The 140721-nt window shown below is 49.9% G+C and overlaps 5 non-coding genes and 1 pseudogene across 5 annotated transcripts; 5 read left to right on the top strand and 1 right to left on the bottom strand.

Moving 5' to 3' along the window:
• The first annotated feature begins 47440 nt into the window (after positions 1 to 47440).
• Positions 47441 to 47568, top strand: LOC138273987 (small Cajal body-specific RNA 4). Its single transcript, XR_011200359.1, has one exon. It is a non-coding gene; the product is annotated as a small Cajal body-specific RNA 4 (non-coding RNA).
• A 14559-nt stretch (positions 47569 to 62127) lies between these two features.
• On the top strand, positions 62128 to 62254 carry LOC138273956 (small Cajal body-specific RNA 4). Its single transcript, XR_011200327.1, has one exon. It is a non-coding gene; the product is annotated as a small Cajal body-specific RNA 4 (non-coding RNA).
• Positions 62255 to 65611: 3357 nt separating this feature from the next.
• Positions 65612 to 65738, top strand: LOC138273965 (small Cajal body-specific RNA 4). Its single transcript, XR_011200336.1, has one exon. It is a non-coding gene; the product is annotated as a small Cajal body-specific RNA 4 (non-coding RNA).
• Positions 65739 to 75216: 9478 nt separating this feature from the next.
• Positions 75217 to 103456, bottom strand: LOC138273942 (neuronal acetylcholine receptor subunit alpha-7-like; annotated as a pseudogene).
• Positions 91998 to 92124, top strand: LOC138273973 (small Cajal body-specific RNA 4). Its single transcript, XR_011200344.1, has one exon. It is a non-coding gene; the product is annotated as a small Cajal body-specific RNA 4 (non-coding RNA).
• Positions 103457 to 129608: 26152 nt separating the features above from the next.
• Positions 129609 to 129735, top strand: LOC138273964 (small Cajal body-specific RNA 4). Its single transcript, XR_011200335.1, has one exon. It is a non-coding gene; the product is annotated as a small Cajal body-specific RNA 4 (non-coding RNA).
• Positions 129736 to 140721: the final 10986 nt, after the last annotated feature.

Below are 140721 nucleotides of genomic sequence, written 5' to 3'. Positions count from 1 at the left end.
TGGTGTTTTAGTGAGGGGTTAGTGAGATGAACGAGTTCTCGAGCTCTGGATGTTCACAATTAAGTCTACAGTGCCATGGTGTTTATCTGGATTGTTTGTTCACTATCCTCATTTTAACTTCAAATTTGTTAATCATACACGTTTACTGGGTAAAACATTTCTTCATACATAGCTATTCAGTAAGCAAAAGATCAAGCAACAACACTATATATCTATACACAGAAAAATAGAAAACTTTTTTGATAGACTGTGCCCCTTGCATATAACCCGTATACACACGTAACTGTATGGAACCTGTGGTAACCCTTAAATCCTAACCGCATAGGGGTAGTGGCATTATACAAAGATGCATGTTACGAACCATCTAATGTCTAGAGCCAAAAACCAAGACCCTAAAACAAGTGTTGAGGTGTGGCTAAAAGCTGTAAAAAGGCAGGACTGCCCTCTCTCGTATGTAGGTAACAAAAGGGTCCTAATAGATGTTTAATGAAAGGCATTAAACCATTGCATGCACTAGCTGGTAAATCAGTCCGTTCAAACCAAGCACTTTTTGCAACCCTAACTGAATAGGCCCATTCTAAAGTACCTCAGACAATGATGGTGAGTAGACATCTCTAACGAGGGTTGTGTGGCAGGAACTGATGAGGTATAGTACTGTCTGATCAACCTCTTAGCTGAAGCAAAGACCTCCATCTCAGCTGTTGGTAAAATATTCTGGCTTTCCAAGAGCTTTAAAATGTGACTTCATGTATTGTAGGCAGGGTATAGACATTTTGGTGCCTAAGCTCAAGCTATCCCGTATATCTATTCAAGTTTAGCTCCGCCGTAACCCAGCCTGAACAAGATATGAGGGTGAGCGTGGATCAAATTCTCAATAGAACCTTATCCAATTCCCCATGGTTGATCTGGTGGGGCACCTTGTCCAACACCTAGGAGGCCCCTCATGAACTTACGTGCCCCTACCTGTATTGGGTCAATTTGCATAACTAGTCTCGCAGCCAAATGTTGCCATGGGATACATTTTGCTTTATAGACAATTAATGGTCTATTGGCCTTAGCACTAGGCAACAGGGAAAATCATTTATACCAACAGGAGCCCTCTTAAGAGATTATGTATCTTTAATCTGAGGATGGCCACTCAATCCTGATTTAATAAATCCCTAAATGGGTAAAATTGTCTCCCTTGATTGGTCCCGGTCTTTCTACTAAAAGGTAGATGTTGTGTAATTCTTTGAACCCACCACAGGCTTGTCACCAGTTCCAGACTTCTCTTAAATATGATAAAAAGCTCTGTCAAAGCCTTCTGGCTGTACATGCAATCTGGACTACATCATCTGCGTAAAGAGCAGGCAGCATACATTGCTCTGCTTTCAGTATGTCAAGATTATGTCCAATAAGCAAAAACTCCAAATGATAGACCAAATAAATAATAAAAGGGAAGGGTGCCAAAATGCTGTGCTGATGAGCTTTAAGATTAAAATGTCTAGTGCATTCCTCATTGCTCACAAATCTAACTGAGGCTGTTACACCATGATTGAGGTCTTTCGAGAAGGCAGCGAGAGCAGGCTCAAGTCCCATGGAGCCTATCTCTACCAGAGTGTATCTCTGTTCATCTTATCAAAGGCAGATCCAAGGTCCGTGAAGGCCAGCTGTACCCAAACCCCAGCCCTAATATTTGTCAGTAGTTATAAATTGAGGTTTTGCTTAGTGCTTACCAACTGGGTCAGGAGGTATCCTCACTCCTTTTCAAGAATAGGGTAAGGGCTGCTTCATTTGGCCTGGAGTGCTCAAGTACCCACAACTTCTTCCCTGGTCATTACTCCACCATGGCTAAGCACGTAGTCCACAAAGTCTTGCTAGGGCCTCTTTGAGAAGCCTATCCCAGCCTTCCCTCAGAAGACACAAACATCCCCTTACAGGATGTCCAAACAAACGTTCAAAGGGGGAAATAACCTACTCCCTTCTGTGGCACTTCTCAGTAGGTAAAAAGCAAGCAGGGTAACAGGATATCACATCTGAGTTTTTCCAGGAGTCCTGCAGCCATGCCCATCGTGGTTTTGTTGAATCTCTCAAACCATTTACTTGTGGGTGATATGGGGTACTTATAAGTCAATCTGAATTGCCTTGAGGTATGCAGACATGAAGTTACTATCTGTCTGATACCACCTCTTTAGGGAAGACCACCCTATTAAAGATACAGAGTAGGGCCCTGGCAACTGTGTTGGTAATCATAAGAGGTAGAGCTTCAGGGTACCTGTTTGCATGATCCATCACCATGAACCCTGAGGCCGTTAGATAGTCTAGGTGGGCAAAAACGTCCACCCCTACTCTTTCAAAGGGAACCCCAACCACTGGAAGTGAAATTAAGGGGGCGTTTGGGTGGCTACCTGACTTGCTACTGGCTTTACAAATGCACGTGAGTTACAAAACTCCTTTACCCCCTGGGACATGCCTGGCCTGTAGAAGTGAGGAACTAACCTACTGCAAGGTTTGCTCTGGCCAAGATGCCCAGCTAAGGGGATGGCAAGAGCCAAGGTGAGTAGGAATTCTCTATTAATCTGAGGTGCTCCCACTCTTCTTGTGGCACCAGGTTTGGAGTCGCTGGCCTCAGTATACAGGAGTCCCTCCTCCCAACAGGTTCTGTGGGAGCCACTAACCTCTCCCTGGTCAGCGGCATTCCGTTTCAGGCTCTCAAGAGTGGGACGGGTCTTCTGTCCCTTGCACAGCTTTTCGATACAAGGGCCCAGGAGTTCTGCCATGTAAGGCCTAAGTTCTTGGGGCTCATTTACCTCATGGGCAGACAGTTCTCTCTGAGGAAAGAGGGCCTGAGCTTGGGGCTCCTCAGAAGCTGGCTTACCAGACTTCCTGCCTTTTCTGTTGGAGGGTTGGGCCATTATTCCAGACTCCGCACCTCTTTTGCACCCTGGACTTTGCATAGCCCGCTGGTGTTTTTCATCCACACCCATTTGGGTATACCCAGCATTGCTGCATGGGTCAGTGGCATAACAAAACATGAGCGCGCCCCCCCTGCAAAGTACATGAAGGCCCCCTCCGAACTCACTCAGGAGCTCTGAGGTCAGAGCACTGCGATAAGGTGGCGTCCTGGAGCTTGGACCTTGCAGTGCCAGAGGGGCCTTTGTTATGCCACTGGCATGAGTCTTTTGTTCGATCTCCGCCATGCTGAGGACTCTAGATCATTTCGTAGCAGCCAGGCTACAGGAACTGCAGAGGATACCACACCCTTTTTCTGGCCAGAAGCCCCTCGCAACTCTAAGGGCACCATTTCTATGGGATGAGCCTTAACTTGGTTGTCAGCAATGATGACTGTGAAAGTTTAACCCGTCAGATATTGCTCTGGGGTTATCATTTTTTCCAGTCACTGTAGTGACATTTACACCTGTTACAATAGGATGTTTGAATGTAACAATAAGTCCATACAGCAAAACAGCCAACACATGTTTCGTCTTCAAGACTTTGTCAAGGCTTCAGATGTATATAAAACATTATATGTAAACACGAAAGGTACATAGATCAAGCTGCTGGTAGTCATGAGTCCTTGGGAGAAATCGAATAGTACAGGCAAATGATGGACATGATAAGCCTCAAGTATTTGTGGAGCGAATAAACCTGTGCCGTGCGCGTCGGGGTTTTGGCTGAGTACTAACACTCTGCCAAAACCCCAACGCGCGCAGGTTTATTCGCTCCACAAAAACTTGAGGCTTATCATGTCCATCATTTGCCTGTACTATTTGATTTCTCCCAAGGACTCATGACTACCAGCAGCTTGATCTATGTACCTTTCGTGTTTACATATGTTTTAAATACATCTGAAGTCTTGACAAAGTCTTGAAGACGAAACACGTGTTGGCTGTTTTGCTGTATGGACTTGTTACATTCGAACATCCTATTGTAACTTTGACCATTTATCACCATCTGGCTGCTCTGGACACATGGTCATTTTGTACACCGCAGTCTTTTGATTGAGATTTCTACTTTCTACCTGCACTTATAATAAATATCTACACATCATCTTCCAAGAACGAACTTTGAATTTATTCTTGAACATTATCAGGATTCGTGCTATTGGTGTGCCCTGGCCACTCTTCTTTCAATATTTAGGCAACCACCCACTCTTCAGTGTGTGGCCCTCCGACACCTGTGGTGGCAGGTGTTAGGGCTAGCCTGGCACCCAACACCATATTGTTTAAATTTTATGACTTCGCTCGGATTTCACTATTGACATACGCTTTGCAGATGTGCAAGCACTCTGGCATCCGCCACCATCTTCGCCTGACTTACATTTACACCTGTATCCCTCAGTGCTTCAACTCTGATCCCTCTAATATAGGCTGTTGTCTATACATCTCCAGATTACTGGGACAGAGCCAGCGCAGCTACAACAACCTCACCCTCTAACTGCTTATGTGAGCTCTGACATTCAGGGCCCACTTGGTCTCCCATGGGGAGACCTACCACTGCAGCAGGCGCTGTAGGTGCACTAGGGGGTTTCTTTTTGGGACAGGCAGGGTTTCCAGTTTGATGCCCGTTGGCTTTGCAATTGTAGCACCAAGCCTTCTTGTGATCCTAGTTCTGGTACCCACTCCTGCTTTGTCTTGTTGTAGGCCCAACCTACTGAACAGGTTTTTGGGGACCTTTAGAAGACTATCTTTAGACTGGTCACCATCTTTCCCTTGCGGAGCTTAGCAACCCAACAATGAGTTGTCTTGGACACCCTAGTCTTGACCCAGTGGTCTGCTTTCTTTCCCAATTCTTGGGGAGACATTGGACCTAGGTCTACCAGATATTGATGACGCTTTTCATTGAAGCAGTTACTGTAAGAAGCTGGCCTGGTGTGTGGTGGGTACCTAAGGTACTCACACCTTATAACAGGTCCAGGTGTCCCCTATTAGTGTAGGCAGTGTCTAGACACAAGGCTCTTTAGAGGTAACTGTGGATGAGTAGCTAAGGCATATCTAGGAGACATGCAAAGCTCATGCAATACCACTGTAGTCACACAGTACTCACCAACAAGCAGGTTAAGGGTTCTTGGATGATCCAGTTGACATCCCACAACGGATGGAAGATTGCAGTCGGTCAGTGGTGTGGGCAGGCCACCAAGAAGCCAAGGTCAGAATTTGTGGTGAAGCAAAAGTGGAGCTGCTGGCGACCAGCAAGGTCCAGGAGGACTCAACCCACAGGGGAGTCCTAGGGAGACCTTCAGCGAGTCCACAGAAGTAAAGGCAGCCCCCACAGGAGACCCACTGGAAAAGGAACCAGGCCTAGCAGAGGAGCCCTCACAGCACAACTAGAGAAGGGTTCCACACCGCAGAAGAAGCACGCAGAGGGCTCTGCATCGCAGGGAAAAGTGCTGGGAGCTGGGGGTACACGGAGCCTGAAGATCCCTTAGAGGAGATGCCAACAAGCCTTAGTAGCTACAAGAGATGCGGTGCATGGGGTTACTGTCCTTTGTGGGAAGACAATGGTTTATCCTCCACCAAAGTTGGACTGCTGGCAGAGAGGACTAAGAGGGCTACTCCGGACCACCACCTGTGATGCAGAATCCATGCAAGTCAGGATAACAGGAGATCTAGGCAGCCGGTCGTTGTAGCAGTTAGTGCCTGCCAATGCAGGGGAGTGACTCCTTCACTCAAAGGGAGATTCCTTCTTGTGCAGACTGAAGACTTAACACCCTCAGAGCATACCCGGTGCTTGGGAAGGCTACCCCTCCCAAGCCATGTAACACCTATTTCCAAAGGGAGAGGGTGTTACCCCCCCCCCCCCCTCCCCCTTATCTCCCGAAGGAAATATTTTGTTCTGCCTACCTGTGCTTGAGCTGTTTGAGCAGCAGAAGGGCAGACACTTGTTTGAGGGGTGACCGCAGCTTGGGCTTCCCAGGAAACCCCAGAATACTGATAGGAGCAATGCTGCGGGCCCTCTGAGCCCCCAGGGTGCATGGAATCCTACTTCCAATACTGGCCACAGTATTGGGGTATGATTTCGACATGTTTGATACTAAACATGCCTAGGTCCGGAGTTACCATTATGTAGTTGGTCATAGGTAGTGACCTATGTCCAGTACACGCGTAAAATGGCATCCCTGCACTCACCAAGTCCAGAAAAATGGGACTGGAGTTTGGTGACACCTCTGCTAGGGCATGAGTGCCCTCGCCCACAGGTACTTGAACCTTGCCCTCTAGACTAGGAGGGCCTGCCATAGGTGTGACTTGCAGTGACCTGCAGACTGCAATGGCAGGCCTGTAGATACTTTGCATGGGCTTGCCAGGGGTGGCATAATACATGCTGCAGCCCATGAAGATCCCTTGGTACCCCAATGCCCTGGGAACCATATACTAGGGACATACATGGGGGCACCAGTATGCCAAATGTGAGGTGTAAGTGGTTCAAATAACCATGTTTAAAGAGAGAGCACATAATCACGGGGGGAGGGTCCTGGTTAGCAGGATCCCAGTGAACACAGTCAAACAGGCAATAAGTAGGGGGTAACCAAGCTAGAAAGAGGCTACTTTCCAACAGTTACTCATGTTTTCTTTCATAAACAAATTATAGAGCCCATCATAGGCATGCACTTCACTTCCAGTTTGCCAATCCTCTGGTGTTTCACTTAATAGTCTAAGAAATCCACCAGTCTTGCATGTGGTTTCCTCTTAACCTGCCACCCAGTGTATTGACTGAGAAGTCAACAAAATCTATCTAGGATTGCTAGTCTCCCTGAATCTGATCTGTACTCCTCAGCGGTGAGTCCAAAGTCCTCAATCGGTGTATCCTTCATGCGGTCATAGGACTCAGCATCTGCTCCAGTCAGTGTCAGAAGTCTATCCATACACTTCCCTGAGAACAGCTTCCAGATTAGAGAGCCCCAATACTTATGGCTGAGTATCCTCAGGGTACAAGCCCTCTCAAAGGATGTAAACCATTTGGTGATTATAACCCTCTGAATATTTGGAGACAATCCCTTTGGAGATCATAGTCAACCGCTTATTCGTTCTCCCTGTTTACATTTTTCGGGCCACCAGAGATGGGTTTTATTCCCATCTCACCACTTTCCTTTTGTATAGCCAAGAGCCTAGACTCTAATCCTATCCTCTGAGCTAGCTTCTGGAGTTCAGCATCTTCACGGTCTCCATCTCCTGGGGTTCAATCAAATGTGCTCACAGTGGTGTTACACTCAGTGGAGTTGTGGAGGGATTCAACATCCTCTTCCTACTCATTCTCCGTAGGGGCTCTATCATTTTCTGCCTGCAGAAGGGCTTTAGTGGATTTAGATTGCTTGGCAGAGGACTTCAGGTTGTGCCAACAAAAGGCTTTGGTAGGGACCCAGGCTGAGCTCCCAGGATGAATCTGCTGCTTCAGTCATGGAATTAAAGTAGTTGGGACCTTTTTTAAAGGGCATAACTAACTAAAGTATTTTAAATTCTAAACAATTTAAACTGGGTTACTTTAACACATAGCCCGCCGGCTAATAAAAACAATTATGAAAATTCAAAAATTAGCAAAAAAGTTTCCAAAATAGACCATTTTGGCTTCCATAGTGGTATCATTTATTAACCGAGTGGTACAGCAAATTCAAGTTTTGTACCCCGCCTCACACCACAAATATAGGAAGCTGGCTCTTCATATGATGTATCAAAATGAGATATATTGTGCAAAGAGTCCAGTAGTTCCCTAACCAGTAGACATGGGCTTGCTCTAGCAATCCCAAGGTGCTCTTTTAGGGGGTATTCGGGTCAAGCAGCCTTAGCCTTATCCGAGAGGAGTGTTAGACATCTGCAAATGTACACACAGTCACTAAGACTCAACTCAATAAGGAAGTCAATACCAAATTACAAAAATAACAAGTATTTATATATATTTAATTTAGGCACCAGAATCAGTACGATCAGGTATGTATGTTTTTCTAGAAAATACTTTAGGTTTCAAATCAACACCGTGCGTTTTTCAGAAGCTGTAATGTTATCCTATTTTAGGGTGGGGGGGGGGGGGCGGTGTGCTAAGTACTGTATTCAGGTATAGGACATTGACTAACGGGACCAGACTTAGGGTGCGTCAGGGAGTCCACAGTGAGCAACTCCAAGGTGGGCTGTGTCTCTGGAGGCTGAGGGGGCCACATTGATACCATTGTCCCACTCCAACTCGGGCTAGTCCGTACGGGTGTCATGTTGCTTTCCAATGTCGGTGTTTTGTGGTCCAGACTCCTCTCGGGGTGCCTCCAAGATGCAGGTAAGCAACTCCACTGCTCCACATGAGTTCCTTGGTTCTTGGTTGACAGCAAGCAGGCTTTTTGGAGGCACAAGAGCTTGCAGGACAATTAGACTTTGGCACAAATCAGCGGGAACAGCAGATAGGTCAGCAGGGTTGGGCCAAGTCAGGTGCTTCTTCCTCAGTCCTTGCTTTTGGGGGGGTCTCAGGTGTCCTTTGTATGTCAACAGGAATCTGTTTACTTGATGCCTGGGGCTCCCCTAAATATTGAATTACGGGGCTTTAGGGAAGCATAGGGCAGTAGCCAATGGACTACTTACCCTTAGGTTCACTATGCCCCCTATATGACCACTTCCTGTGGGAAAGTGGGCATAACACTGTCCCAGACTTCCGAAATCTGCCAACACCCAGATGGCAGATTTCTAAATGTTGTGACCACATTATGCAGCGCACCCTAGTCTGTGTAGGTGCCAAATGGACCCTGGGGTATTGGCAGTCGGCATCGCCCCTTTAATTGAAGCCAGATCTGTACACAAACGACGAGAGCCTCCTTTAAGCCCCCTGCCTTGGAATGCAGATTCACAGGTTATCCTGTTGGGAGGGGTGTGCTAACACCATGCCTGATAAGGCTTTTGTTCCTTTCCGCCAGAGGGCAAAGGCCCTCAACCTTGGGGGTCTGTAACGTGTCTGGTGGTGGCAGACTAGTTAGAACTTGTCAGCCAGCACAAGAGTAAATTGTAGGTTTTCAGGGGTCACCTCTAATGTGCCCTCTGGGTGTCTGTATTAATAAATCCATCACTGAGGATTTAATACAAGACGTTTAGTATCAAACATCCCTATTTTCAGTGAAGCCATCATGTAGCTGGGGAACTCGTACTGACTAGGGTCCAGCATATATAATTAAAATGCCTTCCTTGTTCACTTACTATGTCTGAGAATCGACAGATATAACAGGGGCGTATCTGCTCTTGCAAATATGTCCACACATGCAATATAATGCACCCTGCCCTACGGCTGTAAGGTGTGCTGTAGGGGTAACATATATATATTGCATGCAGTGTTAGGGGACATGGCACAAAGCCTGTGTGCCATGTCATGTTTTCACTTTTGTCTTTACCAGGACATGCAGCCTGCAATGGCAGTCTGCATATGCTAGGTGAAAGGGGTCCCTGTGGGTTGGCATTATATATATGCAGCCCTTGGGGACCCTCTTTGGTCTCCATGGCCTGTGTACCAGGGTTACCATTTACTAGGGACTTATGAGGGAGGCAAAAGTATTGCCACCTGGGAAATAATTGCACAGTTAACGACAGAGATCTGGCACAAGGGACCTGGTTAGCAGGAACCAAGTGCACTTTGTCTAAATTGCATTACATACCAGGCAACAATTGGTGGGACTGTGCTAAAAATGGGCACCTTCCTACACCTTATGTTCCAAATTTAAAGCACTTTCTCGGTGAGTTGCTCTGATCTCCTCTTTGAACACTAAAGTTTTAAACCTATGTCCTCCCCCCTGTGTTATAGGATGGTTAGCACATAGTATCACTCTTGCTGACCAATCTCCCACAGCCAGGGATAAATTCTAAAAATGTATCTTTGGCAGAGTGGCTTGGATGGGGAACAACTCTCATAAACTCAACGCTGATAAAACTGAGATTTTGATGATTAACATTGATAATAAAATTAAATATTGAAAGGCTGAAATTTGAGTGGCTCAGTTGGGGACTTCCGACTTGCTGCTTCATTGGTCTGTAATCTTGGGCTCTACTTTGATCAGGATCCCTCTCTCAACTCAGTTTTACCAAGTCTCTTCTCAGTGCTCAAAGATCATGATGTTTCTCCTATTTGATTCCGGTCACATTGTTTTCAAGTTATTGTTGTAAACAGGATTGATTACAATAATACCTTCCACAGTGTTCAAAATATTGCGGCACATCTAATACTCAATCTTCCCTCTTGTTCGTCCATCCCTACCCATCTGAGCCCCCTTCACTGGTTACTCTACTCAAAAGAATTATCTTCAAGTCAATGTGTCTGAAAAGCTTACCAGCCTACTGAACATACAATGCAAATTTGTTGGCTATTCATGTTCTCAGATCATGAAATCCCTGTTGTCTCTTTGGATCATTGTTTCCTGTTACTCTCAAACTCATACGGGGGGCTTCTCTGTGCTTGTAGCCACACTCTGGAGCTCCCTTCTGCAATACCTTTGAAACAAACTCTGAAAACATGTTTTTTTCTGCTTGATCTTGCAATCTCCCTCCTCACTGGTCATGCTCTGTATGCCAGCCCTGTGGCTTCCCTTTAGCACCATGACATTTTATATGGAACTAATTGCACCAGGATATTTTATAGGGAAAACACAACTAAATAAGGCAGATAGACTTTGTTCCTCTCTCACCATCTCAAAAGATCTATCCGGTAATAATCCTGCCTTGATGTGTCCTCAAATAGACGTCAAAGAGCAGGAATCGAACTCCTTCACCTCATCTAAATATTTGCAACCCCCTCTATCATTTTGAATTATTTCACATTAGACAAGTCACTTTTTACCTATTCCTTCTCTAGTTGAGCCTGGTTCATTGTCTGGGTGAACTGAGGGCCCGTGCGAACAAGGGTAGGTCCTGCAGTCCAAGTTGAAGATTTAATATGAACAAGGACTTCACAGTATGACAGCAAGATCTAGATAAGGGTACTAAGACATCACAGGTTGTAGAGTCCAATATTGATGTCAGCAGATACAGCAACCACCTGATCTTTATTACTTTGGGTCGTCTTCTCTGCCTTGTCCTTTGGGGGCTAAAGAATTTTCTTAAGGGATAGACCACGTCAGAGGGGCTAGAAAGGGGAGCACTGTCTGTGGAATTGCTCAGCAGTGAAACAAAATATGTGATAACCCATGAAAAACTGGAGTTTAGAAATATGAATACCAAACTCTCTGTAACCACTGGATCCAGACTGATGCACTAACCTGCATGGCCGACTAAATGGCCTCTTTTTGATCCACTGGAGACTGTGGTGAGCTGTACAAGATGAAGAAAACACTAAATACCAATGGATGCATGTGCCCTTGTTAACTCTACATCGATGGCAGCTTCCCTATTGCAGTGCTTCCTCTTCCTTCAGTAGTTCTGCGGGTCTACACATTTCTGCTTGAGCAGTTGTCCACACTAAACCAAGCCAACGTGAGTTGAATGTGCGTTTACAATGGTGAAATGCAATTCTGTTTTTCAAGAGTGCCCTGAAATTGGGACGCATAGCTTTGCACTGGAGCACTTCGCTACTCTTTCAGCCATGGTAGACCTGGCATCATTCTTAGAGTGACTTGCAGCGCAGGCCCAAATAAAGCCCTGAGCTGTGGATGATATTGTACATCCGATGATGCGTCTGCCATGTTATGGTAAAAGTGACCTGGTACTTACTGGTACCCAGGAGGTGATAACTCTGGGAAAGAGCTACATAGCCGTACACTGGGTGAGCCCTAGAACGCCCAATACTGAAATCTGGAAGAGAGACTTGGACGAATGGAGAACAGCAGACAAACAAAGATACGATGAAAGATTTGGCTGGCTAGACTGTAATGTAGGCATAGCTCTTATCAGGTTGAAAGTAATCTGGGTTCTAGGGTTTAGAGGTGCAGCCTAAATACTGAATTTAGGGGCTTTACAGGGGGTGCTAGGTGGTACCCTTTTTATGACCACTTCCTTTGGGAGGAGAGTATAACCCTATTGGCCTAATTCCTACCACACAATATGGAGTAATCTGAAAGGTGCTGTCCACTTCAGCTTGTCGACCCTAGGGGTGGGACTGGCATGGAGTGGGCACTCCTAATTTTCCTGCCAGTCCTGCCTCCAAAAGTAGGGTCAAGAAAAGGGGGTCCACTTTATCTACCATTTGGAGAGGCCTGGGTCGCATTTCAAAGCCATCAAGGCCTTTGAAGCTCCCTGCCCCGGAATGTCCATCCTGCCTGGGAGAGAAGGTAACACCTCTTCCAAGTGCAGGATTTTGTTCTGAGCCTTCGGGAGCACTGGCTCTCATCTCAGGGGGGCAGAACTTTGTCTAAGTTAGCACCACTGGTTTTGACCATGTTACCCACGTTAGGAGTTGGAAGGTTTTGCAGGGGCACCTCTAGGGTGCCCTCTGGGTGTCTGTATTAATAAATCCATCACTGGATTCAGTAAGAGTTTAGTAATTTGAGATGTTTGATACCAAACACCCCAAAAATGGCTTCCCTGTTTAATTGCTATATCTGAGAATTGACAAAGACCTAGCAGGGGCATATCTGCTCATGCAGGTATGCCCTCACATGTAATATAGTGCACCCTGCCTCTAGGGCTGGAAGGCCTGCCAGAGGGGTGATATGCATATATTGCATGTAGTGATTAGGGAACATGGCATACAGCCCGTGTGCCATGTTGTTTTCGTTTTAGGTCTGCACCAAGGCACGCAGTCTGCAAAGGCAGTTTAGGGTGCAATTAGATGAGGGTCTCTGAGGGTGGCACAATCTGTGCTGCAGCCCTCAGGGGGCTTACTTTAGTACACATGCCCTAGGTACCAGTGGCAACTAAAGGTTTGCCAATTGGGAGAACGACTGCGCATTTTTAGTAATGAAATCTGGCACTAGGGACCTGTTTGACATGACTCCAGGGCACTTTCATTCAAAATTACACCAGAAACTATGGGAAAAAAGGTGGGGGGGAGGACATATCAAAAGAGGCACTATCCTACAGGTCTTACTCATGTCTTTCCTCTTTCCCAGTTCATAATGCCCCAGTGGGATTGAACTTGGTTCACACTTATCTGATGGTCGCTCCCTTTAAGCCACTTCACAACTGTACACTCAGCCAGGAGGAAGGCTGTTTTTAAAGTAAGCAGGCTATCACCTCTGTCTGCAGAGTGAGTGAGCTGCAGGCTCTTTCTTTGAAGCCATCTTTATTCTCCATCCATCCATCCATCCTGATAAGGTGGTGCTTCGAACTAGACCTTTTTTTCCCTCCCTTAAGTGGTCACACACTTTCATGTGGGCAATCCATCACCTTGCCTACTTTTTACACCCCCCACATCCTTCTAAGGAAGAGGAGAGACTTCACCACCTGGACCCGAAAAGAGCTTTGGTGTTCTAACTCTATCATACTCAAGAGTTCTGGGTGGATGAGTAACTCTTTGTGGGCACGAAGAATAGACGGACAGTTCAGAAAAGAACCATCTCAAGATGTGATGCTCTCTGCATAAAAATGTGCTATGCTTTGGCTAAGAAGCAACCCCCTGAGGGTTTGCATGCTCACTCTACCAGAGCAACTGCTGCAACCACTGCGTTATCACGCGGAGTCCCTGTCCCGGATATCTGCCATGCAGTAATGTGGGTATACTTGCACTAAACACTACTACCTGGATAGTCCGGTCTGCAGGGATGGCTACTTTGACTGTTCGGTCTTGCAGGACTTCTTTGTATGATCTTAGTTCGCAGACCCACCTCTGGGGATAGTATTGCTTGGGTATCTGTTCTAAGATAAGGAACCTTCATGTATGTCTCTATTAGATGGACAGGTTACTTACATTCTGTAACGCATTATGTGGTGGAGACAATATCTAGTTGCAGATTCCTTACCGACCTGCCCATCCTCCCCGCAAACTGATTTCCTCTTCTTAGTTTTGCCTTCCTGTTTTCTAGGTCTCAACACATGATTGTACTATTAGCAGCAGGAAATACTTGGTTGACAACTTCAGCAATACACTGATTAATCTCTTTTGTAACTAAATTTATGTGTGCTGTGATTACTTCTACCAGTTTATTAATTATTTAGACACAATTCAGCCAGAATAAGATAATGGTCTGTCTAGGCCTTAGCAACGAAGTCTAGGAGGGCTAAAAATAAATGATCTAGGCGTGCATGGGGTTATCGATCAGCTGAGACAGTCCGAACACAGTCCAAAATATTTTAGCTTCACTTGAATTATTGATATCAATTTCGATGTTGAAATCACAGAGACCAAGCAAATTACTAAGTTTGACCTAGTGGAAAGACCAGGTTACCACTATTAATTTTGCACAATTTTTGCCTCAAGATGAATACTAGTTAAAGTTGCCTCCCATTTACAAATAATGACAATACTCCCTAGCCCTCCTCCTTACTTACACCCGGTAGGCTAGAGCAAAATCTGACTTTGGACAATACATTAGCCATGTCATTTTTGCAAATAGAGCCAGATTATGAGCCAGGATGCATTCCTGCACCGCAGGCTCTTGTTTAGGAACACATCTTGGTGTTTGTTTGAACTTAGGCCTAAATAATGTACTAAAATATAAACGTTAAGTCCAATTTGATCACAAAATACTTTACTTTTAAATGCGTTTAATAACAAGTAACCTTCAACCCTAATGTCAACTAAAAACCTAATTATAATTTAAGTAAAATTGCAAACTCTCAATATCAAAAATGGGTAGATGCACACTGTAAAAGGATGGCTCAGTCAGTATAGGGTGCCACACCACAGGTGTACACCAGAGTCCAAGCAACCCTTAGTGATCGTAAATAGGTATTCATATAGCGGAATCTCACTAGGGGTAGCTGAGGCCAGCGGCTGAAGCTTATCCAGGAGGATTTTAAAGCACTTGAAATACCACAGTAGTTGAACAGTAACTCATTCACAAGAAAGAACCACACAAGTGTCTTAAAAGTAAAGAATAATGTATTAAAGCACTACTACTAGACTAGCATTGGTATATCTCCCTTTGGAGAAATCTGCACACAGTATGTACACAAAATAACAAACAGAGAAAGCATAATGCACAGGGCCCTAGGGGAGGGCCAAAGCATATCATTTAAAAGTGGAATTGAAATAATGACCACCCCCAACCAAGGTATGTGTGGTAGTTAAAACCACCAGAGAAGTACAGTAAGTGTCCCCAGCAACCAGGTGCAAGTTAGTTACCCACCCAGTTGCCCCATAGGCTAACAGAGTAGTGGCTGGAGTTTGTTGGAATTCAGGCCCCTTCCCAGTAAACCAGCAGACAACAGGAAGGGTGGAGAGTGCCAGAGTTCCGGATGCAGAGGGGAGAAGGGACTCGCTCTGAAGTCAGTGGTAGCCTTGGATTGTCCAACTGCTGTCAAGACCTGAGGACCAGGCCGGTGGGACCCAGGGACGGATTCCGGATGTGGAGGACCAGAAAAGGAAGTGGAGAGAGTTCAACAACTTTGGAGGTGCCCTGGTGGTGCAGGTGGCAATACACACCCTCCTGAAGTTGAAGTTTCAGCAAGTCGATGGAAGAAGTCTAGCTGCGGAAGATCCCAGCAGTTGCCTATGAGCTGTTCATCAATGGTCGCCTGATTGCAGGAGTGTCAGTGACCAGCCAAGTCACCAACATGTAAACAGGAGTAGCAGAAGAGTTTTGGAGACTAGCATGGTTCAGGAGACTCTACCTAGGAGGGGAAGTCAACAGGACACAGGAAGGCAAACAGAATTAAATGGAGCCCCCACAAGTGTCCCACCGGTGCTAGACACAGAGAGTCTAGCACAGGAGGCCTTAAGAGCACAACATAAGACGTCCCAGGTTGCAGGACAGGGGCTGATCTTCGGATTGCAGAGTGCTTGAGGCTGGGGCTTCTTGGAGCCTGAAAAGTCAACTAGCTTTGGCAAATGCAACAGTCACAGTGGTTCCATTCCAGTGGCAGAAGCCCACAGACTCTCAAGTTGGTTAGACGACAAGCAGGACCCAGAGGAGGCCACAGACTCACCACCTGTGTTGCAGAATCGTTGGATGCCTGTGGGACACAGACCAGACCAGCCAGTCTGCGATATCTTGAGGTGCCTTCGATTGCAGGGGAGTGACTCCTTCACTCCAAGGGAAATTCTTTCGTGCTTCCTGTTGCAGCTGAAGTCTTGCTGACCCCAGATGCTGAGGTGCAGAGTCCTTGTGACCCTGGTGGATGCACATCCTTGGATGTTGCAGTTTTCTTGCAGGAGCTGGAGAATTTTTTTTTGCAAGGGGAGCCTTTCCATCAGAAGCAGACTTGTTTGGCTCAAGCAAAGGCCAGGAGCAGATGTCGTCTTGCAGAGAGTTATTTGGAGAGTTTTGCTAGACAGATCTGAGGAAGCACCCATGAAGGAGCCCTTAAGTAACCCTAAAAGGGGCTTGGGGGGGGGGGGGGTCAGGGACATCTACCTAGCCTACCTGTCAGATGCTCTTGTTTCCAAGATGGCAAAATCAAGTGGCCACCTGGCACAGCTCGGTACACCTCCCTAGGGGAGGAGCTGACCAGGGTGGTGCTCACTCCCCTGTCCTTTGTGTAGGTTTGCGTCAGAGTCGGAAACAGGGGGGGGGGGGTTGCTGATTATGCAAGGAGGGCACCAAATGTGCCCTTCAAAGTAGGCTGGTGGTGCTCAGAGACCACCCCACCCCGTAGACACCTAATACACAGGGGGAGGCGGTCACACCTCTCCCTTGCAGGAAATCCTTTATTCAGCTCCTCTGGCCTGAGCCTGGCTCACCAGCAGGAGGGCAGGACAGTGTCTGGGGTCAGCTGCGTGGGCTGGCACCTGGTCTCAGTAAGGTTGCACACGCAGAAATGGGTGATCTTCTAAGGCACCCCCAGAGTATATTGCATCATGCAACTAGCACTGGAATTGGCGTAGTTGCATGATTCCAACATGATTGATACCAGAAATGCCTAGGTTTGGAGAATCCATTATGTAGTTGGACCACTTGTGTTGGTCAGTGTCCACTACATACCTTAAGATGGCTTCCCCTCGAGTCGGCTTGGGGTTTATAGGAGTTCCCTCACACTTGGAGACATGCACCGTGCCCTTGGGCTGAAGGGCCTACCAGAGGGGTGACTTAGGTCGGGTTTGGTGGTGAGAATGCATGCACCATTTCAAAAAGGCTGCAAAGGGTGGCCAGCACATGCCGTAGTCCATGGAGGACCCCTGGATACCTAAGTACGATACACTGGGGACTTAAATGGGTGCACCAGATTGCTAATTGTGGGTGTAAAAAGTTATGAGCAACTAAATTTAGGGGAGAGAGTACAGTCACTGGGGCCCTGGTTAGCAGGATCCCAGTGAACTACAGTCCATACACAATGACATCAGGCAAAAAGTGGGGGTAACTAATGGCAGAAAGACGGCAATTCACTACACACATTTGTTCTGTTAAAATGCGTTTATTGTGCTATGGTTATGTCTTGTCTTGTGAAGGAGCGTCTGTTGGAAGGCAGGTAGGCTGTTCCTTGCTAGACAAAATACAGGGATCTATTTGGGGTAAAATAGTCAAGACTGCTTATAGGGGATTGCCGTAAGAATTAGGTTAAATCTGTCAATTGCCCTCGAGATATGCAGAATTAACAAAATGAAGAGACGTGAATCACAGGGCAGAAATACTTCTGTATCCATTTCCGTCCTCTGTTTAGGCAGTCACGACAGGCACTTTGCACTTAATGATCAACCTAACAGGTTTTTCTTTTTATGGAACAATTCTTTTTACGTCTACAATCCTCCAAACACCAGTGGAGAATGTTATCCACTTGAGAGACTGTGGCTTTGCACTCCACAGGATGCAGCAGTGGGTAAACCACGCACTGTAGAGACTTGTGAGACTGTGGCTTTGCACTTCCCAGGATTAATCAGTGGGCAAACCACCCACTGTAGAGACTTGTGAGACTGTGCTTTGCACTCCCCAGGATTAATCAGTGGGCAAACCATCCACTGTAGAGACTTGAGAGACTGTGGCTTTGCACTCCCCAGGATTGATCAGTCGGCCAACCACCCACTGTAGAGACTTGAGACTGTGGCTTTGCACTCCCCAGGATGCAGCAGTGGGCAAACCACGCACTGTAGAGACTTGTGAGACTGTGGCTTTGCACTTCCCAGGATTAATCAGTGGGCAAACCACCCACTGTAGAGACTTGTGAGACTGTGGCTTTGCACTCCCCAGGATTAATCAGTGGGCAAACCACCCACTGTAGAGACTTGAGAGACTGTGGCTTTGCACTCCCCAGGATTGATCAGTGGGCAAACCACCCACTGTAGAGACTTGAGAGACTGTGGCTTTGCACTCCCCAGGATTGATCAGTCGGCCAACCACCCACTGTAGAGACTTGAGAGACTGTGGCTTTGCACTCCCCAGGATTGATCAGTGGGCAAACCACCCACTGTAGAGACTTGTGAGACTTTGGCTTTGCACTCCACAGGATTGATCAGTGAGCAAACCACCCACTGTAGAGACTTGAGAGACTGTGGCTTTGCACTCCCCAGGATTGATCAGTGGGCAAACCACTGTAGGAAGTTGGCTCTGTATGTACTATTTCAAAGTAAGAAATAGCATGCACAGAGTCCAAGGGTTCCCCTTAGATGTACAAGAGTGGCAAAAAGAGATAATTCTAATGCTCTGTTTTGTGGTAGTGTGGTCGAGCAGTAGGCTTATCAGAGGGTAGTGTTAAGCATTTGTTGTACACACACAGGCAATAAATGAGGAACACACACTCAAAGACAATTCCAGGCCAATAGGTTTTTATATCGAAAAATATATTTTCTTAGTTTATTTTAAGAACCACAGGTTCAAGATTTACAAACAATACTTTAAATGAAAGGTATTTCACTTAGGAACTTTGAATGAGCAAAATAACATATACAGTTTTCACACAAATGGCAATAAGCTATTTTAAAACTGGACACTGCAATTTTCAACAGTTCCTGGGGGAGGTAAGTGTGTTAGTTTTGCAGGTAAGTAAACCACCTACAGGGTTCAAAGTTGGGTCCAAGGTAGACCACCGTTGGGGGTTCAGAGCAACCCCAAAGTTACCACACCAGCAGCTCAGGGCCGGTCAGGTGCAGAGGTCAAAGTGGTGCCCAAAACACACAGGGGGTCATTCTGACCCTGGCGGTCGGTGATAAAGCGGCGGCCAACCCGCCAACAGGCCGGCGGTCAAAAAAATGCAATTCTGACCCTGGCGGGAACCGCCAACACAGCCCGCCGCATTAACACTCCGACCGCCACGGCGGATCAAACAAACAGCGCAGCGGTCACCGCCAACAGCCAGGCGGCAGACAATGTACCGCCCACCCTATCACGACCCACCAATCCGCCACCTTTTCCGGGGCGGGAGCCCCGCCGATAAAAACACGGCGGAAACAGACATTTTCAATGGAAAACGCTCACCTCGACACACTCCACGCGGAATCCGGGCAGCATGGAACCCGAATTGAACATCATACCTGCTCTCGTCTACCTGCTCATCTTCCACGAGTACGAACTCCGGCGCAGACGTCAACGGTGAGTACTGCACCTACGACACACGGGAGGGGGGAGGAAGAAAGGTTATGGGCATACACATATGCGACCCCCCCACCCCCCCAATATGTACACACCAATGCAGAGCAGGAAGTCGCAGTGACACCACACAAAGCCCCTTTAAAAATACAATGACACAACCAAATTTGGAATAAATTTTCATGTACAAAAAAAGCACCTGGAAATAATTGAGCAACCGTGAAAAATATTTACAAAAACCAAAAAGATATACACATCAGTGTATCACTGAAGTAACAAGTCCTGCACATCCTACGAATCTAACATGTCCGTGGGCCAAGGTTCTGCGAAACAAGGGCAAAGCCCACACACGAGACCTGAGTCCTTTGGAGAGAACACTGCAGGGGCATCCGATGTCAAAACTACAGGCACCTCCGGGGGAAGGGAAGGGGGGGCCACCACAGCCACATGAGTCCACGACGCCAGATCCACGAGGAGCCACCATGCCCACTGTACCATCCTGGGGAGTGCAAAGCCACAGTCTCAAGTCTCTGCAGTGGGTGGGTTGCCCACTGTTCAATCCTGGGGAGTGCAAAGCCACAGTCTCTCAAGTCTCTGCAGTGGGTGGGTTGCCCACTGTGCCATCCTGGGGAGTGCAAAGCCACAGTCTCTCAAGTCTCTGCAGTGGGTGGGTTGCCCACTGTGCCATCTTGGGGAGTGCAAAGCCACAGTCTCTCAAGTCTCTGCAGTGGGTGGGTTGCCCACTGGACCATCCTGGGGAGTGAAAAGCCACAGTCTCTCAGGTGGATTACAGAGTCCAGTGGTCAAGGAGGAGGCATGGTGGGCACAGTGAACCATAAACAGTGCCTGAGACGGCGGGACCCAGCGCAGCGGAGCGGTGCATGACATGGCGATGTCCAGCGGAGCGGTGCTTGAGACGGCGGGGCCCAGCGGAGCGGTGCTTGACAGGAAGGGCCCAGCGGAGCGGTGCTTGAGACGGCGGGGCCCAGCGGAGCGGTGCTTGACAGGAAGGGCCCAGCGGAGCGGTGCTTGAGACGGCGGGGCCCAGCGGAGCGGTGCTTGACAGGAGGGGCCCAGCGGAGCGGTGCTTGACAGGAAGGGCCCAGCGGAGCGCTGCTTGAGACGGCGGGTCCCAGCGGAGCGGTGCTTGACAGGAAGGGCCCAGCGGAGCGGTGCTTGAGACGGCGGGGCCCAGCGGAGCGGTGCTTGACAGGAAGGGACCAGCGGAGCGGTGCTTGAGACGGCGGGGCCCTGTTCAGCGGTACCTGTCTTCACGGCGGGGCCCTGTTCAGCGGTGCTCTTCTGCACGGCGGGGCCCTGTTCAGCGGTACTCTTCTGCACGGCGGGGCCCTGTTCAGCGGTACCTGTCTTCACGGCGGGGCCCTGTTCAGCGGTGGTCTTCTGCACGGCGGGGCCCTGTTCAGCGGTACCTGTCTTCACGGCGGGGCCCTGTTCAGCAGTGCTCTTCTGCACGGCGGGGCCCTGTTCAGCAGTGCTCTTCTGCACGGCGGGGCCCTGTTCAGCGGTGCTCTTCTGCACGGCGGGGCCCTGTTCAGCGGTGCTCTTCTGCACGGCGGGGCCCTGTTCAGCGGTGCTCTTCTGCACGGCGGGGCCCTGTTCAGCGGTACCTGTCTTCACGGCGGGGCCCTGTTCAGCGGTGGTCTTCTGCACGGCGGGGCCCTGTTCAGCGGTACCTGTCTTCACGGCGGGCCCTGTTCAGCGGTGCTCTTCTGCACGGCGGGGCCCTGTTCAGCGGTGCTCTTCTGCACGGCGGGGCCCTGTTCAGCGGTGCTCTTCTGCACGGCGGGGCCCTGTTCAGCGGTGCTCTTCTGCACGGCGGGGCCCTGTTCAGCGGTACCTGTCTTCACGGCGGGGCCCTGTTCAGCGGTGCTCTTCAGCACGGCGGGGCCCTGTTCAGCGGTGCTCTTCTGCACGGCGGGGTCCTGTTCAGCGGTACCTGTCTTCACGGCGGGGCCCTGTTCAGCGGTGCTCTTCTGCACGGCGGGGCCCTGTTCAGCGGTACCTGTCTTCACGGCGGGGCCCTCTTCAGCGGTACCTGTCTTCACGGCGGGGCCCTGTTCAGCGGTGCTCTTGCAGTATGTCAAGGGAGTCATACCTGGCCTGGACACCCTGCTCACTCGCCCTCCGACCGTGCTGTGTCAGGCCCCTTCGGGGAGTGAGTCCTGGGCCCTTTGGTGTCGTCCCTTGCAGCCGGGATGGGGCTTGTGGGGCCCTCCTGCTCCGCGCTCCTGGTGGTTGTCCTCTCCGCCCTGCTGTCCTTCCGCTCCTTAGATGGGGCTCTCGGGCCCTTGCCTCCCCTGGCTGCTGTGGCCGGAGTCACCTCCTTGGGGCCAGCCGTCTCTGTCCGCTCACGGCGGCCCTTCAATTTCCGGGTCCTCTTGCCTGGGGGGGGGCTGGCTGTCCCCTTGCTGCTCACCGAAGTGTTACTGCCGCCAAAGGGTGGACTCCACATGCCATGCACCACTTGCACTGTAGTAGTTGGGCTGGTGGTGGCTGAGGTGCCCTTGGGACTTTTCCCAGTTGGAGGGGGTGGGTCGGGGGAGGGAAAGAGGTCAAAAGTCGAGAGGTAATTTTTCTTGGGACCAAGGTAAGGGGTAGGAGTAGTGGTGAGAGAAGTGGAGGAAGAGGATGTGGTTGTATGAGAGCCAGGTGTGCTGTCCTTGGGTGCAGGTGACTGGGACGTAGGCTGTGGTGAGGTGGTTGGCTGTTGTTTGGGTGTCTGCCTGCGTTTATGTGTCTTGGAAGAGGGGGTGACAGACACAGTGGGAGAGGACACAGGGGACGTGTAAATGCCAGTGGGGGTGGTGACTGCAGGTGTGCGGACTGTAGTGGAGGGTTTGCTGGTGGTGGAAGAACTGGCTGATGTTGGGGTGCATGCAGGTGTGAGTGTAGACGTCAAAGGGAGGGAGGAGGGAGACTAGGACGACGGGGACACAGAGGTGGTAGTGACTGTTGATATGTCTGCATCTGTGTGTTGCTTGGGTGAATGCTTGTGTTTTCTGTGGTGCTTATGTTTGGATGAGCTGGCCTTGGGTGTTGAGGTGTGTGCAGGCTGGTCTGATGGTGTGGATGGGATAGGTTGAGGTACAGGAGACAGAGAAAGGGTGGAGGCAGATAGAAGAGGGAGACTGGAGACAGGGACAATGGCTGCCGTCAGTGCTGAGGCCAGAGCAGTGAACGCTCGTTGATGGGCAGCCTGACCCGAATGAATGCCCTCCAGGTAGGCATTGCTCCGATGCACCTCCCTTTCCACCCCCTGGATGGCATTCAGAAGGGTAGTCTGCCCAACAATGAGCGTCCTCACCAGGTCAATGAGCTCCGCACTGAGGGCAGCAGGGGTAACAGAGGCAGGGGCTGAGGTGCCTGGGGCGAAGGAGACGCGCGCCTTCCTGGCCGAGCGGCCACGGAGCGAAGACTGAGGGGCTGCTGGGAGGGCGGTGCTGGTGCGCTGGGTGGCGGCTGTACCTGTTGTTGCGGGGGGCACAGATGGTGCCGCCCCCGCTAGGGAGCTCCCAAACGAGGACGTGTCCGTGTCGCTGGTGTCTCCACCAGCCCCCGTTGTGGTGCTCCCCTCGCCCTCCGGATCACTGGTGCCCTCGGTGTCTGTGTCAGTGCCCACCGGGGCCTGGTGACCTGCAGCTCCCTCCTGCTCCGACGCCAAATCTCCTCCGCCTGATGATGCTAAAACACAAGAAGACAAAGATTTAGGGTGGGGGGAGAAATGAAACAAAGTTGAGTGCATGCCTTAGCAATACCCTTTGCGGAGAGGACAGACACAGGTGCCTCGTGCACTAAGTCGCAAACTTGGGGTACACTACTCAGTACTTCTGACTAGGCAAACAGGTCTAGGGACAACACACGCGCACATGTGTGATGCTGGAGCATGGGTAGCTGCACTTGGCACCCTACAGAGGTGGGGGGCGGGGGCACAGGGCCATGCCTAAGGGAGCGGACTACACTACAGAGAGCGCCCGGGCCTAATGTCACCCACAGCCCTCCTCCCCCACCCAGACGCCTCCAATGCGCATACAGATAGGAGAATGTGCGGATACTCACCCCCTTGTGTCTGCTGTGCTGTCCTCAAGCGCCCATCCAAATTAGGGTAGGCCACCGCCAGGATCCGGGACATCAGGGGGGTCATGGTGCGACTGGCACCCCTCCTAGGTCGGGAGGCCATCCCCAGCAGTGTTTCTGCGGTCTTCCTCGTTCCGCGGCAGATGTCCTCCCACCTCTTGCGGCAGTGGGTGCCCCGTCTGTTGTGGACCCCCAAGTTCCGGACTTCCTCGGCGATGGCACGCCAAATATCGATTTTCTGGTGGGCGCTCACCTGTTTGACATGTACCGGGTGGGAAAGAGAAACCGTCACATATCTGCATGTTTGGAGTACATGCCCCCCCCCCTCCCCAACCTTGTCATGGTTCCCATTCTCTCATCTGTCGTGCGTTGCACTCCCCATTCCCTCCACACCCCACCAACTTACATCCCCCCCCCTCCACACAGGCATAACCCATTCAATGTGCACTGAGTGTACTCACCTGTTGGTCTGGAGGACCGTAGAGTTGCGCATACTGGGGGAGGACCCCGTCCACGAGCTTCTCTAACTCTTCTGAACTGAAGGCGGGGGCCCTTTCACCAGTAGCAGCAGCCATTGTCACTTCCAGACCGAGTTCACAGCAGCACTTGCAGTATAGGTCCTCTCCTGTGGATGATCAGGTCTCGAATGATTGAGCAGATAGAAAATGGCGGTCACGCCCGCGGCGGTGCGTCCCGCGACCGCCGGCGCACATCGTCATTGGCTCCTGAAACCCATAGGCTTCAATGTTAACCAATGCGTCTTCGCACAGCGGTCTTCGACCGCCTACCGCCACGGTGTGCCCCGCCAGCGCAGTGACCTCACATCCCATTGTCCCACTTCACAGGTCAGGCATCGGCCATTTCAAGGGCCCACATGGCTTAATTTCTAATGCGTCACACAGGCCTAGGCCTTGCAATGGCACACATACAAACATATCAAACCATACATTTACCTGTACTGTGCAAGCTGTGTTGTACGTACCTGTGAGTGGATTGACTCTGTACTCCATATTCTCCTTCCTAGGCACCGTCCGCTGGGACTAGCGATGAGAAGGAGGAATCCTCGCGTGTACCGGCCGCTGGTGGACCTGTCCACAATGGAAGAACGCAACATAATACTACGATACCGACTTGACCGAGCCTCCATCCATGAACTGTGTGCCCAGCTGGAGCCAGCCCTGATGTCCCCCATCCGCCAACCCACAGGAATTCCCCCTCTAGTGCAGGTTCTGTCTGTCCTCCATTTCTTTGCAACTGGCTCATTCCAGACAACAGTGGCCATGTCATCTGGGATGTCTCAGCCTATGTTTTCCAAGATCTTATCCAGAGTGTTGTCTGCCCTGATGAAACTCATGCGGAGCTACATCATTTTCCCAGAGGAGGGTGATTTGCCTACAGTGAAGGCTGATTTCTATGCCCTTGGACACATCCCCAACATCATTGGTGCAATTGATGGGACCCATGTGGCTTTAGTCCCCCCAAATGACGATGAACAGGTGTACAGGAACAGGAAGAATTACCATTCAATGAATATCCAGGTGGTCTGTTTGGCTGACCAGTACATCTCCCATGTAAATGCCAAGTTCCCTGGGTCAGTGCATGACGCGTATGTTATGCGAAATAGCAGCATTCCCTATGTGATGGAACAGCTACAGAGACAGCGTGTGTGGCTAATAGGTGACTCTGGTTACCCCAACCTGCCGTGGCTATTGACCCCAGTGAGGAATCCCAGGACCAGGGCAGAGGAACGGTACAATGAGGCCCATGGGCGTACTAGGAGGGTGATTGAGCGAACCTTTGGGCTCCTGAAGGCCAGGTTTAGGTGCCTGCATATAACAGGTGGATCCCTAATGTACTCACCAAAGAAGGTGTGCCAGATCATCGTGGCGTGCTGTATGCTCCACAACCTGGCTTTGCGACGCCAGGTGCCTTTCCTGCAGGAGGATGGTCCAGATGGTGGTGTTGTAGAAGCCGTGTAGCCTGTGGAGAGTGAAGAGGAGGAAGACTCTGAGGACGACACAGACAATAGGGACAGAGTGATACAACAGTATTTCCAGTAACACACAGGTAAGAATCACCCACGCCATTTCACAATTGATTATAGCCTCCTGCATCTGTACTTTCTGTAGTTCCCCACAGATGTTTTTCATTAATTTTTGCCTTTCCTTTCCCTTCTCAGTGCTGTCTGACTCAGTACCTGACTTCTGCTTGGTTCGCCCATGAACTACAGCGTATTGACATTGGTATGTTGTCATGACTAATTGACAGAACAGAAATCGAACAGTAATATGTAATACATTTGTTAATAATACAGCATGACTCAAAACAGATTTGTGTGCAAAATGTGATTTATTTACAGTGCTAGATATCGGTACATGTGATTCTAAGGGTGATGGGTGGGGGTGGAGGAATATCCATGGCAGAGTCCAGTTCTCAGTCTCACAGGTGCATTGTCCTTTTGCCTGTGGAAGGATGGAGCATAGGCAGTTCATGGTTGGACAGGGTGGCAATGTGGGACAGTGGGAAGACTTGAGGGGGTATGTCCTGCTGGCGGGGGTCTTGACATCCTACTCTGTCTTTTTTTTTGGTCTCAGGCTCCTCTTACGGGGTGGTTGTTCTTCAGCAGGAGGTGGGGTTCTGGGGGGCTGTCGAGGTGTTGGGACCTCCTGTCCACTAGCGCCGGCGGAGGTGGTAGGCTGTTCCTGGTCCGGGCTAGTGACAGGGGCCCTGTGTGGTGCACCATGGTCCCGCAACACGTCCTCTATCCTGTGGAGGGCCAGGACGATGGTCCCCATTGCGGTCCCGATGATTCTCAGCTCCTCCCTGAACCCCATGTAGCGTTCCTCCTGCTGTGCCTGGATCTCAGTGAACCTGGCCAGTACCGTCGCCATCGTTTCTTGGGAGTGGTGGTATGCCCCCATGATGGTGGTGAGGGCCTCTTGGAGAGTGGGTTCCCGGGGCCTCTCCTCCCCCCCCTGTCGCACAGCAGCCCTCCGAGCTGCCCGGTTTCCCCCGGCCTCTGTCCCCGGGACGGTGTGTACGCTACCACTGCCCCCAGGTCCCTGTTGTTGGGGTGTTGGGTTAGCCTGGGTGCCCTGTAGTGGCAGACACACCGCTGATTGAGCTGTCCTAGAGACAGAGGCATGGGCCCGCTGGGTGGGAGCTGTGCTGGTGTTGGCAGAGGGGGTCGGGTCTGGTGTGGCCTGTGGCTGCCTGAGGGGAACCGACTGCCCAGAGGTCCCGGATGGTCCGGGCTGGTCATCAGGTTCACTGTCGACAGAGCTGCTATCCTCAGTGTGGGCCTGTTCCGGTGGTGGGATGGACACTTCTGGACCCTCCTGGCTGGTGTGTTGTCGTTCGGGTCCTGCATGGGGTAAGAGAGTTTGGTTATTGTTTCTGTGTGTACAATAGCGTGCGTGTTATGGGTGCCCTTGTCCCCCAGTGCAGGCATTCCCTTGAGGGAGGTGTTGTGAGGGTAGTTAGTGGGGGGGGGGGGGGGTTAGTGCAGTGGGCAGTGGTCATGCTTAGGTGATGGGTGCCCATGATTTGTGTTGGCATGCAGGAGTTGGTGTTGGGATGGGTGGGTTGTGCTGGTGAGACATTGTCAGGGAGGATGTGTGCTGGGGGGTTGGGGGTGAGGGTGGGGGTGTGGGTTGGCATGCTGGTGGGGTGGGGGGGATATAGTAGTTGAGATTGGACTTACCAGAGTCCATTCCTCCGGCTACTCCTGCGAGGCCCTGAGGATGCAGGATGTTCAAGACGTCTTGCTCCCACGATGTGAATTCGGGAGGGGTGGGTGGGGGTCCGCCGCCAGTCTTCTGGACCGCGATGTTGTGCCTGGAGACCATCGATCGGACCTTCCCCCGTAGGTCGTTCCATCTTTTGCGTATGTCCTCCCTATTCCTGGGATGCTGTACCACCGCGTTGACCCTGTCCACGATCCGCTGCCATAGCTCCGCCTTCCTAGCTATACTGGTGTGCTGCACCTGCGAGCCGAAGAGCTGGGGTTCCACTCTTAGGATTTCCTCCACCATGACCCGGAGTTCTTGGTCCGAAAAGCGTGGGTGCCTTTGGGGTGCCATGGGGTGGTGTGGGTGAGGTGTGGGGTGGTGTATGTGATGATGAGTATGTTGGTGAGTGGTGCTTTGTGCTACTATGTGGTGTGTGTGATGGTGTAGTGTGCCTCAGTGTGTCTTGCTTTGGATTGTCTGCTGTGTCTCTCTCTCCTTCTCTCAGTAATTATGGTCGCAGGGGTTTGTGGGTGATGTGGGTGTGTGTTTTATAGTTGGTTGATTGTGTGGGAGTGGTGTGTGTGTATGTGTATCAGGTGTGTGTATTTCAAATTGTCCAATGTGGCTGTGTTTTGGTGATGTGTGTGTATTCTGACCGCCGCGGTGTGTACCGCCAATGGAATACCGCGTTTGAATGACCGCCGTGTGGATTCGTGGGTCAGAATGGCATGGGCGTATTTCTGTTGGCGTGACGGTGGAGGTTTGGTCATCTCCAGTTTATCGCTGCCCGCTGCTGTGGCGGGCTGCAGTGGAGGACGGAATTTTGGAGGTTTGGCCGTTGTGGGTCAGAATGACCGTGGCGGTTAACCGCGGCCGCAGCGGTGTTATGGCGGTCTTCTGACCGGCGGTAAGGGCCTTTTACCGCCGAGGTCAGAATGACCCCCATAGGCTTCAATGGAGAAGGGGGTGCCCCGGTTCCAGTCTGCCAGCAGGTAAGTACCCGCGTCTTCGGAGGGCAGACCAGGGGGGTTTTGTAGGGCACTGGGGGGGACACAAGTCAGCACAAAAAGTACACCCTCAGCTGCACGGGGGCGGCCGGGTGCAGTGTGCAAACAGGCGTCGGGTTTGCAATGTAGTTCAATGGGAGACTCGGGGGTCTCTTCAGCGATGCAGGCAAAGGGGGGGGGGGCGCTCCTCGGGGTAGCCACCACCTGGGCAAGGGAGAGGGCCACCTGGGGGTCGCTCCTGCACTGGAGGTCGGATCCTTCAGGTCCTGAGGGCTGCGGGTGCAGTGTCCTTACCAGGCGTCGGGTTCTTAGAAGCAGGCAGTCGCGTCAGGGGGAGCCTCTGGATTCCCTCTGCAGGCGTCGCAGTGGGGGCTCAGGGGGGTCACCTCTGGCTACTCACAGGCTCGCAGTTGCCGGGGAGTCCTCCCTGTAGTGTTGGTTCTCCACAAGTCGAGCCGGGGGCGTCGGGTGCAGAGTGCAAAGTCTCACTCTTCCGGCGGGAAACGCGTGTTCTTTAAAAGTTGCTTCTTTGTTGCAAAGATGCTTCTTCCTTGGAGCAGAACTGCTGTCCTCAGGAGTTCTTGGTCCTTTTAGATACAGGGTAGTCCTCTGAGGCTTCAGAGGTCGCTGGACCCTGTGGAACGCGTTGGTGGAGCAGTTCTTTTAAAGTGGGGAGACAGGCCGGTAGAGCTGGGGCCAAAGCAGTTGGTGTCTCTGTCTTCTCTGCAGGTTTTTCAGCTCAGCAGTCCTTCTTCGTATTAGGTTGCAGGAATCTAGTTTCCTAGGTTCTGGGGAGCCCCTAAATACTGAATTTAGGGGTGTGTTTAGGTCTGGGAGGGCAGTAGCCAATGGCTACCGTCCTTGAGGGTGGCTACACCCTCTTTGTGCCTCCTCCCTGAGGGGAGGGGGCCACATCCCTATCCCTATTCCTATTGGAATCCTCCAAAATCAAGATGGAGGATTTCTACAGACAGGGGTCACCTCAGCTCAGGACACCTTAGGGGCTCTCCTGACTGGTGGGTGACTCCTCCTTATTTTTCTCATTATCTCCCCTGGACTTGACGCCACAAGTGGGAGTTGTGTCAAGGGGGGGGGGGCATCTCCACTAGCTGGAGTGCCCTGGGGCATTGTAACACGAAGCCTGAGCCTTTGAGGCTCACTGCTAGGTGTTACAGTTCCTGCAGGGGGGAGGTGTGAAGCACCTCCACCCAGAGCAGGCTTTTGTTTCTGTCCTCAGAGAGCACAAAGGCCCTCACCACATGGGGTCAGAAACTCGTCTCTGAGCAGCAGGCTGGCACAGACCAGTCAGTCCTGCACTGAACAATTGGGTACAATACAGGGGGCATCTCTAAGATGCCCTCTGTGTGCATTTTTTAATAAATCCAACACTGGCATCAGTGTGGGTTTATTATTCTGAGAAGTTTGATACCAAACTTCCCAGTATTCAGTGTAGCCATTATGGAGCTGTGGAGTTTGTTTTTGACATACTCCCAGACCATATACTCTTATGGCTACCCTGCACTTTCAATGTCTAAGATTTTGCTTAGACACTGTAGGGGCATCGTGCTCATGCACCTATGCCCTCACCTGTGGTATAGTGCACCCTGCCTTAGGGCTGTAAGGCCTGCTAGTGGGGTGACTTACCTATGCCACAGGCAGTGTGAGGTTGGCATGGCACCCTGAGGGGAGTGCCATGTTGACTTAGTCATTTTCTCCCCACCAGCACACACAAGCTGGCAAGCAGTGTGTCTGTGCTGAGTGAGGGGTCCCTAGGGTGGCATAAGACATGCTGCAGCCCTTAGAGACCTTCCCTGGCATCAGGGTCCTTGGTACCAGGGGTACCAGTTACAAGGGACTTACCTGGGTGCCAGGGTTGTGCCAATTGTGGAGACAATGGTACATTTTAGGTGAAAGAACACTGGTGCTGGGGCCTGGTTAGCAGGGTCCCAGCACACTTCTCAGTCAAGTCGGTATCAGTATCAGGTAAAAAGTGGGGGGTAACTGCAACAGGGATCCATTCCCTTACAACCACCCACTGTATAGACTTAAGAGACTGTGGCTTTGCACTCTCCAGGAGTGATCAGTGGGCAAACCACCCACTGTAGAGACTTGTGAGACTGTGGCTTTGCACTCCCCAGGATGCAGCAGTGGGCAAACCACCCACTGTAGAGACTTGAGAGACTGTGGATTTGCACTCCCCAGGATTGATCAGTGGGCAAACCACCCACTGTAGAGACTTGTGAGACTGTGGCTTTGCACTCCCCAGGATGCAGCAGTGGGCAAACCACCCACTGTAGAGACTTGAGAGACTGTGGCTTTGCACTTCCCAGGATACATCAATGGGCATGGAGGCCCCTCGTGGATCTGCCGTCGTGCACTCATCCGGCTGAGGTGCCCCCCCTTCCCTTCCCCCTGTGGTGCCTGTTGTATTTCTATCTGATGCCCCTGCAGTGTTCTCTCTGTTTTGATCTCGTATCGTGTGTGGGCCTCGCCCATGCATTGTGGGCCCAGTGGTCTACGGACTATGAATGGTGCAATACCTGGACTAATAATCTTGGTGTATATTTTTGTTAATAGTGTATATATGTATATTTTTGCTTACTGATTTTTTATATATTACAATGGTTACACTCATTTCCTTTTGTCTTTGCATTCTTCCGGGGGGGGGGGGGGTGTAAATATAATGTATAAATATGTATTAGTGTGTGTGTTGTCGTGGGTGGGTGTGGGGGTGTTGCGTGTGTGTATCCCTGTTTTTTCCCTCCCCCCTCCCCTGTGTCGTAGGTGCAGTACTCAACGTAGTCATCGCCGCCGGCGTTGGTGCTCCTGCTACAGGAGCAGGAAGACAATCGCAGGGAGAATTTGGAGTTCCGGGTCCATGGTGTCCTCCTTCCTCGTGGAGTGTGTAGAGGTGAGCGTTTTCCCTTCGTGATTCCTGTTTCCGCCGTGTTTTTATCCGCGGTGTATCCGCCCCGGAAAAGGTGGCGGATTGGCCTGTTATAATAGTGTGGGCGGTACATTGTCCTCCGCCTGTCTGTTGGCGGTGACCGCCGAGCTGTTTGTTTCTACCGCTGTGGCGGTCGGAGTGTTAAAGTGGCTGTCTTTGTTGGCTGTTTCCGCCACGGTCGTAATTGCAAACTTTTTACCGCCAGCCTGTTGGCGGTCTTACCGCCGCTTTAACACCATCCGCCAGGGTTGTAATGACCACCTCTATCTTGCACCTTAACTTTTTGCAAGGATTAATTCAGTGCAGCCTAAATATTGTACTCTCATATGAGGATTTCTGATTTGATCAAGCCGACTTTCTTGATCCTCAACGCGCCCCGTCTGCCCTCACGGGCCAAAATAACTAAAAGGGACAATTGAATAATTGGTTTGTCAGTCTGTTCTAGGTCGTTCATCTCAGCAGCTCTATCCAGTGTTAAGGTTAATTTATTTTCCTGCCGTCTTCTGGCACTGCTGTGGCACAATCTAGTTACTGTTTTTCACCTAATAGTAAAATTCTCAGTTTGTAATACTCTGTGCTCAGTTACCGAATTCTATGATCTTCTTCGGTACAGTTTAATAACTGATGCACGTAATGGGGATTAATCCATGGCTACATAGGCATTTACAAGGTTTAACATATTTAGGGTTTTTACTTAATTTGTGGCCGGAAGCACGTCTTTGATTTGTTCCATATGACAAGCTTTGATGCACCAGAGTGGGGAGCGGGACACACTTCCAGGCATATGGACGATCAGTTCATAGTGCATTATGTGAAGAACCCTGCGACTTGTAACTTGCCGAATGGTTAGATGCTGTGCTGAGTCATAGTCACTACTAATGGGAACATATGATCAAGCATATTAACATTGGGATATCTGAGCTACTAATTGGCAGGTGTGGTCAATGGTAACAAGGGCCAGCAGGTGACGTCAGAGACTCCTTCTGATAGGCTCCTTCAGGTGTTGCTAGCCTATCCTCTCTCCTAAGTAGCCAAACCCTCTTTTCTGGCTATTTAGGGTCTCTGCTTTGGGGAATTCCTTAGATAACGAATGCAAGAGCTCATCAGAGTTCCTCTGCATCTCTCTCTTCACCTTCTGCCAAGGAATCGACTGCTGACCGTGCTGGAAGCCTGCAAAACTGCAACAAAGTAGCTAAGACGACTACTGCAACTCTGTAACGCTGATCCTGCCGCCTTCTCGACTGTTTTCCTGGTGGTGCATGCTGTGGGGGTAGTCTGCCTCCTCTCTGCACTAGAAGCTCCGAAGAAATATCCCGTGGGTCGACGGAATCTCCCCCCTGCAACCGCAGGCACCAAAGAACTGCATTACCGGTACTCTGGGTCTCCTCTCAGCACGACAAGCGAGGTCCCTTGGTTCCAGCAACTCTGTCCAAGTGACTTCCACAGTCCAGTGACTCTTCAGTCCAAGTTTGGTGGAGGTAAGTCCTTGCCTCCCCACGCCAGACTGCATTGCTGGGAACCGCAACTTTTGCAGCTACTCCGGCCTCTGTGCACTTCCGGCGGAAATCCTTTGTGCACAGCCAAGCCTGGGTCCACGGCACTCAAACCTGCATTGCACGACTTTCTAAGTGGCCCTCCGGCGACGTGGGACTCCTTTGTGCAACTTCGGGTGAGCACCGTTTCACTCCTCTTCGTAGTGCCTGTTCCGGCACTTCTGCGTGTGCTGCCTGCTTCTGAGAGGGCTCCTTGTCTTGCTCGACGCCCCCTCTGTCCCCAGACGCAATTGGCGACATCCTGGTCCCTCCTGGGCCACAGCAGCACGCAAAAACCCTTACCGCACGATTTGCAGCTAGCAAGGCTTGTTGGCTGTATTTCCACAGGAAAACACTTCTGCACGAGACTCCACGGCGTGGGGGATCCATCCTCCAAAGGGGAAGTCTCTAGCCCTTGTCGTTCCTGCAGAATCCTCAGCTTCTACTGTCCAGTAGCAGCTTCTTTGCACCCACAGCTGGCATTTCCTGGGCATCTGCCCATCTCCGACTTGCCTGTGACTTTTGGACTTGGTCCCCTTGTTCCACAGGTACCCTAGACTGGAAATCCATCGTTGTTGCATTGCTGGTTTGTGTCTTTCCTGCAGAATTCCCGTATCACGACTTATATGTCCTTTGGGGAACTTTAGTGCACTTTGCACTCACTTTTCAGGGTCTTGGGGTGGGCTATTTTTCTAACCCTAACTATTTTCTAATAGTCCCAGCGACAAGGTCACATAGGTTTGGGGTCCATTCGTGGTTCGCATTCCACTTTGGGAGTATTTGGTTTGTGTTGCCCCTATCCCTATGTGTCCCCATTGCATCCTATTGTAACTATACATTGTTTCCACTGTTTTCTAAGACTATACTGCATATTTTTGGTATTGTGTACATATATCTTGTGTATATTTGCTATCCTCATACTGAGGGTACATTCTGAGATACTTTGGCATATTGTCATAAAAATAAAGTACCTTTATTTTTAGTATATCTGTGTTTTGTGTTTTCTTATGATATTGTGCAAGTGACACTAGTGGTACTGTAGGAGCTTCACTCGTCTCCTAGTTCAGCCTAAGCTGATCTGCTAAGCTACCATTATCTATCAGCCTAAGCTGCTAGACACCCTATACACTAATAAGGGATACCTGGGCCTGGTGCAAGGTGTAAGTACCCCTTGGTACTCACTACAAGCCAGTCCAGCCTCCTACAGACCTGCAGAAAACCAACACTTCAGGGAAAACTCCCCGGCGACTGCGAGCCCGTGAGTAACCAGAGACTACCCCCCTGAGCCCCCACAGCGACGCCTCCAGAGAGAATCCAGGGGCTCCCCCTGACCGCGACTGCCTGTAACAAGGGACCCGATGCCTGGAACCAGCACTGCACCCGCAGCCCCCAGGACCTGAAGGAACCGAACTCCAGTGCAGGAGCGACCCCCCAGGCGACTGTCTGCCTAGCCCAGGTGGTGGCTGCCCCAAGGAGCCCCCCGTGCCTGCCTGCATCGTTGAAGAGACCACCAGGTCTCCCCATTACTTCCTATCTAAAACCCGACACATGTTTGCACACTGCACCCGGCCGCCGCTGTGCCGCTGAGGGTGTACTTTTTGTGCCTTCTTGTGTCCCCCCCCGGTGCCCTACAAAACCCCCCTGGTCTGCCCCCCGAGGCAGCAAGTACTTAACTGCTGGCAGACTGGAACCGGAACACCCCTGTTCGCCATTGAAACCTAAGTGTTTTGGGTACCTCTTTGACCTCTGCACCTGACTGGCCCTGAGCTGCTGGTGTGGTAACTTAGGGGTTGAGTTGAACCCCCAACAGTGGGCTACCTATGCCCCAATTTTGAGACCTGTAAGTGTTTTACTTACCTTCAAAACTAATCTTTACTTACCTCCCCCAAGAATTGTTGATTTTTGCACTGTGTCCACTTTTAAAATAGCTTATTGCCATTTTTACAAAGACTGTACATGATATTGTGTGCATTCAAAGTTCCTAGAGTATCTAAGTGAAATACCTTTCGTCTGAAGTATTACTTGTAAATCTTGAACCTGTGGTTCTCAAAATAAACTAAGAAAATATATTTTTCAATCTAAAAACGTATTGGCCTAGAGTAAGTCTTTGAGTGTGTGTTCCTCATTTATTGCCTGTGTGTGTACAGCAAGTGCTTAGCACTACCCTCTGGTAAGTCTACTGCTTGACCACACTACCAAAAAATAGAGCATTAGGATTATCTCTTTTTGCCACTCTCTTACCTCTAAGGGGAACCCTTGGACTCTGGGCACACTATTTCTTACTTTGAAATAGTATATACAGGGCCAACTTCCTACACTTAACACTACCCTCTGATCAGCCTACTGCTCCACCACACTACTACAAAATAGAGCATTAGAATGATCTACTTTTGCCACTATATTACCTCTAAAGGGAACCCTTGGACTTTGTGCACACTGATTCTTACTTTCAAATAGTATATACAGAGCCAACTTCCTACAATGGTGGATCAGCAGTGAGGTCTAAGACTTTGCATTTGCTGGACTACTCAGCCAATACCTGATCACACGACTAAATTAAAAAAAATGTCATTAGAAACTGATTTTTGCAATTTGAACTATTTTTCTAAATTTGTAAAAGTCCTGCTAGGGCCTTGTGTAAGTCCCTGTTAGCATTTCTTTTAGAGTTTACAAGTTTGTAAAGGTTTGGATTTAAGTTCTAGAAGTAGTTTTTAGATTCTTAAAATGTAATCCCAACTTTTAGAGTGATAATGTCTAGCACGGATGAGATGGTGGTGGAACTCAACCTCACCCTTTGCCTGATTCTTAGGATGTCAGAGTTAAGGACTCTCTGTAAAATAAAACATATAAAAACTGGATCAAACCCTACCAAAGTACAACTCCAGGAGCTTTTGGCAGAGTTTGCTAGAGACCACCCCTCTGAAGATAACCTTACAGAGGGGGAAACTAGTGACATGGAGGATAACTCTCTCCCTCCTGTCCTAGTTAGGGAGACCAGGGTTCCTCAAACCCTGACTCCACAAGTGATAGTCAGAGATGCTGCTTCTCCCACAGGGGAGTCCAGCAACTCTGGAAGCATTGAGGACAGCCTAAATGAAGATGACCTCCTGTTAGCCAGGATGGCCAAAAGACTGGCTTTGGGGAGACAGCGCCTAGCCATAGAGAGGGGAGGACAAGAGATGGGTTTAGCTCCCATCAATGGTGGCAGCAACTCAAATAGGGTCAGAGAGAGTACTGACATGCTAAAAATCTCCAAAGGGATTGTAACAACATATGAAGATGGTGATGACATCACCAAATGGTTCACAGCTTTTGAGAGGGCTTGTGCAACCAAAAAAGTAAACAGATCTCACTGGGGTGCTCTCCTTTGGGAAATGTTCACTGGGAAGTGTAGGGATAGACTCCTCACACTCTCTGGAAAAGATGCAGAATCCTATGACCTCATGAAGGCTACTCTGATTAAGGGCTTTTGATTCTCAACTGAGGAGTAAAGAATTAGGTTCAGGGGGGCTCAAAAATCCTCAAGCCAGACCAGGGTTGATTTTGTTGACTTTTCAGTCAAAACACTGGATGGTTGGATTAATGGCAGTGGTGTAAATGATTATGAAGGGCTGTATAATTTGTTTATGAAGGAACACCGTTAAGTAATTGTTTCAATGATAAACTGCATCAGCATCTGGTAGACCTAGGTCCAATTTCTCCGCAAGAATTGGGAAAGAAGGCAGACCACTGGGTCAAGACAAGGGTGACCAAGACTTCCACGGGGGTGACCAAAAGAAAGGAATTACAAAGCCTCCACAGGGGAAGAGTGTTGAGACATCCAAGGGAAAAAGTAGTTTTTAGATTCTTAAAATGTACTGTAATCCCAACTTTTAGAGTGATAATGTCTAGCACGGATGAGATGGTGGTGGAACTCAACCTCACCCTTTGCCTGATTCTTAGGATGTCAGAGTTAATGAGACTCTGTAAAATAAAACATAAAAACTGGATCAAACCCTACCAAAGTACAGCTCCAGGAGCTTTTGGCAGAGTTTGCTAGAGACCACCCCTCTGAAGATAACCTTACAGAGGGGGAAACTAGTGACATGGAAGATAACTCTCTCCCTCCTGTCCTAGTTAGGGAGACCAGGGTTCCTCAAACCCTGACTCCACAAGTGATAGTCAGAGATGCTGCTTCTCCCACCGGGGAGTCCAGCAACTCTGGAAGCATTGAGGACAGCCTAAATGAAGATGACCTCCTGTTAGCCAGGATGGCCAAAAGACTGGCTTTGGAGAGACAGCTCCTAGCCATAGAGAGGGGAAGACGAGATGGGTTTAGCTCAAATCAATGGTGGCAGCAACTCAAATAGGGTCAGATAGAGTACTGACATGCTAAAAATCTCCAAAGGGATTGTAACAAAATATGAAGATGTGATGACATCACCAAATGGTTCACAGCTTTTGAGAGGGCTTGTGCAACCAAAAAAGTAAACAGATCTCACTGGGGTGCTCTGCTTTGGGAAATGTTCACTGGGAAGTGTAGGGATAGACTACTCACACTCTCTGGAAAAGATGCAGAATCCTATGACCTCATGAAGGCTACCCTGATTAAGGGCTTTTGATTCTCAACAACTGAGGAGTACAGGATTAGGTTCAGGGGGGCTCAAAAATCCTTGAGCCAGACCAGGGTTGATTTTGTTGACTTCTCAGTCAAAACACTGGATGGTTGGATTAATGGCAGTGGTGTAAATGATTATGAAGGGCTGTATAATTTGTTTATGAAGGAACACCATTAAGTAATTGTTTCAATGATAAACTGCATCAGCATCTGGTAGACCTAGGTCCAATTTCACCCCAAGAATTGGGAAAGAAGGCAGACCACTGGGTCAAGACAAGGGTGACCAAGACTTCCACAGGGGGTGACCAAAAGAAAGGGGTCACAAAGCCTCCACAGGGGAAGAGTGTTGAGACATCCAAGGGAAAAAGTAAAGAGTCTTCTACAGGGCCCCAAAAACCTGCACAGGAGAGTGGGTCCAAAGCCTCTTCACAATCCTCATTTGGATACAAGGGTAAACACTTTGATCCCAAAAAGGCCTGGTGTCGCAGCTGTAGTCAGCATGAACACCAAACTAGAGACAAGGCCTGTCCCAAGAAAGGTTCCACTTCAACCACCACTCCAGTTAGCACTGGAATAGCCAGTCTCCAGGTGGGATCAACCGTGTGCCCAGAGCAAATCAGGGTTGACACTGAAGCTACATTAGTCTCTCAGGGTGGGGTGGACTTAGCCACACTAGCTGCCTGGCCGACTAACATGCAAAAATACAGGCAGCAGCCTAGTTATTAATGGGACTAGAGTAGAGGCCCTGAGGGATACAGGTGCCAGTGTCACTATGGTGACAGACAAACTGGTTTCCCCAGGACAATACCTGACTGGACAAACGTATCCAGTCAACAATGCTGACAATCAGACTAAAGTACAGCCCATGGCTATGGTAACTTCAGAATGGGGAGGGTTCACTGGCCTGAAACAGGTGGTAGTCTCTTCTGCTATACCAGTTGAACGTCTGCTTGGAAATGATCTGGAGTCCTCAGCATGGGCTGAGGTAGAACTCAAAACCCATGCAGCCATGCTGGGTATCCCTGAACTGGTGTGTGTCAAGACTAGGGCACAGTGCAGAGCTCAGGGTGAAAAAGAGGTTTTGGAGTCTGGAATAATGGCCCAACCCTCCAAGAGAAAAGGAAAGAAGACTCGGGAACCAGCTTCAGCACAGAAAAAGAAACAGAACCTCTCTTCTCAGGAAGAAGTTCTATCCCCGAGGGAACTGAGCCTATAGAGTTAGAACCTTATCAGGTTGAGCTCTTGGGCCCAGGGGGTCCCTCAAGGGAACAGTTGTGCAAGGGGCAAGAAACTTGTCCCTCTCTTGAAGGCCTAAGGCAGCAAGCTGCTGACCAAGAGAAAGGAAATGTCAGTGGAACACACAGGGTCTATTGGGAAGATGGTCTCCTTTACACTGAGGCAAGAGATCCGAAACCTGGTACCACTAGGAGAGTGGTAGTGCCTCAGGAGTTTAGGGAGTTCCTTCTGGTCTTAGCCCATGACATTCCCCTTGCTGGGCATTTGGGACAAACCAAGACATGGGAGAGGTTAGTCAACCATTTCTATTGGCCTAATATGTCCCAGAAAGTGAAGGAGTTTTGTGCCTCCTGTGCCACCTGTTAAGCCAGTGGTAAGACAGGTGGCCACCCAAAAGCCCCCCTCATTCCACTTCCAGTGGTGGGGGTCCCCTTTGAAAGAGTAGGAGTGGATATAGTGGGTCCACTTGAACCTCCCTTAGCCTCAGGGAACCAGTATATCCTAGTAGTAGTGGATCATGCTACTAGGTACCCTTAGGTCCACTACTCCCCTTAGGTCCACTACTGCCCCTGCAGTAGCCAAAGCATTCATTGGTATTTTTCCCGGAGTGGGATTTCCTAAGGAGTTGGTTTCTGATAGAGGTACCAACTTCATGTCTGCTTACCTAAAACACATGTGGAATGAGTGTTGGGTGACTTACAAATTCACCACACCATACCATCCACAAACCAATGGTCTTGTTGAGAGATTTAACAAGACATTGAAGGGCATGATCATAGGGCTCCCTGAAAAACTCAAAAGGAGATGGGATGTCCTCTTACCATGCCTGCTTTTCGCCTACAGAGAGGTGCTTTCCTTTGTCCAGTTTCACGCCAGAGCAGGGCTGAGGGGTCCCTGAACCGGTGTAGACTGGCTTATGCAGAAATGGGCACCATCTGTGCCCATGAAAGCATTTCCAGAGGCTGGGGGAGGCTACTCCTCCCCTGCCTGCACACCTTTTTCCAAAGGGAGAGGGTGTAACACCCTCTCTCTGAGGAAGTCCTTTGTTCTGCCTTCCTGGGCCAAGCCTGGCTGGACCCCAGGAGGGCAGAAACCTGTCTGAGGGGTTGGCAGCAGCAGCAGCAGCTGCAGTGAAACCCCTGAAAAGGCAGTTTGGCAGTACCCGGGTCTGAGCTACAGACCCGTGGGATCATGGGATTGTACCAACAATGCCAGGATGGCATAGAGTGGGCAATTCCATGATCTTAGACATGTTACATGGCCATATTCGGAGTTACCATTGTGAAGCTACACATGGGTAGTGACCTATGTGTAGTGCACGCGTGTAATGGTGTCCCCGCACTCACAAAGTCCGGGGAATTTGCCCTGAAGTATGTGGGAGCACCTTGGCTAGTGCCAGGGTGCCCACACACTAAGTAACTTTGCACCTAACCTTTACTAAGTAAAGTGGTTTACGGTTCACCTCATTTATTGCCTGTGTGTGTCCAACAAATGCTTAACACTACCCTCTGATAAGCCTACTGCTCGACCACACTACTACAAAATAGAGCATTAGAGTTATCTCTTTTTGCCACTATCTTAACTCTAAGGGGAACCCTTGGACTCTGTAAATGCTATTTCTTACTTTGAAATAGTACATACAGAGCCAACTTCCTACACATATCCTTTCACAAACCTCCTATAGTAACCAGTCAAGCCAAGGAATGCCCTGACTTGAGTCTGGGTTTTTGGACCTACCAAGTCCAGAATAGTCTGGATCTTGGATTGGAGTGGCTGAACTTGGCCTCTACCTACAAGGTGTCCCAAGTAAACCACAGTACCCTGCCCTACCTGACATTTAGATGCCTTGATAGAGAGGCCTGCTGCTTGCAGGGCCTGCAAAACCTTCAGGTGGACCAGGTGATCCTGCCAGCTGGAGCTAAAGACAGCAATATCACCAAGATAAGCTGCACTAAAGGACTCCACGCCAGCAAAGACTTGATTCACCAACCTTTGGAAGGTGGCAGGGGCATTCTTTAAGCGAAACGGGATCACAGTAAACTGGTACTGGCCATCAGGTATAGAGAATGCTGTTTTCTCTTTTGCTCCTGGTGCCATTCTTATTTGCCAGTACCCTGCTGTCAAGTGAAAGGTACTCAGGTATTTGGCAGCACCCAATTTGTCAAGCAGCTCATCTGCCCTTGGAATGGGGTGAGCATCTGTGTTGGTGACAGAATTAAGCCCTCTGTAGTCCACACATAACCTCATCTCTCTCTTGCCATCTTTTGTGTGAGGTTTTGGGGACCAAGACCACTGGGCTAGCCCAGGGACTGTCAGAGTGCTCAATCACTCCCAACTCCAGCTCCTTGCGGACTTCCACTTTGATGCTTTCCTTAACTTGGTCAGACTGTCTGAATATTTTGTTTTTGACAGGCATGCTGTCTCCTGTGTCCACATCATGGGTACACAGGTGTGTCTGACCAGGGGTTAGGGGAAATAGCTCAGCAAACTGCCGGAGGACTTGCCTGCAGTCAGCTTGCTGTTGGCCAGAGAGGGTGTCTGAGTAGATCACTCCATCTACTGTGCCATCCTTAGGGTCAGTGGAGAGGAGATCAGGGAGAGGTTCACTCTCTGCTTCCTGGTCCTCATCTGTAACCATCAACATGTTTACATCTGCCCTGTCATGGAAGAGTTTTAGGCGGTTAACATGGATCACCCTCTTGGGGGTCCTGATAGTGCCTAGGTCCACCAGATAGGTGACCTCACTCTTTTTCTCTAGCACTGAGTAAGGGCCACTCCATTTGTCCTGAAGTGCCCTGGGAGACACAGGCTCCAGAACCCAGACTTTCTGCCCTGGCTGAAACTTAACCATAGCAGCCTTTTGGTCATACCACATCTTCTTAAGTTGTTGGCTGGCCTCAAGGTTTTTACTTGCCTTTTCCATGTACTCTGCCATCCTGGAACGTAGGCCTTGTACATAGTCCACTATATCTTGCTTAGGCTCATGGAGAGGTCTCTCCCAGCCTTCTTTCACAAGAGCTAGTGGTCCCCTAAAAGGATGGCCAAACAGAAGTTCTAAGGGGGAAAAGCCTACTCCCTTCTGAGGCACCTCTCTGTAGGCGAAAAGCAGGCATGGCAAGAGGACATCCCATCTCTTTTTGAGTTTTTCAGGGAGCCCTATGATCATGCCCTTCAATGTCTTGTTAAATCTCTCAACAAGACCATTGGTTTGTGGATGGTATGGTGTGGTGAATTTGTAAGTCACCCCACACTCATTCCAACTGTGTTTTAGGTAAGCAGACATGAAGTTGGTACCTCTGTCAGAAACCAACTCCTTAGGAAATCCCACTCTGGGAAAAATACCAATGAATGCTTTGGCTACTGCAGGGGCAGTAGTGGACCTAAGGGGAATTGCTTCAGGGTACCTAGTAGCATGATCCACTACTACTAGGATATACTGGTTCCCTGAGGCTAAGGGAGGTTCAAGTGGACCCACTATATCCACTCCTACTATTTTAAAGGGGACCCCCACCACTGGAAGTGGAATGAGGGGGGCTTTTGGGTGGCCACCTGTCTTTCCACTGGCTTAACAGGTGGCACAGGAGGCACAAAACTCCTTCACTTTCTGGGACATATTGGGCCAATAGAAATGGTTGACTAACCTCTCCCATGTCTTGGTTTGTCCCAAATGCCCAGCAAGAGGAATGTCATGGGCTAAGACCAGAAGGAACTCCCTAAACTCCTGAGGCACTACCACTCTCCTAGTGGTACCAAGTTTCGGATCTCTTGCCTAAGTGTAAAGGAGACCATCTTCCCAATAGACCCTGTGTGTTCCACTGACATTTCCTTTCTCTTGGTCAGCAGCTTGCTGCCTTAGGCCTTCAAGAGAGGGACAAGTTTCTTGCCCCTTGGACAGCTGTTCCCTTGAGGGACCCCCTGGGCCCAAGAGCTCAACCTGATAAGGTTCTAACTCTATAGGCTCAGTTCCCTCGGGGATAGAACTTCTTCCTGAGAAGAGAGGTTCTGTTTCTTTTTCTGTGCTGAAGCTGGTTCCCGAGTCTTCTTTCCTTTTCTCTTGGAGGGTTGGGCCATTATTCCAGACTCCAAAACCTCTTTTTCACCCTGAGCTCTGCACTGTGCCCTAGTCTTGACACACACCAGTTCAGGGATACCCTGCATGGGTTTTGAGTTCTACCTCAGCCCATGCTGAGGACTCCAGATCATTTCCAAGCAGACGTTCAACTGGTATAGCAGAAGAGACTACCACCTGTTTCAGGCCAGTGACCCCTCCCCATTCTAAAGTTACCATAGCGATGGGATGTACTTTAGTCTGATTGTCAGCATTGTTGACTGGATACGTTTGTCCAGTCAGGTATTGTCCTGGGGAAACCAGTTTGTCTGTCACCATAGTGACACTGGCACCTGTATCCCTCAGGGCCAGGCAGCTAGTGTGGCTAAGTCCACCCCACCCTGAGAGACAAATGTAGCTTCAGTGTGAACCCTGATTTGGTCTGGGCACACTGTTGATCCCACCTGGAGACTGGCTATTCCAGTGCTAACTGGAGTGGTGGTTGAAGTGGAACCTTTCTTGGGACAGGCCTTGTCTCTAGTTTGGTGTTCATGCTGACTACAGCTGCGACACCAGGCCTTTTTGGGATCAAAGTGTTTACCCTTGTATCCAAATGAGGATTGTGAAGAGGCTTTGGACCCACTCTCCTGTGCAGGTTTTTGGGGCCCTGTAGAAGACTCTTTACTTTTTCCCTTGGATGTCTCAACACTCTTCCCCTGTGGAGGCTTTGTGACCCCTTTCTTTTGGTCACCCCCTGTGGAAGTCTTGGTCACCCTTGTCTTGACCCAATGGTCTGCCTTCTTTCCCAATTCTTGGGGTGAAATTGGACCTAGGTCTACCAGATGCTGATGCAGTTTATCATTGAAACAATTACTTAATGGTGTTCCTTCATAAACAAATTATACAGCCCTTCATAATCATTTACACCACTGCCATTAATCCAACCATCCAGTGTTTTGACTGAGAAGTCAACAAAATCAACCCTGGTCTGGCTCAAGGATTTTTTAGCTCCCCTGAACCTAATCCTGTACTCCTCAGTTGTTGAGAATCAAAAGCCCTTAATCAGGGTAGCCTTCATGAGGTCATAGGATTCTGCATCTTTTCCAGAGAGTGTGAGGAGTCTATCCCTACACTTCCCAGTGAACATTTCCCAAAGGAGAGCACCCCAGTGAGATCTGTTTACTTTTCTGGTTGCACAAGCCCTCTCAAAAGCTGTGAACCATTTGGTGATGTCATCACCATCTTCATATTTTGTTACAATCCCTTTGTAGATTTTTAGCATGTCAGTACTCTATCTGACCCTATTTGAGTTGCTGCCACCATTGATTTGAGCTAAACCCATCTCGTCTTCCCCTTTCTATGGCTAGGAGCTGTCTCTCCAAAGCCAGTCTTTTAGCCATCCTGGCTAACAGGAGGTCATCTTCATTTAGGCTGTCCTCAATGCTTCCAGAGTTGCTGGACTCCCCTGTGGGAGAAGCATCATCTCTGACTATCACTTGTGGAATCAGGGTTTGAGGAACCCTAGTCTCCCTAACTAGGACAGGAGGGAGAGAGTTATCCTCCATGCCACTAGTTTCCCCCTCTGTAAGGTTATCTTCAGAGGGGTGGTCTCTAGCAAACTCTGCCAAAGGCTCCTGGAGCTGTACTTTGGTAGGGTTTGATCCAGTTTTTATATGTTTTATTTTACAGAGAGTCCTTAACTCTGACATCCTAAGAATCAGGCAAAGGGTGAGGTTGAGTTCCACCACCATCTCATCCGTGCTAGACATTATCACTCTAAAAGTTGGGATTACATTTTAAGAATCTAAAAACTACTTCTAGAACTTAAATCCAAACCTTTACAAACTTTTAAACTCTAAAAGAAATGCTAACAGGGACTTACACAAGGCCCTAGCAGGACTTTTACAAATTTAGAAAAATAGTTCAAATTGAAAAAATCAGTTTCTAATGACATTTTTTAAAATTTAGTTGTGTGATCAGGTATTGGCTGAGTAGTCCAGCAAATGCAAAGTCTTAGACCTCACCGCTTATCCACCATTGTAGGAAGTTGGCTCTGTATATACGATTTCAAAGTAAGAATCAGTGTGCACAAAGTCGAAGGGTTCCCTTTAGAGGTAAGATAGTGGCAAAAGTAGATAATTCTAATGCTCTATTTTTTGGTAGTGTGGTCAAGCAGTAGACTTACCAGAGGGTAGTGCTAAGCACTTGCTGTACACACACAGGCAATAAATGAGGAACACACACTCAAAGACTTACTCTAGGCCAATAGGTTTTTATATTGAAAAATATATTTTCTTAGTTTATTTTGAGAACCACAGGTTCAAGATTTACAAGTAATACTTCAGACGAAAGGTATTTCACTTAGATACTCTAGGAACTTTGAATGCACACAATATCATGTACAGTCTTTGTAAAAATGGCAATAAGCTATTTTAAAAGTGGACACAGTGCAAAAATCAACAGTTCTTGGGGGAGGTAAGTAAAGATTAGTTTTGAAGGTAAGTAAAACACTTACAGGTCTCAAAGTTGGGGCATAGGTAGCCCACCATTGGGGGTTCAAGGCAACCCCTAAGTTACCACACCAGCTGCTCAGGGCCGGTCAGGTGCAGAGGTCAAAGAGGTACCCAAAACACTTAGGTTTCAATGGCGAACAGGGGTGTTCCGGTTCCAGTCTGCCAGCAGGTAAGTACTTGCTGCCTCGGGGGGCAGACCAGGAGGGTTTTGTAGGGCACCGGGGGGGGGGGCACAAGAAGGCACAAAAAGTACACCCTCAGCGGCACAGCGGCAGCCGGGTGCAGTGTGCAAATATGCGTCGGGTTTTAGATAGGAAGTAATGGGGAGACCTGGGGGTCTCTTCAACGATGCAGGCAGGCACGGGGGGCTCCTTGGGGCAGCCACCACCTGGGCTAGGCAGACGGTCGCCTGGGGGTCGCTTCTGTACTGGAGTTCAGTTCCTTCAGGTCCTGGGAACTGCGGGTGCAGTGTTGGTTCCAGGCATCCGGTCCCTTGTTACAGGCAGTCGCGGTCAGGGGCAGCCTCTGGAGGCGTCACTGTGGGGGCTCAGGGGGGTCGTCTCTGGTTACTCACGGGCTCGCAGTCACCGGGGAGTTTTCCCTGAAGTGTTGGTTTTCTGCAGGTCGAGCCGGGGGCGTCGGGTGCAGAGTGGAAAGTTTCACGCTTCCGGCGGGAAACATGAAGTCTTTAAAGTTGTTTCTTTGTTGCAAGAAAGTTGCAGGTTGTTTAACAGGGCCTCTGTTCACGGGAGTTTCTTGGTCCTTGGTTCCAGGGCAGTCCTCTGAGGCTTCAGAGGTCACTGGTCCCTGTTGGATGCGTCGCTGTTGCAGTTTTCTTCCAAGTAGGGAGACAGGCTGGTAGGGCTGGGGCCAAAGCAGTTGTCGTCTCCGTCTTCTCTGCAGGGCTTCAGGTCAGCAGTCCTTCTTCTTGTTAAGGTTGCAGGAATCTAGTTTCCTAGGTTCTAGGGAGCCCCTAAATACTGAATTTAGGGGGTGTGTTTAGGTCTGGGAGGGCAGTAGCCAATGGCTCCTGTCCTGGAGGATGGCTACACCCTCTTTGTGCCTCCTCCCTGTGGGGAGGGGGGCGTATCCCTAAATCTATTGGGGGAATCCTCCACTCACAAGATGGAGGATTTCTAAATGTAAAGGTCACCTCAGCTCAGGACACCTTAGGGGCTGTTCTGACTGGTGGGTGACTCCTCCTTGTTTTTCTAATTATCTCCTCCAGCTTTGCCGCCAAAAGTGGGGGCAGTGGCCGGAGGGGCAGGCATCTCCACTAGCTGGGATGCCCTGTGGCACTGTAACAAAGAGGGTGAGCCTTTGAGGCTCACCGCCAGGTGTTACAGTTCCTGCAGGGGGTGGTGAGAAGCACCTTCACCCAGTACAGGCTTTGTTCCTGGCCACAGAGTGACAAAGGCACTCCCCCATGTGGCCAGCAACATGTCTGGTGTGTGGCAGGCTGGCAGACACTAGTCAGCCTACACTGGAAGTCGGGTATGTTTTCAGGGGGCATCTCTAAGATACCCTCTGGGTGTATTTTACAATAAATTGCACACTAGCATCAGTGTGCAGTTATTGTGCTGAGAAGTTTGATACCAAACTTCCCAGTTTTCAGTGTAGCCATTATGGAACTGTGGAGTTCGTGTTTGACAAACTCCCAAACCATATACTCTTATGGCTTCCCTGCACTTACAATATCTAAGGTTTTGCTTAGACACTGTAGGGGCATAGTGCTCATGCACATATGCCCTCACCTGTGGTATAGTGCACCCTGCCTTAGGGCTGTAAGGCCTGCTAGAGGGGTGACTTACCAATGCCACAGGCAGTGTGAGGTTGGCATGGCACTCTGAGGGGAGTGCCATGTCGACTTAGTAATTTTCTTTCCACCAGCACACACAAGCTGTGAGGCAGTGTGCATGTGCTGAGTGAGGGGTCCCCCGGGTGGCATAAGACATGCTGCAGCCCTTAGAGACCTTCCTTGGCATCAGGGCCCTTGGTACCAGGGGTACCAGTTACAAGGGACTTACCTGAGTCAGGGTTGTGCCAGTTGTGGAGACAAAGGTACAGTTTAGGGAAAGAACACTGGTGCTGGGGCCTGGTTAGCAGGGTCTCAGCAAACTTTCAGATCATAACGTAGCATCAGCAAAGGCAAAAAGTTAGGGGGTAACCATGCCAAGGAGGCATTTGCTTACATGTATTTTATCAGATTCTGTAATAAATCCTCCCTAAAGCTACAGCCAATGTTTTTGTTAATGGATGATTAAGAAGGTTGGGCCTATGAAGTAAGGCTCTGCTAATACTATCCTCCTAGAGTAAAGGGAAGTAAAGAACTGTCCAGTTTCAAGAAGAGCTAGTGACGTGTTACTACTTCCTCCATTTGCCCTGTTCTCATTTGCTCATTGTTGTTGCGTTCTAGTGGCAGTATGCATCATGGCTGTGTTGGCTTTGAACAGTGGGAGAATTCTTTCAGTGCGATCATTGGGGCGAGAAATAGTAGTCTAGCTTCCGACAGTGTTCTACATTTCATGTGGGCACCGTTGGAGTGACGTCTAGTATGGACGATGTTACAGCACCCAAGCCAATATGTCTTATTGTATCCTTTCTGGGGGTCCATCAGGTAAAAGAAGTCCATCTGTTACGTGAAAGTCTGTTTTGCAGCTTGCTAATAAGACCAAAACTGTAAAAAAAAAAAAAAAAAAAAATGCCCTCTGAAAGACACCTTAATACAACATGGACACAAAGTTGAATGCTTTCAAGTGTAAGCAATATTCTGCCCACATTAGAAAGCAGGACCCCACACTATTTCAGTAGCTCTTGATGCTCACAGTTTTGGTGTTACCGACCACAGACAAACTTTCTGTACAGATCCAACTTGCACCAAAATGCATAGTTTTCATTAAATCTGTGAAGTGGAAATAAAATCAGTAACCTGGCAAGCCTAGATTTAACTGTAGAGAAAAATAGTTACAGGCAGTACTTGGTGATGAAAGGTCAAGGGGTGAAGATGGTGCTTTGTGTGGTGGTTTATTTCTTGGACTTTTTTGTTTTCCCTCTGCCCTTCCACACACATTTCTGTGTACTTGAGGGGCTAAACTTCTGTGTAAAATTCAGAAGGAGGACTAGGCTTCCAGTAGGCTGTGGGTGTACCAGAAAATTATATTTTTGCTTCTTGAAATCATGGGTATCGCTTTTTTCAGTAACATTTTTGTTTTTGCTGACAGGAACGTGATGTCTTTGTCGATTCCACCTCTTATGGGCATAAATACCCAACTGCCAGAGAGAAATGGTTCCAGGGCCTCATCTGGACGTCACGGTGAGCATAATTCCTATGGAATACGGGCTTTTAATGTTAAAGTGTGAGCAGGTCTGCATCATAGTTTTCTTTTGTGGAGCTAGCTCTGTTGCATTGCATATTGTGTATTGAGCCCCTAAAATAAGATTAATGTTCAACACTAAGGCCCTCATTAGAACATTGGCGGTAAAAGCCGCTTACCGCCATGCAGAAGACCGCCAACACACTGCCGCTACAGTGGAATTCCGCCATGGTCATTATGACCCACTGCTCGGAATCCGCCAAAATTGAGGCACCCACACAAGTCCGCCACACCAAAGGTCAGTGATAAACTGGCGATAACAAAACCTCTACCGTCCAGCCAACAGAAATAATCCCACACTATCACGACCCACTAATCCACGCGGCGGTCTTTCAACTGCGGTATTCCATTGGTGGTACACACCGCTGCGCTCAAAATACACACACTCTTACAAAACACTGCCACTTTGGACAATACACACACCTGATACACATACACACATCACTCCCACACACCCATTACAATATAAAACACACACCCACATCACCCACAAACCCCTACGACCAAAATACCGAAAGAAGGCCAGAGAGAGACACTACAAACTACTACCAAGCATCTACAGGCACACAATACCATCAACCACATAACTTCCACGCACCTCACACAACACACCACTAAATATCACCCCACTTATCACTACACACATCACCCACACCACCCCATGGCACGGCAAAGACACCCCAGGTTCTCTGAGGAGGAGCTCAGGGTCATGGTGGAGGTATTCGGATCACAGGTGCAGCACACCTCCATAGCTAGGAAGATGGAGCTATTGCAAAGAATAGTGGACAGGGTTAACGCAGTGGGAGACCACCTAAGAAATAGGGAGGACATCAAGAAGAGGTGGAAGACCTATGGTGGAAGGTGCGTTCCGTGGTCTCAAGACATCACCTTGCGGTTCAGCAGACTGGCGGCGGACCCCCACCTCCTCCCCCACAACTAACAACATGGGTGGAGCAAGTCTTGGCGATTCTGCATCCTGAGTGCCTCGCAGGAGTAGATGGAGGAATGGACTCTGGTAAGGCAATGCGTTACTACTATATCCCCCACCCTACCTGCATGCCATCACATACCCCCACCCTCGCCCTCACCCCCATCATTCCAACTCCTCACAAATGTCCCAATATCACAAACCACACATCCCAATACCAGCCCTGCATGAAACAACAAAGCATGGACACCCATCACCAAAGCATGGCCATTGCACATACCAAGATACCCCCCTAAACCACCGTCACACAAGGTCCCACACAGGAATGCAAGCACTGGGGTACACGGTCACCCACCCATTGCACACCATGGCACACACAGATGCAATAAACATCCTTTTATACCCCTGCAGGACCCCTACCCAACATCACAGGACAGGAGGGTCCACACATGTCCACACCACCAACAGAAGAGGCCCACAGTGATGACAGAAGCTTTGTCCAACTGGATCTAGATGACCAGCCCTGCCCATCTGGGACCTCGGGACAGTCAGTTCCCCTCACACAGGCACAGTCCACCACAGAGCTTCCCCCCCTATGGAAACACCAGCACAGCACCCACCCAGCGGGCCCATACCTCTGTCCCCAGGACACGTCAATCAGCAGTGTGTCCACCACTACAGGGAACCCAGGCTAACCCACCACCCCAACAACAACAGGGACCTGGGGGCAGTAGCAGTGGGGACACAGTCCAGGGGACAGAGGCCCAGTAACACAGGGGAACTGGGAGGGCTGCTGTGCGACAGGTGGGGACAGGCCCAGGGAACCCACTCTCCACGAGGCCCTCTCCAACATCATGGGAGCATACCACCATTCCCAGGAGACGATGGCAGTAGTACTGGCCAAGTTTCACGAGACCCAGCGGCTGCAGGAGGAACAGTATTTGGGCTTCAGGGAGGAACTCAGATCCATCAACTCCACCCTGGGCACCATCGTAGGGGTGCTGATGGAGGTCCTCAACACCAGGAAGGGACACTGTGGCACAACAAGGGGCCGCTGACACTAGCCTGGACAATGAACTGGCCACCACCTCCACCGGCGCTAGTGGGCAAGAGGCACCGCCACAGGACCACCACACTAGCACCCCACCCCCTGCAGAGGGAGAACCACCCCGCAAACAGTCCCTGAGATCCAGGACAAAGACAGAGAACGATGCCAAGACCCCCGCCAAGAAATGAGACTGCACTGATTGTCATCCTTCTGTCACACCTTGTCACCCTGGCCATCCTCAAACTGCCCCACCTCCACTTCCTATGCCCATTTGGGCAATGCACCTGTGAGACTAATAGACTGGACTCTGCCATGGACATTCCTCCACCATCACCCCTCACCATTTTATAGCACCCTCCAATATTGAGCACTTAAACAAACACCCTTAAAGCACAAAACAATCTGGAGTCTGTCTGTGATTTCGAAGTAGTGTAGTAGCAATTACAGTGTCTGTAGGAAGTTGGCTCTGTATGTACTATTTCAAAGTAAGAAATAGCATGCACAGAGTCCAAGGGTTCCCCTTAGAGGTAAGATAGTGGCAAAAAGAGATAATTCTAATGCTCTATTTTGTGGTAGTGTGGTCGAGCAGTAGGCTTATCAGAGGGTAGTGTTAAGCATTTGTTGTACACACACAGGCAATAAATGAGGAACACACACTCAAAGACAATTCCAGGCCAATAGGTTTTTATATAGAAAACTATCTTTTCTTAGTTTATTTTAAGAACCACAGGTTCAAGATTTACAAACAATACTTTAAATGAAAGGTATTTCACTTAGGAACTTTAGGAACTTTGAATTAGCAAAATAGCATATACAGTTTTCACACAAATGGCAATAAGCTATTTTAAAACTGGACACAGTGCAATTTTCAACAGTTCCTGGGGGAGATAAGTGTTTGTTAGTTTTGCAGGTAAGTAAACCACCTACAGGGTTCAAAGTTGGGTCCAAGGTATCCCACCCTGGGGGTTCAGAGCAACCCTAAAGTTACCACACCAGCAGCTCAGGGCCAGTCAGGTGCAGAGGTCAAAGTGGTGCCCAAAACACATAGGGGGTCATTCCAACCCTGGCGGATGGCGGAGAACCGGCGGTAAGACCACCAACAGGCTGGCGGTCTTACCTTGGTGTATTATGACCATGGCGGTTACCGCCATGGTCAACCGCCGGTTATCTGTCCCGCCCGCCAGGGTGGAGAGGACCGCCGGGCTGGAGACCTGGGTCTCCAGCCCGGCGGCCGTCAGTATACCGCCGGCGGTATTTGGACCCGGCTTACCGCCGTGGATTTCCAGCGGTTTGAACCGCCATGAAATCCATGGCGGTAAGCACTATCAGTGCCAGGGAAATCCTTCCCTGGCACTGATAGGGGTCTCCCCCATCCCCACTCCCACCTTAACACCCTCCCCTACACCCCCCACCACCCCTGTCACACCCCAAAGGTGGCAGGGCCCCCCTCCCCACCCGACCCCCAACATAACATTACTCACACACACCCGACACAAATGCAGGCACCACACACGCACACACCCCGACATACATGCCTACATCCACACACACAGTCAGAAACGCACACCCACATTTAAACATACACGCACACATCCATACAGACATACCCACAGACATACATGCACTCATTCCCATACACACAACACCGCCGCAAGCATACACGCACTCACACACCCCCTCTACATACACACACGCACACCCCCATGCACGCACACAACACCCCCCTCCCCTAACGGACGATCGACTTACCTGGTCCGTCGATCTTCCGGGAGGGGACGGGTGCCATGGGGGCAGCTCCGCCGACACCACACCGCCAACAGAACACCGCCATGGCGAATCACAGGACGTGATTCGCTGGGCGGTGTTCTGTTGGCGTGGCGGTGGAGGTGGAGCAACCTCCACTTCCCCGCCGCCCGCAAGTATGGCTGTTGGCGGCTCTCCGTCGGAATAACGACGGAGAGCAGCCAACAGTCATAATACGCCGAGCGGCAAACCGCCTGCACAGGCGGTCTTCCGCACGGCGGTCCCTCAGCGGTCTTGCAAAAAGACCGCCGAGGTCGTAATGACCCCCATGGGCTTCAATGGAGAAGGGGGTGCCCCGGTTCGAGTCTGCCAGCAGGTAAGCACCCGGGTCTTCAGAGGGCAGAGCAGGGGGGTTTTGTAGGGCACCGGGGGGGACACAAGTCCTCACAAAAAGTACACCCTCAGCGGCAAGGGGGCGGCCGGTTGCAGTGTGCAAACGGGCGTCGGGTTTGCAATAGGATTCAATGGGAGACCCAGGGGTCTCTTCAGCGAAGCAGGCAGGCAAGGGGGGGATCCTCGGGGTAGCCACCACCTGGGCAAGGGAGAGGGCCACCTGCGGGTCGCTTCTGCACTGGATGTCGGATCCTTCAGGTCCTGGGGGCTGCGGGTGCAGTGTCTTTACCAGGCGTAGGGTTCTTTGAAGCAGGCAGTCTCGGTCAAGGGGAGCCTCTGGATTCCCTCTGCAGGCATCGCTGTGGGGGCTCAGGGGGGTCAACTCTGGCTACTCACGGCTCGCAGTCGCCGGGGAGTCCTCCCTGTAGTACTGGTTCTCCACAAGTCGAGCCGGGGGCGTCGAGTGCAGAGTGCAAAGTCTCACGCTTCCGGCGGGAGACGTGTGTTCTTTCAAAGTTGCTTCTTTTTTGCAAAGATGCTTCTTCCTTGGAGCAGAGCCCCTGTCCTCAGGAGTTCTTGGTCCTTTTAGATGCAGGGTAGTCCTCTGAGGCTTCAGAGGTTGCTGGACCCTGTGGAACGCGTCGCTGTAGCAGTTCTTTTGAAGTGGGGAGACAGGCCGGTAGAGCTGGGGCCAAAGCAGTTGGTGTCTCCTTCTTCTCTGCAGGTTTTTCAGCTCAGCATTCCTTCTTCGTCTTAGGTTGCAGGAATCTATCTTGCTAGGTTCTGGGAGCCCCTAAATACTCGATTTCGGGGTGTGTTTCGGTCTGGGGGGTTAGTAGCCAGTGGCTACTAGCCCTGAGGGTGGCTACACCCTCTTTGTGCCTCCTCCCTGCGGGGAGGGGGGCACATCCCTAATCCTATTGGGGGAATCCTCCATCTGCAAGATGGAGGATTTCTAAAAGTCAGTCACCTCAGCTCAGGACACCTTAGGGGCTGTGCTGACTGGCCAGTGACTCCTCCTTGTTTTTCTCATTATCTCCTCCGGCCTTGCCGCCAAAAGTGGGGCCGTGGCCGGAGGGGGCGGGCAACTCCACTAGCTGGAGTGCCCTGGGGTGTTGTAACAAAGGGGGTGAGCCTTTGAGGCTCACCGCCAGGTGTTACAGTTCCTGCAGGGGGAGGTGAGAGGCACCTCCACCCAGTACAGGCTTTGTTACTATCCACAGAGTGACAAAGGCACTCTCCCCATGTGGCCAGCAACATGTTTGGTGTGTGGCAGGCTGCTAAAACTAGTCAGCCCACACTGGCAGTTGGGTATGGTTTCAGGGGGCATCTCTAAGATGCCCTCTGGGGTGTATATCACAATAAAATGTACAGTGGCATCAGTGTGCATTTATTGTGCTGAGAAGTTTGATACCAAACTTCCCAGTTTTCAGTGTAGCCATTATGGTGCTGTGGAGTTCGTGCATGACAGACTCCCAGACCATATACTCTTATGGCTACCCTGCACTTACAATGTCTAAGGTTTTGCTTAGACACTGTAGGTGCATTGTGCTCATACACCTATGCCATCACCTATGGTATAGTGCACCCTGCCTTAGGGCTGTAAGGCCTGCTAGAGGGGTGATGTATCTATACCTATAGGCAGTGTGAGGTTGCAATGGAACCCTGAGGGGAGTGCCATGTCGACTTAGTCATTTTATCCCCACCAGCACACACAAGCTGGCAAGCAGTGTGTCTGTGCTGAGTGAGGGGTCTCCAGGGTGGCATAAGACATGCTGCAGCCCTTAGAGACCTTCCCTGGCATCAGGGCCCCTGGTGCCAGGGGTACCAGTTACAAGGGGCTTACCTGGATGCCAGGGTGTGCCAATTCTGGAAACAAAGGTACAGGTTAGGGAAAGAACACTGGTGCTGGAGCCTGGTTAGCAGGCCTCAGCACACTTTCAAATCATAACTTGGCATAAGCAAAGGCAAAAAGTCAGGGGATAACCATGCCAAGGAGGCATTACCTTACAGTGTCAAAACGCTCTTTCAATTGTAATGTCAACATACCTATGTCACACATCTCTAGTCCATGAGGAAACAAAGCAGATGTCACACAGTGGGACCCACATCTGTGAAATCATAAGTGAAAGTGACAACTCCGTGACCATACACTGGGTGAAAAGGACAGACAGTAGAGAGGTAGTAGTGTTAAAGTACATGTAGTAGGCAGGTTTGTATTCTTACCTGTGTCTCACTGGAAGTATTGCAGGATCACCGATTTCCTGTTGTCGATGTCCTCTTCTTCTGCTTCCTCGTCTTCACTGTCCACAGGCCCCACAGCTGCCACAACACCTCCACCTGGACCATCCTCCTGCAGAAAAGGCACCTGTCATCGCAAAGCTAAGTTGTGAAGCATACAGCAGGCCACGATGATCTGGCACACCTTCTTTGGTGAGTAGAATAGGGATCCACCTGTCATATGGAGGCACCTGAACCTGGCCTTCAGGAGGCCGAAGATCCGCTCTATAATCCTCTGAGTTTGCCCATGGGCCTCATTGTAGTGTTCCTCTGCCCTTGTCCTGGGATTCCTCACTGGGGCCAGTAGCCATGACAGGTTGGGGTAACCAGAGTCACCTGCAAATGGCGAGGGACAACTGTTAGACACACACTAACCTGTAGGGATATCCCCAGACCCAGCCAACCATTCCCACTGACTTGCTTCCAGGTGCTCACCTAATAGCCACACACGGTGCCTCTGGAGTTGACCCATCACATAAGGGATGCTGCTATTCCACAGGATGTAGGCGTCATGCACTGAGCCAGGGAACATGGCATTCACATGGGAGATGTACTGGCCTGCCAAACATACCCATCTTTACATTCATCGAATGATAACTCTTCCGGTTCCTGTACACCTGTTCACTCCTGTGGGGGGGTACCAAAGCCACATGGGTCCCATCAATGGCACCTATGATGTTGGGGATATGTCCAAGGGCATAGAAGTCACCTTTCACTGTAGGTAAATAAATCCTCCACCTGAGGGAAAACGATGTAGCTCCGCATGTGTTTCAGCAGGGCAGACAACACTTTGGACAATACGTTGGAAAACATAGGCTGGGACATCCCTGATGCCATGGCCACAGTTGTTTGAAAAGACCCACTAGCAAGGAAATGGATCACTGATAGCACCTGCACTTGAGGGGGGATTCCTGTTGGATGGCGGATTGCTGACATCAGGTCTGGCTCCAACTGGGTACACAGTTCCTGGATTGTGGCACGGTCAAACCTGTAGGTGATAATCAAATTCCTTCCCTCCATTGTCGACAGGTCCACCAGCGGTCGGTACACCAAAGGATTCCGCCATCTCCTCACATGTTCCAGCGGACGGTGCCTATGAAGGACAACAGCGAGCACAGAGTTAAACAACTCAGAGGTATGTACCCACAGTCTACACAGAACACCATTCACACACAAAATGTGGCCTGTATGTGTGTTGAGACTAGGCCTAGGTATGTGTGACGCAGTTGGTAATTAGGCCATGTGGGCCCCTGAAATGGCGGCTGTCTGACCTGTAAAGTGGGACAATGGGATGTGAGGTAACTGCGCTGGCGTTGTACACCGTCGAGGTAGGCGGTCGAAGACTGCAGCGCAATGCTGCATTGGTGAACATTGGACCCTATGGGTCCCAGGAGCCAATGACGGTGTATGCCGGCGGTGATGGTACGCACCGCCGCGGACATGACTGCCGCGGACGTGACCGCCATTTTCTAGCTGTTGAATCAATCGATACCTGATCTTCAACAGGAGAGGACCTACACTGCAAGTGCTGCTGTGACCTCGGTCTGGAAGAGACAATGGCTCGTGCGTCTGGGAAAGGGGCCCCTGCCTTCACATCAGAGGAGTTGGAGAAGCTTGTCGATGGGGTCCTCCCCCAGTACACGCTGCTCTACGGTCCTCCAGACCAACAGGTAAGTTCACAGGGAGCATGTTGTATGGGCTATGCCTGTGTGGAGAGGGCTGGTTGTAAGAATGAAGGGGGTAGAGTTATGCATGCATGAAAGACGGTGGGTGCATGTGCCACATGGCAAGGGTAGGGATAGGACCCACTCACTTTGACGGCGCAGTTGGTAATGACTTCTCTTCGTACCCTGTACATTTCATGTAGGTCAGCGCCCACCAGAAGAAGGATATTTGGCGTGCCATCGCCAAGGACGTCCGGACCCTGGGGGTCCACCACATACGGAGCACCCACTGCCGGAAGATATGGGAGGACATTCGCCACTGGAGCAAGAAGACGGCGGAGGCTCAGCTGGGGATGGCCTCCCAACGTGGGAGGGGTGCCCGTCGAACCATGACCCCCCTGATGTTCAGGATCCTGGCGGTGGCCTACCCGGAGTTGGATGGGCGCTTGAGGGCACCACAGCAGACACAGGGGGTTGAGTACACTCTCATTCAGCTGACTTTGCGCGCAGTGGAGGTGTCTGAGTGGGGGAGGAGGGCTGTGGGTTTCCCTTGGACAGGGCGAGTTCCATAGGCTAGGCCCCTCCGTAAGGCATCGCCCTGTGGCCCCCCACCTCTGTAGAGTGCCAAGTACAGCTATTCATGCACCTGTGTCATCTATGTGTACAGATGTCTTCCATAGCCTTGTAGGCCATTTCCCAGGAATTGCACTGTAGAGCCCAACAGCGCAACGTAGTGCACGGGGGTTCTGTGTCTGTCTTGTCCGCCAACGGTAGCAGTAATCCATGCACTCAACATGTCTTTCTTCTGTTCCCCCCCTTTTTTGTGGTCTCCCTGTTCTTGTGTGCATTAGCATCATCAGGCGGAGGAGCAGTGGCACCGGAGCACGAGGGAGCTGCATCCCACATGGCCATGGAGGGCCACACTACGGACTCTGAATACACCAGTGGGACGGAGGGCAAGGGGAGCACCACGGCGGGGATAGGAGCTCCCTTGTGGTGGCGGCAACATCTGTGCCCCCCACTTCTACAGGTACAGCCGCCACCCCCCCTACCAGCACCGCCCTCCCAGCAGCCCCTCAGCCTTCACCCCGTGCCAGCTCACCCAGGAGGGTGGGCATCACTTTCGCCCCAGGCACCTCAGCTCCTGCCCCAGTCACCTCTGCTGCCCTCCGTGAGGAGGCCATTGACCTCCTCAGGTCACTCACTGTTGGGCACTCTACCATTGTGAATGCCATCCAGGGTGTAGAAGGGGAGTGGCAACAAACTAATGCATTCCTCAAGGGCATTCATTCTGGTCAGGCGGCACTTCACCAATCCTTTCAAACTCTGGCCTCAGCACTGATGGCAGCCATTGTCCCTGTGTCTGGCCTCCCTCTCCAACTTCCTCCACCCAGACCCAATCCCCTTTACCTCTGCCTATCCCAAGCACACCATCAGACCAGCCTGCACACACCTCACCACACAAGGGAAGCTCAGGCAAACATAAGCACCACACATTCCACAGGCACTCATGCAAGCATCACACACATACAGACACACCAACATCCACTGCCTCCACTGTGTCCCCCTCCTCGTCGTCTCCCTCCTCCCTTCCAGTCTCGTCTACACTCACACCTGCATGCACTACCTTTACAGCCACTACGTCCCGCACCAGCACACCCCGCTCACGTGCAGTCACCACCCCCACTACCATTCACACGTCCCCTGTGTCCTCTCCCAGTGTGTCTGTGACGCCCCGGCCGAAGATACACAAACGCAGGCACACACCCACCCAACATACATCCACCTCACCACAGCCTCCAGCGCATGCACCTGCTCCCAAAACCACAAAACGTACACCTCCTACAACCACCACCTCTTCCTCCACTCCCAAACCCCCTCCAGCTACCCGTCCCAGTGTGTCCAAACAACTTTTCCTGTCCACGATTAACCTATCCGCCCCCCCCATCCAACTCCTAGGTCCCGAACTAGCATCTCAGCCACAAAATCTCCGGGACCAGTGGTGCCTGTTGTCACAGGTATGTGGAGTGCACCGGTCACCAGGACAGCCAGTGTGTCACGGAGCCACAGCACAGCCAGTCCCCCCCTGTGAAGCACCAGACGTTGGCCAGTGCCCGGTGGGAGAGGGGGAAGACTCCAGCCACCCAAGCTGCTCCCAGGGGTCCCGGTGGGAGTGTGGACTCAGCTGTGACTCCTCCCAAGGTGGGGAAGGGCCAGAAGAAACCCGGCAAGTCTGGGACGAGCAGCACAGCGGAGAAGCCCGCCATCATCCCCGCTGCCCAGGAGGGCCCCGCCAGCCCCATCGCCGCTGCCAAGGAGGCCACCGCCAGCCCCATCGTCGCTGCCCAGGAGGCCACCGCCAGCCCCATCGTCGAGGCCACCGGCAGCCCAATCATCGCTGCCCAGGAGGACCCCGCCAGCCACAGCCCACCTGCCCAGTAGGGCCCCGCCAGCCACAGCCCACCTGCCCAGGAGGGCCCGCCAGCCACAGCCCTCCTGCCCAGGAGAGCCCCGCCAGCCACAGCCCTCCTGCCCAGGAGAGCCCCGCCAGCCACAGCCCAGCTGACCAATGAAGGAGAGCCAGCCCCAGCCCAGCTGGGCAATGAAGGACCGCCAACTCAAGCACCGCTGCACAGGGCAAGCAACGCTGAACAGGGCAAGGACCGCCAACTCAAGCACTGCTGAACAGGGCAAGGACCGCCAACTCAAGCACCGCTGAACAGGGCAAGGACCGCTGAACAGGGCAAGGACCACCAACTCAAGCACCGCTGAACAGGGCAAGCACCGTTGAACAGGGCAAGGACCGCCAACTCAAGCACCGCTGTACAGGGCAAGCACCGTTGAACAGGGCAAGGACCGCCAACTCAAGCACCGCTGAAAAGGGCAAGGACCGCCAACTCAAGTACCTCTGAACAGGGCAAGCACTGCTGAACAGGGCAAGGACCGCCAACTCAAGCACCGCTGCACAGGGCAAGCACTGCTGAACAGGGCAAGGACCGCCAACTCAAGCACCACTGCACAGGGCAAGGACCGCCAACTCAAGCACCGCTAGCCATGAGCGGCAGGGGCACTGACGCAACAGGGACCGTCACGGGGTGAGTGATGCACTCTGGGCACCAGTCCCCCTCCAGAACCAGTGGAGACATGCATCCACTCTGTCTTTCCTTCACAGAATGAAGCACTCTGGGCACCAGTCCCCCTCCAGAACCAGTGGAGACATGCATCCACTCTGTCTGTCCTTCACAGGATGAAGCACTCTGGGCACAAAGCCCCCTCCAGACACCAGTGGAGAATGTTATCCACTTGAGAGACTGTGGCTTTGCACTCCTCAGGATGCAGCAGTGGGCAAACCACCCACTGTAGAGACTTGAGAGACTGTGGCTTTGCACTCCCCAGGATTGATCAGTGGGCAAACCACCCACTGTATAGACTTGAGAGACTGTGGCTTTGCACTCCCCAGGATTGATTAGTGGGCAAACCACCCACTGTAGAGACTTGTGAGACTGTGGCTTTGCACTCCCCAGGATGCAGCAGTGGGCAAACCACCCACTGTAGAGACTTGTGAGACTGTGGCTTTGCACTCCACAGGATTGATCAGTGGGCAAACCACCTACTGTAGAGACTTGAGAGACTGTGGCTTTGCACTCCCCAGGATTGATCAGTGGGCAAACCACCCACTGTAGAGACTTGAGAGACTGTGGCTTTGCACTTCCCAGGATACATCAATGGGCATGGAGGCCCCTCGTGGATCTGGCGTCATGCAGTCATCCGGCTGAGGTGCCACCCTTTCCCTTCCCCCAGAGGTGCCTGTTGTATTTCTATCTGATGCCCCTGCAGTGTTCTCTCTGTTTTGATCTGGTATCGTGTGTGGGCCTCGCCCATGCATTGTGGGCCCAGTGATCCACGGACCATAAATGGTGCAATATCTGGACTAATAATCTTGGTGTATATTTTGTTAATAGTGTATAATAATAATGTATATTTTTGCTTACTGATTTTTGATATATTACAATGGTTACACTCATTTCCTTTTGTCTTTGCATTCTTCCGGGGGGGGGGGGGGGGGATTGGGGGGTGTTAATATAATGTATAAATATGTATTAGTGTGTGTGTTGTCGTGGGTGGGGGTGTTGCGTGTGTGTGTCCCTGTTTCCCCCCTCCCCTGTGTCGTAGGTGCAGTATTCACTGTGGTGTTCGCCGCCGGCGTTGGTGCTCCTGGTACAGGAGCAGGAAGACAATCTCAGGGAGAATTTGGAGGTCCGGGTCCATGGTGTCCTCCTTCCTCGTGGAGTGTGTAGAGGTGAGCGTTTTCCCTTTGAGATTCCTGTTTCCGCCGTGTTTTTATCCGCGGTGTATCCGCCCCGGAAAAGGTGGCAGATTGGCCTGTCATAATAGTGTGGCAGGTACATTGTCCTCTGCCTGTCTGTTGGTGGTGACCGCCGAGCTGTTTGTTTGTACCGCCGTGGCGGTCAGAGTGTTAAAGTGGCTGTCTTTGTTGGCGGTTTCCGCCACAGTAGTAATTGCAAAAGTTTTACCGCCGGCCTGTTGGCGGTCTTACCGCCGCTTTAACACGGTCCGCCAGGGTTGTAATGACCACCTCTATCTTGCACCTTAACTTTTTGCAAGGATTAATTCAGTGCAGCCTAAATATTGTACTGCCTCATGAGGATTTCTGATTTGATCAAGCCGACTTTCTTGATCCTCAACGCGCCCCGTCTGCCCTCACAGGCCAAAAGAACTAAAAGGGACAACTGAATAAATGGTTTGTCAATCTGTTCTAGGTCGTTCATCTCAGCAGCTCTATCCAGTGTTAAGGTTAATTTCTCTTCCTGTCGTCTTCTGGCGCTGCTGTGGCACAATCTAGTTACTGTTTTTCACCTAATAGTAAAATTCTCAGTTTGTAATACTCTGTGCTCAGTTACCGAATTCTATGATCTTCTTGGGTGCAGTTTAATAACTGATGCACGTAATGGGGATTAATCCATGGCTACATAGGCATTTACAAGGTTTAACATATTTAGGGTTTTTACTTAATTTGTGCCCGGAAGCACGTCTTTGATTTGTTTCATATGAAAAGCTTTGATGCACCAGAGTGGGGAGCGGGATACACTTCCAGGCATATGAACGATCAGTTCATGGGGCATTACGTAAAGAACCCTGCGACTTGTAACTTGCTGAATGGTTAGATGCTGCGCTCAGTCATAGTCACTACTAATGGGAACACATGATCAAGCATATTAACATTGGGATATCTGAGCTACTAATTGGCAGGTGTGATCAATGGTAACTGTGAGGTAAATTGATATGATATTCAGTAAGTTTTCTGAGATAGCGTTCGGAAATTAATAAACTATTTCCATATGTTATTTTGTGTATTTTTATCCTTATGAGGACAGTTGGCTTTCAGGTTTCCGAATCCTCCTGAGTAAAATCCTTCGGAATTATAAAATTGTATTTTGTCAGATTCTGTAATAAATCCTCCCTAAAGCTACAGCCAATGTTTGTGTTAATGGAGGATTAAGAAGGTTGGGCCTATGAAGTAAGGCTCTGCTGATACTATCCCCCTAGAGTAAAGGGAAGTAGAGAACTGTCAGTTTCAAGAAGAGCTAGTGACGTGTTACTACTTCCTACATTTGCCCTGTTCTCATTTGCTCATTGTTGTTGCGCTCTAGTGGCAGTATGCATCATGGCTGTGTTGGCTTTGAACAGTGGGAGAATTCTTTCAGTGCGATCACTGGGGCGAGGGATAGTAATCTAGCTTCCGACAGTGTTCTACATTTCCTGTGGGCACCGTTGGAGTGACGTCTAATATGGGCGATGTTATAGCACCCACGCCAATATGTCTTATTGTATCCTTTCTGTGGGTACATCAGGTGAAAGAAGTCCATCTGTTACGTGAAAGTCTTTTTTTGCAGCTTGCTAATAAGACCGATATTACCAAAACTGTAAAAAAAAACAAATTGCCCTCTGAAAGACACCTTAATACAATATGGACACAAAGTTGAATGCTTTCAAGTGTAAGCAATATTCTGCCCACATTAGAAAGCAGGACCCCACACTATTTCAGTAGCTCTTGATGCTCACAGTTTTGGTGTTACCGACCACAGACAAACTTTCTGTACAGATCCAGCTTGCACCAAAATGCATACTTTTCATTAAATCTGTGAACTGGAAGATCAATCGGTAACCTGGCAAGCCTAGATTTATCTGTAGAGAAAGATAGTTACAGGCAGTACTTGGTGATGAAAGGTCAAGGGGTGAAGATGGTGCTTTGTGTGGTGGTTTATTTCTTGGACTTTTTTGTTTTCCCTCTGCCCTTCCACACACATTTCTGTGTACTTGAGGGGCTAAACTTCTGTGTAAAATTCAGAAGGAGGACTAGGCTTCCAGTAGGCTGTGGGTGTACCAGAAAATAATATTTTTGCTTCTTGAAATCATGGGTATCGCTTTTTTCAGTAACATTTTTGTTTTTGCTGACAGGAACGTGATGTCTTGGTCGATTCCACCTCTTATGGGCATAAAAACCGAACTCCCAGAGAGAAATGGTTCCAGGGCCTCATCTGGACGTCACGGTGAGCATAATTCCTACAGAATACGGGCTTTGAATGTTGAACTGTGAGCCGGTCTGCATCATAGTTTTCTTTTGTGGAGCTCGCTCTCTTGCATTGCATATTGTGTATTGAGCCCCTAGGATAAGATTAATGTTCAACACCAAGCCTGTTTAAGAGTCTGAGTAATCTAGTCCAGTGCAGTTCTGTGCTTTCACCCTGTGCATCTTCCCATGTTGCAGGCCAAAAAAGCCTTTGAAAGGGTTGAGAGGCCAGCATGGTTCTAAGTAAATTTATATATGGGTACAGGAGGCTGTCACATGCCAGGTGTGCATACCACAGAGCCAGGCCACAGTATACTAATATTTCCAATTAGAGGAGCAAGGCTCATTTGACACTTTATGGGGTATCCTAGCTTGTGAACTTCCAGACCAAGCCAGAAGTCTGTTGGCGGTTTTATGGCGTTTTTTTGGGCGGTATTTTGCCGGCATGTGTATTTCGGCGCTCTTTTGGCGGTCATGTGGCGCTCTTTTGGCGGCCGTTCGGCGCTCTCCTGGCCCTCTTTCGGCGCTCTCCTGGCCCTCTTTCGGCGCTCTCCTGGCCCTCTTTCGGCGCTCTCCTGGCCCTCTCTGTCGGCGCTCTCCTGGCCCTCTCTGTCGGCGCTCTCCTGGCCCTCTCTGTCGGCGCTCTCCTGGCCCTCTCTGTCGGCGCTCTCCTGGCCCTCTCTGTCGGCGCTCTTTCGGCGCTATTCTGGCGCTCTTTCGGCGCTATTCTGGCGCTCTTTCGGCGCTATTCTGGCGCTCTTTCGGCGCTATTCTGGCGCTCTTTCGGCGCTCTTTCGGCGCTCTTTCGGCGCTCTTTCGGCGCTCTTTCGGCGCTCTTTCGGCGCTCTTTCGGCGCTCTTTCGGCGCTCTTCTGGCGCTCTTCTGGCGCTCTTCTGGCGCTCTTCTGGCGCTATTCTGGCGCTCTTTCGGCGCTCTTTCGGCGCTCTTTCGGCGCTCTTTCGGCGCTATTCTGGCGCCCATTTGGCGCTCTTTCGGCGGCCATTTGGCGCTCTTTCGGCGGCCATTTGGCGCTCTTTCGGCGGCCATTTGGCGCTCTTTCGGCGGCCATTTGGCGCTCTCTCGGCGGCCATTTGGCGCTCTCTCGGCGGCCATTTGGCGCTCTCTCGGCGCTATTCTGGCGGCCATTTGGCGCTCTCTCGGCGCTATTCTGGCGGCCATTTGGCGCTCTCTCGGCGCTATTCTGGCGGCCATTTGGCGCTCTCTCGGCGCTATTCTGGCGGCCATTTGGCGCTCTCTCGGCGCTATTCTGGCGGCCATTCGGCGCTCTTTCGGCGCGGGGGGCATAGGTGGGAGACTAGTCTTCACCAATGTGCGCATATGCGAGTTAGCATTCAGGTGTAAAACAGTAGCATGATCCAAAGACAAAATTAGCCCTGCTCTGTTACCTTTAAGTTAAAGATCCTTACCCTCTCTGGAGCCAAACTATTTCATAACACACAGCGTCCTGTCAGAAATTGGTTGGAAAGGACTCTTTCTTGCACCTTAACTTTTTGCAAGGATTAATTCAGGGCAGCCTAAATATTGTACTGTCTCATGAGGATTTCTGATTTGATCAAGCCGACTTTCTTGATCCTCAACGGCCCCGTCTGCCCTCACGGTCCAAAATAACTAAAAGGGACAACTGAATAAATGGTTTGTCAATCTGTTCTAGGTCGTTCATCTCAGCAGCTCTATCCAGTGTTAAGGTTAATTTCTCTTCCTGTCGTCTTCTGGCGCTGCTGTGGCACAATCTAGTTACTGTTTTTCACCTAATAGTAAAATTCTCAGTTTGTAATACTCTGTGCTCAGTTACCGAATTCTATGGTCTTCTTTGGTGCAGTTTAATAACTGAGTCACGTAATGGGGATTAATCCATGGCTACATAGGCATTTACAAGGTTTAACATATTAAGGGTTTTTACTTAATTTGTGCCCGGAAGCACGTCTTTGATTTGTTCCATATGACAAGCTTTGATGCACCAGAGTGGGGAGCGGGACACACTTCCAGGCACATGGACGATCAGTTCATAGTGCATTACGTAAAGAACCCTGCGACTTGTAACTTGCTGAATGGTTAGATGCTGCGCTCAGTCATAGTCACTACTAATGGGAACACATGATCAAGCATATTAACATTGGGATATCTGAGCTACTAATTGGCAGGTGTGATCAATGGTAACTGTGAGGTAAAGTGATATGATATTCAGTAAGTTTTCTGCGATAGCGTTCGGAAAATGTATAAATTATTTCCATATGTTATTTTGTGTATTTTTATCCTCATGAGGACAGTTGACTTTCAGGTTTCCGAATCCTCCTGAATAAAATCATTCGGAATTATGAATTTGTATTTTGTCAGATTCTGTACCAAATCCTCCCTGAAGCTACAGCCAATGTTTTTGTTAATGGGGGATTAAGAAGGTTAGGCCTATGAAGTAAGGCTCTGCTGATACTATCCCCCTAGAGTAAAGGGAAGTAGAGAACTGTCAGTTTCAAGAAGAGCTAGTGACGTGTTACTACTTCCTACATTTGCCCTGTTCTCATTTGCTCATTGTTGTTGCGCTCTAGTGGCAGTATGCATCATGGCTGTGTTGGCTTTGAACAGTGGGAGAATTCTTTCAGTGCGATCACTGGGGCGAGGGATAGTAATCTAGCTTCCGACAGTGTTCTACATTTCCTGTGGGCACCGTTGGAGTGACGTCTAGTATGGGCGATGTTATAGCACCCACGCCAATATGTCTTATTGTATCCTTTCTGTGGGTACATCAGGTGAAAGAAGTCCATCTGTTAAGTGAAAGTCTTTTTTGGCAGCTTGCTAATAGGACCGATATTACCAAAACTGTAAATGTCACATGCCAGGTATGGATACCACAGAGTCAGGCCACATTATACTAATATTTCCAATTAGAGGAGCAAGGCTCATTTGACGCTTCATCGGGTATCCTAGCTTGTGAACTTCCAGACCAGGTCAGAAGTCTTTTGGCAGTTTTTTGGAGTGTTTTGGCTGTCATTTGGCGCCATTTGGCTGTTTTTTGGCTGTCTGTAAGGAAATGCCTCCTTGGAATGGTTACCCCCTCATTTTTTGCCTTTGCTCATGCTAAGTTATGATTTGAAACTGTGCTGGGACCCTGCTAACCAGGCCCCAGGACTAGTGTTCTTTCCCAAAACTGTACATTTGTCTTCACAATTGGCACAATACTGGCACTCAGGTAAGTCCCTTGTAACTGGTACCCCTGGTACCAAGGGCCCTGTTGCCAGGGAAGGTCTCTAAGGGCTGCAGCATGCCTTATGCCACCCTAGAGACCCCTCACTCAGCACATGCACACTGCTTCACAACTTGTATGTGCTGGTGGGGAGAAAATGACTAAGTCGACATGGCACTCCCCTCAGAGTGCCATGCCAACCTCACACTGCCTGTGGCATAGGTAAGTCACCCCTCTAGTAGGACTTACAGCCCTAAGGCAGGGTGCACTATACCACAGGTGAGGGCATATGTGCATGAGCACTATGCCCCTACAGTGCAGGGTAGCCATAAGAGTATATGGTCTGGGAGTTTGTCAAAAACGAACTCCACAGTTCCATAATGGCTATACTGAAAACTGTGAAGTTTGGTATTAAACTTCTCAGCACAATAAATACACAATGATGCCAGTGTACAATCTATTGTAAAATACACCCAGAGGACATCTTAGAGATGCCCCCTGAATACATGCCCGACTTCTAGTGTAGGCTGACCAGTTCCTGCCAGCCTGCCACACACCAGACATGTTGCTGGCCACATGGGGAGAGTGCCTTTGTCACTATGTGGCCAGGAATAAAGCCTGTACTGAGTGGAGGTGCTTCTCAGCTCCCCCTGCAGGAGCTATAACACCTGGCGGTGAGCCACAAAGGCGCACCTCTTTTGTTACAGCGCCCCAGGGCATCCCAGCTAGTGGAGATGCCTGCCCCTCCGGCCACTGCCCCCACTTTTGGCGGCAAGGCTGGAGGAAATAATGAGAAAAACAAGGAGTCAGCTCCCACCAGTCAGGACAGCCCTTAAGGTGTCCTCAGCTGAGGCTCACCCCTGCCTTTAGAAATCCTCCATCTTGAGTTAGGAGGATTCTCCCAATAGGATTAGGGATGTGCCCCTCTCCCCACAGGTAGGAGGCACAAAGAGGGTGTAGCCACCCTCAAGGACAGTAGGCATTGGCTACTGCCCTCCCAGACCTAAACACACCCCTAAATTCAGTATTTAGGGGCTCCCCAGATCCCAGGAAATCAGATTCCTGCAACCTGAAGAAAGAAGAAGGACTGCTGACCTAAATCCTGCAGAGAAGGAGGAAGACGACTACTGCTTTGGCCCGAGCCCTACCGGCCTGTCTCCAACTTCGAAAACCTGCTCCAGCGACGCATCCAACAGGGACCAGCGACCCTGAAGTCTCAGAGGACTGCCCTGCATCTAAAGGACCAAGAAGCTCCCGAGAACAGCAGCCCTGTTCAAGAAACTGCAACTTTCTGCAACAAAGAAGTAACTTTAAAGACCCCACGTTTCCCGCCGGAAGCGTGAGACTTTCCACTCTGCACCCGACGCCCCCTGCTCGACCTGCGGAAAAAACTAACACTACAGGGAGGACACCCCGGCGCCTGTGAGCCGCCAGAGTTGACCCCCCTGAGCCCCCACAGCGACGCCTGCAGAGGAAATCCAGAGGCTCCCCCTGACCGCGACTGCCTGTGTCAAGGGACCCAACGCCTGGAACCAACACTGCACCCGCAGCCCCCAGGACCTGAAGGAATCGAACTCCAGTGCAGGAGCGACCCCCAGGCGACCCTCTGTCTAGCCCAGGTGGTGGCTACCCCGAGGAGCCCCCCCCTGTGCCTCCCTGCATCGTTGGAGAGACCCCCGGTTCTCCCCATTACTTCCTATCTAAAACCTGACACCTGTTTGCACTCTGCACCCGCCTGCCCCTGTGCCCCTGAGGGTGTACTTTCTGTGCCTGCTTGTGTCCCCCCGGTGCTCTACAAACCCCCCTGGTCTGCCCCCCGAGGACTCGGGTACTTACCTGCTGGCAGACTGGAACCGGGGCACCCCTGTTCTCCATTGAAGCCTATGTGTTTTGGGCACCTCTTTGACCACTGCACCTGACCGGCCCTGAGCTGCTGGTGTGGTAACTTTGGGGTTGCCTTGAACCCCCAACAGTGGGCTACCTTGGACCCAACTTTGAGACTTGTAAGTGTTTTACTTACCTGCAAAACTAACTTCTACTTACCTCCCCAGGAACTGTTGATTTGTGCACTGTGTCCACTTTTAAAATAGCTTATTGCCATTTCTACAAAGACGGTACATGCTATTGTGATTATTCAAAGTCCCTAGAGTATCTAAATGGAATACCTTTCATTTGAAGTATTACTTGTAAATCTTGAACCTGTGGTTCTTAAAATAAACTAAGAAAATATATTTTTCTAAATAAAAACCTATTGGCCTGGAGTAAGTCTTTCAGTGTGTGTTCCTCATTTATTGCCTGTGTGTGTACAACAAATGCTTAACACTACCCTCTGATAAGCCTACTGCCACAAAATAGAGCATTGGAATTATCTCTTTTTGCCACTATCTTACCTCTAAGGGGAGCCCTTGGACTCTGTGCACACTATTTCTTACTTTGAAATAGTATATACAGAGCCAACTTCCTACATTGGTGGATCAGCGGTGGGGTCTAAGACTTTGCATTTGCTGGACTACTCAGCCAATACCTGATCACATGACTTAATTCCAAAAATAGTCATTAGAAACTGATTTTTGCAATTGGAACTATTTTTCTAAATTTTTAAAAGTCCTGCTAGGGCCTTGTGTAAGTCCCTGTTAGCATTTCTTTTAGAGTTTATTGTTTTGTAAAAGCTTGGATTAAGTTCTAGAAATAGTTTTAGATTCTTAAAAAGTAATCCCAACTTTTAGAGAAATAACGTCTAGCACAGATGAGATGGTGGTGGAACGGAACCTCACCCGTTACCTGCATCTAAAGATGTCAGAGTTAAGGTCTTTTTGTAAGCTAAAAAAGATAAAAACTGGGTCCAACTCTACCAAAGTACAGCTCCAGGAGCTTTTGGCTGAGTTCAAAGGGACAACCCCTCTGAGGATAATACTTCAGATGGGGAAATTAGTGAACGGGAGGATGACTTCCCCCCCTCCTGTCCTAAATAGGGAGAACAGGGTCCCTCAAACCCTGACTCCTCAAATCCTAGTCAGAAAGACTGGTTCTTCCATAGGGGATTCCAGTAGCTCTGAAAACATCGAGGGCAGCCTCAATGAAGATGACCTCCTGTTAGCCAGGATGGCCAACAGATTGGCTTTGGAGAAGCAGCTCCTAGCCATAGAAAGGGAAAGAAAAGAGATGGGTTTAGTTCCCATTAATGGTGGCGGCAACTTAAATAGGGTCAGAGAGAATAATGAAATGCTAAAAATCCCCAAAGGGATTGTAACAAAATATGAAGATGGTGATGACATCACCAAGTGGTTCACAGCTTTTGAGAGGGCTTGTGCAACCAGAAAAGTAAACAGATCTCACGGGGGGGGCTCTCCTTTGGGAAATGTTCACTGGAAAGTGTAGGGAGAGACTCCTAACACTCTCTGGTAAAGATGCAGAATCCTATGACCTCATGAAGGCTACCCTGATTGAGGGCTTTGGATTCTCCACTGAGCAGTACAGGATTAGGTTCAGGGGGGCTCAAAAATCCTCAAGCCAGACCTGGGTTAATTTTGTAGACTACTCAGTGAAAACACTGGATGGTTGGGTAACTGGAAATGAAGTGCATGACTATGTTGGGCTTTATAATTTGTTTATGAAAGAACACATTTTAAGTAACTGCTTAAATGAAAAGTTGCATCAATATCTGGTAGACTTAGGTCCAATTTCTCCCCAAGAATTGGGAAAGAAGGCAGACCACTGGGTCAAGACTAGGGTAACCAAAACTTCCACTGGGGGTGACCAAATGAAAGGGGTTACAAAGCCTCCCCAGGAGAAAGTGGGTGACACGACAAAGAAAGAGAGTCCTCTGTAGGCCCCTAGAAACCAGACCAGGTGGGTGGGCCCCAAGACACAACCCAAAACAAAGGTGGGTCCCAGGGTAAGAACTGGGATGCCACTAAGGCATGGTGCCAAAACTGTAGACAGACAGGGCACCACACCAAGGACACTTCTTGTCCCAAAAGCAAACCCCATAGCAAAGTCCCAGAGGTAACCAGTGTAGCCATTGGGGGTGACTCCCCAGATGAGGAGGTCTTCATAGCCTTCAACTTGAAAAAGGGCCCAACAGGTGAGTTGGAGATTCCAGAGGGAAGTAGACACTTCCACCGCCTACTGGTGAATGGAATTCCAGCCACTGCCCTGAGAGACACTTGTGCCAGTCACACTATTGTGCATGACAGGCTGGTTTTCTCAAACCAGTACATCCCAGGTGAGACTGCCAGAGTAAGAGTTAGCCCAGACAGGGTCAGTGATAGGCCTGTGGCTTTTGTGCATATAGAAGTGGTTGGGACTTTTAGCTAGAGAAGGGTGGTAGTCAGACCAGACCTCCCCCTTGATTTCCTCCTTGGAAATGACTAACCAGAGGTTACTCAGAGCCTAAGAGGGGAACTGGTCCAGTACCAGCCCTCTCCCAAGGATTCTGGAGGTGCTACCTCTGCCGTAACTGCAAGTAGGCCGCAGAATAAAAAGAAAAGAAAACAGAGTAGGAAAGGGGGGTAACCTTTAGCCAAGGTTCCAGTAAGCCAAGGAGATTCTGCTCCAGTAAGGGAGAACTCCAAAAGTGGCACTGGTAAAGTCCAACCTGGCCCACAAGAAGTCCTGACTAGTCAGGCAACTGTTCAACTGGAGTGGGTGGCTCCTCAGTTAACAGAAGAAAGAGTGGAAGAAGGGTGTTTACTACAAGATGCAGTAACCCCCCACTCCAACACAGCAGACAGGCACCCTGAACCCAAAGAAGCCTGTAACTTAGCTTCTTCCCTTGTAGGTGAAGAGCTAAAGGTGTGGTTCTGGGCACTGACAGCTGTCAGTGGCCCCTGCTGGGTGTTAGCCTTTATGGCTGCACTATCCTTGGCATGGTGGTCTGACCCCATGCCAAATAGCAAGTTAGGCCCCCTGACCATGTTGGTCATGGTGGGGTTACTCCGGCTATGGGTAACCTCTTTGGGTAAACTAGGGGTGTGACCCTGGCTAAAATGAGATTAGCAGAGGTGGATACCTCTAAACCCAAAATAGAGAAAATAGGTGAAGACATTAAAAAGTCAGACAAGAGGCAATTCGGACTAGGTCCTATCACTGTGGAAGTGGGTAGTTCCCCAGAGGGAATGACCTGAACAGGAGGATGTAAGGCAGAGTAGGCCCTGCAACAAACCAGCCTATTTTCCCTACTCTTCCTCGCCTGACAGACTAGGAAGACTCTCCCAGCTTTGGCTGAGTCTCCTGGCCTGTGGGCTGGGGGGAGGCTTGTGTAAGGAAATGTCTCCCTGTTGCAGTTACCCCCCACTTTTATCCTGATACTGATGCTGACTTGACTAAGAAGTGTGCTGGGATCCTTCTAACCAGGCCCCAGCACCAGTGTTCTTTCACCTAAAATGTACCATTGTTTCCACAATTGGCACGCCCCTGGCACACAGATAAGTCCCTTGTAAAAGGTACCAGTGGTACCAAGAGCCCTGTGACCAGGGAAGATCCCTAAAGGCTGCAGCATATGCTGTGCCACCCTAAGAGACCCCTCACCTAACAAATGCACCCTGCCATTGTAGATGGTGTGTTTTGGTGGTGAGAAAAAGGCAAAGTCGACATGGCATCCCCCTCAGGATGCCATGTCCACAAAATACTGCCTGTGGCATAGGTAAGTCACCCCTCTAGCAGGCCTTACAGCCCTAAGACAGGGTGCACTATACCACAGGTGAGGGCATAGCTGCATGAGCATTATGCCCCTACAGTGTCTATGTCTATTCTTAGAGATTGTAAGTACAGTGTGGCCATATTAAGTATATGGTCTGGGAGTTTGGCAAAAACAAACTCCACAGCTCCATAATGGCTACACGGAATACTGGGATGTTTGGTATCGAACGTCTCAGAATAATAAACCCACACTGATACCAGCGTTGGATTTATTAAAAAATGCACACAGAGGGCATCTTAGAGATGCCCCTTGTATTTTACCCAATCTTTCAGTGCAGGACTGACTGGTCTGTGCCAGCCTGCTGCTGAGAGACAAGTTTCTGATTCCCTGGGGTGAGAGCCTTTGTGCTTAGCACCTCCACCCTGCGGGAACTGTAACACCTAGCAGTGAGCCTCAAAGGCTCAGGTTTCGTGTTACAATGCCCCAGGGCACTCCAGCTAGTGGAGATGCCCGCCCCATGGACACAGCCCCCAATTTTGGCAGCAAGTCCAGGGGAGATAATGAAAAAAACAAGGAGAAGTCACCCACCAGTCAGGACAGCCCCTAAGATATCCTGAGCTGAGGTGACCCCTGTCTTTAGAAATCCTCCATCTTGATTCTGGAGGATTCCCTGTAAGGAAATGCCTCCTTGGCATGGTTACCCCCTGACGTTTTGCCTTTGCTGATGCCAAGTTATGATTTGAAATTGTGCTGGGACCCTGCTAACCAGTACCTTTGTCTCCACAATTGGCACAACCCTGGCACCCAAGTAAGTCCCTTGCTGACCACATGGGGAGAGTGCCTTTGTCACTCTGTGGCCAGGAACAAAGCCTGTACTGGGTGGAGGTGCTTCTCACCTCCCCCTGCAGGAACTGTAACACCTGGCGATGAGCCTCAAAGGCTCACCCCCTTTGTTACACTGCCACAGGGCATCCCAGCTAGTGGAGATGCCCGCTCCTCTGGCCACTGTCCCCACTTTTGGCGGCAAGGCTGGAGGAGATAATGAGGAAAACAAGGAGGAGTCAACCCCCAGTCAGGACAGCCCCTAAGGTTCCCTGAGCTCAGGTGACCCCTGCCTTTAGAAATCCTCCATCTTGAGTTTGGAGGATTCCCCCAATAGGAATAGGGATGTGCCCCCCTCCCCTCAGGGAGGAGGCACAAAGAGGGTATAGCCACCCTCCAGGACAGTAGCCATTGGCTACTGCCCCCAGAACTAAACACACCCCTAAATTTAGTATTGAGGGACGACCCTGATCCCAGGAAATCAGATTCCTGCAACCTACAACAAGAAGTAGGACTGCTGACCTGTAAGCCCTGCGGAGATGACAACTGACTTGGCCCCAGCCCTACCGGCCTGTTTCCAGACTCTAAGAACCTGCACTGCGATGCATCCAACAAGGACCAGCGACCTCTGAGGACTGAGGACTGCCCTGAACCCGAAGGACCAAGAAACTCCTGAGAACAGCGGCACTGGTCAAAAACTGAAACAACTTTGCAACAAAGAAACAACTTTTAAAGAACTCTCTCTTCCTGCCGGAAGCGTGAAACTTCACACTGTGCACCCAATGCCCCCTGCTCGAGTTCAGGTAAACCAACACTGCAGAGAAGACTCCCAGGCGACTACGATGACGTGGGTACCCTGAGTCGACCCCCCTGCACCTCCACAGTGACACCTGCAGAGAGGATCCAGAAGCTCCCCCTGACCGCGACTGCCAGTTTACAAGGAACCTGACGCCTGGACCAAGCACTGAACCACAGCCCCCAGGACAGAGAGGTACCACCTTCCAGTGCAGGAGCGACCATCAGGCAGCCCTCTTCCTAGCCCAGTCGGTGGCTGGCCTGAGGAGACCCCTGTGCCTTGCCTGCATCGCCTAAGTAACCCCCGGGTCCCTCCATTGCTTTCAATAGCAAACCCGATGCCTACTTTGTCCACTGCACCCGGCCGCCCCTGTGCCACGGAGGGTGTGTTTTTTGGGCTTGTGTCCGTCCCCCACCCCCCACCCCTCCAGTGCTCTACAAAACCCCCCTGGTCTGCTCCCCGAGGACGCAGGTACTTACCTGCTAGCAGACTGGATCCAGGGCACCCCTGTTCTTCATAGGCACCTATGTGTTTTCAGCCCTCCTTTGACCTCTGCACCTGACTGGCCCTGTGTTGCTGGTGCTGTGGCTTTGGGGTTGCCTTGAACCTCCAATGGTGGGCTGCCTATGCCCAGGAGACTGACTGTGTAAGTGCTTTACTTACCTGAGAAACTTAACCAAACTTACCTCCCCCAGGAACTGTTGATTTTTGCAGTGTCCACTTTTAAAATAGCGTATTGCCACTTTAATCTAAACTGTGTGTACTAATGTTTGAAATCAAAGTTCCATACTTACGTGTGTGAAGTACCTTGCATTTTATGTACTTACCTCAAATCTTGAATCTTGTGGTTCTAAAATACCTTAAGAAAATATATTTTTCTATATAAGAACCATTGGCCTGGAGTTAAGTCTTTGAATGTGTGTTCGTCATTTATTGCCTGTGTGTGTACAACAAATGCTTAACACTACCCTCTGATAATCCTCCTGCTCGACCACACTACCACAAAATAAAGCATTAGAATTAACTAATTTTGCCACTATTAACCTCTTAAGGGGAAGCCTTCGACTCTGTGCACACTATCTTTCACTTTGAGATAGTATTTATAGTGCCAACTTCCTACATATAGTTTAATAGATTGTGCTATTGCTCTACCTATAACACAAATAATGGCCAGTTGCAAGGGTCACATGCTACAATTGCAAATGGTAGCGCTAGCAACAAATGAGAATGCCTTGTTGTAAGCAAACCACAAGTTCTCATTATAGCGGTTTGAAACAACTGGCATAAACTGCTTTTGGACTTCCACAAGGAGGGGCACGAAAGGCCCGGTGCAATGTAGTACTCTAAAATGTCCACCCACAACACTGTCCAGGATTCTGAGTGGCAGTACTGACACTGGGCAGCCATCAGGTGGAAGTTGTGCAGGTCACCAGGCTTCTTTCCTCCTCCTTTGTCCTTGCTGGCCCTTGCATTAAGCGACACAAAGACCAGCCACATGAACCAGTCTCCTCAATCCGACCTTGAACCCGAGGTAGGGTGGCTTATCCCTAGATGTAGTCTTTGGATACAGCTTCCACGAAGTTGATGCTGACATCAGGATGGAAATAGTGCAGATGATGTTGAAGATGGTAAAAGCCACCAGACACATGCGGTCAATGACTGTGGCGGCAAATTTTCACTCATTGCAGGCCGCCTCGTCTGCATCCTGGCTACGGAAACGATCTGCCAGGTACTGCACCTCCTCTAGGATCTTCTCAAGTTGGGGATCACCCGGCTCAGAACTGTGCCCGCTGGGCGGCACCCCATTGGAGTGCAGGGAAAGAGAAGCAGGGAAGTCAGGTTGCTTGTGCAAAAGGTCTGAGGTCTTGCCAGTGGTATGGTGCAGCTCTTCTAGGCCTCGGAATCCAATGTATAGTAGGTTTCCATTGGCACTGTTAGGACCACTGCCATGCCGGTCAGGAGTGGTGTGTTCGCTGTCAGAGCTGCAACTCAGAAGGCTTGGGGTACACTGGGGCCTTGGCTCAGCTTCCTCCCCAGGCTTCTTCATCCTCAGGAACCAGGCACACCATTTCAGAACAAAGATCTGCACCTAGGGAAAGCAAAGACACAGAGGGGCATAAAGCAGAGTTTTTCACAAGACCCTATTCACCCTGTCAACACCAAAAGACTGAGAACAAGGGTTTAAGACTAGCGGACCTGAGGGAGAGCTACAGGACATGCAGAAATGGATGTTCTTAAACATTATGTTAATGCTTTCCTGCTGCAACAATATTACATTTATAATATATGTACAAGTTACTTACCTTCGGTAACGATATATCTGGTAGAAACATATTCTAGTTGCAGATTCCTTACCTTAGAATTTTCCCCTAAGCGTCAGACTGGATCCGGAGATTTTTTCTTCGAGCAATACCCTTGCACGTCGGTAGGTGGCGTCGGTTGACTTCGCAGGCGTCGTAGGCATCGTGGTCACACTGATGATGTCGGGAGCAGTACATAGACGCCGCACTCATGCAGTGACGTCAGTTTCTTTTAATGACTTTCCACGCCAGAGCGCAGAGCCGCTAAGAACTTTGATATTGGTGCGCTAGAGGTAAGGACCTCAAAGGGGGAATCCCTGTCCCTAGAAATCAGTTCACAAGCAGGGAGGATGGGTGGGCGGTAAGGAATCTGCAACTAAAATATGTCTCTACCAGATATATCGTTACTGAAGGTAAGTAACTTGTACATCTGATAGAGACTTCTAGTTGCAGATTCCTTATCTTAGAATAGATACCCAAGCAATGCCATCCTCGGTGGTGGGCTGCGAACTAAGATCATACTAGAAAGTCCTGCAGGACCGAACGACCAAAGTAGCCGTCCCGTCGGACCTGGCTGTCCAGACAGTAATGCTTAGCAAACGTGTGCAGAGACGCCCACATAGCTGCCTGACAGATATTAAGGACAGGAACTCCGCATGCTAACGCAGTGGATGCAGCAGTGGCCCTGGTAGAATGAGCCCACAAGCCTTCAGGAGGTTGCTTTTTCGCCAAAGCGTAGCACATTTGATGCAAAGAAGCACCCATTGAGAGATGGTACGTTTCTGCACCCCCTTCCGTTTCTTCGCTCCCACATAGCCAACAAAGAGTTGATCGTCCACCCAGAAGTCTTTAGTACGATTGAGATAGAACGCCAATGCTCTTTTTGGATCCAGACGGTGGCGTCTCTCCTCCTCATGGGAAGGATGTGGGGGTGCGTAGAAGGTAGGCATTGTGATGGACTGGCCTACATGAAACGGTGTAACCACCTTAGGAAGGAATGAAGCCCTAGTGCGTAACACCACCTTGTCGGGGTGAACGATAAGTATGGAGGCTTTGAAGAAAGGGCCTGAAGCTCACTCACCCTGCGAGCAGAGGTGATGGCGATGAGAAAGACAGTTTTGAATGTGAGGAGCTGTAAGGGACAATTATGCATAGGCTCAAAGGGAGTACGCATCAAGAAAGTAAGCACAAGATTAAGATCCCACTGAGGTATGATGAAGGGAGTGGGAGGAAATAAGTGGGTGAGCCCCTTTAAGAACCTACTCACAAGAGGAGATTTAAAGAGTGAGGGCTGATCAGGAAGCCTAAGAAAGGCGGAAATGGCAGACAGATACCCTTTAAGGGTGCCCAATGCAGAGCCGTGCTGGGGTAAGGAAAGAATGAACAGAAGAACCTCTGAAAGAAGGGCAGATAGGGGGTCAACAGATTTGTTGGTGCACCATGCCACAAATTTATTCCAACAACAGGCGTATACAGTTTTAGTCGAAGGACGCCTGGCTGCCAAGATAACATTGCAGACTTCGGGTGGAAGGGCAAATGCCGTCAACTGTTGCCGCTCAATCTCCACGCATGAAGGCAGAGGTTGGAAAGGTCCGGGTGAAGGACTGTCCCCTGCTGCTGCGACAGAAGATCCGTCCGAAGAGGCAGTCTGAGAGGAGGATCGATGGACATGCTCAGTAGCTCGGGATACCACAGTCTTCGAGCCCAGTCCTGAGCCAGCAAGATAACTTGGGCCCGGTCGCTCTTGATCTTCTTGAGAACTCTGGGCAGGAGAGGGATAGGCAGGAAGGTGTAGAGGAGACCGGAGTTCCACTCGGAGACGAAAAGCGTCTCCGAGCGAGTGCCGCCTTGGAAACCCCAACGCGCAAAATAGCTGACATTGCGCATTCTCTGCGGAGGCAAACGGATCTAACCAAGGCTCTCCCTACTAGCTAGAATTGGACATCTGCACCCTTCACTGGCTAACCGTCGCTTAGGAGAGTACTGCTTTACACATGATGGAGGGCATGTGTATCTACAACCAAACATGCTACGAATGGGTCTTTTAACCCTATAAGCATCTCTTTGTTGCATGTAGTGTAGATCAAAAGGCAAAACTTACCTTCTTCGAAGCCAGCGGAGGTAGGCTTTCACCATTTTTCACCTGTCCTCATTTACAGCACACACATAGTCGCCATACTGTCACACCAACTACTTTCTCTCACCCTTTGTGCGAAAATAATCTAACTGATAGAGACTTCTAGTTGCAGGTTCCTTACCATTGAATTTCCCAAGGCGTAAGCCTGGATCCGGAGATAATTCTTTGAGCAGTAACTCCTGTGTGCCGCGGGTGTCGTCGTGGTCGCCTTGATGACGTCCCAGACGTATATAGGCGCCACCCTGGTGCGCTGACGTCAGTTATTTTCTTTCCGCACCAGCCTTCGCGCAGATCCGGGCAAAGAGCTACCTCAGTCATTTTTTACTACCAGCGACTGTTTTGTTGAACTTTCTGTGACAAGATTGGGGGTGCGTCAAGGAATGTCACTTAAGACAAGCCTCAAACCCTGCGACTCCTGTCACCGAACTATGTTGGTGACGGATATGCACCTCATGTATCTATTGTTTGGAGCGCTACCATGACCCGAAGTCGTGCTCAGAGTGTTGGGCCATGAATCCGAAAGCTTTTAGGGAGCAGTCCCTAAAGCTGCTGGTGGCCCAACACTCGGCTCCACGTTGCTCCTGGTCTCGATCAAGAGGAAGGTCTCGAGACTGCCTGTGGACTCAACACCACTCTTCGCCCTCAAAGTCTTCTGAGCTTTTGGGTCACAAGGAAAAAGTCGAAGAAGATAAACGTTCACCCTCGACTTCACCCTTTCGTTCGGATGATGGGACTAGGGATGAGCTCAGCACTCTAGGCCTCCGTCATCGGAGCCTGCATCTGGGTCTGCTCCGCATTTCCCCAACTTCCTGGGAGCTGGTGTCACCCCTGCCCAACTAAAAGAATTCTGAGGCCATGCGCCTCATTTTTGGGCAGTCTGACCCACCCTCGGCCCCCTTAGGCCCAGGTGAGTCAGTAGGGGCCCCCTTGGGTTCCAAGTCATCGGCTTTGGCCCCGACTCCGGAAGATCCCTCCGGATCAGTTTCTGGATCCGTCCAGATGCCAGTTGTACCAGCGCAACCTTCCCCAGCGTTGGGTCTGACGTTGACGCTCCCGACACTGATTGTGCCCAGAATCGATGTCGATCCTATACTTATACCTGACGACCTCGATCCAGAACGGCGTCAATCGACACCCACTGGGATTGTAGAGGGGCTGCTGCACTCTTTGGAATACCAGCGTGACCCTACCATGGACTAGGTAGAGGAATTGAGTAACACCAGTGGACACCTCCCCTGATGCTGGCATGCTGTCTCCCATCTGTGGCTACGGAGGAGGGGAGCTCTTACTCAATGTTGGTAAGAATGGCGGCTGAGGTCTTGGACCTCGAGCTTCCTTCTGTGGAGGTCAGGACTAATCTCCTAACCAGGGTGCTTCAACCTAGTTCTTCCTCTTCCGAACCTCTTCTCCCATTTAACGAACACTGACAGACGTCCTCTTGGGTACCTGGTCAAGACCAAGCACAGGGGCTCCTGTGAATAGGATGATTGCCAGCCGCCATAGACCTGCACCATCAGACCCCAAATTCCTCACTCAACATCCCACGCCTGAGAGCCTTGACATCCAGGCTTCATCGGGCGCATTTCCTACCGCACCCCTGGATAGGGAATCAAAGACTGGACAGTCTTCCTTTTGTGGCTACTGAAGGGGCACCCAACCGCTTTCTTTCCCCCCAGTCATTGACCCACACATGCTGTACTGCCCCTGCGTGGACACGGGATCCCATGTTCCCGGGGATCAGAGAGCCAGCGGGTCACCTAGTTCACTTCCGCCCCCTCCTCAGCCTCCAAACCTTCCTAGTCTGCAGGCACACCAGGAACCAGTTGGTGGCAGGATTCGCCATCTCCTGCCCCAATGGCAATCCATTATTTTGGACAGGTGGGCCCTCCAGATCGTCCAGAGGGGCTACTCTCTCCCCTTCGAGACATCTCCAGCCATGCCACCTTCATACAATTGCATATCGGAGGATCATATGGCACTTTTCCGTTAGGAAGTCCAAGCCTTTTTGCCTAAGGAGCTATAGAGAGGGTCCCTCTTCCAGAAGTAAGTCGTGGTTGTAATTCCCGCTACTTTCTGTGCCGGGAAAGGACAAGGGCCTTTGTTCTATACTAGATCTTCAGTCCCTCAGCCTCTTCCTCTAAAAGGAGAAGTCCAAAATGTTGGCATTGGCTCAGGTCATATCTGCCCTGGACCCAGAAAACTGGATGGCGGCGTTGGACTTTCAAGACGCATACTTCCACATCCCCGTTACCAGATCAACATTCTTTATTCAAATCTCCCATTGTTGGGAGGTTTATTAAAGGCCTCATACATCTTTTTGCTCCTATCTCAGTCATCAAGTCCCAATGGGATCTGAACCTAGTCTTAACATTCCTTATGTGTGCCCTTTTCGAGCCTCTTCACAATTGCCCTTTACAGCTCTTAACCATCAAAACTGTGTTCTTAGCTGCCTTCACCTCTGCCTTTTGAGTAAGTGAGCTCCAAGCTCTTTCATCTGACCACCTTTCCTGGCAGTACACCCTGACAAAGTGGTACTTCACACAAGGGCTCCTTTTGTTCCTAAAGTAGTGACACCCTTCTATGTCGGGCAGTCCATCACTTTGCCTACCTCTTTTGCACCCCCACATCCCTCTCATGAAGAGGATAGACTTCACTGGTACGATCAAGGTAGAACTCCAACGCTCTTTTTGGATCCAGGCAAAGACTTCCGGGTGGATGATCAACCATATGTGGGTGCAAAGAAGGGGAAGTTTGTGCAGAAGAGACCATTTCAAGATGGGTGCTCTTACGCATCAAAATGTGCTACACTAAGAAGCAACCCCCTGACGGCGCACAGAGGTACTGCTGAAAGAAAAAATATCCAGATCCAGACTGACACCTGGGGAAATTCGAAGGTAAGGAATCTGCAACTAGAATATGTCTCTACCAGATATATCGTTACCAAAGGTAAGTAGCTTGTACAACAGTGGCGTCAGTGCCCATGTTTACTACCAATTAAAGAAGGGATCGTATGGTACCTCTTGACTCTAAAGACTTCAAACAAAAAACAAGCAGCCACAGTCCGAGCTATAATTAGATGGTGGGTGTATGTAGAGCCCGTGATTCTACAGCACTACGTGCAACAAACAGATGTTTATAGGGACGGTAACATTTCTTCTGTTCACAAGAGTTAATGACAAATACACTTGCCTAAACTCATAAAGCCTAAATATAATACAGTTGGGGATGTGATGTTCCATTCCCTGAAGCCAGTGATATCAACACTGTACACTACACTTTTCACCTTCTGCTCTTGCAAGCTTCTTCGTCCTAGTTTGTCATCTACAAAAAAAAAAGCCTAAAAGGTGACTGATATTTTTCCACACACCTAATTGTTCTCTTTTGTTGTTCTGTGTTGTTTTTTTGTTTGTTTTTTTCTTCTCTTCTTTCTCTGTTCTCTTACATGTGCCTGATGAATCTGTTTGCGGATGCTGATGCTGTTTCATGCGACTTCCAACCTGGGGGCTGCCATTGATCCTGTGGGATCGTGAAACGGTGTCCAACTAACAATTTTACTATTAACAATTTTCTTTTAACTAAATCGACCATTTTGTCCTTGTTTGGGTTGGGGGTGTTTTTTTTTTTGTTTTTTTTTGTGTGTTCCCAGAGTTCCCAAGCAAGAAGATGAAGACATCCGAAAAGGTAGTGGGATTGGTGGCATATGCTGGAGACTCATCAGATGAAGAAGAAGATCAGGGCAGTCACAAAAAAGCAAGTACATTTGGACAGAGCTGGAACTCTAGTCGACAATTTCCATCTACCATGCAGCAGCGTGCCCAGCAACAGATGCCTTTCTGGATGGCACCATGACCCAACTGGCAACAGGCTGTCCATAGCGAACTCTCAGTAGCAATAATGCAGCATGAACTATTTAATAACACTTAGATTTAAACCTTAAAGGACAACTATTTCTTAACCTTCATACAATGTGAGGTGCAGTAATTTCTTTTGTTTCCATTAGAGGTTATTTGATATCCTCCCAATGGAGTTGGCACCTATTTTTTTTTTTTTTGTCCAATTTTGAAGGCGTAGATTGGAATTTGAACAGCGTGTGGAGAAACAACTTGCAGAGTGTCATGAGAGCAGGAACTGTGTTCAGCTAACACATTTTATGCATCATCGTATTTCTTTTTAGTCTTGGAACTACTGTTCCCAGTTGAATCGCAATTACAGAAATTGGATATGGAGCTGAAACGAGCACATATAATGTGCCATTGACTTTCAAGTGTCCTTCATTAATGAAAGTCTGTTATGAAGAGCCAGTTAATGGGTGCTGTAATGTTTGTTTTTATTGTGTATATGTCCAAAATGAAAGGACATTGTAATTTGTCTTGATCGGCTGTGTTTTTTTTTTTTTTACGAGCGAATTTTGAACCTGCATTTGCCTTTGGCATACTAACTCTATCAAGTCTGACGCACCTTTGTTTAGCTTGTTGGCCCAACATTTTTTTGAGCGTCCAATTGAGTGAGAGACCTCTAGAGCCTTACACCTTTACCTTGTTACTGTGGCACTTAGCAGATAATTACCCCCTGTCTAAACCTTGGCCAACTGAATACTATCGCCTATTGCTGAATGCCTTTCTTTCCTTTTTACTTCCCAGTCTGGCACTAACTTTCCGAGTGAAGTTTGGATACCTCTGATATTTTCTAGGGCACTGGAATGAGGCATATCTTTTCTCCATTTTTTTTTTTTCTTTGTTTGCTTCCCCCCTGTTTATTGGGTGTGACCACCTACCCCTTCAGTTGATTGCATTGTTTATTTTCAGTACCCCATTTACAGGAAACTAATGTATTTACTTGCTGCATATGTCAAGGCTACCTGTTCTTCCGGTTTTCTTTTACAGCCATGTCTTCGCATCAGTGATTGTTTTTGGCAAATACCATATTGATTGTCCGCGTCTGTACCACACTTTGGACTCTGTGAAATGGAAGTAGCACACACGTTGCAGTATCTTGGTTAATAAAATTCTTATTTGTAAGAACGTTTAAACCATGCAAAGAAGAATTGTGCCCTTATTACTTATATTTTATGGGACCCTTTCTCCAGTAGTTGTTTTTTTGTATTTTATTTATTGACAACTAGGCCAGAACATGATTGCAGTGACAAAGATTGAACTTACCCAATCGTTCTAACATATCCCACACTTAACAGTTCTCTTCTTTCTCAGTCTCTTTCCCCATGTCAAATGTTTGTTTCTCATTTGCCTCCAGGTCCACGACTTCAGGCCTGTACAATGTGTTTTTTTTTTGTTTCTTAATGACCAAAGACCTGATGATTTACCAGTATACTTGGTGATTCTTAGAACTTTCGGTGTGGCTTATTCATATTTTTATTCCTGTTAAAATACCTTTTTCCATGGGACTTATATGCTCACCTGGGCCCTTCTGAAGGATGCGACCTACTTTGCTTAAGTGATGTCCTAAAAAGCACTGTTGCTCCAGTAATTGGTCCTGCTTCTTGGAAGCTGTAACGTTCAAGCTTTGTGAACAAGTCAATGGTAGGGTGTTGCAATTCTGTATATAATCTACCATTCACACTTCAAATAATTTTCACTTTCGCTTACACTTAAAGTCCCTACCAATTCTTCCTCAGAGGCTGACAGTATGTCCCACAATGTGGATGTTGGGGAATTAAACTGTGCTTTTGTGTTCCTCCAGAGTTTTTGTCCTCCCTTGTGGAATCCTGTATAGGAGGAAAACTTCGTCAAAGATGTTTACCATTCCTGAAATTATATTTGCCCACCACCCATTTTATCTTCATACATTCAGCATTCATGCTGCGGTTTTTAACTCTGAAACTGGTAGCATTTGTCCACAATAAGGTGAAAGTCTTGAGCTAGGCTCTGAATTTTGTTGTGGCACATGCCTTTACATCTGTTACGGGTGCCAGGAAATGGTATTGAGCACTTAAAAGGTGCTGATTGGAAATACAAGTGCATTTCTCATCCTATTTACTAGCGTACTCTTAATCTTAAAGCTGTCTTCTCAACCACTGTGCCATCACCACCTTAACAAATATACGTTGAATGCAAATCTAAAAGGTCTTGAGTAAATGAGGGAGACAAGATGGGGCCGCACATTGTTTTGAGGCTTAGGGTTCAGTGTTTTTGGGGTACACCTGTATAGGTTGAGCGTGTTTTGAAATCTGAGGGGATTAGGTAACATTTTCTTGTTGGGTTGCTAGGCTGTAGTTCAGAGTTTCTCAATAAAGACTTCATCTTACCTGTATACTGACTGATAATTGTGTTTGCTGAAGTACAGTAAAGACCAACTAAAGACTTGGCATCAGGAAAGGCAAAAAGTCAGGGGGTAACCATGCCAAGGAGGCATTACCTTACAGTGTCAAAACGCTCTTTCAATTGTAATGTCAACATACCTATGTCACACAGCTCTAGTCCATGAGGAAACAAAGCAGATGTCACACAGTGGGACCCACATCTGTGAAATCATGAGGGAAAGTGACAACTCAGTGACCATACACTGGGTGAAAAGGACAGACAGTAGAGAGGTAGTAGTGTTAAAGTACATGTAGTAGGCAGGTTTGTATTCTTACCTGTGTCTCACTGGAAGTATTGCAGGATCACCGTTTTCCTGTTGTCGATGTCCTCTTCTTCTCCTTCCTCGTCTTCACTGTCCACAGGCCCCACAGCTGCCACAAAATCTCCATCTGGACCATCCTCCTGCAGAAAAGGCACCGGTCGTCGCAAAGCTAAGTTGTGAAGCATACAGCAGGCCACGAAGATCTGGCACACCTTCTTTGGTGAGTAGAATAGGGATCCACCTGTCATATGGAGGCACCTGAACCTGGCCTTCAGGAGGCCGAAGATCTGCTCTATAATCCTCCGAGTTTTCCCATGGGCCTCATTGTAGTGTTCCTCTGCCCTTGTCCTGGGATTCCTCACTGGGGCCAGTAGCCATGACAGGTTGGGGTAACCAGAGTCACCCGCAAATGGCGAGGGACAACTGTTAGACACACACTAACCTGTAGGGATATCCCCAGACCCAGCCAACCATTCCCACTGACTTGCTTCCAGGTGCTCACCTAATAGCCACACACGGTGCCTCTGGAGTTGACCCATCACATAAGGGATGCTGCTATTCCGCAGGATGTAGGCGTCATGCACTGAGCCAGGGAACATGGCATTCACATGGGAGATGTACTGGTCTGCCAAACATACCATCTGTACATTCATCGAATGATAACTCTTCCGGTTCCTGTACACCTGTTCACTCCTGTGGGGGGGAACCAAAGCCACATGGGTCCCATCAATGGCACCTATGATGTTGGGGATATGTCCAAGGGCATAGAAGTCACCTTTCACTGTAGGCAAATCCTCCACCTGAGGGAAAACGATGTAGCTCCGCATGTGTTTCTGCAGGGCAGACAACACTCTGGACAATACGTTGGAAAACATAGGCTGGGACATCCCTGATGCCATGGCCACAGTTGTTTGAAAAGACCCACTAGCAAGGAAATGGATCACTGATAGCACCTGCACTTGAGGGGGGATTCCTGTTGGATGGCGGATTGCTGACATCAGGTCTGGCTCCAACTGGGTGCACAGTTCCTGGATTGTGGCACGGTCAAACCTGTAGGTGATAATCAAATTCCTTCCCTCCATTGTCGACAGGTCCACCAGCGGTCAGTACACCGGAGGATTCCGCCATCTCCTCACATGTCCCAGCGGACGGTGCCTATGAAGGACAACAGCGAGCACAGAGTTAAACAACTCAGAGGTATGTACCCACAGTCTACACAGAACACCATTCACACACAAAATGTGGCCTGTATGTGTGTTGAGACTAAGCCTAGGTATGTGTGACGCAGTTGGTAATTAGGCCATGTGGGCCCCTGAAATGGCGGCTGTCTGACCTGTAAAGTGGGACGATGTGAGGTAACTGCGCTGGCGTTGTACACCGTCGCGGTAGGCGGTCGAAGACCGCAGCGCAATGCTGCATTGGTTAACATTGGACCCTATGGGTCCCAGGAGCCAATGACGATGTACGCCGGCGGTGATGGTACGCACCGCCGTGGACATGACTGCCGCGGACGTGACCGCCATTTTCTAGCTGTTGAATCACACGATACCTGATCTTCAACAGGAGAGGACCTACACTGCAAGTGCTGCTGTGACCTCGGTCTGGAAGAGACAATGGCTCGTGCATCTGGGGAAAGGGCCCCTGCCTTCACATCGGAGGAGTTGGAGAAGCTTGTCGATGGGGTCCTCCCCCAGTACACGCTGCTCTACGGTCCTCCAGACCAACAGGTAAGTTCACAGGGAGCATGTTGTATGGGCTATGCCTGTGTGGAGAGGGCTGGTTGTAAGAATGAAGGGGGCAGAGTTATGCGTGCATGAAAGACGGTGGGTGCATGTGCCACATGGCAAGGGTAGGGATGGGACCCACTCACTTTGACAGCGCAGTTGGTAATGACTTCTCTTCGTACCCTGTACATTTCATGTAGGTCAGCGCCCACCAGAAGAAGGATATTTGGCGTGCCATCGCCAAGGACGTCCGGACCCTGGGGTTCCACCACATACGGAGCACCCACTGCCGGAAGAGATGGGAGGACATTCGCCGCTGGAGCAAGAAGACGGCGGAGGCTCAGCTGGGGATGGCCTCCCAACATGGGAGGGGTGCCCGTCGAACCATGACCCCCCTGATGTTCAGGATCCTGGTGGTGGCCTACCCGGAGTTGGATGGCGCTTGAGGGCACCACAGCAGACACAAGGCGGTGAGTACACTCTCATTCAGCTGACTGCGCGCAGTGGAGGTGTCTGAGTGGGGGAGGAGGGCTGTGGGTTTCCCTAGGCCAGGGCGAGTACCGTAGGCTAGGCCCCTCCATAAGGCATGGCCCTGTGGCCCCCCACCCCACCTCTGTAGAGTGCCAAGTACAGCTATTCATGCACCTGTGTCATCTATGTGTACAGATGTCTTCCATAGCCTTGTAGGCCATTTCCCAGGAATTGCACTGTAGAGCCCAACAGCGCAATTGTGTCTGTCTTGTCCGCCAACAGTAGCAGTAATCCATGCACTCAACATGTCTTTCTTCTGTTTCCACCCCCCTTTTTTGTGGTCTCCCTGTTCTTGTGTGCATTAGCATCATCAGGCGGAGGAGCAGTGGCACCGGAGCACGAGGGAGCTGCATCCCACATGGCCATGGAGGGCCACACTACGGACTCTGAATACACCAGTGGGACGGAGAGCAAGGGGAGCACCACAGTGGGGACAGGAGCTCCCTTGTGGTGGGGGCAACATCTGTGCCCCCCACTTCTACAGGTACAGCCGCCACCCCCCCCTACCAGCACCGCCCTCCCAGCAGCCCCTCAGCCTTCACCTCGTGCCAGCTCACCCAGGAGGGTGGGCATCACTTTCGCCCCAGGCACCTCAGCTCCTCCCCCAGTCACCCCTGCTGCCCTCAGTGAGGAGGCCATTGACCTCCTCAGGTCACTCACTGTTGGGCACTCTACTATTGTGAATGCCATCCAGGGTGTAGAACGGGAGTTGCAACAAACTAATGCATTCCTCGAGGGCATTCATTCTGGTCAGGCGGCCCTTCACCGATCCTTTCAAACTCTGGCTTCAGCACTGATAGCAGCCATTGTCCCTGTGTCTGGCCTCCCCCCTCCAACTTCCTCCACCCAGACCCAATCCCCTCTACCTCTGCCTATCCCAAGCACACCATCAGACCAGCCTGCACACACCTCACCACACAAGGGAAGCTCAGGCAAACATAAGCACCACACATCCCACAGGCACTCATGCAAGCATCACACACATACAGACACACCAACATCCACTGCCTCCACTGTGTCCCCCTCGTCGTCGTCTCCCTCCTCCCTCCCAGTCTCGTCTACACTCACACCTGCATGCACTACCTTTACAGCCACTACGTCCCGCACCAGCACACCCCGCTCACGTGCAGTCACCACCCCCACTACCATTCCCACGTCCCCTGTGTCCTCTCCCAGTGTGTCTGTGACGCCCCGTCCGAAGATACACAAACGCAGGCACACACCCACCCAACATACATCCACCTCACCACAGCCTTCAGCGCATGCACCTGCACCCAAAACCACAAAACGTACACCTCCTACAACCACCACCTCTTCCTCCACTCCCAAACCCCCTCCAGCTACCCGTCCCAGTGTGTCCAAACAACTTTTCCTGTCCACGATTAACCTATCCCCCCCTCCCCCCCCCCCCCCCCCCCATCCAACTCCTAGGTCCCGAACTAGCATCTCAGCCACAAAATCTCCGGGACCAGTGGTGCCTGTTGTCACAGGTATGTGGAGTGCACCGGTCACCAGGACAGCCAGTGTGTCACAGAGCCACAGCACAGCCAGTCCCCCCCTGTGAAGCACCAGACGTTGGCCAGTGCCCGGCGGGAGAGGGGGAAGACTCCAGCCACCCAAGCTGCTCCCAGGGGTCCCGGTGGCAGTGTGGACTCAGCTCTGACTCCTCCCAAGGTGGGGAAGGGCCAGAAGAAACCCGGCAAGTCTGGGACGAGCAGCACGGCGGAGAAGCCCGCCAGCCCCATCGTCGCTGCCCAGGAGGCCTCCGCCAGCCCCATCGTCGCTGCCCAAGAGGCCACCTCCAGCCCCATCGTCGAGGCCACCTCCAGCCCCATCGTCGCTGCCCAGGAGGGCCCCGCCAGCCACAGCCCACCTGCCTAGTAGGGCCCCACCAGCCACAGCCCACCTGCCCAGGAGGGCCCCGCCAGCCACAGCCCACCTGCCCAGGAGAGCCCCGCCAGCCACAGCCCAGCTGACCAATGAAGGAGAGCCAGCCCCAGCCCAGCTGGGCAATGAAGGACCGCCAACTCAAGCACCGCTGCACAGGGCAAGCACCGCTGAACAGGGCAAGGACCGCCAACTCAAGCACCGCTGAACAGGGCAAGGACCGCCAATTCAAGCACCGCTGAACAGGGCAAGCACCGGTGAACAGGGCAAGGACTGCCAACTCAAGCACCGCTGAACAGGGCAAGCACCGGTGAACAGGGCAAGGACTGCCAACTCAAGCACCGCTGAACAGGGCAAGCACCGTTGAACAGGGCAAGGACCACCAACTCAAGCACCGCTGAACAGGGCAAGCACCGTTGAACAGGGCAAGGAACGCCAACTCAAGCACCGCTGAAAAGGGCAAGGACCGCCACCTCAAGCACCGCTGCACAGGGCAAGCACCGCTGAACAGGGCAAGGACCGCCAACTCAAGCACCGCTGCACAGGGCAAGGACCGCCAACTCAAGCACCGCTAGCCATGAGCGGCAGGGGCACTGACGCAACAGGGACCGTCACGGGGTGAGTGATGCACTCTGGGCAGCAGTCCCCCTCCAGAACCAGTGGAGACATGCATCCACTCTGTCTTTCCTTCACAGGATGAAGCACCCTGGGCACCAATCACCCTCCAGAACCAGTGTAGACATGCATCCACTCTGTCTCTACTTCACAGAATGAAGCACTCTGGGCACCAGTCCCCCTGCAGAACCAGTGTAGACATGCATCCACTCTGTCTGTCCTTCACAGGATGAAGCACTCTGGGCACAAAGCCCCCTCCAGACACCAGTGGAGAATGTTATCCACTTGAGAGACTGTGGCTTTGCACTCCCCAGGATGCAGCAGTGGGCAAACCACCCACTGGAGAGACTTGAGAGACTGTGGCTTTGCACTCCCCAGGATTGATCAGTGCGCAAACCACCCACCTTATAGACTTGAGAGACTGTGGCTTTGCACTCCCCAGGATTGATCAGTGGGCAAACCACCCACTGTATAGACTTGAGAGACTGTGGCTTTGCACTCCCCAGGATTGATCAGTGGGAAAACCTCCCACTGTAGAGACTTGTGAGACTGTGGCTTTGCACTCCCCAGGATGCAACAGTGGGCAAACCACCCACTGTAGAGACTTGTGAGACTGTGGCTTTGCACTCCACAGGATTGATCAGTGGGCAAACCACCCACTGTAGAGACTAGAGAGACTGTGGCTTTGCACTCCACAGGATTGATCAGTGGGCAAACCACCCACTGTAGAGACTTGAGAGACTGTGGCTTTGCACTTCCCAGGATACATCAATGGGCATGGAGGCCCCTCGTGATTCTGGCGTCATGCACTCATCCGGCTGAGGTGCCACCCTTTCCCTTCCCCCAGAGGTGCCTGTTGTATTTCTATCTGATGCCCCTGCAGTGTTCTCTCTGTTTTGATCTGGTATCATGTGTGGGCCCCGCCCATGCATTGTGGGCCCAGTGATCCACGGACTATAAATGGTGCAATATCTGGACTAATAATCTTGGTGTATATTTTGTTAATAGTGTATAATAATAATGTCGATTTTTGCTTACTGATTTTTGATATATTACAATGGTTACACTCATTTCCTTTTGTCTTTGCATTCTTCCGGGGGGGGGGTTGGGGGGTGTTAATATAATGTATAAATATGTATTAGTGTGTGTGTTGTCGTGGGTGGGGGTGTTGCGTGTGTGTGTGTCCCTGTTTTTTCCCTCCCCTCTCCCCTGTGTCGTAGGTGCAGTACTCACCGTGGTCTTTGCCGCCGGCGTTGTTGCTCCTGGTACAGGAGCAGGAAGACAATCGCAGGGAGAATTTGGAGGTCCGGGTCCATGGTGTCCTCCTTCCTCGTGGAGTGTTTAGAGGTGAGCGTTTTCCCTTTGAGATTCCTGTTTCCGCCGTGTTTTTATCCGCGGTGTATCCGCCCCGGAAAAGGTGGCAGATTGGCCTGTCATAATAGTGTGGCAGGTACATTGTCCTCTGCCTGTCTGTTGGCGGTGACCACCGAGATGTTTGTTTGTACCGCCGTGGCGGACAGAGTGTTAAAGTGGCTGTCTTTGTTGGTGGTTTCTGCCACAGTCGTAATTGCAAACTTTTTACCGCTGGCCTGTTGGCGGTCTTACCGCCGCTTTAACACCGTCCGCCATGGTTGTAATGACCACCTCTATCTTGCACCTTAACTTTTTGCAAGGATTAATTCAGTGCAGCCTAAATATTGTACTGCCTCATGAGGATTTCTGATTTGATCAAGCCGACTTTCTTGATCCTCAACGCGCCCCGTCTTCCCTCACGGGCCAAAATAACTAAAAGGGACAACTGAATAAATAGTTTGTCAATCTGTTCTAGGTCGTTCATCTCAGCAGCTCTATCCAGTGTTAAGGTTAATTTCTCTTCCTGTCGTCTTCTGGCGCTGCTGTGGCACAATCTAGTTACTGTTTTTCACCTAATAGTAAAATTCTCAGTTTGTAATACTCTGTGCTCAGTTACCGAATTCTATGATCTTCTTGGGTGCAGTTTAATAACTGATGCACGTAATGGGGATTAATCCATGGCTACATAGGCATTTACAAGGTTTAACATATTTAGGGTTTTTACTTAATTTGTGCCCGGAAGCACGTCTTTGATTTGTTCCATATGACAAGCTTTGATGCACCAGAGTGGGGAGCGGGACACACTTCCAGGCACATGGACGATCAGTTCATGGTGCATTACGTAAAGAACCCTGCGACTTGTAACTTGCTGAATGGTTAGATGCTGCGCTGAGTCATAGTCACTACTAATGGGAACACATGATCAAGCATATTAACATTGGGATATCTGAGCTACTAATTGGCAGATGTGATCAATGGTAACTGTGAGGTAAATTGATATGATATTCAGTATGTTTTCTGAGATAGCGTTCGATAATTAATAAACTATTTCCATATCTTATTTTGTGTATTTTTATCCTTATGAGGACAGTTGGCTTTCAGGTTTCCGAATCCTCCTGAGTAAAATCATTCGGAATTATAAATTTGTATTTTGTCAAATTCTGTACCAAATCCTCCCTAAAGCTACAGCCAATGTTTTTGTTAATGGAGGATTAAGAAGGTTGGGCCTATGAAGTAAGGCTCTGCTGATACTATCCCCCTAGAGTAAAGGGAAGTAAAGAACTGTCAGTTTCAAGAAGAGCTAGTGACGTGTTACTACTTCCTACATTTGCCCTGTTCTCATTTGCTCATTGTTGTTGCGCTCTAGTGGCAGTATGCATCATGGCTGTGTTGGCTTTGAACAGTGGGAGAATTCTTTCAGTGCGATCACTGGGGCGAGGGATAGTATTCTAGCTTCCGACAGTGTTCTACATTTCCTGTGGGCACCGTTGGAGTGACGTCTAGTATGGGCGATGTTATAGCACCCACGCCAATATGTCTTATTGTATCCTTTCTGGGGGTACATCAGGTAAAAGAAGTCCATCTGTTACGTGAAAGTCTTTTTTGCAGCTTGCTAATAGGACCGATATTACCAAAACTGTAAAAAAAAAAAAAAAAAAAAATTGCCCTCTCAAAGACACCTTAATACAACATGGACACAAAGTTGAATGCTTTCAAGTGTAAGCAATATTCTGCCCACATTAGAAAGCAGGACCCCACACTATTTCAGTAGCTCTTGATGCTCACAGTTTTGGTGTTACCGACCACAGACAAACTTTCTGTACAGATCCAACTTGCACCAAAATGCATACTTTTCATTAAATCTGTGAAGTGGAAGATCAATCGGTAACCTGGCAAGCCTAGATTTAACTGTAGAGAAAGATAGTTACAGGCAGTACTTGGTGATGAAAGGTCAAGGGGTGAAGATGGTGCTTTGTGTGGTGGTTTATTTTTTGGACTTTTTTGTTTTCCCTCTGCCCTTCCACATACATCTCTATGTCCTTGAAGGGCTAAACTTCTGTGTAAAATTCAGAAGGAGGACTAGGCTTCCAGTAGGCTGTGGGTGTACCAGAAAATAATATTTTTGCTTCTTGAAATCATGGGTATCGCTTCTTTCAGTAACATTTTTGTTTTTGCTGACAGGAACGTGATGTCTTGGTCGATTCCACCTCTTATGGGCATAAAAACCGAACTCCCAGAGAGAAATGGTTCCAGGGCCTCATCTGGACGTCACGGTGAGCATAATTCCTACAGAATACGGGCTTTGAATGTTGAACTGTGAGCCGGTCTGCATCATAGTTTTCTTTTGTGGAGCTCGCTCTCTTGCATTGCATATTGTGTATTGAGCCCCTAGGATAAGATTAATGTTCAACACCAAGCCTGTTTAAGAGTCTGAGTAATCTAGTCCAGTGCAGTTCTGTGCTTTCGCTCTGTGCATCTTCCCATGTTGCAGGCTTGTGAACTTCCAGACCAAGCCAGAAGTTATTCTACACCGGTTCAGGGATCCCCCAGCCCTGCTCTGGCGTGAAACTGGACACAGGAAAGGGGAGTGACCACTCCCCTGACCAGTGCCTCCCAGGGGAGGTGCCCAGAGCTCCTCCAGTGTGTCCCAGACCTCTGCCATTTTGGATTCAGAGGTGTTGGGGGCACACTGGACTGCTCTGAGTGGCCAGTGCCAGCAGGTGACGTCAGAGACCCACTCGGATAGGCTCTTACCTTTCTTGGTAGCCAAACCTCCTTTTCTGGCTATTTAGGGTCTCTCCTCTGGGGAATTCTTCAGATAACAAATGCAAGAGCTCACCAGAGTTCCTCTGCACTTCCCTCTTTGACTTCTGCCAAGGATCGTTCGCGGACTGATCCAGGACGCCTGCAAAACCGCAACAAAGTAGCAGGACAACTACCAGCAACATTGTAGCGCCTCATCCTGCCGGCTTTCTCAACTGTGTCCTAGTGGTGCATGCTCTGGGGGTCACCTGCCTTCACCCTGCACTGGAAGCCAAGAAGAAATCTCCTGTGGGTAAACTGAATCTTCCCCCTGCTAACACAGGCACCAAAAGACTGCATCACCGGTCCTCTGGGCCCCCTCTCATCCTGGCGAGCGTGGTCCCTGGAACACAGGAACTCTATCCAAGTGACTCCCACAGTCCAGTGATCCTTCAGTCCAATTTTGGTGGAGGTAAGTCCTTGCCTCCCCACGCTAGACTGCAAACCTGTGTACTGCGTGATTTGCAGCTGCTCCGGCTCCTGTGCACTCCTCCAGGATTTCCTTCATGCACAGCCTAGCCTGGGTCCCCAGCACTCTGTCCTGCAGTGCTCAACCCTCTGAGTTGGCCTCCAACGTCGTGGGACCCTCCTTTGTGACTCTGAGACAGCTCCGGTTCACAAATTTTCTAAGTGCCTGTTTGGGTACTTCTGTGGGTGCTGCCAGCTTCTGTGAGGACTCTCTGAGTTGCTAAGCGCCCCCTCTGTCTCCTCTTCCAAGGAGCGACATCCTGGTCCTTCCTGGTCCCCAGCAGCACCCAAAAACCTCTACTGCGACCCTTGCAGCTTGCAAGGCTTGTTTGCAGTATTTCTGCGTGGGAACACTTCTGCAACCTTCAGCACGCCGTGGGACATCTTCCATCCAAAGGAGAAGTTCCTAGCTCTCTTCGTTGTTGCAGAATCCTAAGCTTCTTCCATCCAGAGGCAGCTTCCTTGCACCTTCATCTGGGGTTTCCTGGGCTCCTGCCCCCCCTGGACACTATCGCGACTCTTGGACTTGGTCCCCTTGCATTGCAGGTCCTCAGGTCCAGGAATCCGTCTTCAGTGCTTTGTTGGTGGTTGTGGTTCTTGCAGAATCCCCCAATCACGACTATTGTGTCCTTTTGGGGTAGTAGGTGTACTTTACTCCTACTTTTCAGGGTCTTGGTGTGGGGTATCTTGGACACCCTGACTGTTTTCTTACAGTCCCGGCGACCCTCTACAAGCTCCCATAGGTCTGGGGTCCATTTGTGATTCACATTCCACTTTTGGAGTATATGGTTTGTGTTGACCCTAGACCTATGTTCACCTATTGCATCCTATTGTAATTCTACACTGTTTGCATTACTTTTCTTACTTACCTGTTTTGGGTTTGTGTACATATAACTTGTGTATATTACTTACCTTCTTACTGAGGGTACCCACTGAGATACTTGTGGAATATTGTCATAAAAATACAGTACCTTTATTTTTAGTAACTCTGAGTATTGTGTTTTCTTATGATGTTGTGCTATATGATATAAGTGATATAGTAGGAGCTTCGCATGTCTCCTAGTTCAGCCTAAGCTTTGCCATAGCTACCTTCTATCAGCCTCAGCTGCTAGAAACACCTCTATTCTACTAATAAGGGATAACTGGACCTGGCACAGGGTGTAAGTACCACAAGTTACCCACTATAAGCCAGGCCAGCCTCCTACATTGGTGGTGCAGCGGTGGGATAAGTACTTGCAACTGTTTTACCACTTTGTCATGTTGTACTTTTCATAAGAGAATCATATACCAAATAGTTCAGTATATGTACACTTAACCAAAAAAGTTTACTTTTCTATCCTAAAACTTTTAACTAAGTTCTGAAAAGTTTTTGAAAACTTCTAAAAAAAATTCCCAAAGTTAGAAAAAGTTTTTTCTGTGCTTTTTAAAAATTCTAAAACGTTTTTCTTTCTCACTATCCTTAAACCTATACTAGCATGTCGGTTGTAGAGCCCACTCCCAAAACTGTTAATGCAACATATGAGAGTTTGAACTATACAAGTTTGAGGGGTCTCTGCCTGGATAGAGGTTTGAGTATAGGAAAGAACCCTACAAAAGAGTTTCTCTTTAACATGCTTGTTGTAGATGACCAGAACCAGTCTGGACCATCACATGAGAGGTTGGAAAAGGGAGAAGCTTCCCAGTCTGATTCAGAGGAGTCCCCTGGAGAAACTGGGGGAGGGTTCTGACAATGGTCTGCCCCCTAGCAGGGCACCTAGTGATGCTGGCAGTGATAGAGGTTCCCACAACAGTAGGGCATCCTTTATCCCTAGAGGCCAGGTTACCAGGGTCCAGAGAGTTAGGGCAGGTCCCCCTCTGAAACTTCCCATATTTCATCTGTGTCGAAGCATTACCAACACACCCACCCTGAGGATAACTTTTTAGGAAGGGAACTCAAAAAGTTGAGGGTTGAAAAGACCAGACTGAAGCTTAAACAGAGGCAGCTGGCCTTAGATTGGGAATCCCTAGACATAGAGAAGGAAAGACAGAGGTTGGGGTTAGTTCCCCATGGTGGCAGCAGCAGTATTCCTGATAGCAATCTTGTTAGAGAGCAAGATTCCAGGAATCTGCACAAGATAGTCCCCCGTTACAAGGAGGGGATGACATTAATAAGTGGTTTGCTGCACTTGAGAGGGCCTGTATGGTACAGTTGGCTCCTCAAAGGCAGTGGGCTGCTATTTTGTGACCATTTTTCACTGGAAAGGGTAGGGTTAGGCTCCTTACTGTTAGAAGCCAATAACTACAAAGTTTTGAAAGATGCACTCTTGGATGGATTTGGCTTAACCACTAAACAATACAGGATTACGTTCAGAGACACCAGAAAAGAGTCTTCTCAAGACTGGACAGATTTTGTGGACTGTTCAGTGAAGGCCTTGGGAGGGTGGTTGCATGGCGGTAACGTTTCTGACTATGAAAGCCTGTATAATCTTATTCTGAGAGAGCATATTCTTAACAATTGTGTGTCTGACTTGTTGCACCAACACCTGGTGGATTCTGATCTGACCTCTCCCCATGAATTGGGAAAGAAGGCAGACAAATGGGTCTGAACAAGGGTGAACAGAAAAGTTCATACAGGGCGTGACAAGGATGGAAAGAAGAAGGATGGTAAGTCTTCTGAGAAGGGTGGGGACAAAAGTAAGCATTCTGAGTCTTCATCAGGCCCACAAAAATCCTCTGGGGGAGGTGGGTCCAAATCCTTTTCTAATAATCAACCTAAAAAGCCTTGGTTTTATTTGTGTAAAGTCAAAGGCCATTGGGCAACTGATTCCAGTTGTCCAAAGAAAAACACCAAACCTTCCACCACCACAACCCCTGCTGCAAATTCTAGTCCACCTAGTAATAGCAGTGGTGGTGGGAAATCTACTACTAATAGCCAATCCATGGGTGTAGCTGGGCTCACTATTGGCAATGTAGTTGGGGTTGGTCTTGTTAGGGAGACCACAGAGGCTGCTTTAGTCTGTGATGGTGGCATTGATTTTGCCACCTTGGTAGCTTGTCCCCTTAATATGGATAAGTACAAGCAACTTCCCCTAATAAATGATGTTGAGGTTCAGGCCTACAGGGACACAGGAGCCAGTGTAACTATAGTGATAGAAAAACTGGTCCACCCTGAACAACACCTACTTGGTCAGCAGTACCAAGTGACAGACGCTCATGACAATACTCTTAGCCACCCCATGGCTGTTGTGAATCTCAACTGGGGGGGCGGGTTACTGATCCAAGGAAAGTTGTGGTAGCCACAGATTTACCTGTAGACTGTCTACTAGGGAATGATTTGGAGACATCAGCTTGGGCAGAAGTGGAGTTGGAGGCCCATGCAGCAATGCTGGACATTCCTGGGCATATTTTTGCTTTAACCAGGGCTCAGGCCAAAAAGCAAAAAGGACAGGGTGACTTGGATCCTGGATCAATGGACCAAGTGCTCCCTAAAGCTAGCGGTAAAAAGGGTAAATCCCTACCCGTTATCCCTCCCTCTACAGATGATTCCCCTTCTGAGGAAGAGGAATTTCCTCCCTGTGCAGAACCTACACCAGAGGAGCTGGCAGCAGACACTGGTGACCTTTTGGGTGGAGGGGGGCCTGCCAGGGAAGAGCTGAGTGTGGCACAGCAAACCTGTCCCACATTAGAGGGTCTCAGACAGCAAGCTGTCAAGCAGCAAAATGGGGATGTCAGTGACAGTCATAGAGTATACTGGGAAGATAACCTCTTGTACACAGAGTCAAGGGACCCAAAACATTGTACTGCAGGGGAATGACCAATCTCCTGGCTGCTCCGAGAGTTTTGTCTCACTCTAGCACATGACATTCCTTTGGCTGGGCATTTGGGCCAGACGAAAACTTGGGAAAGACTTGTCCCCTTGTTTCACTGACCTCTTATGTCAGAGGACACCAAATACTTTTGTAAGTCCTGTGTGACCTGCCAAGCCAGTGGCAAGACTGGTGGCACTTGAAAGGCCCCTCTAATTCCACTTCCAGTGGTTGGTGTGCCCTTTGAAAGGGTAGGGGTTGACATAGTTGGCCCCCTTGACCCTCCTGCTTCAGGCAAAAGATTTATCTTGGTGGTAGTGGACCATGCCACAAGATATCCTGAAGCCATACCTTTAAGGACCACTACAGCTCCTGTAGTGGCAAAAGCCCTCCTGGGAATCTTTTCCAGAGTGGGCTTTCCTAAAGAGGTGGTATCAGACAGAGGTACCAACTTCGTGTCTGCATACCTAAAAGCAACATGAAAGGAGTGTGGTGTTACCTACAAGTTCATCACCCCTTACCACCCACAAACAAATGGTCTGGTTGAGAGGTTTAATAAAACTCTCAAAGGAATGATAATGGGACTCCCTGAAAAACTCAGGAGGAGATGGGATGTCCTGTTACCTTGCCTCCTTTTTTCTCACAGGGAGGTACCCCAAAAAGGAGTGGGATTCATCCCCTTTGAACTCCTCTTTGGGCACCCTGTAACAGGTCCACTTACTCTTGTGAAGGAGGGTTGGGAACAACCTTTAAAAGCTCCTAAACAGGACATAGTGGATTATGTACTTGGCCTAAGATCCAGAATGGCTGAGTATATGAAAAAGGCCAGTAAAAACCTTCAGGCCAGCCAGGAGCTGCAAAAGCAATGGCATGACCAGAAGGCTGTTCTGATCCAGTACCAACCAGGATGGAAGGTGTGGGTATTGGAGCCTGTGGCCCCAAGGGCACTCCAAGACAAATGGAGTGGACCCCATCGAATTGTTGAGAAGAAGGGTGAGGTTACCTAGTTGGTAGACCTGGGCACTGCCAGGAGTCCCATTAGGGTTATTCATGTCAACCGCCTGAAACCCTACTATGACAGGGCTGACCTCCCCCTGCTCATGGCAACAGATGAGGGACAGGAAGAAGAGTGACCCTCTCCCTGATCTCTTCCCCACCACTGAAGCAGATGCCCTAGTGGAGGGAGTAGTTTTAGCTGATTGTCTGACTGCAGAACAGAATGACAACTGCATCAATCTCCTAAGCCAATTTTCAGACCTCTTTTCACTTGTCCCAGGTACCACATCCTGATGTCAACACACTATTGACACTGGAGACAGCCTGCTTGTCAAAAGTAAAATGTATAGGTAGCCTGGCCATGTCCGAGACTGCATTAAAAAAGAGGTGCAGAAAATGTTGGATTTGGGGGTGATTGAACCTTCTGAAAGCCCATGGGCTAGCCCAGTGGTGCTTGTACCAAAACCTCACACCAAAGATGGAAAGAGGGAGATGAGGTTTTGTGTAGATTACAGAGGGCCCAATCAGGTAACAAAAACTGATGCTCACCCTATACCCAGGGCAGAGGAGCTCATTGATACACTGGCTTCTGCCAAGTATCTTAGCACTTTTGATCTAACTGCAGAGTATTGGCAGATTAGATTGGCAGAAGATGCTAAACCAAAGACTGCATTTTCTTCAATAGGAGGGCACTACCAATTCACAGTAGTGCCCTTTGGTTTGAAAAGTGCACCTGAAACTTTTCAGAGGTTGGTGAACACAGTCCTGCAAGGGTTGGAAGCTTTCAGTGCAGCATATCTTGATATTGCTATCTTTACTCAACCTGGGATGAGCACCTGGTCCACCTTTGGAAAGTTTTGGAGGCCCTGCAAAAGGCCGGCCTCACTATCAAGGCCTCAGAGTGCCAGATAGGGCAGGGGAAAGTGGTTTATCTGGGCCACCTGGTAGGTGGAAAACAGATTGCACCACTACAGGGGAAAATCCAAACAATCATGGATTGGTTTCCCCCTACAACTCAGACCCAGGTGAGAGCCTTTTTAGGCATTACAGGGTACTACAGGAGATTCATCAAGAACTATGGCTCCATTGCAGCCCCTCTTAATGATCCCACTAGCAAGAAAATGCCTAAGAAGGTGTTATGGACAGCTAGCTGTCAGAAAGCTTTTGAGGCGCTCAAACAGGCCATGTGCTCTGCACCTATCCTAAAAAGCCCATGTCACTCCAAGAAATTAATAGTTCAAACTGATGCATCTGAATTAGGGGGTAGGGGCAGTACTATCACAACTGAATTCTGAGGGCCAGGATCAACCAGTTGTTTTTATCAGCAGAAGGTTGACCCCTAGAGAAAAGTGTTGGTCTGCCATAGAGAGGGAGGCCTTTGCTGTGGTCTGGGCACTGAAAAAGTTGAGGCCATACCTGTTTGGCACTCACTTTATTGTTCAGACAGACCACAAACCTCTACTTTGGCTAAAACAAATGAAAGGTGAAAACCCTAAATTGTTGAGGTGGTCCATATATCTACAGGGAATGGACTACACAGTGGAACATAGACCTGGGAGTACCCACTCCAATGCAGATGGACTCTCCAGATATTTCCACTTAGACAATGAAGACTCATCAGGGCAAGGCTAGTCTTATTGTCCTTCATTTGGTGGGGGGGGGGCTTGTGTTGGAAAGTACCATCTTGCCTGGCATGTTACCCCCCCCTTTTCACTGTATGTATGTATGTATGTATGTATTAGCCCCTGTGTCACTGGGATCCTGCTAGGCAGGACCCCAGTGCTCATAGTATGTGCCCTGTATGTGTTCCCTGTGTGGTGCCTAACTGTATCACTGAGGCTCTGCTAACCAGAGCCTTAGTGTTTATGCTCTCTCTGCTTTCTAAATTTGTCACTGCAGGATAGTGACTAAATTTACCAATTCTCATTGGCACACTGGTACACCCATATAATTCCCTTGTATGTGGTACTTAGGAACCCAGGGTATTGGGGTTCCAGGAGATCCCTATGGGCTGCAGCATTTCTTTTGCCACCCATAGGGAGCTGAGACAATTCTTACACAGGACTGCCACTGCAGCCTGAGTGAAATAATGTCCACGTTATTTCACAGCCATTTACCACTACACTTAAGTAACTTATAAGTCACCTATATGTCTAACCTTCACTTGGTGAAGGTTGGGTGCCAAGTTACTTAGTGTGTGGGCACCCTGGCACTAGCCAAAGTGCCCCCACATCATTCAGGGCAATTTCCTCAGACTTTGTGAGTGCGGGGACACCATTACACACGTGCACTATACATAGGTCACTACCTATGTATAGTGTCACAATGGTAACTCCGAACATGGCCATGTAATGTGTCTAAGATCATGGAATTGTCACCCCAATACCATTCTGGTATTGGGACAATTTCATAATTCCCCGGGTCTCTAGCACAGAACCTGGGTACTGCCAAACTGCCATCCGGGGTTTCCACTGCAGCTGCTGCCAACCCCTCAGACAGGATTCTGCCCTCCTGGGTTCTAGGCAGCCCTGGCCCAGGAAGGCAGAACAAAGGATTTCCTCTGAGAGAGGATGTTACACCCTCTCCCTTTGGAAATAGGTGTGAAGGGCTGGGGAGGAGTAGCCTCCCCCAGCCTCTGGAAATGCTTTGATGGGCACAGATGGTGCCCATCTCTGCATAAGCCAGTCTACACCGGTTCAGGGATCCCCCAGCCCTGCTCTGGCGTGAAACTGGACAAAGGAAACGGGATTTCCTTCATGTACAGCCTAGCCTGGGTCCCCAGCACTCTGTCCTGCAGTGCTCAACCCTCTGAGTTGGCCTCCGACGTTGTGGGACCTTTCTTTGTGACTCTGAGCCAGCTCTGGTTCACAAATCTTCTAAGTGCCTGTTCGGGTACTTCTGCGGGTGCTGCCTGCTTCTGTGAGGGCTCTCTGAGTTGCTGCGCGCCCCCTCTGTCTCCTCCTCCAAGGGGCGACATCCTGGTCCTTCCTGGTCCCCAGCAGCGCCCAAAAACCTCTACTGCAACCCTTGCAGCTAGCAAGGCTTGCTTGTGGTATTTCTGCGTGGGAACACTTCTGCAACCTTCAGCACGCCGTGGGACATCTTCCATCCAAAGGAGAAGTTCCTAACTCTCTTCGTTGTTGCAGAATCCTAAGCTTCTTCCATCCAGAGGCAACTTCCTTGCACCTTCATCCGGGGTTTCCTGGGCTCCTGCCCCCCTGGACACTATCGCGACTCATGGACTTGGTCCCCTTGCCTTGCGGGTCCTCAGGTCCAGGAATCGGTCTTCAGTGCTTTGCTGGTGGTTGTGGTTCTTGCAGAATCCCCCTATCACGACTATTGTGTCCTTTTGGGGTAGTAGGTGTACTTTACTCCTACTTTTCAGGGTCTTGGTGTGGGGTATCTTGGACACCCTGACTTTTTTCTTACAGTCCCAGCAACCCTCTACAAGCTCCCATAGGTCTGGGGTCCAGTCGTGATTCGCATTCCACTTTTGGAGTATATGGTTTGTGTTGCCCCTAGACCTATGTTCACCTATTGCGTCCTATTGTAATTCTACACTGTTTGCATTACTTTTCTTACTCTTACTTATTGGTTTTGGGTTTGTGTACATATAACTTGTGTATATTACTTACCTTCTTACTGAGGGTACTCACTGAGATACTTGTGGCATATTGTCATAAAAATAAAGTACCTTTATTTTTAGTATATCTGTGTATTGTGTTTTCTTATGATATTGTGCTATATGATATAAGTGGTATAGTAGGAGCTTTGCATTTCTCCTAGTTCAGCCTAAGCTTTGCCATAGCTACCTTCTATCAGCCTAAGCTGCTAGAAACACCTCTATTCGACTAATAAGGATTAACTGGACCTGGCACAGGGTGTAAGTACCACAAGGTACCCACTATAAGCAGGCCAGCCTCCTACAACATGTAGATCTGGAGAAGAGCTACCCTCTGTTGTTTTTTTGACTGACTTCAACAGTTTTGTCAAATTCTTTGAAACTTTTTTGGTACGTCAAGGATGTCGTGGAAGACTGTTTAAGTTGTGTGACTCCTGTTACCGCATGATTTTGGTGACTGGATCCGCTCCATGTGTGTTTGTGGTTCCTGGAGCCCAAACACTACCTGAAGTCGTGCTTGAAGTGCCAGGCCATGTACCCAAAAGCTTTGAGGGAGCAGTCCCTCAAGCTCATTATGGCCTCGATTGAGAAGAAGGTCACAAGACTGCTTGCAGAGCCACCACCACTCTACTTCGTCCCACTCGAACTCCTTGGGAGATTCTGGTCACAAGAAGTTGAAGAAGACCAAACGTTCTGCAACCTCGCCACGACAATGCAATGTGGGAAGAGTGCCAACAGTCTAAGCATCTATCTTCAGAGCCTGTTTCTGGGAGCTGGGCAGACCTACCACCTCATTGGCACCTTTGAGGCCAGTAGGGCTGGAGGGGGGCCCATCAGGTTCTAAACTGGTGGTTTCAGCTCTTGCTCCAGAGGGCCCCATTGTTGGATCTGTGCTGATGCCGGTCGTGCCAACGTGACCTTCCCAGACGCCGGTAAAGACATTGATGCTTCCCACATTGGTCCGGCCCACAATCAACTCTGAGCTCATACTTATACCAGGCTCTGACCGAGAGGTTGACTGACATCGCTCGATGCTGGTTCCTGCATTCCACAGGTTGGATCCTGATACTTATGGGTACAGAGAAAGTGTGGAAGAGTTTCTGGACCCTTGAGAATTCAAGCTGGAAGACACCGAAATGGACTGGGCACAGGAATTGAGTGAAGCTAGTGGTCTGGTTACCTCTTCTGGTGCTGGCATGCTTTCTTCCCCTACTGTGGCTAAGGAGGGGGGGGAGTGTCGTACTCTATGGTGGTGGTAAGGGCTGCTGAGGTTCTCTGCCTTCTGTGGCAGTCTGGACTAACCTCCTGACCTGGGGCTTCCACCTCAGAACCTCTTTTACCTTTTATTAAAGTGCTCACTCGTGTCATATTGGTACGATGGTCCAAACCCAGCACAGGGACTCCTGTGAACAGGACAATTGCCCGTTGTCATCGGCCTGTGGCGAACAACTCTAAATTCCTAACCCAACATCCTACGCCTGAGTCTTTCCATCCAGGCTTCTTCATCGGGCGCATTTCCTTCTGCACCCCCAGATAAGGAATCGTAGAGACTGGATCAACTTGGGAAGAAAATGTTCTCTTCCTCCAGGCTGGCATTTCGGTCTCTGAACACAGCATACCTTTTGGGCCAGCTTTCCCATACATTTTAGGATAGAGTTGCGCAGGTGCTGCTGCATGTCCTGGAGGAGATCCGGGCTGTTCTCTCTCAGGCCGTTACTGACTGGAGGGATGCAGGTAAGTTCACTATATGTTGTAGGCTGGACACAACTGACTCACTGAGCAGATTGGTTCCATTGACGGAGGCCTTATGGCGCCATGCCTGGCTTTTCGGGGGATGTCCAATAATCATTCATGGACATGCCCTTGGATGGCACCAGTCTCTACTGAGACAAAGCAGACTCGGCGCTTGATTGCTTTAAGGAGTACTAGGCTACGGCATGGGCCCTTGGCCTCGCTGGCTGCTCTTCGCCCCCCACCCCCGTCCACTTTTTGCCCCTTTCTTGGCTATAGAAGGGGTACTCAACTGCGTCCATTCCCCTACAGTCACTGAGCCACACATGCCGCATAGCCTCTGAGTGGCCGTGGGATCCCATATGCTTGTGGATCATGGAGCCAGCGGTCTGCCCAGTCCACCACCGCCCCTGCTGCAGCCTTTAAGCATTTCTAGTCTGTTGCTCCATCCTGGACCAGTTGGAGGCAGGACCTGCCATCACCTACTCCACTGGGAATTCTTCACTATGGACAGGTGGGTTTTGCAGATAGTCCTAAGGAGCTACTCCCTCCCCTTCGAGACTACCTTCCTGCCATGCCACCTTCTTATGATTACATGACAGAATTATTTGGCACTTCTCCACAAGGAGGTTACGGCTCTCTTGGCCAAGGGAGCCATAGAAGGGGTCCCTGTGCCAGGAGTAGGTCATGATTGTTTTATTCCTGCTGCTTTCTGGTGCCAAAAAAGAACAAGGGCCTTCTTCCTATGGACCTCCGGCCCTCAATCTCTTCCTCTGGAAGGAGAAGTTCAAAATGATCACTCTGGCTCAGATCCTTTCTGCCCTGGAGACTGGATGGTAGTGTTTGGAGTTGCAGGACGCGTATTTTCATATTTCAGTCCTGCATGCACACAGATGTTACTTGCAGTTCATGGTAGGTCACAAGCAATTTCAGTTTACCATGCTCCCTTTCGGCCTTGCCAGTGTCCCTCTGGTGTTCACGAAAGTGATGGCAGTGGTCGCAGCTTCTCTGTGCAGGCTAGGGGTTTCAGTGTTCCCCTACATTGATGGCTGGCTGTTAAAAGTGAACTCGCCCCAGGCTGTCGTCTCCCACCTCCAGACTATGGCAAACCTTCTGCATTCGCTGGGTTTCAGTATAAACATGCTAGAGTCACACTGGACTCCCTCTCAGACGCTCCCTTTCATCAGGTCTGTACTGGACACAGTGCGGTTTTGGGCCCATCCTCCTGAAAATTGAGTCCAGGATGTTTCGGCCTCTATCTATATGCTGATTCTGAAGTGGGACCAGAAGTTCCCATGGGTGCAATATGAGGGGACTCGCTCTGATATGGTCCAGATCTCGGAGGGAAATGCACAAGATCTGCAGTGGTGGCTTTTGAATCAAGGTTCCGTCAGACAGATGGGGCGGCCACATGGGGATGGTGGAGATTAGAGGCGTCTGGTCTCCGGCAGAGTCTGGGCTCCCCATCAACCTTCTGGAGCTCAAGGCAATTAGGCTTGCATTGAGGAGGGAAGGGGGGGAGGGGAGGGGAGGGGGGTGAGGAGGAGGAGGAGGAGGAAAAGGGGGGAGGGGCGATGGGAGGAGGGAAAGGGGGGACAGGAGAGGGGGGGGAGGAGGGAAAGAGGGGAGGGATAGAGAGAGGGAGGAAAGGAAAGGGGGAGGGGAGGGGGGGGTCAATACTGGAATCCATACTAGGGTAGACCCAGAAATTATACACTTATCCTGTACTACTTTCAGACAGAACGTACATCTTAATTCCATACAGTGCCCTCTTTCTAGGAATGTACTCCCTAAAAACCTTGAAAAGGACCAAAGACTCACCTACAGATATTTATTTCCCTGGAACATAGACCTCTGAAAACTGATGTACAAAATGATCAAGGACAGGCCTAATCTTAAAAAGATGGTCAGAATCAGGATGATCTTGTGGCAAGGCTAAAGCATTACATTGCCAACAAAATGCAGCATCTGAAGAAGAAACAAATACCAATTACGAGTCATGGTTGCAGGAAATATAGCCCTTGCCATCAAGGGACTAGTAGACCAATAAAAAGCCAGTGACTTCTTCCTTATCAACCTCATAAAAAAAAGTAAAACCCAAGAACTTTTTCATCTCTTCCAGATTTGTGGGAATCCACTAGTAGCTCTAGATTATGGCCTAAGTCTGGCACTGTTGTCCCTCAAATACTGCTCAGAAAACAAAAAACTCTTCTCAACGATCTCTTCTAAAAATACATCGTCCATAAATTTTTTTAAAGAATTTGATAGGCAAAAAGTTTTCCGTATTGACTTTACACCCCAGGAGACCAGTCAGGGCAGGCAACTGTGGCTGCTCCATGTTTGGGGTAACCCAGAGTTCAGGTCTTCCAATGGGGAAACCTTTCAACCCAGGCTGCTGCACTATTGGCACATCTGTGTCCTCCTCTAAAACAGGCCCTTCAGCTGCACTGAGAGTGGTTTCCTCATCAAAGACTCCTCTCGGACAGAAAATTCACTGCCGGAATCTTGCACTTCCTCTTCTGCCTCAAATGCAGAGTCAGTCTCATAATCATGGTCAGAAGACAACTCAAAGAGCATACCAACAACCTCCTGAGCGGTCACCCTACGGCTAGCCATGATCCTTTTGAGGAAAAGTAACTTGAGAAATGCACCAACAACAACCAGCACTGTCTAAAATAAGTAATAAATAAAGTGTTATGTACTAAAAAAACTACACCACTCACTTGCCTGAAAAAGCTGGAATCACGAGCAACTAGTCTGCACAGACACAGCAATCACTAATGATATCCCACTAAAAAGAAAATAAAATTAGAGATAAGACAACACAAATATCATTGTGCACAAATCGAAGGACAATTTCACACAAAATCCTGCATTTAGTTCACCACTTACAAAAATGTAATTCATGCATGGCAACAATACTCATTTCAGGGAAACTGTTTTTTCTTACCTAAAACATGCAACTAGGCAAACTACAGGTCAACCACTGCGAAAACAGCAAGGAGTCACAACAAAGGAAGCAAAAGCCTTGAACTAGAACAAAAAGGAGAAATTAAGGGGGTCATTCCAACCCTGGCGGTCGGTGATAAAGCGGCGGCCAACCCGCCAACAGGCAGGCGGTAAAAAAAAATGAATTCTGACCCTGGCGGGAACCGCCAACACAGACCGCCACTTTCACACTCCGACCGGGTTGCAGCGTGAACAGTAGCTCGACACAGAACCGGCACTGTCATTGGGCCAGCGGTGCTTGAGACGGCGGGGCCCAGCGGAGCGGTGCTTGAGATGAAGGGCCCAGCGGAGCGGTGCTTGAGACGGCGGGGCCCAGCGGAGCGGTGCTTGAGATGAAGGGCCCAGCGGAGCGGTGCTTGAGATGAAGGGCCCAGCGGAGCGGTGCTTGAGATGAAGGGCCCAGCGGAGCGGTGCTTGAGATGAAGGGCCCAGCGGAGCGGTGCTTGAGATGAAGGGCCCAGCGGAGCGGTGCTTGCTAGGAAGGGCCCAGCGGAGCGGTGCCTATCTTCACGGCGGGGCCCTGTTCAGCGGTGCCTATCTTCACGGCGGGGCCCTGTTCAGCGGTGCCTATCTTCACGGCGGGGCCCTGTTCAGCGGTGCCTTTCTGGACGGCGGGGCCCTGTTCAGCAGTGCCTTTCTGCACGGCGGGGCCCTGTTCAGCGGTGCCTTTCTGCACGGCGGGGCCCTGTTCAGCGGTGCCTTTCTGGACGGCAGGGCCCTGTTCAGCGGTGCCTTTCTGGACGGCGGGGCCCTGTTCAGCGGTGCCTTTCTGGACGGCGGGGCCCTGTTCAGCGGTGCCTTTCTGGACGGCGGGCCCTATTCAGCGGTGCCTATCTTCACGGCGGGGCCCTGTTCAGCGGTGCCTTTCTGCACGGCGGGCCCTGTTCAGCGGTGCCTATCTGCACGGCGGGGCCCTGTTCAGCGGTGCCTATCTGCACGGCGGGGCCCTGTTCAGCGGTGCCTATCTGCACGGCGGGGCCCTGTTCAGCGGTGCCTATCTGCTCGGCGGGGCCCTGTTCAGCGGTGCCTATCTGCACGGCGGGGCCCTGTTCAGCGGTGCCTATCTTCACGGCGGGGCCCTGTTCAGCGGTGCCTATCTTCACGGCGGGGCCCTGTTCAGCGGTGCCTTTCTGCACGGCGGGGCCCTCTTCAGCGGTGCTTTTCTGCACGGCGGGGCCCTGTTCAGCGGTGCCTTTCTGCACGGCGGGGCCCTGTTCAGCGGTGCCTTTCTGGACGGCGGGGCCCTGTTCAGCGGTGCCTTTCTGCACGGCGGGGCCCTGTTCAGCGGTGCCTTTCTGCACGGCGGGGCCCTGTTCAGCGGTGCCTATCTTCATGGCGGGGCCCTGTTCAGCAGTGCCTTTCTGGACGGCGGAGCCCTGTTCAGCGGTGCCTATCTTCACGGCGGGGCCCTGTTCAGCGGTGCCTTTCTGGACGGCGGGGCCCTGTTCAGCGGTGCCTTTCTGCACGGCGGGGCCCTGTTCAGCGGTGCTTGTTCTGTAAGTCAAGGGAGTCAGACCTGGCCAGGACTACCTGCTCAGTCGCCCTCCGACCGTGCAGTTGCTGGACCCTTCGGTGACGGTGTCCTGGGCCCTTGGGTGTCCTCCCTCACACCCGGGATGGGGCTTGTGGGGCCCTCCTGGTCCGCGCTCCCGCTGGCTGACTTCTCCGCCCTGCTGCCCTTGCCCTCCTTCGATGTGGCTCTCTGGGCCTTGCCTCCCCTGGATGTTGTGGCAGGTGAAGTAGCAGAACTTTGGTCCTTGGGGGCAGCCGTGTCAGTCTTCTCGCGGCGGCCCCTTACTTTACGGGTCCTCTTTCCGGGGGGGGGGGGGGGGCTAGCTGTCCCCTTGCTGCTGACCGATATATCACTGCTGGCAAAGGGGGGACTCCAAAATCCCTGCACTACGGGTGACCCTTGAAGCCGGGCTGGTGGTGGCTGAGGCGCTCTTGGGACTCTTAGCAGATGGAGGGGGTGGGTCAGGTGAGGGAAAGAGGTCAAGAGTGGAGAGGTAAAGTTTTTTAGGACCAAGGTAAAGGGTAGGTGTAGTGGTTATGGGAGTGGAGGAAGAGGAGGTGGTTGTAGGAGAGTCAGGTGTGCTGTCCTTGGGTGAAGGTGCATGGGCTGGAGGCTGTCGTGAGGTGGTTGGCTGTTGGGTGGGTGGCTGCCTGCGTTTGTGTGTCTTGGAAGAGGGGGTGACAGACACAGTGGGAGAGGACACAGGGGACGTGTAAATGGCAGTGGGGGTGGTGACTGCACGTGTGCGGACTGTACTGGAGGGAGTGCTGGTGATGGAAGTACTGGCTGTTGGTGGTGTGCATGCAGGTGTGAGTGGAGACGTCACAGGGAGGGAGGAGGGAGACGAGGAGGTGGGGGACACAGAGGTGGTAGTGGCTGTTGGCATATCTGCATCTGGGTGTTGCTTGGGTGAATGTTTGTGTGATCTGTGGTGCTTATGTCTGGATGAGCTGCCCTTGGGTGTTGAGGTGTGTGCAGGCTGGTCTGATGGTGTGGATGGGATAGGCTGAGGAACAGGAGACAGAGACAGGGTGGAGGCAGTTAGAAGAGGGAGGCTGGAAACAGGGACAATGGCTGCCGTCAGTGCTGAGGCCAGAGCATTGAACGATCGTTGATGGGCAGCCTGACCCGAATGAATGCCCTCCAGGTATGCATTGCTACGATGCACCTCCCTCTCTACCCCCTGGATGGCATTCAAAAGGGTAGACTGCCCAACAATGATGGTCTGTAGGAGGTCAATGACCTCCTCACTGAGGGCAGCAGGGGTAACAGGGGCAGGGCCTGAGGTGCCTGGGGCGAAGGAGATGCCCGCCTTCTTGGGCGAGCGGGCACGGAGCGAAGGCTGAGGGGCTGCTGGGAGGGCGGAGCTGGTGCGCTGGGTGGCGGCTGTACCTGTAGAGGCTGGGGGCACGGATGTTGCCGCCACCGCTAGGGAGCTCCCATCCGAGGACGTGTCGGTGTCGCTGGTGTCACCACGGGTCCCCGTTGTGAAGCTCCCCTCGCCCTCCGTATCACTGGTGGCCTCGGTGTCTGTGCCATGGCCCACCGGGGCCTTGTGAGTTGCAGCTCCCTCGTGCTCCGGTGCCAATTCTCCTCCGCCTGATGATGCTAATGCACACATGCACAAGAAGATAAAGAAAAAGGGTGGGGGGAGAAATAAAGACAGGCTGAGTGCATGCATTGTCAACACCGTTGGCGGAGAGGACAGACACAGGAGCCTCATGCACTAAGCCGCGCAATCGGGGTACACTACTCAGTACTTGTGACTAGGCCAACAGGTCTAGGGACAACAAATGCGCACATGGGTGATGCAGGACCATGGATAGCAGTACTTGTCACCCTACAGAGTTGGGGGGCGGGGGCACAGGGACATGGCTAAAGGAGAGGACTACACTACAGAAAGCGCCCTGGCCTAATGTCACCCACAGCCCTCCTCCCCCACCCAGACGCCTTCATTGCGCGTAAAGATAGCTGAATGTGCTGGTACTCACCCCCTTGTGTCTGCTGTGATGTCCTCACGCGCCCATCCATATCGGGGTAGGCCACCGCCAGGATCCGGGACATCAGGGGGGTCAGGGTACGACTGGCACCCCTCCTAGGTTGGGAGGCCATCCCCAGCAGTGACTCGGCGGTCTTCCTGGTCCCGCGGCGGATGTCCTCCCACCTCTTGCGGCAGTGGGTGCCCCGTCTGTTGTGGACCCCCAGGGTCCGACTTCCTTGGTGATGGCATGCCAAATGTCGATCTTCTGATGGGTGCTGACCTATTTGACATGTACAAGGTGGAATTGGAAATATCATCAATTTTCCGCATGAGAGATGTGATTGCCCCCCCCCCAACCTTGCCATGTGGCACATGCTCTCATCTGTCGTGCCTTGCACTCGTCATTGTCTCCCCCCCCCCCACCATCTAATCTCCACCCCACTCAACACAGGCATAGCCCATTCAATGTGCACACAGTGTACTTACATGTTGGTCTGGAGGACCGTAGAGTAGCGCATACTGGGGCAGGACCCCATCCACAAGTTTCTCCAACTCTTCTGTAGTGAAGGCAGGGGCCCTTTCCCCAGTCGCAGCAGCCATTGTCTCTTCCAGACCGAGTTCACAGCAGCACTTGCAGTATAGGTCCTCTCCTGTGGATGATCAGGTCTCGAGTGATTAATCAGATAGGAAATGGCGGTCACGCCCGCGGCGGTGCGTACCGCGACTCCCGGCGCACCTCGTCATTGGCTCCTGAAACCCATAGGGTTCAATGTTAACCAATGCGGCTTGGCGCCGCGGTCTTCGACCGCCTACCGCCACGGTGTGCCACGCCAGCGCATTGACCTCACATCCCACTGTCACACTTCTCAGGTCAGGCAGCCGCCATTTCAAGGGCCCACATGGCTTAATTTCTACTGCGTCACACAGGCCTAGGCCTTGCATTGCCACTCATACAAGCCATTCAATGCATAGCGATTCGTGTACTGTGCAAGCTGGGTGAAAGTACCTGTGGGTTGCTTGACTCTGTGCTCCATGTTGTCCTTCCTAGGCACCGTCCGCTGGGACTTGCAAGGAGAAGGAGGAATCCTCCCGTGTACCGACCGCTGGTGGACCTGTCGACAATGGAGGAACGTCATATAATACTTCGATACCGACTTGACCGAGCCACTATACATGAACTGTGTGCCCAGCTGGAGCCAGCACTGATGTCCCCCATCCGCCAACCCACAGGAATTCCCCCTCTGGTGCAGGTTCTGTCAGTCCTCCATTTTTTGTCAAGTGTGTCTTTTCAGACAACAGTGGCCATGTCATCAGGGATGTCTCAGCCTATGTTTTGTAAGATTTTGTCCAGAGTGTTGTCTGCCCTGATGAAATACATGCGGAGCTACATTGTTTTCCCTGAGGAGGGTGATTTGGCCACTGTGAAGGGTGACTTCTATGTCCCTGGACATATCCCCAACATCATTGGTGCCATTGATGGGACCCATGTGGCCTTAGTACCCCCAAAAGACGATGAGCAAGTGTACAGAAACAGGAAAAATTACCATTCTATGAACGTGCAGGTGGTCTGTTTGGCTGACCAGTACATCTCCCATGTAATTGCCAAGTTCCCTGGGTCAGTGCATGACGCGTATGTTATGCGAAATAGCAGCATCCCCTATGTGATGGAACAGCTACAGAGACAACGTGTGTGTCTAATAGGTGACTCTGGTTACCCCAACCTGCCGTGGCTACTGACCCCAGTGAGGAATCCCAGGACAAGGTGTGAGAAGGTAGCCTCTTTCTAGCCTTGTTACCCCCACTTTTGGCCTGTTTGTGAGTGTATGTCAGGGTGTTTTGTCACTGTTTTCACTGTCTCACTGGGAACCTGATAGCCAGGCCTCAGTGCTCATAGTGAAAACACCATGTTTTCAGTATGGTTGTTATGTGTCACTGGGATCCTGCTAGTCAGGACCCCAGTGCTCATAGGTTTGTGGCCTATATGTATGTGTCACTGGGACCCTGTCACACAGGGCCCCAGTGCTCATAGGTGTGCATGTATATGTTCCCTGTGTGGTGCCTAACTGTCTCACTGAGGCTCTGCTAACCAGAACCTCAGTGGTGATGCTCTCTCATTACTTTCAAATTGTCACTAACAGGCTAGTGACCATTTTTACCAATTTACATTGGCTTACTGGAACACCCTTATAATTCCCTAGTATATGGTACTGAGGTACCCAGGGTATTGGGGTTCCAGGAGATCCCTATGGGCTGCAGCATTTCTTTTGCCACCCATAGGGAGCTCTGACAATTCTTACACAGGCCTGCCACTGCAGCCTGAGTGAAATAACGTCCACGTTATTTCACAGCCATTTTACACTGCACTTAAGTAACTTATAAGTCACCTATATGTCTAACCTTTACCTGGTAAAGGTTAGGTGCAAAGTTACTTAGTGTGAGGGCACCCTGGCACTAGCCAAGGTGCCCCCACATTGTTCAGAGCCAATTCCCTGAACTTTGTGAGTGCGGGGACACCATTACACGCGTGCACTACATATAGGTCACTACCTATATGTAGCTTCACCATGGTAACTCCGAATATGGCCATGTAACATGTCTATGATCATGGAATTGCCCCCTCTATGCCATCCTGGCATTGTTGGTACAATTCCATGATCCCAGTGGTCTGTAGCACAGACCCTGGTACTGCCAGACTGCCCTTCCTGGGGTTTCTCTGCAGCTGCTGCTGCTGCCAACCCCTCAGACAGGCAGCTGCCCTCCTGGGGTCCAGCCAGGCCTGGCCCAGGATGGCAGAACAAAGAACTTCCTCTGAGAGAGGGTGTGACACCCTCTCCCTTTGGAAAATGGTGTGAAGGCAGGGGAGGAGTAGCCTCCCCCAGCCTCTGGAAATGCTTTGTTGGGCACAGATGTGCCCAATTCTGCATAAGCCAGTCTACACCGGTTCAGGGACCCCTTAGCCCCTGCTCTGGCGCGAAACCGGACAAAGGAAAGGGGAGTGACCACTCCCCTGACCTGCACCTCCCCTGGGAGGTGTCCAGAGCTCCTCCAGTGTGCTCCAGACCTCTGCCATCTTGGAAACAGAGGTGCTGCTGGCACACTGGACTGCTCTGAGTGGCCAGTGCCACCAGGTGACGTCAGAGACTCCTTGTGATAGGCTCCTTCAGGTGTTAGTAGCCTTTCCTCTCTCCTAGGTAGCCAAACCCTCTTTTCTGGCTATTTAGGGTCTCTGTCTCTGGGGAAACTTTAGATAACGAATGCATGAGCTCAGCCGAGTTCCTCTGCATCTCCCTCTTCACCTTCTGATAAGGAATCGACCGCTGACCGCGCTGGAAGCCTGCAAACCTGCAACATAGTAGCAAAGACGACTACTGCAACTTTGTAACGCTGATCCTGCCGCCTTCTCGACTGTTTTCCTGCTTGTGCATGCTGTGGGGGTAGTCTGCCTCCTCTCTGCACCAGAAGCTCCGAAGAAATCTCCCGTGGGTCGACGGAATCTTCCCCCTGCAACCGCAGGCACCAAAAAGCTGCATCTCCGGTCCCTTGGGTCTCCTCTCAGCACGACGAGCGAGGTCCCTCGAATCCAGCGACACCGTCCAAGTGACCCCCACAGTCCAGTGACTCTTCAGCCCAAGTTTGGTGGAGGTAAGTCCTTGCCTCACCTCGCTGGGCTGCATTGCTGGGAACCGCGACTTTGCAAGCTTCTCCGGCCCCTGTGCACTTCCGGCGGAAATCCTTCGTGCACAGCCAAGCCTGGGTCCACGGCACTCTAACTTGCATTGCACGACTTTCTAAGTTGGTCTCCGGCGACGTGGGACTCCTTTGTGCAACTTCGGCGAGCACCGTTTCACGCATCCTCGTAGTGCCTGTTTCTGGCACTTCTCCGGGTGCTACCTGCTTCAGTGAGGGCTCCTTGTCTTGCTCGACGTCCCCTCTCTCTGCAGGTCCAATTTGCGACCTCCTGGTCCCTCCTGGGCCCCAGCAGCGTCCAAAAACGCCAAACGCACGATTTGCGTGTAGCAATGCTTGTTGGCGTCCATCCGGCGGGAAAACACTTCTGCACGACTCTCCAAGGCGTGGGGGATCCATCCTCCAAAGGGGAAGTCTCTAGCCCTTGTCGTTCCTGCAGTATTCACAGTTCTTCAGCCTAGTAAGAGCTTCTTTGCACCAACCGCTGGCATTTCTTGGGCATCTGCCCATCTCCGAGCTGCTTGTGACTTTTGGACTTGGTCCCCTTGTTCCACAGGTACCTTCAGACAGGAATCCATCGTTGTTGCATTGCTGATTTGTGTTTTCCTTGCATTCTCCCTCTAACACGACTATTTTGTCCTTAGGGGAACTTTGGTGCACTTTGCACTCACTTTTCAGGGTCTTGGGGTGGGTTATTTTGCTAACTCTCACTATTTTCTAATAGTCCCAGCGACCCTCTACAAGGTCACATAGGTTTGGGGTCCATTCGTGGTTCGCATTCCACTTCTGGAGTATATGGTTTGTGTTGCCCCTATCCCTATGTTTCCCCATTGCATCCTATTGTAACTATACATTGTTTGCACTGTTTTCTAAGACTATACTGCATATTTTTGCTATTGTGTATATATATCTTGTGTATATTTCCTATCCTCTCACTGAGGGTACACTCTAAGATACTTTGGCATATTGTCATAAAAATAAAGTACCTTTATTTTTAGTATAACTGTGTATTGTGTTTTCTTATGATATTGTGCATATGACACTAGGTGGTACTGTAGTAGCTTCACACGTCTCCTAGTTCAGCCTAAGCTGCTCTGCTAAGCTACCATTATCTATCAGCCTAAGCTGCTAGACACCCTATACACTAATAAGGGATAACTGGGCCTGGTGCAAGGTGCAAGTACCCCTTGGTACTCACTACAAGCCAGTCCAGCCTCCTACACAAGGGCAGAGGAACGGTACAATGAGGCCCATGGGCGAACTAGGAGGGTTATAGAAAGAACCTTCGGCCTCCTGAAGGCCAGGTTTAGGTGTCTGCATATGACAGGGGGATCCCTAATGTACTCACCAAAGAAGGTGTGCCAGATCATCGTGGCCTGCTGTATGCTTCACAATCCTGCATTGCGACGCCAGGTGCCTTTCCTGCAGGAGGATGGTCCAGATGGTGGTGGTGTAGCAGCTGTGGAGCCTGTGGAGAGTGAAGAGGAGGAAGACGACGGGGACGGCACGGACAACAGGGACACAGTCATACAACAGTATTTTCAGTAGCACACAGGTAAGAATCCCCCACGCCATTTTACATTTGCTTCAGGCTTTCTGCATCTCTACTTTCTGTGTTTCCCCCCAGTTCCTTTCAACTGAATTGTGACTTTCCCTTCCCTTTTCAGAGCTGTATGACCCACTGCGTGACTTCTGCTTTGTTTGCCCATGGAGTAAAGCACATTGACATTGGTATGTTGTCATCACAATGTAACTGAACATTTTTGAACCGTTATGTGTAATACATTTGTTAAGAATACAAGCAGTCTCCTGAGTGTTTTAAGTGCAATTAGTGATTTATTTTTAGTGCTACATATAGGTCCATGATAGTAAAACGGTGATGGGTGGGGGTGGAGTAATGTCCATGGCAGAGTCCAGTTCTCAGTCTCACAAGTGCATTGTCCATATGCCTGTGGAAGGATGGAGCAGGGGCAGTTCAAGGTTGGACAGGGTGACAATGTGGGACAGTGAAATGACATCAGGGGGTATCTTATGCTGGCGGGGGTCTTGGCATCCTACTCTGTCTTCCTTTGTGATCTCAGGTTCCTCTTGCGGGGTGGTTGATCTTCAGCAGGATGTGGGGTTCTGGTGGCCTGTCGTTGTGTGGGGGCCTCCTGTCCACTAGCGCCGGCGGAGGTGGTAGGCTGTTCCTGGTCCAGGCTGGTGACAGGGGCCCTTTGGGGTGCCACATGGTCCCGCAATGTGGTGACTATTAGGTTGAGGGCCAGGACGATGTTCCTGAGCTCCTCTCTGTACCCCATGTACCATTCCTCCTGCTGTGCCTGGATCTCCTGGAACCTGGCCAGTACCGTCGCCATCGTCTCCTGGGAGCAGTGGTATGCTCCCATGATGGTGGTGAGGGCCTCTTGGAGAGTCGGTTCCCTGGGCCTGTCCTCCCCCCCCTGTCGCACTGCAGCCCTCCCAGTTGCCCTGTTTCCCCGGGCCTCTGTCCCCTGGACGGTGTGCCCACTACCACTGCCCCCAGGTCCCTGTTGTTGTTGGGGTGTTGGGTCAGCCTGGGTGCCCTGTAGTGGCGGACACACCGCTGATTGACCTGTCCTGGAGACAGAGGCATGGGCCCGCTGGGTGGGAGCTGTGCTGATATTCCCAGAGGGGGTTAGGTCTGCTGTGGCCTGTGTCTGTGTGTGGGGAACCGACTGTCCAGAGGTCCCCGATGGTCCGGGCTGGTCATCAGGTTCTAGTTCGACAGAGCTGCTGTCCTCACTGGGGGCCTGTTCTGGGGGTGGGATGGACATATCTGGACCCTCCTGGCCGGTGTGTTGGCGTTCGGGCCCTGCAGGGGTAAAAGAGTATGGTTATTGCTTCTGTGTGTTCCATGGTGTGCGATTTGTGGGTGCCCTTGTCCCCCAGTGCTGGCATTCCCTTGTGGGAGGAGTTGTGAGGGTGGTTTGTGGGGGGGGATGGGTATGTGCAGTGGTCATGCATAGTTGATGGGTGTCCATGGTTTGTGTTGGCATTCAGGGTTTGGTTTTGGGTTGGGTGGGTTGTGCTGGTGAGACATTGGCAGGGAGGATGTGTGCTGGGGGGTTGGGGGTGAGGGTGGGGGTGTGGGTTGGCATGCTGGTGGTTGGGGGGGGGAGTAGTTGAGATTCGACTTACCAGAGTCCATTCCTCCGCCTACTCCAGCGAGGCCCGCAGGATGCAGGATGTTCAAGACCTCTTGCTCCCATGCAGTGAATTCGGGAGGAGTGGGTGGTGGTCCGCCGGCAGTCTTCTGCACAGCGATGTTGTGTCTTGAGACCATCGACCGTACCTTCCCCGTAGGTCGTTCCAGCGCTTTCGGATGTCCTCCCGGTTTCTGGGATGCTGTCCCACAGCGTTGACCCTGTTGACGATCCTTTGCCATAGCTCCGCCTTCCTGGCTATTGTGGTGTGTTGCACCTGTGTGCCGAAGAGCTGGGGCTCTACCCTTATTATTTCCTCCACCATGACCCTGAGTTCTTGGTCCGAAAACCTGGGGTGTCTTTGGGGTGCCATGGGGTGGTGTGGATGAGGTGTGGGGTGGTGTTTGTGGTGATGTGAGTGGTGGTGTGTGGTGATGTGTGCGTAGATGTGGTGTGGTTGATGATGTTGTGTTCCTGTGTGTGTTGGGGTTTTCGATAGCTGTGCTCTCTCTCTCTCTATCGCCTTCTCTCCGATTTTCTAGTAGTGGGGGTTTGTGGGTGATGTGGGTGTGTGTTTTATAGTTGCTTGGATGTGTGGGAGTGTTGTTTGTATGTGTATCAGGTGTGTGTATTTCAAATTGTCCAATGTGGCTGTGTTTTGGAGCTGGGTGTGTATTTTGACCGCGGCGGTGTGTACCGCCAATGGAATACTGCGGTTGTAAGACCGCTGCGTGGATTCGTGGGTCGTAATGGCATGGGCGTGTTTGTGTTGGCGTGGCGGTGGAGGTTTCGTCATCTCCAGTTTTTCGCTGCCCGCTGATGAGGCGGCCTTCCGTGGATGTCGGGTTTTCGGCGGTTTGGCAGTTGGAGGTCAGAATGACCGTGGCGGTTTACCGCGGCGGTATGATGGCGGTCTTCTGACCGGCGGTATGGGCCTTTACCGCCGAGGTCAGAATGACCCCCTAACTGTTATAATGACAAATTCAAATACTTCGCCAGTTGACAAACACCCGCCACCAAACAGTTCGAAATTTTCCCTGGTGTCTAGTGGTTTTCGGTCGGCCCCCAAGAGAGGGCAGAAATGGCCAACAGTAATGTGCCCCCTTTCGGGGGACAACCCTTGCTCAAGAGGCTGCCCCCCAACACACACAAAAAATAAACAAAAACCCTGGCACCTTAGTGGATTCTGCCCCACTTGGGGGCAGAAATGGTTAACAGTTGTGTGCCCCCTTTGGGGGGGTGACCTTTGACCCCCCCCCCCCCCCCCAAAAAAAAAAAAATAAATAATTCCTGGTGTCTTTGTGGCTTCTGCAACAATTGTTAGGAAATGGCTTATTAATTGTGGTGGATGCGAGCCCACCACAAGGATTAATGCAGAAAATTTGTAAGGTTAAATCACAGATTCAATAATGTGAACATGGGCTCATCACCCTGCTAGCCGTGGCACAGACCAGACAGCCTTATTTTAGGAACTGTGTAAAGAGTTTAGCAGCAATAAAACAGATAAAAAGTTAAAATGCAACACACTAAAAACAACACAAACCAATTTCTAAAAGTAGAGAAAAATGATATGACGACAAATGGCACCAAAACAACAAATCCAATATTGGGAAGGGGAGAAATTAATTCTCAAGGATTTAGGGCAAAACATGCCAAGATAAAGCTTGTGGTTGACCACGACCCAAGCTCTGATTTCAGACCGGCTATGATGGAATGCGTTCCGGATACACCTAGCCAGTAGTTTGCATCACAGATTTTACCTTCTTACTTCGCTGTGGAATGGAACTGGCTTCTTGTCTACCAGTGATTGTTGATTACTGTTAATGTTTAGAATGTTTGTTATGACAAAATTATAAAATTTTATTTTTAATGGCCTTTGTTATTGACAGTCCATTGAAGCTCTTGGTTTTGTTAGGAGAAGCTCAGCAATGGAGAAATTGAAATGTTGCCATCACCGAAGTCCTTTCATCGCGTCTTAGTAATTTTTATGGAGCTCAAAATCCACCAGTTGAGCAAGCCTACACCACAAGTCCACTCTAAATGGGACACCTTTTGCTGTGTGGTCTAGCTGAAGCTCTGGCATTCCAGAAAGTCCAACCATTTTTGAATCCTAACTTTTTAGACTTTCTCCAGCAGCTCCTCTCAGTCATGTCTAAGGATCCTTAGATGTCACAGACAGCACTAGGGTCCATGACACACTCCACCACCAAGATTAAGGCCACCAACTATGTCTTCTCCTGGTCCAGTTGCAGTCAGCGGGCCAATTTGTGAAAAATGTCACTTTCATGTTGCCACACATGAGGGTAGCAACCTGTCCCCTGGAGTTCACTTCTTAGATCTAGGTACATATGGTAGTAGGTCCAGACTATCCGGCTTCCGCAGAGGTCTTAAACAGTAAGTTGAGTCTTTTGTTTATTCACAAGTCCAGAGAGTGTTTGAGCTATGTGTGAAGAGCCACTTTTGTAAGATTTAACAGCAAGTGCTAAGGGTGACTCCTAAACACTCTCTGACCAATAAGAAAAAGGTTCTCCCTTTCCACCTAATTGTTTGCCTTATGGCAAACTATCCTGCAGTGCACTGTTGCGAGGCAAATCTAAGCTAGCAGCACATTTCTGTGCCAGCCACATATGTGGTTATGACTGTCCTTTGATCCTCGGGATCACCAAACTCTTTCTGGGACCAGCACCACCCACCCCTCTTTCAACTGGACTGGAGCCCGGTAATTAAATGGCCTTTTCCCTTGGTCTCCCTGTCTGCTGGACTATGATTGAACACGTTTCACCCTGGTCCCTTTCAAGTTATGAAGTTTCTAAACCATGAACAACTGCTCTTTCTGAGCGGATAGGAGCCACCAACAAGTCCTGACAAAAAAAACTTAGCCACTTTCTGAGCAGTTGCACAACTCATTAAGGCGAATTGCTGATGGGCCAGCTATTGCCAGGGTAATGCTAATAAGTCCACTGAAGGGTCAGGCAAAGTCTAACTTTTAAAAATTTCACTTTTCTAAATATTTATTACAAATTCGACATCACCACTGAATTGGAATTTTAGTAGCATTAAAAGTAGTATTTAAATGATTCTGGTTGTTTACCCAAACCAAATATAGCAGTTATGATTTATTCTGAACTTTAGCTTTCCTCGTAGGACATCTGCTACCCTTTTAGAGTGAAAATCATTGTGGGGGGCTAATCACCATATGCAGGAAGTTGGCTCTGTATATACTGTTTCAAAGTAAGAAATAGTGTGCACAGAGTCCAAGGGTTCCCCATAGAAGTAAGATAGTGGCAAAAGTAGATCATTCTAATGCTCTATTTTGTGGTAGTGTGGTCGAGCAGTAGGGTTATCAGAGGATAGTGTTAAGCATTTGTTGTACACACACAGGCAATAAATGAGGGACACACACTCAAAGACCATTCCAGGCCAATAGGTTTTTATATTGAAAAATATATTTTCTTAGTTTATTTTAAGGACCACAGGTTCAAGATTTACATTAAACACTTTAAATGTAAGGTACTTTACTTAGATACTTTAGGAACGTTGAATAAAAGCAATATCATGTACAGTCTTTGTAAAAACGGCAATAAGCTATTTTCAAAGTGGATACCTAGTGCAAAAATCAACAGTTCCTGGGGGAGCTAAGTAAAGGTTATATTAGGAGGTAAGTAAAGGTAGCCCACCGTTGGGGTTCAAGGCAACCCCAAAGTTACCACACCAGCAGCTCAGGGCTGGTTAGGTGCAGAGGTCAAAGAGGTGCCCAAAACACACAGGCGCCTATGCAGAACAGGGGTGCTCCGGTTCCAGTCTGCCAGCAGGTAAGTACCTGCGTCCTCGGTGGCAGACCAGGGGGACTTGTAGAGCACTGGGGGGGATACAAGTAGGCACACAAAACACACCCTCAGCGGCACAGAGGCGGCCGGGTGCAGTGTGCAAAGCAGGTGTCGGGTTTCAGGTAGGAAACAATGGAGGGACCCGGGGGTCACTCTAGCGGTGCAGGTAGGCACAGGGGGGGCTTCTCGGGACAGCCACCACCTGGGCAAGGCAGAGGGTCTCCTGGGGTCACTCCTGCATTGAAGTTCGGTTCCTTCAGGTCGTGGGGGCTTGCGGGTGCAGTGTTTGTTCCAGGCATCGGGTCCCTTGCTACAGGCAGTCACGGTCAGGGGAGCCTCTGGATTCTCTCTGTAGGCATCGCTGTGGAGGCTCAGGGGGATCGTCTCTGGTTACTGACGGGCTCGCAGTCGCCGGGGAGTCCTCCCTGAGGTGTTTGTTCCCTGGATCTCGAGCTAGGGCGTTGGGTGCAGAGTGGGAAGTCTCACGCTTCTGGCGGGAAACGTGAAGTCTTTGGAAGTTGCTTCTTTGTTGCAAAGAAGTTGCAGGTTTTGAACAGGGCTGCTGTTCACAGGAGTTTCTTGGTCCTTTAGTCTAGGGCAGTCCTCAGAGGCTTCAGAGGTTGCTGGTGCCTGTCGGATGCGTCGCTGGAGCAGGTTTTCGAAGTTAGAGACAGGCCGGTAGGGCTGGGCCAAAGCAGTTGTCGTCTTCCTCCTTCTCTGCAGGCTTGTAGGTCAGCAGTCCTTCTTCTTTCTTCAGGTTGCAGGAATCTGATTTCCTGGGATCTGGGGAGCCCCCATATACTGAATGTAGGGGTGTGTTTAGGTCTGGGAGGGCAGTAGCCAATGGCTACTGTCCTTGAGGGTGGCTACACCCTCTTTGTGCCTCCTCCCTGTGGGGAGGGGGGCACATCCCTAATCCTATTGGGGGAATCCTCCAAAACCAAGATGGAGGATTTCTAAAGGCAGGGGTCACCTCAGCTCAGGGCACCTTAGGGGCTGTCCTGACTGGTGGGTGACTCCTCCTTGTTTTTCTCATTATCTCCCCTGGACTTGCTGCCAAAAGTGGGAGCTGTGTCCGGGGGGGGGGGGGGGCATCTCCACTAGCTGGAGGCATTGTAACATGAAGCCTGAGCCTTTGAGGCTCACTGCTAGGTGTTACAGTTCCTGCAAGGGGGAGGTGTTAAGCACCTCCACCCAGAGCAGGCTTTGTTTCTGGCCTCAGAGGGCACAAAAGCCCTCACCCCAGGGGGTCAGAAACTCATCTCTCAGCAGCAGGCTGGCACAGACCAGTCAGTCCTGCACTGAAAGATTGGGTAAAATACAGGGGGCATCTCTAAGATGCCCTCTGCGTGCATTTTTTAATAAATCCAGCACTGGCATCAGTGTGGGTTTATTATTCTGAGAGGTTTAATACCAAACTTCCCAGTATTCAGTGTAGCCATTATGGAGCTGTGGAGTTCGTTTTTTACAAACTCCCAGACCTTATACTTAATATGGCCACACTGTACTTACAATTTCTAAGAATAGACTTAGACACTGTAGGGGCATATTGCTCATGCAGCTATGCCCTCACCTGTGGTATAGTGCACCCTCCCTTAGGGCTCTAAGGCCTGCTAGAGGGGTGACTTACCTATGCCACAGGCAGTGTGAGGTTGGCATGGCACGCTGAGGGGAGTGCCGTGTCAACTTAGTCACTTTCTCCCCACCAGCACACACAAGCTGTGTGGCAGTGTGCTGAGTGAGGGGCCCCTTGGATGGCATAAGACATGCTGCAGCCCTTAGGGACCTTCCCTGGCACCAAGGTCCTTGGTACCAGGGGTACTAGTTACAAGGGACTTACCTGAGTGCCAGGGTTGTGCCAATTGTGGAGACAAAGGTACAGTTTAGGGAAAGAACACTGGTGCTGGGTGCCAGCACACTTTAAATCATAACTTAGCATCAGCAAAGGCAAAAAGTTAGGGGTTAACCATGCCAAGGAGGCATTTCCTTACACAGTATTTATCCAAGCTAGCTACAGCCACTCCATATAGTGCTTGTCTTACTCAGCAGAGCATCTCCCATTTTCCCCAAATGTCCTTTGTAACGTTCGAGGAGACTCTCTTCCATTTTCTTAAAACCCTATAACCTTATTGTGCGTTTTTTAATGGGTAGGCGGAGATTTCATTGCTCACCTACCCAGTTTTGCATTTTCATATCCCCACACTTGAATGGGGTGATTAATACCCACACCCAAGGCAGAATTACTGCTTGTGTATTGCGAAGTGGTGCCACAGTGACATTGAGGAGGTGGACCGTAAGTAATTATTGTAGAGTCGCTAATGCTAATGTGTGTTTTTCTGCTCATAGCATGGACCCATTCATATGACTAATTTAGGTACAGGCTTCCCAGACCAGCGAGGTGCCAGCGGAGGTGACAAGAAGAGAGGTGGTTCCCAAAGCAAGGAGAGAGAGAAGGACAGGTATGTTTGCACATAAAGCATTGACCCTTTGCTAAAGTATAGTAAACCATTACACTATAGGGCTCTTGAAAATATGGGCAGTTTGAAGACTGTACTTATGGAACTTAGCTACCTGACCACCCAGTTTTATTTTGCATTTCTTACTGACATGTCCTAAATCTCTGGAGTGAGTTTTGTTTCTAAACTGCCCACCCTTCCGGAAACATGCCTTAAAAGCACCTTCTTCACATGTATATGGAAGGTGTTCCTGTATGATTTGCTGTGAGTTATTCAAGTGAAATTAGAGTATTTTATAGGAATGCAAATGCATATTTCATTTCACAAATTCTTGAATCGCAGAAAATTGAAGGATCCTACCCTTTGATACAATAGTTTTGACCTCACTAAAGGCCCGCACATTTAAACAGTGACTTGAGCCTTTATATATGTGTTTTGCTTCCATAGTTTCTTGCTTTTCGTCATTTCAGCAAAACAAAGTTTGAAATATTGCCAAAATGTGAAATTGTCTTGCTCAATGTTCATCCTCTTTTTCATATTGTAAGCATGTTTCTGAACATAATGTATAAAATGTACTTGATTATTATTATATTAATGGTTGGATTTTTTTCTATGGGCGCATTTCTGTTGAGTGTCGAACATGGCAGGCAAAAGTAAGGAAGAAATAGCAAACTTTCTCCCATTATTAATCTCTAGGCATACCTCTTATCTATTGGTAATACCAGTGACTGCGTCTACGGTTCTACTCCTTCCAAACTTGTACATGCTGCTTCACTACTTCCCTCAGCGCTTAATTCGTAAATTAAAACGTTCCGGTGCTCAAAGTCCTCCTCTTAAACACGCGGCTGCTGCAATTAACGGTGAGAGCGCGGTTGAGGCAGCGTAATCCTGAAGCCATCTCGTGCCACTTTAATCTATTTACACACTCCCTCTCCCTTCAGCTCACTCTTGTAGTTTTCTGTTTTCTCCCTTTGTGATGGTTTTTCTCTTCCTCCGTCTTTCCCATATGTGCCTTTTGCTCTCAGAAAAGGCTTGAGGCAGAAAAATAAGCGCCGGCCCTCAAAAACAAGTGCTGGTGTAGGAAAGTAGCATCTTGCCTGGCATGTTACCCCCATATTTCACTGTATATATGTTTTAGTGTATGTGTCACTGGGACCCTGCCAGCCAGGGCCCCAGTGCTCATAAGTGTGCCCTGTGTGTGTTCCCTGTGTGATGACTAACTGTCTCACTGAGGGTCTGCTAACCAGAACCTCAGTGGTTATGCTCTCTGCTTTCCAAATTGTCACTAACAGGCTAGTGACCAATTTCACCAATTCACATTAGCATACTGGAACACCCTTATAATTCCCTAGTATATGGTACTGATGTACCCAGGGTATTGGGGTTCCAGGAGATCCCTATGGGCTGCAGCATTTCTTTTGCCACCCATAGGGAGCTCTGACAATTGTTACACAGGCCTGAGTGAAATAACGTCCACGTTATTTCACAGCCATTTACCACTGCACTTAAGTAACTTATAAGTCACCTATATGTCTAACCTTCACTTGGTGAAGGATGGGTGCAAAGTTACTTAGTGTGTGGGCACCCTGGCACTAGCCAAGGTGCCCCCACATTGTTCAGGGTAAAGTCCCCGGACTTTGTGAGTGCGGGGACACCATTTCACACGTGCACTATAGTCACTACCGATGTATAGCGTCACAATCGTAACTCTGAACATGGCCATGTAACATGTCTAAGATCATGGAATTGTCACCCCAATGCCATTCTGGCATTGGGGAGACAATTCCATGATCCCCTGAGTCTCTAGCACAGACCCGGGTACTGCCAAACTACCTTTCCCGGGGTTTCACTGCAGCTGCTGCTGCTGCCAATCCCTCAGACAGGTTTCTGCCCTCCTGGGGTCCAGCCAGGCTTGGCCCAGGAAGGCAGAACAAAGGACTTCCTCAGAGAGAGGGTGTTACACCCTCTCCCTTTGGAAAAAGGTGTCAGGGCTGGGGAGGAGTAGCCTCCCCCAGCCTCTGGAAATGCTTTGATTGGGCACAGATGGTGCCCATCTCTGCATAAGCCAGTCTACACCGGTTCAGGGATCCCCCAGCCCTGCTCTGGCGCGAAACTGGACAAAGAAAAGGGGAGTGACCACTCCCCAGAGCTCCTCCAGCGTGCCCCAGACCTCTGCCATCTTGGATTCAGAGGTGCGCTGGCACACTGGACTGCTCTGAGTGGCCAGGGCCAGCAGGTGACGTCAGAGACTCCTTCTGATAGGCTAGTAAGAAAGGTAAGAGCCTATCCTCCTTCCTAGGTAGCCAAACCTCCTTTTCTGGCTATTTAGGGTCTCTGCTTTGGGGAATTCTTCAGATACAGAATGCAAGAGCTCACCAGAGTTCCCCTGCATCTCCCTCTTCACCTTCTGCCAAAGGATCGACCGCTGACTGCTCAGGACGCCTGCAAAACTGCCACAAAGTAGCAAAGACGACGACTGCAACCTTGTATCGCTTCATCCTGCCGGCTTTCTCGCCTGTTTCCTGGTGGTGCATGCTCTGGGGGTAGCCTGCCTCCTTCTTGCACCAGGAGCTCTGAAGAAATCTCCTGTGGGTCGACTGAATCTTCCCCCTGCAACTGCAGGCAACAAAAGACTACATCACCGGTCCTCTAGGTCCCCTCTCAGCACGACGAGCGTGGTCCCTGGAACTCAGCAACTCTGTCCAAGTGACTCCCACAGTCCAGTGACTCTTCAGTCCAAGTTTGGTGGAGGTAAGTCCTTGCCTCCCCAAGCTATACTGCATTGCTGGGTACCGCGTGATTTGCAGCTTCTCCGGCTCCTGTGCAGTCTTCCAGGATTTCCTTCGTGCACAGCAAAGCCTGGGTCCCCGACACTCTACCCTGCAGTGCACAACTTTCTGAGTTGTCCTCCGGCGTCGTGGGACTCCCTTTTCTGACTTCGTGTGGACTCCGGTTCACTCCTCTGATCCGGTACTTCTGCGGGTGCTGCCTGCTTCTGTGAGGGCTCCCTGACTTGCAGGGCGCCCCCTCTATCTCCTAATCCAAGTGGCGACATCCTGGTCTCTCCTGGGCCACAGCAGCATCCAAAAACCCTAACCGCGACCCTTGCATCTAGCAAGGCTTGTTTGCGGTCTTTCTGCGTGGGACCACCTCTGCAAGCTTCTTCACGACGTGGGACATCCATCCTCCAAAGGGGAAGTTCCTAGTCCTCTTCGTTCTTGCAAAACACCAAGCTTCTTCCATCCGGTGGCAGCTTCCTTGCACCCTCAGCTGGCATTTCCTGGGCTCCTGCCCACTCTTGACACTGTCGCGACTCTTGGACTTGTTTCACAGGTACTCAGGTCCGGAAATCCACTGTTGTTGCTTTGCTGGTGTTGGTTTACCTTGCAGAATCCCCCTATCACGACTTCTGTGCTCTCTGGGGGTTGTAGGTGCACTTTACACCTAGGTTACAGGGTCTGGGGTGGGCTATTTTTCTACCCTCACTGTTTTCTTACAGTCCCAGCGACCCTCTACAAGCTCACATAGGTTTGGGGTCCATTCGTGGTTCGCATTCCACTTTTAGAGTATATGGTTTGTGTTGCCCCGATACCTATGTGCTCCCATTGCAATCTATTGTAACTTTACACTGCTTGCATTACTTCCTTTTGCTATTACTGCATAATTTTGGTATTGTGTACATATGTATTGTGTATATTTGGCATCCTCATACTGAGGGTACTCACTGAGATACTTTTGGCATATTGTCATAAAAATAAAGTACCTTTATTTTTAGTATATCTGTGTATTGTGTTTTCTTATGATATTGTGCATATGACACCAGTGGTATAGTAGGAGCTTTGCATGTCTCCTAGTTCAGCCTAAGCTGCTCTGCTATAGCTACCTTCTATCAGCCTAAGCTGCTAGAAACACCTCTTCTACACTAATAAGGGATAACTGGACCTGGTACAGAGTGTAAGTACCCCTTGGTACCCACTACAAGCCAAGCCAGCCTCCTACAGCCGGTGCTTAGCACCGGAAACAAGAAGCACAAATTAAGCACTGACTTCCCTTTTAATGGTGAATGGAGTTGGAAAAAAGAAGTTTCTTTTGCGATATGATTTTTCGATATGGGTCTTAGTCCTGGATGGCACCGTGGCAAGGAGTACATGACCATTTGCTAGCAGCTCCACCATCCTGCTTCCTTCAGGGTCGAGACCTAGCACTGGTTTTCCATATTAAGCGACTGGGTTCTTATATCTCAATTCCCACTATTGACAGTCCATTTCTACATCAGAATCCCCATTTGATGATCCCTTGGGTCTCTCTAACAGTGCCTTAGCTGTGAATTTCTTCTTGGATGCCCAGAGTGCCTCGAAGGTTTTCAGTTGCTTCTGGTTGCACCAAGTGGCTCTTTAGAGATGAAAGCAATACTGATGACTTATTGTCCTACATTTCCTGAGGCTTGAATAAGTTATAAAGCCTTTCTGTAGAGCACTCAGAATATATGGCAGTGGCTTTGTCAGGGAATATACTCACTGGGAAGTGGCGTGATTGCCTATTTAACAATGTGCTTTTTTTAAACCTTCAATCTATGGATTGACTTGCTGCTAGATCTTCGGTGAAGATATGCATGCATATGAGGTATTAGTAGGTCTGCTTTATTTTCATCTGAATAAGGTTGTTGTAGAGCTTTTTCATGGAGGCTAATTTTCACATCAGCCCGTAGAATAGGTGCAAGGATGGCCAGTCAACAGTCCATTAATGTTCTTGTATTCCATTTTTGCCTATTAAATTATTTACATTGGTGTTCTCGCTGGTTTGTTAGTTTTTAAACCTACATTGATGTTTTTTGAAGGCTTAGCATGATGGGGCTGAAGAAACTTGCCATTCTGAAAACTTTTTGCAAGGATTAATTCAGTGCACCCTAAATATTGTACTGCCTCATGAGGATTTCTGATTTGATCAAGCCGACTTTCTTGATCCTCAACGCGCCCCGTCTGCCCTCACGGGCCAAAATAACTAAAAGGGACAACTGAATAAATGGATTGTCAATCTGTTCTAGGTCGTTCATCTCAGCATCTCTATCCAGTGTTAAGGTTAATTTCTCTTCCTGTCGTCTTCTGGCGCTGCTGTGGCACAATCTAGTTACTGTTTTTCACCTAATAGTAAAATTCTCAGTTTGTAATACTCTGTGCTCATTTACCGAATTCTATGATCTTCTTGGGTGCAGTTTAATAACTGAGGCACGTAATGGGGATTAATCCATGCCTACATAGGCATTTACAAGGTTTAACATATTTAGGGTTTTTACTTAATTTGTGCCCGGGAGCACGTCTTTGATTTGTTCCATATGACAAGCTTTGATGCACCAGAGTGGGGAGCGGGACACACTTCCAGGCACATGGACGATCAGTTCATAGTGCATTACGTAAAGAACCCTGCGACTTGTAACTTGCTGAATGGTTAGATGCTGCGCTCAGTCATAGTCACTACTAATGGGAACACATGATCAAGCATATTAACATTGGGATATCTGAGCTACTAATTGGCAGGTGTGATCAATGGTAACTGTGAGGTAAAGTGATATGATATTCAGTAAGTTTTCTGCGATAGCGTTCGGAAAATGTATAAATTATTTCCATATGTTATTTTGTGTATTTTTATCCTCATGAGGACAGTTGACTTTCAGGTTTCCGAATCCTCCTGAGTAAAATCATTCGGAATTATGAATTTGTATTTTGTCAGATTCTGTACCAAATCCTCCCTGAAGCTACAGCCAATGTTTTTGTTAATGGGGGATTAAGAAGGTTAGGCCTATGAAGTAAGGCTCTGCTGATACTATCCCCCTAGAGTAAAGGGAAGTAGAGAACTGTCAGTTTCAAGAAGAGCTAGTGACGTGTTACTACTTCCTACATTTGCCCTGTTCTCATTTGCTCATTGTTGTTGCGTTCTAGTGGCAGTATGCATCATGGCTGTGTTGGCTTTGAACAGTGGGAGAATTCTTTCAGTGCGATCACTGGGGCGAGGGATAGTAATCTAGCTTCCGACAGTGTTCTACATTTCCTGTGGGCACCGTTGGAGTGACGTCTAGTATGGGCGATGTTATAGCACCCACGCCAATATGTCTTATTGTATCCTTTCTGGGGGTACATCAGGTGAAAGAAGTCCATCTGTTACGTGAAAGTTTTTTTTTGGCAGCTTGCTAATAGGACCGATATTACCAAAACTGTAAAAAAAAAAAAATTGCCCTCTGAAAGACACCTTAATACAACATGGACACAAAGTTGAATGCTTTCAAGTGTAAGCAATATTCTGCCCACATTAGAAAGCAGGACCCCACACTATTTCAGTAGCTCTTGATGCTCACAGTTTTGGTGTTACCGACCACAGACAAACTTTCTGTACAGATCCAACTTGCACCAAAATGCATACTTTTCATTAAATCTGTGAACTGGAAGATCAATCAGTAACCTGGCAAGCCTAGATTTAACTGTAGAGAAAGATAGTTACAGGCAGTACTTGGTGATGAAAGGTCAAGGAGTGAAGATGGTGCTTTGTGTGGTGGTTTATTTCTTGGACTTTTTTGTTTTCCCTCTGCCCTTCCACATACATCTCTATGTCCTTGAAGGGCTAAACTTCTGTGTAAAATTCAGAAGGAGGACTAGGCTTCCAGTAGGCTGTGGGTGTACCAGAAAATAATATTTTTGCTTCTTGAAATCATGGGTATCGCTTTTTTCAGTAACATTTTTGTTTTTGCTGACAGGAACGTGATGTTTTGGTCGATTCCACCTCTTATGGGCATAAAAACCGAACTGCCAGAGAGAAATGGCTCTAGGGCCTCATCCTGACGTCACGGTGAGCATAATTCCTACAGAATACGGGCTTTGAATGTTGAACTGTGAGCCGGTCTGCATCATAGTTTTCTTTTGTGGAGCTCGCTCTCTTGCATTGCATATTGTGTATTGAGCCCCTAGGATAAGATTAATGTTCAACACCAAGCCTGTTTACGAGTCTGAGTAATCTAGTCCAGTGCAGTTCTGTGCTTTCGCTCTGTGCATCTTCCCAGGATGCAGGTCAAGAAATCCTTTGAAAGGGTTGAGAGGCCAGCATGGTTCTAAGTACATTTATATATGGGTACAGGAGGCTGTCACATGCCAGGTGTGCATACCACAGAGCCAGGCCACAGTATACTAATATTTCCAATTAGAGGAGCAAGGCTCATTTGACGCTTCATCGGGTATCCTAGCTTGTGAACTTCCAGACCAGGCCAGAAGTCTCTTGGCGGCCATTTGGCTGTCTTTTGGCGGTCCTTTGGCGGCCATTTTGGCTGTGTTTTGGTTGTCTGTACGGAAATGCCTCCTTGGCATGGTTACCCCCTAAGTTTTTGCCTTTGCTGATAATAAGTTATGATTTGAAAGTGTGCTGGGACCCTGCTAACCAGGCCCCAGCACCAGTGTTCTTTCCCTAAACTGTACCTTTGTCTTCACAATTGGCACAACCCTGGCACTCAGGTAAGTCCCTTGTAACTGGTACCCCTGGTACCAAGGTCTCTAAGGGCTGCAGCATGCCTTATGCCACCCTAGGGACCCCTCACTCAGCACATGCACACTGCTTCACAGCTTGTATGTGCTGGTGGGGAGAAAATGACTAAGTCGACATGGCACTCCCCTCAGAGTGCCATCCCAACCTCACACTGCCTGTGGCATAGGTAAGTCACCCCTATAGCAGGCCTTACAGCCCTAAGGCAGGGTGCACTATACCACAGGTGAGGGCATATGTGCATGAGCACTATGCCCCTACAGTGTCTAATCAAAACCTTAGCCATTGTAAGTGCAGGGTAGCCGTAAGAGTATATGGTCTGGGAGTTTGTCAAACATGAACCCCACAGTTCCATAATGCCTACACTGAAAACTGGTAAGTTTGCTATCAAACTTCTCAGCACAATAAAAGCACACTGATGCCAGTGTACAATCTATTGTAAAATACACCCAGAGGGCATCTTAGAGATGCCCCCTGAATACATGCCCCACTTCTAGTGTGGGCGGACCAGTTTCTGCCAGCCTGCCACACACCAGACATGTTGCTGGCCATATGGGGAGAGTGCCTTTGTCACTCTGTGGCCAGTAACAAAGCCTGTACTGGGTGGAGGTGCTTCTCACCTCCCCCTGCAGGATCTGTAACACCTGGCGGTGAGCCGCAAGGATTCACCCCTTTTGTTACAGCGCCACAGGGCATCCCAGCTAGTGGAGATGCCCGCCCCTTCGGCCACTGCCCCTACATTTGGTGGCAAGGCTGGAGGAGATAATGAGAAAAACAAGGAGGAGTCACCCACCAGTCAGGACAGCCCCTAAGGTATCCTGAGCTGAGGTGACCCTTACTTTTAGAAATCCTCCATCTTGTGAGTGGAGGATTCCCGCAATAGAATTAGGGATGTGCCCCCCCCTCCCCGCAGGGAGGAGGCACAAAGAGGGTGTAGCCACCCTCCAGGACAGTAGCCATTGGCTACTGCCCTCCCAGACCTAAACACACCCCTAAATTCAGTATTTAAGGGCTCCCCAGAACCTAGAAAACTAGATTCCTGCAACCTTAACAAGAAGAAGGACTGCTTACCTGAAGCTCTGCAGAGAAGACTGAGACGACAACTGCTTTGGCCCCAGCCCTACCGGCCTGTCTCCCTACTTCAAAGAAAACTGCAACAGTGACGCATCCAAGAGGGACCAGCGACCTCTGAAGCCTCAGAGGACTGCCCTGCAACGAATGACCAAGAAACTCCCGTGAACAGCAGCCCTGTTCAACAACCTGCAACTTTCTTGCAACAAAGAAACAACTTGAAAGACTTCACGTTTCCCGCCGGAAGCGTGAGACTTTCCACTCTGCACCCGACCCCCCTGGCTCGACCTGCGGAAAACCAACACCTCAGGTAGGACTCCCCTGCGACTGCGAGCCTGTGAGTAACCAGAGACGACCCCCCTGAGCCCCCACATCGACACTGTAGGAGGCTGGACTGGCTTGTAGTGGGTACCAAGGGGTACTTACACTTTGCACCAGGCCCAGGTATCCCTTATTAGTGTAGAGGGGTGTCTAGCAGCTTAGGCTGATAGAAAAGGTAGCTCAGCAGAGCAGCTTAGGCTGAACTAGGAGACGAGTGAAGCTCCTACAGTACCACTAGTGTCATATGCACAATATCATAAGAAAACACAATACACAGATATACTAAAAATAAAGGTACCTTATTTTTATGACAATATGCCAAAGTATCTCAGTGAGTACCCTCAGTATGAGAATAGCAAATATACACAAGATATATGTACACAATACCAAAATATGCAGTAATAGCAATAGTAAACAGTGCAAACAATGTATATTCACAATAGAATGCAATGGGGGCACATAGGGATAGGGGCAACACAAACCATATACATTACAGGCCCTCTCAAGTGCAGCAAACCACTTGTTAATGTCACCCCCCTCCTTGTAAGGGGGAACTATCTTATGCAGATTCCTAGAATCATGCTCTTTGACAGGATTACTATCTGTAATACTGCTGCTGCCACCATGGGGTCCTAACCCCAACCTCTGTCTTTCTTTTTCTAAATCAAAGGACTGCCTATCTAAATCCAGCTGCTGCTTCTTGAGCTTCAGCCTGGATTCTTCCACTCTCAATCTATTGAGCTCCCTTTCTAACACCCTGTCATCAGGGAGGGTGGGTGGGGCATGCCTTGAAACAGAATTATGGTGAGAATGAACAGAGGGAGACCTGTCCCCAACAGATGGCACTCTTAACAACCTGGCTAACAGAAGTAACACTCCTACTATGATGAGAAGTAACACTCTTACTGTGATGTGAATTTACATCAGTACCAGCTATGCTAGGTGGCCTGCTAATGGGCAGGTTGGGAAGGTTCCCTTCTAAATCCTTTGCTAGGGGTGCCCCAGGGTCAGATTGGGAACCATCAGCTAATTTCTCAACAGAAGTGCCAATATTGGTCTTATCTTGTTCAACGAGCATATTAACCAACAGTTCTCTAGAGGGATTCTTCCCTACCCCTAAACCTCTTTCAATGCAGAGACTCCTTGCTCCTTTCCAGCTAAGGTGATCATAAGCAAGTTTGGACAGATCAACAGTTTGACTTGTGCCAGACATTACAGAAAGTGTTTAAGGGACAGAAAAAGAAAGAAAAAAAAGTTTGTAGAACTTTTTAAAGAACAGAAAAAAAAACTTTTAAAACTTTTTAAGAACTTTTTAGAAAGTTTAGAGGTACTTTTCAGCACTTAACAAAGAAGTGAGAGAAGAAAAAAAAAACTTTTTGGTTAGGTGTACATACACTGAACTTGTTTTGTATATTTTTCTCTTATGAAAAGTACAATATGACAAAGTGGTAAGTAGTTGTAAAGTACTTATCCCACCGCTGCACAACCAATGTAGGAGGCTGGACTGGCTTGTAGTGGGTACCAAGGGGTACTTACACTTTGCACCAGGCCCAGGTATCCCTTATTAGTGTAGAGGGGTGTCTAGCAGCTTAGGCTGATAGAAAAGGTAGCTTAGCAGAGTAGCTTAGGCTGAACTAGGAGACAAGTGAAGCTCCTACAGTACCACTAGTGTCATATGCACAATATCATAAGAAAACACAATACACAGATATACTAAAAATAAAGGTACTTTATTTTTATGACAATATGCCAAAGTATCTCAGTGAGTACCCTCAGAATGAGGATAGCAGATATTCACAAGATATATGTACACAATACCAAAATATGCAGTAATAGCATTAGAAAACAGTGCAAACAATGTATAGTCACAATAGAATGCAATAGGGGCACATTGGGATAGGGGCAACACAAACCACATACTCTAGAAGTGGAATGCGAACCACAAATGGACCCCAAACCTATCTGACCTTGTAGAGGGTCGCTGGGACTGGAAGAAAACAGTGAGGGTTAGAAAAATAGCCCACCCCAAGACCCTGAAAAGTGGGTGCAAAGTCCACCTAAGTTCCACAAAGAGCACAGAAGTAGTGATAGGGGAATTCTGCAAGGAAGACCAACACCAGCAATGCAACAACGATGGATTTCCTGACGAGAGTTCCTGTGGAACAAGGGGACCAAGTCCAAAAGTCACGATCAAGTCGGGAGTGGGCAGATGCCCAGGAAATGCCAACTGTGGGTGCAAAGAAGCTGCCACTGAATGGTAGAAGCTGTGGATTCTGCAAGAACGACAAGGGCTAGAAACTTCCCCTTTAGAGGATGGATGTCACACGTCGTGAAGAGTCGTGCAGAGGTGTTTCCGTGCAGAAAGACCGCAAACAAGCCTTGCTAGCTGCAAGGGTCGCGGTTAGGGTTTTTGGATGCTGCTGTGGCCCAGGAGGGACCAGGATGTCGGCAATTGCGTGAGGGGACAGAGGGGGCGTCCAGCAAGACAAGGAGCCCACTCAGAAGCAAACAGCACCCGTAGAAGCGCCAAAACAGGCACTACGAAGTGGAGTGAACCGGAGCTCACCCGAAGTCACAAAGGAAGGTCACACTACGCCGGAGGACAACCCAGGAGGTCGTGCACTGCAGGTTATAGTGCCGGGGACCCAAGCTTGGCTGTGCACAAAGGAAATCCTGGAAGAGTGCACAGGAGCCGGAGTAGCTGCAAAACACGCGGTTCCCAGCAATGCAGTCTAGCGTGGGGAGGCAAGGACTTACCTCCACCAAACTTGGACTGAAGAGTCACTGGACTGTGGGAGTCACTTGGACAGAGTTGCTGAGTTCAAGGGACCTCGCTCGTCGTGCTGAGAGGAGACCCAGAGGACCGGTGATGCAGTTATTTGGTGCTTGCGGTTGCAGGGGGAAGATTCCGTCGACCCACGGGAGATTTCTTCGGAGCTTCTAGTGCAGAGAGGAGGCAGACTACCCCCACAGCATGCACCACCAGGAAAACAGTTGAGAAGGCGGCAGGATCAGCGTTACAAGGTCGCAGTAGTCGTCTTTGCTACTTTGTTGCAGTTTTGCAGGCTTCCAGCGCGGTCAGCAGTCGATTCCTTAGCAGAAGGTGAAGAGAGAGATGCAGAGGAACTCTGATGAGCTCTTGCATTCGTTATCTAAGGAATTCCCAAAAGCAGAGACCCTAAATAGCCAGAAAAGGAGGTTTGGCTACCTAGGAGAGAGGATAGGCTAGCAACACCTGGAGGAGCCTATCAGAAGGAGTCTCTGACGTCACCTGCTGGCACTGGCCACTCAGAGCAGTCCAGTGTGCCAGCAGCACCTCTGTTTCCAAGATGGCAGAGGTCTGGAGCACACTGGAGTATCTCTGGGCACCTCCCAGGGGTGGTGCAGGTCAGGGGAGTGGTCACTCCCCTTTCCTTTGTCCAGTTTCACGCCAGAGCAGGGCTGGGGGATCCCTGAACCGGTGTAGACTGGCTTATGCAGAAATGGGCACCATCTGTGCCCATGAAAGCATTTCCAGAGGCTGGGGGAGGCTACTCCTCCCAAGCCCTAACACCTTTTTCCAAAGGGAGAGGGTGTAACACCCTCTCTCTGAGGAAGTCCTTTGTTCTGCCTTCCTGGGCCAAGCCTGGCTGGACCCCAGGAGGGCAGAAACCTGTCTGGGGGGTTGGCAGCAGCAGCAGCTGCAGTGAGACCCCGGAAAGGTTGTTTGGCAGTACCCAGGTCTGAGCTAGAGACTCCGGGGGATCATGGAATTGTCTCCCCAATGCCAATTCCATGATCTTAGACATGTTACATGGCCATGTTCGGAGTTACCATTGTGACGCTATACATATGTCGTGACATATGTATAGTGCACGCGTCTAATGGTGTCCCCGCACTCACAAAGTCTGGGGAATTTGCCCTGAACAATGTGGGAGCACCTTGGATAGTGCCAGGGTGCCCACACACTAAGTAACTTAGCACCCAACCTTTACCAGGTAAAGGTTAGACGTATAGGTGACTTATAAGTTACTTAAGTGCAGTGGTAAATGGCTGTGAAATAACATGGACGTTATTTCACTCAGGCTCCACTGGCAGGCCTGTGTAAGAATTGTCAGATCTCCCTATGGGTGGCACAAGAAATGCTGCAGCCCATAGGGATCTCCTGGAACCCCAATACCCTGGGTACCTCAGTACCATATACTAGGGAATTATAAGGGTGTTCCAGTATGCCAATGTAAATTGGTGAAATTGGTCACTAGCCTGTTAGTGACAATTTGGAAAGAGAATGAGAGAGCATAACCACTGAGGTTCTGGATAGCAGAGCCTCAGTGAGACAGTTAGTCATAACACAGGTAACACATACAGGGCACACTTATGAGCACTGGGGCCCTGGCTGGCAGGGTCCCAGTGACACATACAACTAAAACAACATATATACAGTGAAATATGGGGGTAACATACCAGGCAAGATGGTACTTTCCTACAGACGCCTGCAGAGGAAATCCAGAGGCTCCCCCTGACCGCGACTGCCTGTGACAAGGGACCCGACGCCTGGAACCAACACTGCACCCGCAGCCCCCAGGACCTGAAGGAACCAAATTCTAGTGCAGGAGCAACCCCCAGGAGACCCTCTGCCTAGCCCAGGTGGTGGCTTCCCCAAGGAGCCCCCCGTGCCTGCCTGCATCGTTAAAGAGACCCCTGGGTCTCCCCATTACTTCCTATCTAAAACCCGACACCCGTTTGCACACTGCACCAGGCCGCCCCTGTGCCACTGAGGGTGTACTTTCTGTGCCTTTTTGTGTTCCCCCCCCCCCCCCCCCCCCCCCCCAGTGCCCCACAAAACCCCCCTGGTCTGCCCACCGAGAACGCAAGTACTTACCTGCTGACAGACTGGAACCGGGGCACCCCTGTTCTCCATTGAAACCTATGTGTTTTGGGCACCTCTTTGACCTCTGCACCTGACTGGCCCTGAGCTGCTGGTCTGGTGACTTTGGGGTTGCCTTGAACCTCCAACGGTGGGCTATCTATGCCCCAACTTTGAGACTTGTAAGTGTTTTACTTACCTTCAAAACTAACCTCTACTTACCTCACCCAGGAACTGTTGATTTTTGCAGTGTCCACTTTTAAAATAGCTTATTGCCATTTTTGCAAAGACTGTACATGCTATTGTGTTTATTCAAAGTTCCTAGAGTACCGAACTGAAATACCTTTCATTTGAAGTATTACTTGTAAATCTTGAACCGGTGGTTCTTAAAATAAACTAAGAAAATATATTTTTCAATATAAAAACCTATTGGCCTGGAGTAAGTCTTTGAGTGTGTGTTCCTCATTTATTGCCTGTGTGTGTACAACAAATGCTTAACACTACCCTCTGATAAGCCTACTTCTCGACCACACTACCACAAAATAGAGCATTAGAATTATCTCTTTTTGCCACTATCTTACCTCTAAGGGGAACCTTTGGACTCTGTGCACACTATTTCTTACTTTGAAATAGTATATACAGAGCCAAGTTCCTACATTGGTGGATCAGCGGTGGGGTCTAAGACTTTGCATTTGCTGGACTACTCAGCCAATTCCTGATCACACAGCTAAATTCCCAAAATTGTCATTAGAAACTGATTTTTTTAAATTGGATCTATTTTTCTAAATTTTTTAAAGTCCTGCTAGGGCCTTGTGTAAGTCCCTGTTAGCATTTCTTTTAGAGCTTAAAAGTTTTGTAAAAGTTTGGGTTAAGTTCTTGAGCTAGTTTTAGATTCTTAAAAAGTATCCCAACTTTTTAGAGAAATAATGTCTAGCACAGATGAGATGGTGGTGGAACTCAACCTCACCCCTTACCTGCATCTTAGGATGTCAGAGTTAAGGACTCTCTGTAAAATAAAAAATATAAAAACTGGATAAAACCCTACCAAAGTACAGCTCCAGGAGCTTTTGTAAGAGTTTGCTAGAGACCACCCCTCTGAAGACAATCTTACAGAGGGGGAAGCTAGTGACTTGGAGGAACATTTCCCCCCTCCTGTCCTAGTTAGGGAGCCCAGGGTTCCTCAAACCCTGACTCCACAAGTGATAGTCAGAGATGCTGTTCTCCCACAGGGGAGTCCAGCAACTCTGGAAGCATTGAGGGTAGCCTCAATGAAGTGGACCTGCTGTTAGGCAGGATGGCCAAAAGTTTGGCTTTGGAGAGACAGCTCCTAGCCATAGAAAGGGAAAGACAAGAGATGGGCTTAGCTCCCATCAGTGGTGGCAGCAATTTAAATAGGGTCAAAGAAAATACTGACATGCTAAAAATCCCCAAAGGGATTGTAACAAAATATGAAGATGGTGATGATATCACCAAATGGTTCACAGCTTTTGAGAGGGATTGTGCAACCAGAAAAGTAATCTCACTGGAGTGCTCTCCTTTGGGAAATGTTCACTGGAAAGTGTAGGGATATACTCCTCACATTCTCTGGTAAAAATGCAGAATCCTAGGACCTCATGAAGGCTATCCTGATTGAGGGCTTTGGATTCTCAACTGAGGAGTACAGGATTAGGTTCAGGGGGGCTCAAACATCCTTGAGCCAGACCTGGGTTGATTTTGTTGACATCTCAGTCAAAACACTGGATGGTTGGATTAATGGCAGTGGTGTAAATGATTATGAAGGTCTGTATAATTTGTTTATGAAGGAACACCTTTTATGTAATTGTTTCAATGATAAACTGCATCAGCACCTGGTAGACCTAGGTCGAATTTCTCCCCAAGTATTGGGAAAGAAGAAAGACCATTGGGTTAAGACTAGGGTGACCAAGACTTCCACAGGGGGTGACCAAAAGAAAGGAGTCACAAAGACTCCCCAGGGGAAGAGTGTTGAGACATCCAAGGGAAAAAATAAAGCGTCTTCTACAGGGCCCCAAAAACCTGCTCAGGAGGCTGGGTCCAAAGCCTCTTCACAATCCTCATTTGGGTACAAGGGTAAAAACTTTGATCCCAAAAAGGCCTGGTGTCATAGCTGTAATCAGCAGGGACACCAAACTGGAGACAAGGCCTGTCCCAAGAAAGGTTCCACTTCTACTACTACTCCAGTTAGCAGTGGAATAGCCAGTCTCCAGGTGGGATCAACAGTGTGCCCAGAGCAAATCAGGGTCCACATTGAAGCTACATTAGTCTCTGAGGGTGGGGTAGACCTAGCCACACTAGCTGCCTGGCCCCCTAACATGCAAAAATAGAGGCAGCAGCTCTTTAATAATGGGACTAGAGTAGAAGCCCTGAGGGATACAGGTGCCAGTGTCACAATGGTGACAGACAACCTGTTTTCCCAAGGACAATACCTGACTGGACAAACTTATCCAGTCACCAACGCTGACAATCACACTAAAGTACATCCCATGGCTATGGTAACTGTAGAATGGGGAGAGGTCACTGGCCTGAAACAGGTGGTAGTCTCTTCTGCTATATCAATAGACTGTCTGCTTCGAAATGATCTGGAGTCCTCAGCATGGGCTGAGGTTGAACTCAAAACCCATGCAGCCATGCTGGGTATCCCTGAACTTGTGTGTCAACACAAGGGCACAGTGCAAGGCTCAGGGTGAAAAAGAAGTGTTGGAGTCTGGAATAATGACCCAACATTCCAAGGGAAAAGGAAAGAAGACTGGGGAACCAGCTTCAGCACAGAAAAAGAAACAGAACCTCACTTCTCAGGAAGAAGGTCTATCCCCTGAGGGAACTGAGCCTATGGAGTTAGAACCCTATTAGGTTGAGCTCTTGGGCCCAGGCGGACCCACAAGGGAACAACTGTGCAAAGGGCAAGAAAAATGTCCCTCTCTTGAAGGCCTTAGGCAGCAAGCTGCTGAGAAAACAAAAGGAAATGTCAGTGGGACCCACAGGGTCTATTGGGAAGATGGACTCCTTTGCACTGAGGCAAGAGATCCAAAACCTGGTGCCACTAGGAGAGTGGTAGTGCCTCAGGCAGGTGTTTAGGGAGTTAATTCTGACCTTAGCCCATGACATTCC

The sequence above is a fragment of the Pleurodeles waltl genome, unplaced genomic scaffold (genome assembly GCF_031143425.1).
Source record: "Pleurodeles waltl isolate 20211129_DDA unplaced genomic scaffold, aPleWal1.hap1.20221129 scaffold_127, whole genome shotgun sequence".
Classification (NCBI taxonomy): domain Eukaryota; kingdom Metazoa; phylum Chordata; class Amphibia; order Caudata; family Salamandridae; genus Pleurodeles; species Pleurodeles waltl.
This window is presented reverse-complemented; position numbering and strand designations above follow the sequence as displayed.